This window comes from Diceros bicornis, chromosome 39 (assembly GCF_020826845.1).
Source record: "Diceros bicornis minor isolate mBicDic1 chromosome 39, mDicBic1.mat.cur, whole genome shotgun sequence".
NCBI lineage: Eukaryota > Metazoa > Chordata > Mammalia > Perissodactyla > Rhinocerotidae > Diceros > Diceros bicornis.
The window spans coordinates 1,569,265-1,712,518 of record NC_080778.1 but is presented as its reverse complement, the minus strand read 5'-3'; the positions used below and the strand labels follow the sequence as shown (position 1 = coordinate 1,712,518).

The following is a 143,254-nucleotide window of genomic DNA, read 5'->3' as shown; positions in this document are numbered from 1 at the left end:
AAAAATTTAAATTATAAAAAATGAACATCACAAAATACTCAAGCTTTACAGATATCATGAAAAATATTTTTACAAGTCCAAAAAATAACACACACTTTTTTTCCACCTAGAAAAAACACATTTTAGTATCAAAAAGGACGATAAAGGCAGTGTTTGTGATTCTAATTCAAGAAAAGACTGGCTCGTAAGAATCCAAAATATACACTTCAGGCAGTGCATGCTTCTTATGTAGAACTTAAGTCCATTCATTTAAATATATATTTTTTAAAGAGCAACTGTCCATAGTGCAATGGGAGCGTCGTAGGAGGCAGTGCAACAGGCATCCTCGAACACCCGCTGAGCCCGCAGCCTGCTCGTCGCGTCAATTGCTAACTTCAGGAAGAGAACCAGCTCAGTCTGAATTTAGTTTCTCAGCAGCAGTCCGTGAAGGGGTCTCCCTTTCCTCTTTCAGCAGCATTCGTTGGGGCATATATCCTTGGAATTTTATTTATTTTAAGAGAAACAGGAATTTTGCCATATCATTTCCATTTTACACCTAGAAGAGCCCGCCAGACAGAACAGGAAGTTAGTTCAGGATGGGGACTCACACAATCTGACTGCTCCACCTGCTCTGTCCCACGCAGACCCAGAGCCACGGACCCTCTGCGCACACTGACCTCAGTCGCTATGATGCACTCGTCCTTCTCCTCTGATATGACATACACCGACTGGTACTTCGTGTCTTTTGAAGTGGAATACACAGAGTCTGGCCTTTTTCTTTCAGATGCTTCTCCACTAAAAGGAAAATGAAAGGGAACACAATAAACTCATGAAAACATTTCTGAACAGGAAATGACCAGAGCTTGGAAGAAGACACACAGCTGGCCCCCAGCCCAGCCCACAGAACCCCCGGGTGTCAGGGTGCCCTGCCCAGCTGGCTCCCGCATGTCCCCTCTTGGCCCACAGCACGCACCCCCTGAGTGTCGGGGTGCCCTTCTCCTCCCCCGCAGAGCCCTGGGGCTGGCACTTGGTGTCACGCTTGCTGTGGGGGTCCCTGACGATGGTGTCATCACCCTTGAGGTCCTGCACCAGGTTGTAATCCACAGCCGGGTAGCGGGCCTTGAGGCCGTCCTTATCGGCGGCACTGTGGTCTCTGTGGAAGTCGGCCTTCTTGTTGGTGTTTTTGACCTGTGTGGCCCCAATAATGCTGACGGAGATGTCCTTCTCTCGCTGGCAGTTGGCCAGGTTGTTCATGGTCTCCGTCTCCCCCCGGAAGGGGTCAGCAGGGGGCCGGTGTTTCTGTAGCCTCAGCCGCATGCAGACCACCACAGCAGTGCAGCCCAGCAGCAGCATGAGGACAAGGACGACACCGGCACAGACAGCTGCCCAGGGGAACGGCCCAGGCTGGCCCTCCACGTACTTCTCGGTGAGGTCCACCACCACAGGGCCGGGAGGCGGCTCAGGGAGCAGGAACTGGCAGTTGGGACCCCCGTAGCCCTGGGCGCACTCGCACAGGTAGCGGCGGTCCCTCTCATGGCAGGTGGCCCCGTTGTGGCAGGGTGCGTGCTCGCACCTGCTGATGGGGGCGCTGCAGTTCCTGCCCGTGTAGCCGGGCGGACAGGTGCAAGAGTACTCGTTCACGCCGTCCCGGCACGTGCCCCCGTTGGCACACGGGGAGGAGGCACAGTCATCCACGTTGTCATCACAGTGCCTCCCAGAGAAGCCGGCCTGGCAGCGGCACAGGTAGGCGTCGCCAAGGTCCACACACTGAGCGCCTGGAACACAGGACATGAGCAGCCGCTCGTCACCCAGCAACATTCTGAAGTGTCTGCTGTGTGCGGCCACTGCCATGAGCACCCCCAGACATGCCAGAGACACAGGACAAGCACACAGCCATGGCCTAAACTAGGTCGCAGCTCAAGGCAACATATCCTGTTACCTCAAACGCGAGCCCATTGGGAGGAGTCTGACCTAGCTTGATAAATCATAAACAACACGGGCTGACATCTCCTGAGCAGTGATGTTTGACAGGCCCCGTGCAAAGGCTTTGCCCGCATGACAGTGTTCCTCTTCACAACACCCCAACAGAGGACCCAGTTCACAGATGAGGAGACTGAGGCTTGAGAAGGATGCCATGCTTGCCCTCAGTTACAGTCAGTGAGAAGAACGGGGACTGAGAACAGAGAGAGAGGAAGGAAGCAATGGGAGGGAGAGGGGTCCTTGTCCTTCCAGAGCCAAGTCTGCTGAACGGCCAGCGACTCTGCTCCCAAAAATAAAGAGCCGAGGCCTCTACTGGTCCAGTGGATGGACACAAGCAAAAGAACGAGCTTGACCCCCAGATGGCCACACCCTCTGTGTGCCACATGGAGAGCAGAGCTAAAATGATGCTTCTCCAGTGTAAGACTCCCTTGATTATCCTGTCTGGTGGTGAGGCTCCAGAAGCTTTCAGAGTGGTCAGGCCTATCTGGGGCCCAGCTCCCCTCCCTATGAGTTTGCTTGGGGAACCCCGCCATTTGTACAGGAGCAGGAGTCTCCGTCAACAGACCACACGTCCTCACGCACAGACACACCAGACGGCTATGTTTGGGTGACAGAACCGAGCTGGGCTTCCCTCCAAAAACAAAGTAGCTGGGTTGCCATTGGCGTGTGATCCGCTGAACGTGGCCCGTTCCAGGCACCCGAGGTGCAGTGTGACCTTGAGCAAGTCATCTCACTTTCACCTCAGGCTTTCCCTGTGGAACTTGAGAATAAACGCTCCTGCCTGCCTTTCTTGCCCTGGCCATTTCCAGACGCAAGGAGACACTTTCTGTGTAGTTTCTGACTGTTCAGGTAAGAGGGCTCCATAAACTCAAGGTAGCTTGCAAAGCAACGTACTTGGTTTGAAATTAAATTCACCTGCTTTCTAAGGCCTTCTTATCAGTGTTCACCACTCGACACAGTCTCAGAGCTACTGGGCTGCCCTCTCACCATTAGAACAGGGCGAAGAACTGCAGGCATCCATCTTCTTCTCGCAGTTAAAGCCAGAGAAGCCCGCGGGGCAGTGGCAGGTGTACCCTCCCTCAGGGTTGTCTGAGCACCGGCCCCCATTGAAGCAAGGGCCATCGGCACACGCCATGGCACTCAGCTCGCAGATCCTGCCGTAGAAACCGGGTGGGCAAGTGCAGGAGTAGCTATTCTCGAGATCCTATGCAGCAGAGAAGATGAAAGAAAGCTTTCTAAAGTTGCTCTAAGAAACCCACTGTCCGCACACAACCAGGGCTCCCGCTGGTTCAGCAGGAGAGCCCCGCCACTGGACTCACCCTGCAGCTCCCTCCATTCCTGCAGGGGCTGGTGCCGCACTCATCGATCTCCGTCTGGCAGTTGGCCCCCGTGTACCCTGGCCGACAGGAGCAGGTGTAACTTCCCTGGCCCGTGTTGGTGCAGGTGGCCCCATTCTTGCAGGGCTTGTGGTGTGTACAGTAGTTCAGGTCTGGAGGGGTGGGGACAGGAAGAGGAGGAGAAGGGATGCTCGGGCTCAGACTCACAACGATGAGACGGGGAAGCCCAGGGCTGCCCGGGAGGGGATAGGAGGCTTACCCTGGTTGCAGAACAGTCCCCCCCAGCCTTCCTGGCAGTTGCACTGCCAGGGCTGCTGGCAGGTGCCATGGAGACAGCCTGGGTACCGAATGCACTGGTCACAGTACCGGCCCTGCCAGCCCACTCTGCACCTTAGGAGAGAGCAGGACAGTCGGACGCACGCTGATGTCACTGGGTTCACGGCACACGTTTCCCATTCCCGAGAATTGTCTTTCAGTAGCTTTACTACTGCAGGTTCCCAACCAGGCCCAACTGTGGAATCTCCTTGGGAGCTTTAAACACACCAGTGCTGGGTCCCCCTCAGAAGGTCTGACTTTTGGGTGTGAGGGCAACCAGGGCAGCGTTTCTAGAGACCTCCTAGGTGACGCTAATACATGCACAGTCTGAGAACCACTGAACTAAACGCTCTCATTTTCTGTGCTAGCTCTTTTTAAACTGCTACCTGTAAGTTCCCATCACCACTGAGGGGCTTAGGTAAATGTCAACCCATGACCGTACATACTCCCATGTATTTACTACCAGAAGGCCACCTTCCTCCCCCACCCCCACTAATCTTACCTGAGTCTTTCAAATGATCACCTAGAGATGCTTTACAAACACACCAGGTGTAAAAAGGAAAACAAGAAAAAAAGCAACTTCCGCCAACTTACTTGCATTCCCCTGGCCTGTCACAGAACCCATGCTGCTCATCACATCCTGGCAAGCAGATTGCTGCAAGCAGAGAAGACACAGGGTCAAGCCCACCCCAAGAGCTGCCCACGGAACAGGCTGCTGCTGCAGGGTGGCCGGGACAAAGCTCGCCTAGCCCAACCCTCAAGCTCAGCTGAGTTAATCTCTGTCTGTGGAGTATCGACCGGTCCTGCCTAGTAACTGTGGACTCCACTCGGCTCCTAGGATGAGCATTCTTCTTAACACAGGGGCTGAAGGACAAAGGAGCACGGAAGCCCCCACCCCCAGCCCATCCCCTTTCTTCTAAGAGAGGGTCAGAAGTCCTTTCCCCTCCTCCTCCCCCACTTCCCAATTCTATGCACAAAGCTCCACCTCTTAATACCCAGAAAGTGTGTGTGTAGATAAGGGTGGACAGCTGGTATGCAGAGTACCAGGGCAAGACAGCTGCTCTATTGTCTGCTCTCTCCCAGCAGCTGCCCCAGTGCAACAATACCGGGCTCCCCTCGCCCCCAGTGCCCCCACCCTCACACACACCCCTAGCGTGTACACCACACACACACATACACACACACACGTGCGTGTGCCCTGTCCACCAATGGGAGTGAGCGTGCATCCCTGTGCCTATCCCGGAGAGATCTAATCGATGGCACGCGCGAGCTGGGGGCGGGGAGAGACTCCAGTGTTTGAATAAGAAGAAAAAAGTTTAAGTTTATGGCTACCCCACAGTGCAGAACAAGAGGGAGGAAAGCCAGGAGGGAGGAAAGCAGGCAGGCCAGAGGTCCTGGAGGGGGTGGGGAGACGAGGCTGAGGCTTCCAGCGGGCTTCCTCAGCCTGGTTATGAAACTCATTAACAAGCTGCTCCACAAGTTTTTCAGACAACAGAGCCGGCTCAGGCCAAAACAGAGCTCAAGGGAGCTCAAAGGAGTGCTCGAAGAGCTCATGGAAAGCTGAACGACAATGATGCTGGATGTGAAGACCTACCCTCACCTCTAGGCACACATCAAAACTGAGCAACTGAGAAAGTGCACCTCCTGGGCAAGAGGTTCTGGGCCCACAGGAGAAGGACTGGAGGTCTGCCTGCTCCGGGGCAGAAGGAAAGTCCGCTGGGGTTTCTGGGAGCTGCAGCACCCACCCAGCCCTTGACTAGAGGGAAATCTGACACATGGGTGTGCAGGGTGGCAGTGAAGCCTCAACAGGCTGGAAAGAGGCCGACCGGGGTCCAGCTGAGCCAGGCCCTGGAGCCAGTGGGTCCTCACAAGCCCCCTACTCCCCCTGCCCCAGCTTCCTGCATCCTGCACTGCAGCCCTGCCTGCCTGGAGACTCCCAAATAACATGGCAGCAGGGCCTATGTCACTTTTGTGGAGGTATTTCTTTGCCAGGCAAGGTGCTACGTGAGCATCCACACAGCAGACTGTGCCCAAGACGTGGCAGGTGGGCCCTCCCCATGCAGGCCTCAAAGACTCAGGCCTCAACCCACAACCTCCTCTGTCCATAGACCCCACGAGTGAAAACGTCACTAACAGTGTGTGTGCATCACGTGGAATATTTGCAAACACGCTTGCTCTGTGGAGAGACCAACCACAACAACTCCAGAGAGAAAATGACACCCTTTCCAATGAGATGCTGTCACAGCAAAGAGCACTTGGCTTAAAGCAGCCCCTATACACAAACTCTTCCCTCTGTTCCTCCCTTCCTTCCTCCCCTCTCTCTCCCTCAGGCTTACTTCCTGACCCCTGGCCCTGTCTCCAAAATCCTCCCTGCTTAAGAAGGGCAGCTTTCCATAGCAGAAGTTAAAACGTCTGAGTTGACCCCAACTCCGCTGGCTAACTGTGAGGTCTTGGCAAGTCTCTCTGGCTCCCTGACCTCAGTCTCCCCATCAGAACATCTTCCCAGTGCTAAAGTCCCAGGATCCCAGCAGCTCCTGGATTACCGCCCCCCCACACACTCCCTGGGAGCTCTAGCTGGGAAAGACACAAACTGAGGGAAGTGGCACCCGCCCACCGGGACTCACGTTCAGTGCAGTACTGGCCTTTCCAGCCTGGGTTGCAGACTTTTTCCCCTCTCTCCCCGCAGGTGAAGTGGCCAAAAGCGTCGTCCCGGGGACGACAGAAGACAGAGCAGCCCTCCCCGTAGTAGTGCTCATCACACACGAAGCGGTAAGAGTACTTGAGGTCCGTGCGGCCACTGCTGTGCAGGTCCTGGGACCACTCCTCACCCACCGTCAGGTGCCGCTGCGTGGCCAGACGGCTGATGAGTCTCTCCGGGTTTTCTATGGAAGAGGATGGAGAACCTACAGGCTTGGGACCGATGGGGAGGTGGTACAGATGCATTCTGCAAAGTTCAGAGGCCAAAGACCCTCCACCCCGAACCTCCTGGAGGATGTGCAGAATGAAAGACGGAGGAGTTTGTTTCTGGGGAGATATGAAGTCAGATTCATATTAACTGGGGGAGCAGTCGACACAGTTTTGGAGTTTTCTGGTTTGTTTTTACCTGTTGCAAGGTCGTCAGGAGAATCTGTGTGTAGAGCTTCAATGATCAGGGAGAAGGTGCCCTGGGAGAAAGGAGGAGACATAAGATGAACCAGACAGGTTTGCATTCGGCACAACCAAGTCAGTAAGGACTCCTGGGGGCAGATAAGAGCCCTGGGGAGAGGTCTCTGCACATCTCCGGCCTGTTTTCACTTTCCTTAAGGAAATGGAAGAACTTTTTAAAGACTGCTTTCTTGACGTGTTTTTTCAGCCTGTTAGTACAGGATATCACGTTAAAAAAAAAAAAGACTGCGCGAGAGCAGGCAGAGAGGAGGGGGTTGTCATCAGTCATCCGGGGATGGGACGACGCAGAGGGGCTGGCGGCTGCCTCGCTGCAAGGCTAACTGTACAACCAGCCCGTCCAGGGGCAGGGCAACTAGAACTTTCCCACGAGGGGGCTAGGTTCGGAGTCCGGATACGGAAATGTCCCGGGTCCTAGGCCTCTGCTTCATCCTACCCGGGCTGTCACCCCCCTGCAGCCCACCCGGTAGTCCAGGGCGTGGAGTCAGTGCCTCAGGCCTGGCCTTTCCGGCCGCCGCCCTGCTGACCGCGACGCCCACTTGCCCGGGCCACCCCCGGTGCGCTCGACCCCCACCGTGCGCCCCCCTCCCACTGTGCGTCCGGGAGCGCGGCACGGCCGCCTGGGCCTCTCCCTCCCACCTGACCAGCCCCCTCCCCCACCTCCCTGCCCGCTCCGCCCCGTGCGGCGCTCACCGGCCAGGTGAAGCCAAAGGGGAAGCGGATGGGGTTGCTGAAGGCGGGGTCTGTGCCCGCGCCGTCTGGCAGGCTGAAGGAGTCGACGCCTAGCACGGGCGTGACGGCGCTGCCGTAGGTACAGGGCGGCTCGGGGGACACGCTGGCCTGGTAGTGCTTGAGGCACACGCGGAAGAAGGTCTTGCAGGCGCACGGCGGCGGCCCCGTGCCCCCGCGACAGCAATTGCGGTTCCCCATCAGACCCTTCTTGTTGACGAACTCCTGTAGCTTGAGCTCGAACACCCCGGAGCTCCAGACCTGCGCAGGAGGGACAGGAGCGTGAGCGCGCGGGCCAGGCCGGGGCGCGGGCGTGGGGGCCGGGGGCGCGCGGAGCCCGCACGGCCGTGTTTACGGCGGTGCCCGCGCTCCGGTTCATCGCTCCCGGGACGCACAGAAGTGATCCGAAAGGACTGACGGTTTGCACCGCCAGTCCTGCTCTCCGCCCCCTCTGCCCTGCGTCTTGCCCCGAGCGGCTGGCACCCTGGGTCCCCTACCTGACACCACAGGGCTCCGGGGCACCCCGCTGACAACCTACCTGACAGCAGGGCTCCGGGGACCCCACCTGACAACCTACCTGACACAGCAGGGCCGAGACCACGGCGAGGGCCAGGGCGCACCGACGGCCCATGGTGACCGCTCGACGCGCTGTCTCTTCCCGTGTCTCCCCGGGATCCTCTTCTTCAAACAGCAGGGAATGCCAGGGGGGTGACTGTGCCCCCGGGGGCGTGGGCAGAGAAGCGCCGCCGCCTTGCCCCAGGCTGGGATAATCGGGACGTCGGTCTCCTCGAGCCGGCTCTGGCCCCGGCTCCTTCAGAGGCCGAGGTTCTCTAGATCCGCCCTTGGGGGCTGACGGCAGCTCTGGGGATGCACCAGGAAAAGGCTCTCGCGGAGACAGTGCTACCGCAGCGGCAACTTTCGGTTTTCCTCCTTCCTTGCAATCCACGGGTAGTTAAGGGTCGTCCGCTTCCTGGTTTTGTCTTAAGCTTCTCCGCAGGAAAGAAAAGGGAGAGAGGGGTGGGGGGGGGGGAGAAAGCGTCCAGATATTCAGCTTAATTCCCAAAGAGCTGCAGAGGCTCCCTCCGAGTCCGGTCAGAAAGCCGCGGTCTGGAAATCCTACCGGCGAGGCGATAATCCCGGCCCGGCGGGGCGCGTGGAGGGACGCTCCGGGTGCGCGGCGCGCCCTGCAGCCCGGCCGGGTCACTCAGCGGCGGCGGCCACGCCGGGAGCACTCCGGCCTCGCGTCTCCTGTGCCACCGCAGAGATACGCGTCTTCGGGAGAAACCCAGCCAACGCCATCCAAGTAAACACGCACGGGATCCGGGGGCCCGGGTCGTGGGCGGAGGCCTTGCGCCTCGGCGCCGGTGCTCGGCAGCGATGGGCCTGGCCGGCCGGGGCTCCGCGGGTGCGCGCCGAGGACCTGGCTCTGCCGGCGCCGTCGCCCTTATATTCCGCCGGCCGCCCGCATGGCTAATGAGATGCAAATACGCAGCCCCCCAATCTGGCTAGAGCTGTCACAAAGGAGCCACTTTTCCAAACCCTCCTCTCAATGGATCGCCAAATGGTCAGTGAGCTGTAAAATGTGCAACCCTCCTTCCCGCCCCCACCCCTCCGCTCCCCGGGCCCTCCCCCTGCCCCCGCCCCCCACTCCCCCACCCCCGCTTTCCTCCCCCAAGACACAAAACGCGCTCATTTACATTCCTGCAAAACGCTCACCGCGAGAATCCCCTCTACTCCCGGAGCTGGTGCCGCCGCTCCGGCTCCTCGGCGCTGCCTCCCGGCCGCAGGCTCGCGGAGGCCCCGAGGACACGCGGGGAGCCGCGCCTCCGCCGCCGAGAGCAGCCCGCCTGTTGCGGCAGGACGCGGCCTCGGAAATGCACGCCCGCCGCTGCGCCCCGGTCTCCTGGCGCGGCCGCGTCCCGGGCTCGGGGGCAGGGGCCCGGACCAAGTTAGAGGCCCGGTCCCCGCGGGCCGCCCCCTCTCCGGGGCAGCCTTTTGCTAGGCAGGAGTCTCCGGGGCGGGGGGCGGGGCACGGTGGGAAGGCTCGGGCCCCAGCAGCGGGCAGAGATTGCGACAGCGCAGCGGCAGTTTCGGGAAGTTTGGGAAGGTATACACCTCCTGGCCGAGGACGGCGACTGTGTGTCCGGGGACGCAGATCCTACACGCAGAGCAGGGTCGGGGGCGAGTGCAGCGCCCCCCGGAGACTTCGGTATCCCCGCACCGGTCCGCGGCTGCTGGGGGGACGGGGTCCGAGTAGTGCGTCCCCCCTGCCGAGAGATCCTGATTCCTTAAACTACCGCCGTCCCCGCACCCCCAATACACACACACACCCTTGCCGGCGCGACTCTCGGCCACCGCCACCTTTCCTGGGTCTCTGGCCCCTCTTTCTTGGGTATTACCCCCTCGGCCTCCCTCCGCTTGGTAAAAAGTGAGTTTGGTGTGTGTCGTTCGCGTGGCTGTCATTAAGGCAGTCTGTTATTGTGCGAGGCTGAATCAGTGGCTCTTTGTGCGCTCAGCTGTATGGTAATGCAGACCGCACCTGCTCCCCGCACAATGCGGAGAGAAAGAGCTCCCCTCCGCGCGCGCCACGGCCTCTGCAACAATGTCCGGCACATGTTCTAAAGATCCTCCACCCCGGCCCCCCCAACCCGCAACCTTTACACAACCATCACCTTATTAGGTTTTTACACGTCCATCAGATACTAGAACTTTTGTTTTCATTTTTTTAAAGGGAAATGAGTTTATTGGGAGGGCCGAGAACATACGTATCACACAATGAATTATCTAAATTGCTCTCATGCTTGCGGGTGCAATGCAGAAGTAAAGTGGGGCATAGACTCCCACTCTGGTATCCAGCTTTGTGCTAGGTGCACGTCGAGGTCTCTTTCCCATCTCGGTCTGCTCCTCCTTCAACCTCCCCCCCAACACCTATGGCAGCTTCACTGGGAAGAAAGGTGTGAGTGCTAGAGTAAATGTCACTCTGATTGTAGCACAGCCTGAGGGCGCCTGGCCGAAATGGCCTCCCTGCAGCTGTGCTTCAGCCACCTTATTGGTGGGAACATGCACTGTCCTGGCAGAACGTCACTTTCATTGCAGCAGATGTAGAGATCACAAAGTATCATATGCATGCGAAGAAGGAAAGTTCTCAAATACCAAGGAAAACCACTGTATACAGACAACTAAAAATCATGTAGTGAAGTCATCCATGGCTGTCCCTCGGGCTATTAGGCAACCAGAACCTTGATTCTATGGCTCCCAAATATCTGTAAAGTTTCATGATTGGCAAATATATACACTTTAGAGTTTCCTCTGTTGCCTCATAGAGAAGCAAAGAATTGATCGAAAGTAACCTGCATTTAATGTTAAAGGCTGAGGTGAGAAAGGCAGTCCTGGACCCCACCAGGGCCCCCTACTGTATGATTCAGAACAAATGGCAGCTTCAAAAGATGCTGCACCCCCATGACAGCGGCGGCCCCAGTGTGGCCGCCCTTTGTGGACTCTGTAAGCACTCTCGACATCACCAAGGGCTAGGCCAGCTCGAATCCTAATTTAATCTTGCCACCTAGTGTCAGCATCCTTTCCACTACATCTGTGTTTCCTCTGGAAGCTAATTTCTGAGAACTCTGCTCCCTACAACATGGAAGCTGGTGTGTGTGTGTGTGTGTGTGTGTGTGTGTGTGTGTGTGTGTGTTTCAGAGAGAGAGGTGGGGGGGGTGAGAGGGTTCCAGGAGCAGGGGAGATGCAGAAGAAGAAAGGAATGTGGGCTCTAAATCCTCTGTGCCTCTGACACTGAGAGTACATTTCAGTAAGAAATGAAATATCAGGAACCTTTTAATTAGAAAATGGAAGTAGGAAACAGGCTCATTTGAATGCCTGTTTAGAAAACTGGAAACAAAAAGTTCCATGCGTAAGGGCTTAAACCTTGGGGGAAAAAAGACTTGCCCCAAATCTTTAACAAACCCCCCTCAGTATCGAGTATTTGTTAAATTGACGTGGCACAGATTTCTCGATTACAGCAGCAAAGCAGAACTGAAAGGCATCGTAAAATCTATCAGAATCCTGCCCAAAGCGTTCATTCTTTTCCAACTTAATTTATGCCACGCGATTCTGTATTGAGGAAATCAAGCAGAAAGCCCTTTTCTTCTCCTTCCTCCTCCTCCTGTTCTTCTTCTTCTTTCTTCTTCCTCTTCTCCTTTCTTCCTCCTCCTCCCCCTCCTCCTCCTCCTTCCTCTTCTCTCTCTCTCTCTCTGCCCTCCACTCCACATTGGCTCCTCTCCCCTCTCCCTTTCAAAGCTGAACTAACGGGAGACTGTTTAACTTCAGTGTTTCTATAGGAGCCTGTTGTAGTTTAACTCCTGCACACCAGTAGCTGGGATGAACAAAGGAGAGACTCGAGGTCCAACTATTCATCCTTTCTTTGCACTTTAATTTTCATTGATTGGGAAGACAAGGGGAGCCCTTAGGGATTCAGGCTGAAGGGGGATGACACGCCTTTAGACGCCATCAGCCCCCTAGCCAGCCATCTGCTCCAAACCAAATGGCGTTTTTTCACTCCCTAACTGCATGTCTCTATACTCCTGCAACCAAGCGCTGTGAAGCCCTGAAATGCAGGAGGGAGCTTAAGCTAGAGTATGTTAAATAGACTTGCCTCCGTGTTGGCCTTAGCAGCCAAATTCCCTCCTCCCCACACACCATAAATCCTCAACTTACTCATTAGGAAAAAGGAGGAAACTTTCTTTTAAATACTTTTTGATGTCTCAGCAAGTGTACTGTACAAAGTGAGGCTCGTTAGGGCTTAGCAGGCACCCATACATCAGACAGGAGTGGAGAGAGGGATTGCCACCTGGAGGAGTGCTTTGTTTCTCTCGGGAAGGCATCGCTCACAGCCTGAATAACCCCAGTGGCCAGGGTGGGCTCAGGTTGTACAGTCAGAACCACGGCTGCACAACTACAGCTGAATTCTGTTTGCTGGAGACCCAGATTATTTCACCCACCATTTCATTGGGCCTCTTGGGAATAAAAGCTCACCGCCATCTTTTTATCAAATTAAAGATGCCCATCCTCAGCAGTAAGTGACCTAATATTGTGGTCACCAATCCTGTTTGAATTCCACTCCACCCAGAGAAAGGTTCTGTTTTCAAGGTATGTGTCTGGTGATGGTTGTTGGGGGAAGGGGCGTGGTCTGGGCAGATTGCAATAAACAATGCCCAGAATAGGCTTCAGAGACGAAGCCAGCCACAGGTTCAGTTTTCTGTGTAAACAAGTCTGGAGACTTGAGTGGGGTTTGTGTTTTCTTAGACCAACTGAATACTGTATACCCAACAGAGAGGTTCTCTTATTCCTAAGAAGAATTAGGGTCCTTGTTCAGAACAACAAATAAAAAACTTTCAGGCAGCAAATCTGGTGTTGATCAAACATGCCAGCTTACTTGAAAAAAAAAGAAAAAAAGAAGCAGAAGCAGAAGGGAACCTAAGCATGTTTATTAATTAGCATTAGTAGGCATCTCCCACCAACACACCCTCTGCCCATTCTCCATCAGTCACAAAGCAGTTAACACAGCAGAGGAATTGGCCTGCTTGCTGAGAATGTAGGCAGCTCTTACCCACGTCTCTGGGTGGAAAGCTCTCTCTCCAGCCCTATAGCTATTACAGCTATTTCCCTACTTCTTAAGGACTGAATCCCAGAGACACATGAACATTTACAAGGATGATAAGTTTACACCTGATTGAGTTACCTTTGGGTCTCTCTAGGTGAAGACACATTCTAACCTGAGCCATCCATTCACCCACAGCGGAGAAGGAAGGGGGTCAGACCTGGCTGGTGTTTAGACCCTGGGGGATAAACACACACTGCACACCCAGTGGGGCCCCACCGCTCCAGCCTCTTCTGTCCTCCTTGGCGGCAGTCCTCTGGTGGCCCCGCAGACACCCCGGACAGCGACGTCTGGCCTGGCAGGTTCCCGGGGTGGAGGGTGGAGGTGGCGGGAGGCTGGACGGAAGCCGAGGGGAAGAAGCGATCAGCCCTGACAGTTTCTTCTCAACCTTTCACTTCTAACCGCAGGCTGGGCGCTGGAGACCCCGCGAGTGGGACGGGGGCCCTGACCGCCCCGTGGGGCAGGGTCGGCTGGTCGCAACCTCTTCTGTTTCCATGGGCCGGGCTGCCGTGCCGCGGAGAGAAAGGAACGTCCAACCCCACGTGGTATGTGGGGGTGCGGGGCGTTGGGGACGCGGCACTCTCGCGGTGCCAGGGGCGGCGGGTGGCCTGGAGGACTCGCACGAGCAGGGGTCGCGAGGCTCAGCTGCGGCCCGCACGCCCGGCATTCCGCCCCACGTCCCGGGCTGGGCCGCTCCTCCCGGCCGCGCATCATCTGCTGGGGCCCCGCGCCTCATCTCCATGACAAAGCCGTGTTTACCTGGCCCGGCCCGGCGGGCGCGCCTTTGTCCCGGATCAAATGACCGCGCAGCTGCTCCCGCCGCGCCCCCAGCGGCCCTTCGGAGCTCTCCACCCAGGAACGTGCCGGGACCCGGCGGGGGTGCTCGGGGCATGCTGCGGCGGCGCGGGAGGGGCTGTGGCGCACGATGGCCCTCCAGAGGGCTTCCTGGAGATGGTGGCGGCGCCGCGCCGGGCGCGCGCTCGGAGGGGCGTCCGTGCGAGGTCGGGAGGCCTGGGGCAGCGGGAACGTGCGGCTGGGCGCCCTTCGTGCGCTCCCCGAGGGCTGTGGCGCCCGGGACCCCGATCCCGAGCCGGGAGGTCACCTGCGTTAACGCTCGGTCCAGTGGGTCGCGAGCCTGCGGCTTTGTAAGACGATGGGGGAGGGGAGAGAAGGCGCCGGGGGCGATGCTGAGCGCTTTTCCGAGGTCTCTCTTCCCTGGACGGCACCCACCCGGGAGGTCGCAGGCACCTGTCGCCTGGTCCCCGGGGCGGCTATTCAATCACACGGTCTGCGTGGGGGTGGGGGGCGAGGGGAGCGGTCCCCGGCTCAGAGCGGAATTGCCCCGGACTAACTGGGCCTCGGAGCGCCCTCCCCACAAGTGTACCCGCGGGACCCGAGGAGCCCGGCGAGGCGAAGCTTGCGACCACGCTGTCCTTGCCGGCCTCCCACCTCCCTTTCTGCGAGCATCTGCCCAGGGAGAACAGATGTGGGCACCTGCGGTGACAGGCTGCATATGTTCCATCCTATTCACAGGCATTCAGACGTGGCTACAATGAGCAGCCTTTGTGCGCACAGTCACTAAATATATTAATCTGCGCTCCCCAGAGCACCGGGCTGTTTAATTTTTCACTGGCAATAACATCTGATCTAATCCTTAAATCGGCCCCCAAAGCCTGCCCTCTCGCCCTCCTTTTTTCCTCTTTCTCCCCACCCCCTCTCCTGAAAAACGTGTGAAGCTATTCAACCTTCCACCTGTTGCCTGCTGAACTGGGCGTGGGTTCTTGCAACATCTGATGTGGGTTCCAGCAGGGGGTGGGCAGTGGGGGCCACTGTGTGGGGGATGCTGTTAGGCCACATGGGCGCAGCTAGGGCACGTTTATCAGAAGGAAAATCAACACAGTGCAGAGTGCAGCTCCCCAAATGTTGTGCAAACAAAGCACCATAATCATTAAACAGCTTCCACAGCAACCCAGTATACCCATCCTTTCTTGTGTGAGCGCCTTTAAAAATGTACATAAAGTTCCCATTTATCTTTTTGTTTATTAAACTCGAGTGGTTATTATAAACACCGGTCAATAGGCCACACAGCCAAAAGGTAACATAAATCTCGGATGTAAGACTTAGATTTTTTAAGCAATTTTGTTGCATGACTCTTTTATCTTAGCACCCCTTATTCTGTTTTGATTTGTTTTCGGCCACAATGAGTCCTTTAGTGCCATTGTGGGTGTCACAATGCAGACGGACATCAGGCTGTGAATGAAGACAGAGGCAGTTTAAACAAACCAGGCTCTTTCTTTCCTTTCCATCCATTGTAATATGAATGGGCCTCCTGCATTTGCTGCTAGGAGACCGGCTTTGCAAAGCCCTGCTCCAGTAAATGGGCTGCAGAGAAAGGGACCCCAATAAACAGCCCAAGTATTGGAGGAAAAAAGAGGGGACAAATTTAGGCAAATATTTTTTTACCATCAAATCCACACATTCCTTAATCTCAAGTGTAGGACATCCTTTCTGGTGTGGCATTCCTGGCTTTCCAGCAGGCTTTCTTGTCATTTAATTCTTACTCCCGCTCCTCCACCACCTCCCAGGAAACAGATGAGGACAACACTGGCTCACCATCAAGATCTGTTTCCAAAATCATATTTTCTTTCAGGAAAACGGGAACGGGGCGGAGGGCTGTTTATCAGTCACCATCAGCAATAACTAAGGATTGTAAAGTGCCTTCACAATGTAGGCATCCGGCTATTGCTGGGTAAGGGGCGCATGGTTGGTGAGTCTGGGTTTTTAGGAACAATCACAAACTATGATTTGTTTCAGTGGTAGTTGGAACTGTGCATATTAACGGTAGTAGGTTAATTCAGGCAAAAAAATGTAGCTGTTTTCAGGTTGTTGAGGGCCCTGAGTGTGTTAGGCACGACCCACCACCACCTACATTTCTCAGTGGCTAGAACTAAGTCATCACTGAACCAACCACAGTCAAGGCAAATGGGAAAACCACGACCGGCTTCTCACAATCACAGTGCATAGCTGAGGCTGGGCTCAGACCACCTGCTGAAGCACATGGCAGTCAGGGGGCCACCTCATTTACCCCCTGAGTCATCCATCCACTCGCCTGTCACAGGGGCTCCAGGTCCAAAGTGAAATTAGATCTGCTTTCTGCCACTATATAAATTGTAAATGAGTACAAAAGTCTTCCCTGCTCTTTTATTTTCAGAAGGAGTTTGTGTAGGATTGATATGTCTTCCTTAAATTTAAGCCTGATAGAATTCGCCAGTGAGGCCACTTGGGGCTGGACTTTTCTTTGTTGGAAGGTTTTAACTTACAAATTCAATTTAATAAATAAATATAGAGTTTAATAAATGTAGGGTTACTCAGATTTTCTATTTCTTCTTTGGTCAGGTTTGGTAATTTGTATGGTTTAAGAAATTTCTTCATCTCATCTAATGTCGTTCAAATAGTCTCTTTTTAACCCTTTAGTGTAAGTAAAACCTGTGATACCATCTTCTGTTGTTAGTATGGGTAATCTGTGTCTTCTCTCTTTTTATCATGATCAATATAGCTATAGGTTTATCAGTTTCATTGATCTTATCAAAGAATCAGTCTTTTGTTTCATTGATTTTCTCTACTGATCTACGCAGTAAATCAGAGCACTCATTGGGTGTACCTCATTGTTTTTCTTCTTTCAGGAATCTCTATCCTTCACTTCCTGTTGTCTACTGTCTGAAAATAGTAATTTTAGGTATTTAGTCTCGTTTTCTAGTTGTTTAGAATGGAAGGACGAGTTCTGTAGGAATTACTCCTTCATGGGTGGAAGCTGAAAGTTAGGACACTTTCGGCTGCAAATAACAGGAAACCCTATTCAATACTTTTAACTGTAAGGAAAAGACATCCTCTCATAGAATTAGGAGGTAGAGTGGTCTTCGTGTTAGTTAATTTTGGGCTCAACCACATCGTCAAGGCACAAGGTGTCCTCCATCTTTCTGCTCCACCATTCTTGGTTGTTGACCTTGAACGTTGGTCGGCTCCCTTTCGTGTATGCCTGATGCTGCAGAGGCCCAGAAGTCACAAACAGATGTAACGAGACCAGTAGAGGAAGAGGGACCTTTTCTTTCTCTTTTTATCAGCAAGAAAACACGTCTGTAGTATTTAATGTGGATCAACCATGGAGAAGTCAGTATGTTTTTATGGTTGTGGCTTTTTTTTTCTTTCTCAATTTTTGGATGGTGAACTGTACTCAAATAAAATCTAGGGCCCACGTGGTTGTTGCATTCAAAGAAATTCAGTTTAGCATACAAATAAAATTAAAACTAATTCCAGATAAACCGTGAAGGCTATCTATTTAAAGGATCAGTTTGTTACCAAGAGAAACCTGTCCTTTTCCAACTCATTTCCTTCTCCATGTTTCTTTTCTTCCTCACAGTTGACACGAAGTCTTTCTCTTCATCATGTCACTCTCCCTTAATTCCCAACTTCTCCCTACTCTCAACCTACAGTTTTCTTTTTTTTCCTTTCTTTCCTTCCTATTTTTCTCTTTTATGTAAATCTTTCATCCTGTTTTTAGCTTCTCCCTACACTGGTCAATGTGATGTGCACAATAAGGCACAGAAGAGTGTCTTCGTGTGGTGTGAAGCAGGAGGTGGGGAAAGGGTGTAAATGATCATAGGTAATTGTTTTTTGCTACTTTTGCACTGATTTCTATGAACAGCTTTTCTTTTCGTCTCCCAGGAAAGAGACCTGGAGTAATCTCTGGCTTTTCCTTCCCTTCACTGTAGTGTATTGTAGATGTAAAAAATGTTTTAAAGCCTTTAGAATTTAAACAGATTTGAGTCTGAGTAACAATTATGCCACTTACTACCACTTGTACTAGTTACTTAACCACTTTTTAAAACTTAAATTTAAAATTTTTCCTTTTATTAAAGTAATATACTTACAGATTTTAAAATTCAAATAGCATTTCTAGATTTATAACAAAAAATAGCAATTGCCCACACCATATATTCCCACTCCCAATTCCTTTCTTTACATTTAACTCTTAGCTACTTCTTTTGGAATTTACTTTCATATTTCTTTAAAAAAGAGTTTCTAATGCTATGTCTTTCTTTTTCAGTTGTGTATATTGTCTATGACTTCCTCACTCTAGAAGATGAAAATTTAACTCTTCCACTTGATTTCCTAGACACACACATTTATGAGCACATATAAAAGATCACCTCCCATTTTTCAAAAAGTTATAACATCCTTCGATTAAATTACCATTCCGTATTTACCTGGTTAAAATTATGTAATCCTCATTCACAGCTGAGGCATATGCTATGGTTACATTTTCTTTTTTGTACATTTCTGTCTTTATTGGATTCAACAATTGCCTAATTTATTTGCTTATTGACTTTTCTATGTACCTTTTACTTATTATCGTCGCCAAACTCTGAAGACCTCCTTTTAAAATATTCAAACAAGTATTCCATGGGTTTCACTTTTTCCTGGAAATATGTTTCCAGGAAGCCTCCTGCTCCAATCTAGATGGTTTCCAGCTTTTGTCCTGGGACTTCCCTCCTCTCCCTTCACTTAGATTCCCTGCTATCTACGTCCTAAATATTCCTCTTTCTTGATTTCTTAATTTTGGAGAAGAATTTCCTCCAGGAGATTTCTGAGATAAAGTATTTAGTAGATTATAGATATACATATATATATATATATATTTTTTTTTTTTTTCCTGAGGAAGATTTGCCCTGAGCTAACATCTGTGCCAATCTTCCTGTATTTTTTGTATACGGGTCACCACGACAGCATGGCCAGACTAGTAGTGTAGGTCGGCGCCCAGGAACTGAACGCAGGCCACCAAAGCAGAGCGTGCAAAAGGCCAGCCCCAGTAGATAATATTTTTGAGCTGCATATCTGAAAATATCATTATTCTACCTTCACATTTAAGTAACATTTTGATTGAGAGTAGAATTTCATGTTAGAATTATTTTCTTCGGAATTTTAAAGTTAATGCTCCATTGAATTTCAGCTTCAGGGATTCTATTGAGAATTCCCATGTCATTCTGATTTCCAATCCCTTAAATGTGACCTTTTTAATTTTTCCTCATGGAAACTTTTTAAGATCTTTTCTTTATCACTGGAATTTTGTGATGACGTGCCTTGCTGTGGATTTTTTTAGGTTTGTTGTGCTGGACATTTGGTGAGCCCTTTCAATATGACACCATGTCTTTTAGATCTGGGAAGTTTTCTTGAATTATTTCTTGAGTAATTTCCTCCTTTTTATTTTCTCTGTTCTCTTTCCTGTAATTCCTATTTTTCAGAGGTCAAACTTCTTAGATTGATCTTCTAATATTCTTATGTTTTCTCTTTCTCCATCTCTTTTCCTTTGTATTCTGTTATCTGAGTGATATCATCAAATTTATCTTCTTTTATCAATTTTTAAATTTAAGTTATTGCTTTTCTTAATTTTCAAGTGCTGTTTCTTATTTTCTGAATGTTCTTTTACATATCTTTCTCTTTTTCTTTCATGGATGTAATATTAACTTCAGAGACTGCAGATAATAAAGTTTTTTATTTTTTCTTCTTCCTGGTTTCTGTTTTTTCCTTTTTTTCCTGTCTGTCTCCCTCACATGTCTGCTGACCCTTGGTCATCTGTGTATATTTAGGGGTGAGGCAAAATGCTTATTGGAAGCTCTGTGGGATAGATGAGGACTGCCCAGTGGTACAACTCCTGTAAGGCAATCAGAGGGGCTTTGTTGCCTGCCTCCCTCCACCTCCGCAATCTGGCCCCACGTCTCCACTGTCTGTCAGTGGGAGCTCCTGCTCCTTAAGTCTGGTGTGCCTGGTTCCTCCCTCCACCACCTGAATTTCTACCTCTATCTGTTTCCCAGGCCTGCTCCTTATGTCTGGAAGTCCTTCCTCTTCTAATCCTGTCTCAGATCCTACCCTTCCTTCCAGGCTTGGTTCACACATTATCTTCTTGCCACAATGTGTGTTCTTTCAGACTTGAGACCATGTCACATACTTCTTGGTGTCACCCAAATAGTAATAGATGCTGAGCACTGCTTGTCGATTTTACTTAGAAACAAAATATCAACAGGCAATGAAAGCCTTTTATGCCAAATGGAGAGATTCCTTCCCAAATTGTTTAATACATAAAAATGGTGTCACTTCAATTTGGTAATGCTTTTTGAGTGCTTGATCTGTCTAATGCTTTGCAAGAGACTCTGAAGGAAGAATATTTGATCATTTTATGTCCCTGATTGAAGCCTCTAGCTCCCTGGGGCTTACAATAACCCTAATAAGATATGTCATGTGTAAAGATAGGTTTTGAGATGCATCTTACATAATTTATTATTAATAATTTGTCAATAATGTACTTAAAAAGTAAATTAGATTGGTTTCAAGGTTATTCTTCCGTCATCACACTTGGCTAACAAAAGGTTCTCTGGGTTGTAGAGAAAAGGGTGGCGTTGCAGCTAGAGGCATGGGAATTGTGTATAATCTGAAGCCTGCCTTATCTCCACGCCCAAGGGAGCATGAATGGGAACTTTACTGATCTTAAAGCTGCTTCAGAAATAAGGTCCAGACAGTGGCTTACAAAGAGTCCAAACTGCTTAACGTGAGACGGATACCCTGTGTGATCAAGGTCACTGGCCAGTTTTGTCTGCCTCTGCCCCTCGTGAAGACGTTGCATGCATTCAAACTCATCTAAAGCATCATGCATCCTCAGCCATCATTGCTCCTCCCTAGGCCTGAACTCTCACACTCCGTGCCAGACAGGCAAACCTGCCAGTTAAAAAGATGTGGGCTCAGGAAACCAGGATCAAAATGAAAAGACAACCTACCAGCTGGGAGAAAATATTTGCAAATCATACATCCCAAGAAGGGGTTAATCTCCATAATAGATAAAGAACTCACACAACTGAACAAAAAAACAACCTGATCAAAAAATGGGCAGAGGATATGAACAGACACTTTTCCAAAGAAGATATACAGATGGCCAATAACCACATGAAAAGATGTTCAACATCACTAATTATCAGGGAAATGCAAATCAAAACTACACTAAGATATCGCCTTATACCTGTTAGAATGGCTATAATGACCAAGACAAAAAATAAATGTTGGAGAGGTTGTGGAGAAAAGGAATCCTCATACACTGCTGGTGGGAATGCAAACTGGTACAGCCTCTATGGAAAAGTATGGAGATTCCTCAAAAAATTAAAAATATAGATACCATGTGACCCAGCTATCCCACTACTGGGTGTTTATCCAAAGAACTTGAAATCAACAATCCAAAGAGACTTATGCATCCCTGTGTTCATTGCAGCATTATTCACTGTAGCCAGGACGTGCAAGCAACCCAAGTGCCCATTGACTGATGATTGGATAAAGAAGATGTGGTATATATATACAATGGAATACTACTCAGCCATAAAAAAAGACAAAATCCTCCCATTCACAACAACATGGATGGACCTTGAGGGTATTATGTTAAGAGAAATAAGCCAGAAAGAGAAAGACAAACACTGTTATGATTTCACTCATATGTGGACGATACACTAATACACGGACAGAGAGAACAGTTTGGTGGTTACCAGGGGAAAGGTGGTTGCGGGTGGGCACAAGTGGTGAAGGGGTGCATTATATGGTGCCTGACAAATAATAATGTACAACTTAAATTTTACAATATTATAAACTATTATGACCTCAATAAAAAAAAAACAAAAAAGATGTGGGCTCAAGAGTAACCATGATCCTCCTTGTCATCACAGCAATTAGCCAACAAATGGCTTCTATTTACTTAGTGCTGACCACTGGCCAAGCTCCGTCCCGGAGGTACCATTATGATTCCAACTTTACAGATGAGGAAGCCAGGGGACAGAGGTCCAGTAACTTGCCCAAGGTCCCAGGGCTGTAAGCCCAACCTATTCCGCCACCTCCACCCCCCCATGCTCCAAAGGTAACGGATGTGTTCTGATGCTAGCTAGCAACAGCCTTTCGGTTAGCCGGGGCTAAACCAGCTGCGAGTCTCCTAAGCCAGCCCGCACTGGCCACTGCGAGTCCTTCCGCAGAACCCTGGCGTGGGGTACGGTGACCAGCGGCCCCACGCACCCGCAGAACAGTCCCTGAGCACGAACCAGGAAGCAATGCCGCAGCACCGACGCCCACGGGAAGCCCCACGCGGTTTCCGCAGCAACGGGCGCCGCGCCTGCGCATCTCGCGCCTCCGGCGCCTGCGCGGCCCGCCCCCCAACGCCTGCACACCTCTCTCCCCCGGCGTCTATGGGGCTTGGCCGCGCAGGCCCCGGCCCCGAGCGGGGCGGTCCCTCGAGCGGAAGTGGCCCAAGCGGAAGCAGAAGTGCTTAGAGCGGCTGTGCGTGGCCAGGGTGGGGCTGAGGGTGGCGCGGCGCGGCGCGTCTCCGGCGGTGCTGGCGCATCTCTAGGTAGGGCCCGGGCTAGGGGCCAGCGTGGCGGGCTGCGCTCGCAGTCCTGCGCCGTCGCGTGTCCCCACTGCGCCGCTCCCGTGCCGGCCTCGCCTCTGTACCCGCGCCTCTGCTGTCGCCTCACGCCCCTGACCCCCGACCCCGGCGCTGCGCCCTGGCCCTCTCCTGTCGCCTCACGCCCCTGACCCCCGACCCCGGCGCTGCGCCCTGGCCCTTTCGGGGAGTTGTGGGACCCGAACCTCCCTCAGGAGGTGTGTGCCCTGCCGATCAGCCCGTCATCCTTGGCTTGGGCACGGCTGTCTGGTCGCCCCCAAGGGTGTCCTCTGACCTTTGCACCACCTCCCCTATGCCCCTGGGCCCCTGAATCGGGCTCACGCTGCTAGTACCAGATCTCCGGGGGGGTGGGGCGGGGGAGACGGACGGACAGGGCTCGGCGCCGGCGGCTACCTAGACCCGCAGAGGACACTAGGGCGGCGGAGGGGAGGACTGTCTGAGTCTGCCAGGGAGGGCCCGGTTGGCAGGTGTCCGCACAAGAGGGCCATCTGAGCCGAGTTCTGAATGAGGGGGAGCGGGGAGGCGATGGGGCAAGAGGCCATTCATCCTGCGGAGGGAGCAGAAGGTTCGAGACCTGGGGTTCAGATAGTCCGACATATACGGGAGGTTAGAGGTGGGAAGTGGCGGGGGCTGAGGAGGATCTGGAACAGGGAAGCGTTGCGATGAGACCTCAGTGATAAAGGAGGCAGTCTGCGGGTGTGGGGACGATGGTGTGGGGTGACTGCTTCTTAGGAAGATGTGTGGTGGTTCTGGATAGAGACATTTGGACTTGAAGACCTGAACACAGTGGTGGAGAGGACGTGGGGCAAGTCTGATGGGAAAGGAGTGAGGTGGTGGTGTTTCTGACAACTTCCAGATTTCTGGCTTGAGTGTTTGAGTGGATGACTCAGAGATGGAGAAACACAGAATGGGGAGCAAGTCTGGAGCAGCAGGTTCCTCACCCACCAGATGTACAGTTGTCTGACTGCAGCTGTAGCCTGAATACTGGATATGGGAATACTGAGTTGTGTTTCACAGTTCCTCCAGGTCTAGTGTCATCTTTTTGTTTTGTCTTGTCTCTGTGTCCTTTCTGTATCATGGCCTCCCGTCTATGTGTGCTCTTTGACCTGCTGGTGTTTGCACCTTGCTGTTAGGAGCTACCCCCTCTGCAGCACCACAGCCTTCACACATTCTCTGTGTCTTGATTTCCCCATCACCTGCCAGCTCTAAGCTTTTCCATAGTGGCTTTTTCCTTGACCTCACCAATCCTTTTGTCTTTCCTGACTAGTTGTGTTCATGAAAAGCACCGACAATACCACAGCTGTGTCAGGTCCTTCACTGCTCATCTGTCCATACATACTATTTCTTGACCACTTAACCTCCCAGTTTCTCTGTGTAATTTCTAACCACCTAATCTTCCAGGCATATGGAAATCTCTAATCACTTCTGGCCCACTGTTTTCTCATCTGTGAACTGAGAAGACTGCAGTAGGTGATGTCTGAAGTCACTTGTAGTTTTCAGTATTCTGAGGTTCTACCCCATCCCTGAACCTGAATCAGGGTGTCATTTATGGAGCAGATTTACTGTGAAGCTAATGAAGTTCAGGTTTCAGGGTTCTTCACTTTCACGGGCCGCTTCCAAGGCACAGAAGGACCTCTGTGGTCTTGTGTCTATAATTTTCCGTTTTTTTTTTGGTGAGGAAGATTGGTCCTGAGCTAACATCTGTTGCCAGTCTTCCTCTTTTTTTTTTTTGCTTGAGGGAGACTGTCGCTGACCTAACATCTGTGCCAATCCTCCTCCATTTTGTAAGTGGGACACCACCACAGCATGGCTTGATGAGTGGTACGTAGGTCCACCACACCCAGGATCCGAATCCACAAACCCCAGGCCACCGAAGCAGAGCACACAAACTTAACCACTTTGCCACTGGGTCGGCCCCTTTTGTATTCTTTTTTAAAAAGAGAGACCCCAAATTGTATAAGTTTCAGGCCCAACACAACTTGAATCCCTGTGAAACTGACTGTTTGTCATATTCTGCTGTCTTGGTATTTTCGTCCTTGTCCTTCAGACTTGCTCCTCCCCACCTTCTACTCCTTCTCTTTCTTATGTGTGCTTGTTATTGAAGCTTGGAGGGAAAATACGAATGAATGGAGCTGATCGAATCGCTGCTGTAACCTGGCTTTAGTTTGCTCTCCTGTCAGGGAGGGAAATTCCAGAGATTGAGGACTCAGCACAGTGGGTAGAACCTTTGCAACAAGGCATGTGTTCGATTTATTTCACTGCTGGGTTGCCACCTCCTTGAAGAAAAGGTTAATGGTAGGAAAGAAAGTGCACTTAATTGAGATCATAAAAGCAACTCATCTCCATGGAAACTAGGGTTGTACTCTGGAAATTCATTCAGAGGAATTAATTGCATCCTTTTTTTTGTTAGTTTGAAAATGAGGCAACATTAATGCTATCAGTTATTTTTATAGAGCTTTAGAACAAATATAAATAACTTTTTATTTTAACTTGCTTTTAGACATCTGTTTCTTCGTAAGGTGTTCCGTTGGGAAAATTTTCAGAGTTTTAAAACATGTAATTTAAGGTTTAAATTATTTATCTAAATATAATAAGATATTTCTAAAGAATTTTTAGTAGTACAGATGGTCGCTGACTTACAGTGGTTTGACTTAAGATTTTTCAAATTTACGATGGTGCAAAAGTGATACGCGTTCAATAGAAACTGTACTTTGAATTTTGATCTTTTCCTAGTCTAGTGATATGTGGTGGGATACAACCATTCTGTACCCATACAACCACTGTTTCTCACTTTCAGTACAGCATTTAATAAATCACATGAGATATTCAGAAGTTTCTTATAAAATAGGCTTTGTGTTAGATGATTTTGCCCAATTGTAGGCTAATGTAAACACTCTTAGCACAGTAAGTGTAAGGTAGGCTAGGCTAAGCTATGATGTTTTTAGTAGGTTAGGTGTATTAAATGCATTTTTGACTTGATATTTTCAGCTTACCATGGGTTTATCGGGATGCAACCTCATCATAAGTCAAGAAAGATCTTTAGTTTAAAATCCACCAAATTGAGAGGTAAATCATTATCTTACTTTTACAAATAAGGAAATCAGTGATGTACAAAGAGATTAAATGATTTGTCTTCAGTCAGACAGTAAATCAGGGCCGTTGTTAGCCAAAAAAGCCAGCTCCTGAGCACTTTTTTCCGTATAAACAAATGTTACTCACGAGGGAGGAATGAGCTCTTACTGTAGAGCATCTACTGTAACATGGGCCCTTATATCTGTGTAGCTGCACACATGCACATGTAGATGCTAGGTTCTATAACAATGTGCAGTAGTAGTGCTGTTCCCATTGGTACTGTAGCCCAAAGAATTAACTCAGTATGGATTCATGCAAGTTATTTTAAAATCATTGACAATAAAACCATTGCCAGCCAGGAATGCCAAAGCATTGCCAAGAGGAAAGTAACTCTTTTTGAACAGCAGAGTTTTCTGGATAATTTGGTTTTGGGTTTTTGCCCATTAAGCACCCAAATCTCCCATTTAGGATGGAAATCTTCCTAAAATATGTTATTTCCTTGCTTTCGTAAGGGACTATGCTGAATGTGATATAATCTTTCCCTAATGATCCCAAGTAACTATTTAAAACATAATTTGTTATGTTGTGATGTAAACACACAACATTGGTGTTAGGGCTTGTTGAGCTGTTGCCCCTATTATTTGTTTGAAGTTTTTTTGTCTTTCAGCTTTTTTAGTTTTTCTGGCCTTTTGCTTTCGCTGCATTAGCTGTCCGCAGTTCTTACCACTGTCGTATGCCTGTCTCAAATGCCTTTCCATACCTGTGGGCTTAGGAGCTAATTGTCAGCACTGAGTAGAAAAATAGTCTGTAGATGATAAATCAGAGCCTAAGGAAGTATCATGAATAAATTGTTTTAGCTTTAACCCATGAATTTCTTTGTTTATATTGGATTCTTATCTTGAATTCTGGAAATGAGGCATACATTTTTACAGGTACATACTGTATTCTCCTCTTGCGTATTCAGTGACTGTGATTTTCACACTGTACTTTATGGGCCTCTAAGAGGTTCTGTAGAGCTGCAATGAGCCAAGGGCTCAGCATTCTGTTAGGGCCCCTGTGACTGGGAGAGCCTTCAGGAATGAGAGATCTCTGGGCTAAGGACACGCCCTACAGGGTAGTTCTGCAGTGAGTGATTTGATCACTCTAAAATGCAGCAGCGTTAGGTGGGGTGTGGCCTAGTGAAAGGAACACTGGCTTTGGAGGCAGATGGGTTCAGATCCCAGCTTTATTTTTACTGTCTGTGACCTCAGGCAGGTGACTTCATGAAGTGCACACTGCTGGCTGCCACCCAGCAACCAGCTCTTCCTTTGCTGGCAGAGCATGCCTTTTACAATAGAGTCTGAACACAACTGATAATGTGCCAGTGGGACCAGGGGGGTTGCCTGCTATGGGGCTTTTAGAATAAACTGCACATATTTAAAGTGTACAGTTTGATGTGTTTTGACGTATGTATGCATACCCCCAGGCTTTCTTTTCTGATGGACCCTGAGCCTTTGCTGCCCCCCCTCCCCCCAACGAACAATTGGTCTTGTTCGTTGCTGTGTCCACAGCTGCTGGCACAGGGCCTGGAATATAGTAAACACTAGATGAATATTTACTGAGCAAATGTGGGGATTTAGATCTCATGCCCTTGGTATATCTGCGAGGGGCCAGAAGAGAGTCTCTCTACCCTCTTTTGTCTTTTGCAGTAGGAAATAGGGCTCAGCATTCCTCCAGTCTTGGGGTTCTTCCAAAATAGGGAAGGTGTTCGTATATTGGGTAGCCAGAATGACCAGGGTCCATGATACCCCCTCATTTATCTCCAGTCTTGCCTCCATCCTTTCTCCACGACATAGGCAGGGCAGTGTTTCTAAAATGCACTTGCTCAAGAGCCTTGAACAACATTTGATTTCCCTTGGGATGAAGTATAAACGTTTATGTGTGGTTTGCAAGCCCCTTTGCTGTCTGACCCTGTCTACTGCAGCCTCATCTCTCCTCACTCTTCTCTTACAACAGAGGTTCTAGCTATACTGAGGGTTTTGGGTTTTTTCCATTTTCTGTGTTTGAGGAATACATTTATAATATAGAATAGTTGCAAGTTAAACTACTTAATAGAACAGATATTTTAACATCCATTTAACATGCATTTAACAATAAAAATGACACCTTATGGACTTTTCAAACGTTTTATCCCTTATTACCCTTGCTTCATGCCTCCCGGCTGCCTGCTCTCCCATCTCCATCTGGCTGTGCATGCCTTTCCGGCCTTTTGTCAAGTCTCACTCTGGATGCCTTTCCTCAGGACAGCCATCATGGGTGCCACCTCTGGTCTGGGTCTTCCTGGTCAGTATTCCTGTGCCCTCTACCCTGTCTCTGTCCTGCGGTTATGCCCAAGGGATTATTGCTGGTTGGGTGTTTTCCTGCTGGAGTGTAGGCTGCTGGAGTGCAGGGACCCTGGCTGCCTGTTTATAGCTTAGTGTCTGCTGTAGGGAGTGATGTAAAGGTACTTGCTGGATGAGTAAACCAGATTTATGCTCAGATAAAATTACCTGCCATTGTTGAGGAGAACTGTTTTGTTTTTTTTTTTGTGAGGAAGATCAGCCCTGAGCTAACATCCATACTAATCCTCCTCTTTTTGCTGAGGAAGACCGGCTCTGAGCTAACATCTATTGCCAATCCTCCTCCTTTTTGTTTCCCCCCCTTTTTCTCCCCAAAGCCCCAGTAGATAGTTGTATGTCATAGTTGCACATCCTTCTAGTTGCTGTATGTGGGACACGGCCTCAGCATGGTCGGAGAAGCAGTGCGTTGGTGCGCGCCCGGGATCCAAACCCGGGCCGCCAGTAGCGGAGCGCGCGCGCTTACCCGCTAAGCCAGGGAGCTGGCCCCGAGAACTGAGTATTGATGAGGTATAACTACAAGTGGACAACCTTGTTGGAGAAAAACTACCAATATGTGCTTTTACTTTGACTCAGCCATTTAACATCTAAGATTTATCCCAAAGAAACGAACAGAGATGTGCTCAAAGATTTATGTACATGGATTTGTGATTCACGTTCTGATTTATGGCATGCAATATTGGAAATAACCAAATGTTCAACAGTAGGGTGAAATAACTCGTGTTTTATCCACATTGTGCATCGATTAAAAATGACACGGTAGGAGAAGGTTGACAAAGATTTGGGAATATATTCATAATAAATTTTAAGACACAAAGTAGATTATGATCCCAATTTTTAAAGTGAATGAATAATAAGAGACTGGAAATAGGTACTTTGTTGTAGTCATTGTCTTTGGAAGGTGAGATGAGTGCAGTCACTCATTGCTTGATGATGTGGACACTGAGAAACGCCTTGTTAGGTGATCTCGTCCTTGTGCAGACATCGTAGAGTGTATTTGTACACACCTAGTTGGTATGGCCTACTATGCACTTAGGTTGTATGGTACTAATCTTATCGGACCACGGCTGTATATGTGGTCTGTCATTGACTGAAACGTCCTTAAGCAATGCATGACTACAGTTTTTTTTCTTTGTACTGTCTCTGAATTTTCTGCAAAGAACATGGCTACTATTTTAATCAAAAAAGTTTTTATAAATAAATACATTCCTGATATTAAAAGTAATCTAGCTTATAAAAATCATAAAGATAGTAAAACCTCACTAAAATTTATATGGCTTTGTTTTAAATTTTGAGATAATATTAGAGTTTTGACTGGTGCTGGGCTGATTTTACTAAACTTTAGGCAACCGATGAGAAATGTTTGATGAATAAATTTGTAATATAAAAGTGCATCAAGACAATTTATGAGGTGGGTTTTATAAATGTTATTTTGCAGGTCAAAAAATGAAGCTTATAGAGTGAAGTAACTTTCTTGAAGTTTCACTGCTATTAAGAGGAGGTTAGAATTTGAACCAGTTCAGTTTTGTTCTAGAGCCTTCCTTTTATCAACAATACTATACTGCCTAGCATTCTGTCGCTTCTCCCAAGGACACAGCTAAAAGGGGTTGACCTACCAACCACTGAGTGTCTACATCAGCCATGTACCAGTTTTCTGAATCTTGGCACCAGTGGTCATGGCCAGACTGTGTTCTGGAGGGTCCTGCAGGGCATCCTGAGTCTGAACATCTATACCTGGATGTATTAAAGTAATCATAATAACTACAGGCTTCCCATTTCTCATTTGAATAAGCTTCTTTGAGGTGGCAGCGTTTAAGAAAAAATTATTCTGACACTTATTAAAATGGTAAGGCAGACTTTATTCAAGACTATTGCAATAGGGATGTTGCAATGGGGAGAGAGATGGAGCTCAACTCCAAAGATAGCAAAGATATCTGGGTGTTTATAGCCAACCAGCAGAGTGAGGGGGTCAGTGAGAGAATCAAGGGTAGGGGATGAGGAATTTGATCAGATCTTGAGGTGATCATATATCGAGGGTAGGGGATTTTCTCTAAACTGACTCAGTAGGATTCTTGCTAAAACTGGACTTGGCAAGGATGAATGTGGAAGCCCAAGGTCGAGCCTTAGTCTAGAAGAGGGCCAAGGAGCATGACTAAAGTTTGGCCAAGGAGAGCGTCTTTGTCAGTAGTTTTATGAGTCCTGTGTGGAGGTCCTCTGAAGCATTGAGACTAACCTAAGTGGCAGCCACCTTCAGTTCACTTATTCACCTGGTTGTTTGTCTGTGCATTCATAAATACTCAGTAAACACTGGGCAAACACTGTTGCATGTGTGGGCGTGGGGTAAATATTAATCTCTTGGAATTTTCAGTCCCTGTTCTTACCCTACTGTGTTGAAGGGGTCCTTGTAAGTTTCTCTTTTTAGGTGGGGAGGAGAGGAGAGAAGAAAGAGAGCAGACTCCAGATACTGTACATCAAGCCATGAGAAGACCTCACCGAGAGGGCCTAGGCCCAGCCAGCTGTTATTGTCATTGAAAGAAAAATTATCTAAGACTTGGAAATGAAGCAAGGAAAAAACGGGACTGCATGTTTTGTCACTCATACTGGGCAGTTTCTTAACAGAGGCACCCAAGATAGTTTAATTTCCTAACAGAACGCACCTCGCTGACTCTGCTGTTTACTCTTGGTTAGAGCCCAAACACTGTGATGTTCATGTTAATTTGTAGATTTTTGTCTTGTAGAGATACAAATTATTTCTGTCTGATAAAGATAAGTTCAAAGGTTATAGTTTTATTGCTCTGTAGGACATTAACCAGATTTGTCTCCAACTTAAGCTTATTTTAGTCAACTCCAGCTCTTCAAATGCCCTCTGAACTAGCTTCCCATCTTACAGGCTCCCTCCTTAATTTATATTTGCATGGGGGATGTCTTTTGGCCTTTGAAAATTATGCTGTGACACCACTGGGATGCTGAGTGTGCCTTAAGGTGGTCACAACTGCTGGTACTGGTTGTCCTTCTGCAACACTGCTCTTCACATGGAAAGTGTCCCCGTGAGCTGTTGGTGAGTCCATTTGTCCTTGTGTCCCAGGTGACTCTGGACGTGTACTCTGACGCCTTCTATCAGTGGCGGGTAGAGTTGATGTGTTTTTGCTGAGACATGTCACTCTTCATTTCTCTAAGTGTTTGTCGGTTGAAAGATTGTGAATAAAGGAGCTTCTGGACTTCTCTTTCCTCTTCTCTCCACTTCCCCATTTACTAGTAACCCAGTACATTGGGATTGGTCCAGCTGTAAGGGAAGGAAGCCATTCCTAGGAGTGAGGCCACCTCCGGCATAACACACTCCCGCTGTACTTGTGTCCCTGCTGACTGCTCCTTCGTAAAAAGTCCTGCGTGATGCTCTTTCCCAAACCAGCTTGTCAGCCAGTTGAGGGTGGTGACTCCACTTTGTACTCTTTCTTTGCCCACAATTGGAGTCTATAAACTTGTCGATTCCTGATTTTTTATATGCCTGTGCTTTGATGCCTTATTTATTCATTCATTCACAAATACTTACTGGGCCTCTCGTGTGCCAGACACTGTGCTGGGTGTTGGAGATATGACAGCAAGTGATGTCATCTGCCCTGAGGAGGCCCACAGTAACGGAAGTGATTTCCAGACTGTATTTTGGGCAGTAAGACTCCTACCTAATGAGACATAACTTCTGTTTTTTTACTAAACAATTATCTAGATAATGGAAATTTCCTATATAATTTACAGGTTGAATAAATGAAATTATGTGTGTGTATATATATTTGCAATCATCCTAAAAACTACCTTTAGAGAAGGAAAAACCTCAGTATATGCTCTTAGCAATAAAAGGCTTAAAGAAACCAGTAAAAAGTTATTTAAAAAGGTAATATCCACAGATTTTGTCTTCCTAAGCATTTATTTCACGCTGAGCTAACAGCATCAATGGGTGGCTGGTGTGAGTGTTCAATGCTCTGAAGATGCTGAATACCAGAAGGCATCCTCTAATGTCACAGGTCCCAGATCTCTGCCTATCCAGATTTTTCTTTGTAAATGCCATAGAACAGCACACTGTAACTTAACACTCCTGAGGGAATTTGTGATTCAAAATGTGAGAAATTGGCAGTGTGAAAAACAGGAAAAGTCAGTGCATGTTTAGTTAAAATAGTTAGCTTTTCACCACTGGGCTGAGAAAGGAGGAAAAACATTTGAATAGAATCAGAGTAGAGGCTGAGCCCGACTTCTTGCAAAATAAAGAGAGAGTGTTTTGAGAAACTCAATGTTGTCACTTGCAGTTTGAGTAGAAAAATGCTTGAAACAAAAATCCCTTTTTATTGGTGAGGGAAAGCAGCCAACCCAGATGTGGCAGAGCTGCTACACAAATGGGGGCCCACGTCCGTGTAAGGAGCTGGGAGTGACGGCGGGTTCCATTTTGCTCGCTCTCCCAGGTTTATCTCCATGTGCGTATTGGCTTCATGTGTGTCTTGAGCAACCCCGTGACCGACTGGGAACTCCCGCTGGCTGCTGGTGAGCTTGGTGCGAGAGGATCCTCAGCACCCAGCGCGGAGCCTGGTGAAAGAGGGGAGTCTCCTCTCGTAATGTAGAAACTTGAGTCAGGCTCCACGTTTGTAAGATTTGCCTTTGGTCCGCTTGTCCTCAGCAAACCTTGCCAGCTTCCTGAACTCAAAGCTTGGCACAGAAGAGTGCCCTAGAGTCCATGACGTCTGAGCGTTGTCTTCTCTCCATTCCCACCACTCTTCTGTGTCTTACATCCCCTTCCCAAACCTGTGCCTACCTACTTTGTTGGAATGTCATAAGAAAAACCACCTGCTTCAGAAATATGATGTAACTTAGTAGGTGTAGGATCCATGCCTAGAGGTCCAGACTGTAGAACCACCTTAGAGTGGAGATGATCATAAAGTTCCCAAGATAAACTCTATACTTGTCATAGCTCTCCAGTGGTTTGGGGTATATGGATTTGTGTATTCCATTATATTTAATGAGCAAGACTTCTCTAAATTTCAACATAAATGTGTGCTATTTATATCCACTTGTTTTTTATATGTTTTCATAGTAATGGCTATTAAACAGATAACTCCAGATTCTCCTGTTAGGGGCCAGTATCCATTACCAGTCAGTAAATTCTCAAAAGATAAGCCTGTGAGAGTGCCTTTTCTCAGCTTAGTAATTTATTTACATTTTCTTTGTGAAACAGAACTTAGGATTTTACCTGTCAGGGTTGTTTTGTTTATTTATTTAATTTAATTAATTTATTTATTTATTTTTGTGAGGAAGATCAGCCTTGAGCTAGCATCCATGCCAATCCTCCTCTTTCTGCTGAGGAGGACTGGCCCTGCGCTAACATCTGTGCCCATCTTCCTCCACTTTATATGGGACGCCACCATAGCATGGCCTGACAAGCGGTGCGTTGGTGCACGCCTGGGATCCGAACCCCGGGCCGCCAGCAGCGGAGCGCACGCACCTAACCGCCACGCCACGGGGGTGGCCCCCAGCGTTGTTTTAAAGACTAGACTTTGTGTGTGGAGTGTTCAGTGCTGGCTGGTGGGAAGTGAGTACACTGTAACGCAGGAGCTGTTACTGATGCTTCGGCAGCTGACGGTCACTGCCCTCAGTCCAAGCCTGCGAGAAACATCATTTATTCTTGTGTTGCTTTTTGCATAATAAGGGTTTTTTTTGTTTTGTTTTATCAAAGAACATGAAGTCCTGGTGACTCTTAAAGAAAACCAAAGTGAAAAGAATAAGCCATTAAGATAAAAGATGTCATCGTGGAATTTTTTCTATTGATGGATGTTACCTATCTGAAGAATGTCTTATATTACATCTTTTATTATATGTAAGGACATCTTAATTATTACATAAAGTACTCTGCTTGGATTTTTTTTTTTCCAAATTTTTAATTCTAACTCTTTAACTACTTTGTATGTTTTTACATTTTGGCATAGGCAGTTTTCTATTCCAAGTCAGTCAGTCACCATCTCAAATGTTATAGACATTTGGCATAGTGAATATTTATGTTATTTTCTTTTTAACACCTTTATTGAGGTGTACTTGACATACAGTAAACTGCACATATTTACAGTGTACAGTTTCACAAGGTTTAGCACGTGTTCACCTGTCAAACCATCACCACAGTCAAGGTGGTGAACATATCCATCACCCCAAAAGTTTCACCTTTGTAAATCCCTCCCTCCCACCTGCCCCAACCCCAGACAACCACTGATCTGCTCCCTGTCACTACAGATAAGCTCAACTCTCAATGAACTAGAATTTTATATCAATAGAATCGTAGAGTATGTACTCTTTTTTGATCTGGCTTCTTTCACTATGCAAAATTATTTTGAGAAACATCCATGTTGCATGTATCAGTTTATGTTTTAGGTTTTCAAAATTCTATTTGAGTTCCTGGGTGGGAAATGTTACTCCTTTGAAAGCTTAATTTGTTTTTGAATTTGGTTGAGAAATCTCTTGTATAATAGTCTTAGTGAAAAATCTTAAAAGATTTGCTATCCTGTGTTGTTCTTGTGAAAGTCCAACTGAAGTAACTTATACTTAAGTAAAGTTCTTCGTGTGTTTTCATTGAAAACTCTTTAGGTTCCTAACCAGTATGTTATGTTACACATCATGTTGGTGACCAGAGTTTTTATGGAAATAGAGAGTGAATATTAAATATTGTCCTGTTTGCTTTGGAAGGTGCCATGTGTCTAGTGATGATGCCATAATTACTCGTTTATTTTCCTTTCCAGAACCTTTCCAGGAGTTCAGTTATGGGTGTGAGAGGTTTGCAGGGATTTGTGGGAAGTACCTGCCCACATATATGTACAGTAGTAAATTTCAAAGAACTGGCAGAGCACCACCGAAGCAAGTATCCTGGATGTACTCCTACCATTGTGGTTGATGCCATGTGTTGTCTCAGATACTGGTATACTCCCGAATCTTGGATCTGCGGTGGCCAATGGCGAGAATACTTTTCTGCTTTGAGAGATTTTGTTAAAACTTTTACAGCTGTTGGCATCAAGTTGATATTCTTCTTTGATGGCATGGTGGAGCAGGATAAGAGAGATGAATGGGTGAAACGAAGACTCAAGAACAATAGGGAGATATCCAGGATTTTCCATTACATCAAGTCACACAAGGAGCAGCCCGGCAGAAACATGTTCTTCATCCCCTCGGGGCTGGCCATTTTTACACGATTTGCTTTGAAGACCCTGGGTCAGGAAACTCTGTGTTCATTACAGGAGGCCGACTATGAGGTGGCTTCCTATGGTCTCCAGAATAACTGTCTTGGAATTCTTGGAGAAGATACTGACTACTTAATTTACGATACCTGTCCCTATTTTTCAATTAGTGAGCTCTGCCTGGAGAGTCTCGATACCATCATGCTCTGTAGAGAGAAGCTCTGCAAGAGTCTGAGTCTCAGCCTGGTGGACCTTCCTCTTCTGGCCTGCCTCCTTGGCAATGACATAATCCCGGAAGGCATGTTTGAAAGCTTTCGATACAAGTGCTTGTCTTCCTATACCTCTGTAAAAGAGAACTTTGACAAAAAAGGCAACATTATTTTAGCTGTAGCAGACCACATATCTAAAGTTCTTCACTTACATCAAGGTGAGAAAAAGCTAGAAGAGATATTACCTTTGGGACCAAACAAAGCTCTTTTTTATAAAGGAGTGGCATCATATCTTTTGCCAGGACAGAAATCGCCATGGTTTCTCCAAAAACCCAAAGGTGTAATAACTTTGGACAAGCAGGTGGTATCCATGTGTACAGACCCTGAATCCAAGCAAGAAATTTCCATGTGTACACACCCTGAGTGCAAGCAAGAAGTTCCTGTGTATATAGACCTTGAATCCAAGCAAGAAGTTCCCATGTGTACACACCCTGAATCCAAGCAAGAAGTTCCCACGTGTGCATACCCTGAATCCAAGCAAGAAGTTCCCACGTGTACACACCCTGAATCCAAGCAAGAAGTTCCCATGTGTACACACCCTGAATCCAAGCAAGAAGTTCCCACGTGTACACACCCTGAATCCAAGCAAGAAGTTCCCACGTGTACACACCCTAAATCCAAGCAAGAAGTTGCCACGTGTACACACCCTGAATCCAAGCAAGAAGTTCCCATGTGTACACACCCTCATTCCAAGCAAGGAGTTCCCATGCAAACACACTTTGAATCCAAGCAAGGAGTTCCCATGTGTACACACTTTGAATCCAAGCAAGGAGTTCCCATGCATATACATTTTGAATCCAAGCAAGGAGTTCCCATGTATACATATCCTGAATCCAAGCAAGGAGTTCCCATGTATACAGACCCTGAATCTAAGCAAGGAGTTCCCATGTGTACAGATGCTGAACTGAAGCAAGAAGCTCCCGTGTGTACAGATCCTGAATCCAAGCAAGGAGTTCCCATGTGTACACACTCTGAAATGAAGCAAAAATTGCCTATAGGTACATACCCTGAATTTAACCTAGAAGCACTCATGTGTACAAACCCTGGAATTAAACAAGAAGACCTGATGAATGTGGAGCCTGAAGTCAAGCAACAAGTAACCATGGTTTCAGACCCTGAAATCTTAAAGGTATCCATATCTAATATGTCATGATTGAAAATGTATCCACTGATGGACTTGTCAGTGAGTATTTATTGACCACCTGCAGTGGTTAAGGCACTATGAGGGAGACAGAACAGGACCCTAGGAGTTTAGTTAGGAAGTATGACATAATGCATGTGAAAACACACATGATCAACTACATTTGATATTGTTACATGACTATTACAGATGAGAGCTCTAGGAATTTGAAAGAGAGAGATCATTGTGCGTTAAGAGAGAGGTTCCCGGAAGAGGTAGAACTGGAGCCAGACCTTAATGGGGGCTGAAATTTGCTTTGACTAGGCAACAACTTGGAGGTTGTGGGAGCACTAAAGGTGTTGAGTTTGGATCTGTGTCACCTCGGGGCGCAGTGGTAGAACAGTAGGCTGGAGCATGGAGTTTGAGGGGAGAAGTAGAGAGAAAAAATTGGAAAAGGTAGACTGTAGCCAGATTGTGAACATTGTTAAATACCACACTGGGAATTAGGACTTAATTCTTAAAGCACTGTAGAGCCCTTGAGGGTTTGGATGGAGGGCCACTATTGATTAACTGCTTGTGATGTGTGGAGTTCTGTACTAGGCGTTACATATATTACCTCTTTTAATCCTCCCCATGGCCCTCTGAGACGGGCATTCCCCTGTGTGACAGATAATGCCACATGAATGTCCCAGAGGCATCTCACCGTGTTCAAAACCCACAAACCTTTTATTGTTCCTGGCGTTGTAAGTGTCACCATCTCGTCTAGTTACACAGGTTACAAATCTAGGAATTCTCTCTCCTTTTTTCATAACAAGTTTCTCCCAAGTCTTGTTTCTTTGAGCTGTCCAATGACGCTTACCACCCTAGTCCAAGCTGTCTGTGTCTGGATCCTGCAGTAATCTCTAAGAACTCCTCCTGAAAACACTTTTGCCCCTTCCAATCCATTGGTCATGCTGCATGCAGAAATAAAGCCCTGTGCTTTCATTTCATAACTCTTAGGATGGAAACAATAGCCTTAACAAGGCTGCGGCACGCTGTCACCTGGCAACTGCCTACGTCTCCAGCTTTGTCAGGCACTCGTCTCTGCACAGCCTTCATGTGTTCTTCTTCCTCCTGGAAAGCATCCTCCCCTTCTGCTCGTTAATGCCTACTAGTCATTTCTGTCACAACTAGGCAGTCACACACTCAGAGAAGCCCCTGACCGCCCAACCTGTGTTGTCCGCTGTGTGTGCCTGACATTCGTAGCACGTGCCCCACTGGAATTTCATGTTTGAGTCGTGTCTTCCCTGCTAGACTGTGGTAGGGCTGTGAGGGCAGGATCTTGTTTGTTTTTCTCTCTGCTGAACCCCGGTGCCTAGCATACTGTCTGTCTTGTAGCAGCTGCTCATTAAATCTTGAGTGAAGTATTCCTTTTGTCTTGTGTTTTTTTAGGTTCTCTCCTTTGTAACCTCTTCCCTCCCTTGGATTCTCCTATCTTGAAAAGTCACCACCTCTTTCTCTGTTACATACATTGTAGCTGACAAGCTAATTTATTAACATAGAAAATTAGAGTAAAACTTAGAGTGTGATACACACTTTAAGAGAGTTAGAGGTGAAAAAGTATTAAGGAGTTAAGAAAATTATTCTCCCTGGAAGCATTGTTAAGTGCTTCATCGAGGAAGAAGATTGTGGGTTGGGATGGAAACCTTCAAGTGGAAGATTGTGTGGGATGGAGCCTTAAGAAATGATGCACTGAGAGATCAGGAGTGAATGAGGACAGTGTAATCTCAACAAAAGCCTGAGGAGGCAAGTGTCAAGAATGAGAAAGAAATGGCCAGGGGTGTCCATGCTGCAGAGGTGGAGTGGGACTAGGACTCGGAGGCAGTTAGACTTGGCAATTAGGAGGTTCTGGTGGCCTTAGAGAGTTGTTGTTGCACAGGGTGGAGGTCAGGTGATGGGCGAAGAAGGCAGGCTGGGGCTGTAGTGCCTCTCTCAGGAATCCTGGCAGTGGAAGTGCTCTGGATGGAGAAGAGGGCCGGGAGAGGCCTGGGGGGCCTGCCTGCAGGCAGAAGGGAGGGCACCCTTGTAAAAGGGTGGATCGTGTGTTGTTCACACAGTGACCTTCCCATTTATTGAACTTAATTGTATCTTTGAAATCAACTAGAACTTTCTCAAGTTCCCCTTGCATTCTTCCTTTAAAAATTTTTGTAGTGGAGTCTTCCAGCCCTATCAAATAGATAACCCAGATTCAAACATGTATGATTTTAACCACACATAGTCACCTTAGAAATCCTTAGGTGAAGAAGGTGTACAGGGCACCCTGGGCACACGCCCACAACCAGATAGCTATGTTTTTTCCACAGTAGAACATTTTGGAAAATCAGTTAAATTTAAGAGTAAATTATATGGTTTACATAATGTTGGATAAACTGAATTATCTCTTTAGAATTTTTAGATTAGGTGAATGTATTAGGGTTTTTTCCAAGTGTGGAATGCTGTATATCTCCAATTAAGAGCAGAGATAAAAGACACTTAGATGATACTGATCTAATTAATGAACTAAAATGATAATTGTAGAGAACTTATCTGAAAACCCTGTGTACACCCAGAAAAGAATGTTACATCTCAAATTCTGTACAACTGCCAAAATTGAATATTTCTTGGTAGGCTGAGTATAATTTATTATAACTTTCTAGATAAATTTGTCAAAATACCAATTCTTTTGAAATAAAAAAGAATCAGAAATGGAAGAGGGAATAGGAAAAAGAATTAGAAGCACTTGTGCCTTAAAAGGATCATGAAATACATGACTAATGTTTCTGATAGATTCTGTTATCAAAAGGGGTACATAGAGAAAAAGGTCACTTCTGATAATCTTTGATTGGTTAGAATATCAAGTAATAACTCTTTAAAGTCTTTTTTTTTTTTTTAAATCTTACTGACCTTAAAGCTGCTAGCCTGTCTTGCCCTGTTGATTTAAAGAAATTTAATCAGTGAAATAGAAATTTTATAGTACATCTAGCCTTGTAATAATAGTTAACACTTACTGAGCATGCACTGTGTGCCTTGCCTGGTGTTAAGTGCTTTCCATATATTAACTCATTTAATCCTCACAATATTCTGTGAGGTTGGCACTTTTATTAAGCCTGTTTTATATATGAAGAAAGTGAGGAACAAAGAGATTGACTCAAGTCTACAATAATGATTCGACGTAACTAGAACTGCTTAAGTATATATAAATAATGAGACACTCTGATTTGCAGAGTTATAGATATTCCAAGTTATCCTAACACCACATTTTAAGTTTTAAACACCACAGTTTTTTTTAAATTTTTTTGGTGAGGAAGATCAGCCCTGAGCTAACATCTGATACCAATCCTCCTCTTTTTTCTGAGGAAGATTGGCCCTGAGCTAACATCCGTGCCCATCTTCCTCATGTTTATATGGGACACCACCACAGCATGGCTTGACAAGCAGTGCGTCAGTGCGTGCCCAGGATCCACACCAGCGAACTCTGGGCCGCCGCAGCGGAGCGCGCGCACTTCACCGCTTGTATCACCGGGGTGGCCCCATTAAACACCACATTTTAAATGCCTTAGTGGCAGACTGTTTGGATTTAAATTTTGAATAGTAAGCTAGATGAGTTTATTCCTGCAGTAATAAGAATGTTCTTCAGAGGAAAATAAGACCTGTATGTAGGTTATAGGCCTTCTGATCTTAAGTACTTATTTAATGAGAAAGTGGAATCAATTTAAATCATATATCTCATCACCGATCATGGGCCAACACTGTGCTGGCACTGCAGGGCAGAAACAAATGAATACTCAGCACATAGCTTTTGCTCAGTAAAAAATTATTGAACAAATGAATGAATGTGTTACAGCTTCTAATACCAAGCAGTTTATAGTTTAATAGGAGAGGTCAGACAACATAACTACCGTAGTTATGTTGTGAGTTGAGCCCCATAAGACAAGGGGGAGGTGAGTTCTGGATGGGAGAGGAGGGGAAAGGGTTTATAAAGAGGGTGACACTTTAGGTGAACCTTAAAGGGAAAGAGACTTGTGAAGTGAGAGGTTGGGAAAGACTAGAAGGGATGAATTTCATGGAGCACAAGTGGAGGTAGGAGAGGACTGAATATTCTTGAGGAACAGTGAAAGTGTCCCATGGTGAATGGACTGTAGCAGTTTCTGTGAGGGTGAAATGGTGTGTACAAGAAAAGGAGACTGAGGCCTTCTAGTGGGGCATTGAATGTTAGGGTGAAGAATTTGTGGTGGCCACTCAGATGCTTTGATAAGGGCAGTGACTGGACCTCTGAATCCAAGAAGGCGGGATGTCGGTGATGTGAAGGATGGGTTGGAGAGGGGAGAAACTGGGACTGGGATGTCAGTTAAAGCCGTTTATAGCAACACCCCCATCAGGTTCGTAAAGTGGTGAGATACTGCAGAAGTGAGTGTGCTAAGTCCAGTGGATGGCTGGAGATTGGAGGCGGAGGAGGAGAAAGTCTTCAGCCTAGAAGCCCAAAGGAAAGGAACACAAGTACCAGCTTAATGTCTTGAGTTTGAGTGACAATTATTCTACTTCTGAGTGCCTTTAAAACACCAGCATGTGATAATAAGGTGTTGATTTTTTCTATTTGAAGTTTACTGTTTTGTTTTCAAGGAGAATCAGCTGTATTGTATTTAAATTTTGAACAGGTTGCTCGAGCACGTCATGTCCAGGCAGAGAGCTACCTGGTGTACAATATCATGAGCACTGGAGAGATTGAGTGCAGCAACACTCTGGAGGACGCGCTAGACCAGGCTCTGCCGAGCCAGGCCTTCGTTTACCGCCCTGTACGGCAGCGCGTCTACGCTCTCTTGCTAGGGGATGGCAGAGGTGAGTTGGTTGGTCTCTCTTAGTAATGGTGCTGTTTGGAGTTGAATTCTGAGAAAATGCCCAGATGAAGTAGAATGCATTCTTGCAGGACATGGATACAATTAAATAGGGTTTTGTTTCTCTGTAAAATCTATAATTGAGAATACCACTCACATCTGTACAAAATTAAGAGTAAATGCTGTGGGACATCTGTATCTAATTAGTAAGCAGTTGATCAGTATTCATTAAGAGTGCATTGTTTCTATAAAATGTCATATTTTTATGTCTTAAAAGGATTTGTACATTTAAAAAAATGTGAAAACGCTTTCCTCTTGTAGGAGTGTAGGGTATGTTTATTATTAGAAGACAATGTCTACTTACTCTCCCTCAAAATGTGATTTTCATAAGATAATTTTATAAAATCTAGTACATCATATTTTAAAATATAAGCAAAATTTTCCTTTAGAGTTTTTGTAATTAAGTTTATGTTTTTCCCCATCTATATTTCCATTGCGCAAGAGCAACAATGGTATAGGGAGAGGACCGCCAATGGCCAGAGCAGCAAAATTGGGAGAACCTTTAATACTAAGTCTAAAATTAATCAGACCCTATAACCCTCTTTTAGGGATAGTTTGGGGGGAATTGGGAGTGTAAAAGAGCACTTCTTAGTAGAGACTAATGATGTTTAATGCGTTTAGGTACCTCTTATGTAAGGCTTTGCCCACCCTAAACGGGCCAACTGGAATGTCATGGTCTGATGTGAGAGTGCTGTGAGGAGAAACGGGGTCTAGCACAGTATTATCAGGACAAGAGATAGAAGCAGTAAGATCCTGGTGAAAGGATGTCTGTGGCCCATTTGCCTAAACTCCATTATTTCCAAACATATCAATATGTTATTAATATTATTCTATTATTCCAAAAAGTAAATTTGTATAATCTAAAGGTAGTGGTAGAATCTTCTGATTAAAATGTTGTAATTAGGCCATGCTGAGGCCGTGTCCCACATACAGCAACTAGAAGGACGTGCGACTATGACGTACAGCTATCTACTGGGGCTTTGGGGGGAGAAAAAGAAAAAGGAGGAGGATTGGCAATAGATGTTAGCTCAGAGCCGGTCTTCCTCAGCAAAAAGAGGAGGATTAGCGTGGATGTTAGCTCAGGGCTGATCTTCCTCACAAAAAAAAATAAATAAATAAAATAAAATGTTGTAATTATCTTTTTCTTTGGAGGGGAGGGAGTGGCAGGGTTCTTTGAATCCAGTTTTATTAAATTCCTTGCACCACCCAGCATGTACTGCTTTCTCCCATCTGTGCTGTGAGAGTTCAAGCACTTATGTGACCTGAGGAAGAGATGAGAAAGATGTTTAAGCTGTTTTAAAAACAGAAACAAAAGAACGTGTGTAATAAACTTTGGGACCAGATATTGTTTAAATAGTTTTTTTCTGTTTCTTTTTCTTATGTGGCTCTCTGCCCATATTCTTTCTTAACATGAATGATTGCATGTTGACTCTAATGATTAAAAAAAGATATCTTCATCATGAAAAAATTTTACATTATAGAATAATATTTGCCTGGAATTGTTTTTAGAATGTTTTCTTTCCTTTTTTTTTTTTTTATGAGGAAGATCAGCCCTGAGCTAACATCCGATGCCAATCCTCCTCTTTTTGCTGAGGAAGATTGGCCCTGGGCTAGCATCCGTGCCCCTCTTCCTCTACTTTATATGGGATGCTGCCACAGCATGGCTTGACAAGCGGTGTGTTGGTGCACAGCTGGGATCCAAACCTGCAAATCCTGGGCCGCCGAAGGGGAGCACACGCGCTTAACCGCTGCACCACTGGGCCGGCCCCTAGAATGTTTTCTTAGATGAAGTTAAAATATATGAACTTTACTAACTTAAATTTTGTACTTTGTTAATGCAATTTATTTGCAACCATATAGATAACTTTATTAGACAACCACAATAACAGGAAAAATTACTCAAATTGAACTTGTCTTCACAATTGATCTTCACTTTCCTATTTTCTTTCTCAGCTTTTTGGCTTTCTACATGAAGTTTACATTATTAGGATGTGCAAATAAAATGCTGCTATTGTTGGTTTATTTATGGTGATAATAATGAAGCTTATTCTGTGTTATTTGCTTGGCTTAGCTTATTAATCCACGTGTCCTTGAAAATGATTTATATTCTACGGTTGTTGCATGTAGTGTTCCATAAATACCAATAGTGTTAATAGGGCTGTTCAAGTCTTCCACTGATTTTCTGTCAACTTGTTCTCAGTTCTTAAGAAAAGAGTGTTGAAATCTCCAGATATTGTGGATGTTTTTATTTATTCCTTTAATTGTCTCAGTTTTTGCTTCTGATATTTTTGAAGTTCTGTTGTTAGGTTTGTATACATTGAGGAATGTTATGTTTCTTAATGAATTGACTCTTTTAGCATTGTGGGATTTATCTTTTTGAGAAAATCTGATAATACTTCTTGTCTTGAAGTTGGCTGTGTCTGATACTGATATATGTACTCCAGTTTTCTTACGATTAATGTTGCATGGTATATCTGTTTTCTATCCTTTTACTTTTAAACTATTTCTTTAAAGTACATCTCTTTTAAGCAGCAAATCCAGTATGACAATCTCTGTCTTTTAATTGGAGTATTTAGACCATTTACATTTCATGTGATTATTGATATGATTGGGTAAGTCTTCCATTTTGCTCTATGCTCTGTTCTTTTTTCCCTTATTTTCTCCTTTTCTGACTACTTTTGGATTGTTGGAATAATTTTTAGTATTTTGTTTTATATCCTCTTTTGGATTATTAGATATACCTTTTTTTTTTTGGTGAGGAAGACTGGCCCTGAGCTAACATCTGTGTGCATCTTCCTCCATTTTGTATGTGGGACGCCACCACAGCATGGCTTGATGAGCAGTGCATCGGTCCATGCCTGGGATTCGAACCTGTGAACCCTGGGCTGCCAAAGTGGAGAGTGCGAATTTAACCACGGTGGGCCAGCCTCTTACCTGTTTTTTTTTTAATGGATGCTCTAGGGTTTATAATATACATCTTTAACTTATCACAATTTGTTTTCAAATAATATTAGACCACTTTACGTGTAATGTAAGAACCCTTACAACAGTGTACTTTCATTCTCCCCATCATTTTTGCTATTATTGCTTTATGTCTTCTGTATATTTTTTAAACTTTTTACTTTGAAATAATTGTACATTCACAGGAGGTGCAAAAATAGTATATAGAGTTCTACATACCCTTCACCCAGCTTCCCCCAAAGATGACATTTTATGTAATAAAGTATAATATCAAAGCCAGGAAATAGACATTGGTATAATACTTTTAACTAGACTACAGACCTTATTCATTTTTTACATTCATTCACTTGTGTGTGTATATAGTTCTATGCAGTTTTATCCCATGTCATGATTTGGTCCATAGCCTCATGTCACGATACAGAACTGGTCCATCGCCACATGTCGTGATGTGGAACTGGTCTGTTGCCACATGTCGCGATACAGAATGGGTCAGTCACCACAAGAAACTCCCTCATGCTGCCCCTTTGTGCCCTGCCTCTGTCTCTGTCCCTTGGAGACCACTAGTCTGTCCTCTGTCTCTGCACTTTGGTCATTTCGAGAATGTTACGTAAATAGAAACATATAGTATGTAACCTTTTGAGATTATGCATATATTTTAAACCCTGTAATGCATGATTCTTATTTTTACTTTAAACCAGGGGGTGGCAAACTTTTTCTGTGAAGGGCCAGGTGATAATAAATATCTTAGGCTTTGAGGGCCCCAGCAGTCTCTGTCACAGATTCTCAGCTCTGCTGCTATAGTGCAAAATTGGCCATAGACAATGTCAGTGAAGGAGTGTGGCTGTGTGTCAATAAAGCTTTATCTAGTTTTCCCATGTCACAAAATCTGAATTTTATATAATCTTCTTGTGTCACAGAATATTATTCTTTAGATAATTTTCTAGTCATTTAAATAATGTGAAAAGCATTATTAGCTTTCGGACTGTATAAAAACAAGCCCAATTTGGCCCATGGGCTGTGATTTTCCAACCTTTACTTTAAACAGTCAATTGTCTTTTAAAAGAATTAATAAATGAGGAAAAGTGTTCATGTGCACCGTTTCTGGTACTCTTCATTCCTCTCTGTAGATCCAAGTTTCCTTTAGTATCATCTTTTTTCAACTCAAGAACTTTCTTTCACATTTCTTGTCATGCCCATTTTAATTTCCTGAGTTGTTTTTCCTGAAACTATCTTTATTTCAGAATATAATTTTGCTGGATGTAGAATTTTAGGTATTTTTGTTCAGCACTTTAAAGATGTTGTTAGGTTGTCTCTGGCCTTGTATTGTTTCTCATGAGGTGACAATGGTCTTTCTTATTGTTGTTCCTCATATGTAATGAGTGTTTTTCCCTTTGGCTTCTTTAAGATTTTTCTCTTGATCACTGGTTTTTAGCACTTTGTTTAAGCTGAGCTTTGGAGTGGTTTACTTTGCATTTATTCCACTTGAGATTCTTGAACTTCCTGTATCTGTGAGTTTGTTTCCTATCATACTTGAAAAAATTGAACATTATTTCATCAAGTGTTGTTTTCTGTCTTCATCACTTTCACCTCTCACTCCGGGCCTCCAGTTACGTATATGGTTTATACCCCCTGGTGTCCCTCAAGCACTGAGGCTTGTTTTGAAGTCTCTTGTCTCTCTGTGCTTCAAAATGAGTAGTTCCTCTTGCTCTGTTTTCCAGTTTTTTTCAGCTGTTTTTTTTAATCTTCCATTTCTTTCTGCCTTGTTTTCCTTTAAATCCTTGAAATTATTCACATTAGCTGTTTTCAAGTCTTTGTCTACTATTTCCATCATCCCTGTCATTTCTGGGACTGTGTCTGTTTATTGACTTTTCTCCTGATAATAGGTCCATATGTTTCTACTTATTCTCATGTCCAGTATTTTTTGATCGTATGCTAGAAGATTTTGGATCTGTGAAGGGTGTTGACTTCTGTTTCAGGTGAGTCTGTAGGAACTCTCCAGTGGCCCTGCTCCTGAGGCTTGGCTTTCCTGGGCTGTCGAGTGCCAGGTATTTAATGAGGTCTCTGCACCTTGGCTTTTGGGACTCGATGTATTGGAGCCCCATTCAGGCTCTGGTGGTTGGTCAGCAGGGAACCCAATAGCTGTCTTGTCTGGCCTCACTGAGTTTTGCCCTGGACATGCAGAGCTCAGTCCTCAACCAGGACCTCAAGGGCACTCCAGTGCAGATTTCTGGAGTGCCTTTCTGTACCTCACCGACTCTCAGGTGTGCTGCCCTGCAGTCCCGGCTGTCGTGACAGCCTTGATCTGCAGACTCTGTCTCTTCATCACAGAGACTTTCTCACTTAGCTAGGGCCCTCCCTCATTAGGCTGTGGTCTGCACAGTGCCTCTAGGTAGAATATTGTGGTGATGACTGTCCAACACGAGAATGCAGTGCCTTCAAAAGTTTGTCCAGATCTGCAGTTTTTGGTGAGAATACTGGTCAGCAGCACTGCTGCATCTTGGTCATTGCCCCGCTATCCTCTGGTCATCAGCTCTGTGCCATCTGGGCCATCGCCCTGTGATCCTCTGGTCATCAGCTGTGCCCCATCTCGGCCGTACCCCCCGTCCTCTAGTCTTGAGCTCTGCCCCATCTCAGCCATCCCCTCATGTCCTGGTCATCAGCTCTCCCAACTCACCCATTCCCTCGTGTCCTCTGGTCATCAGCTCTGCCCCATCTCAGCCTTTCCCCACGGTTCTCTGGTCATCAGCTCTACCCCATCTTGGCCATCCCCTTGTGTCCTAGTCATCAACTCTGCCCCGTCTCAGCCATCCCCCATGATCCTCCAGTCCTCAGCTCTGCCCTATCTTGGCCATCCCCTACGATCCTCTGGTCATCAGCTCTATTTCATCTCAGCCATCCTTTCATGTCCTCTGGTCATCAGCTCTGCCTCATCTTGGCCATCCCCTCTTGTTCTCTGGTCATCAGCTCTGCCCCGTCTCAGCCATCCCGTCGTGTCCCCTGGTCATCAGCTCTGCCCCATCTCAGCCATCCCCTCGTGTCCCCTGGTCATCAGCTCTGCCCCATCTTAGTCATCCTCTCGTGTCCTGGTTATCAGCTCTGCCCCATCTCGGCCACCCTCTCGTGTCCTCTATTCATCAGCTCTGCCCCATCTGGGCCATTCCCTCGTGTCCTCTGGTCATCAGCTCTGCCCCATCTTGGCCATCTCTCTGCCCTTGTCTATTATTGTAGGTGCTGATGAAGTCAAGTGCTAATGTGATTCTTGTTCCTCTTATCATGACCTTTTTTCCTCTGGGAAAGTTTTTTTATATTCTCTTATCTTTTATGTTTACAAATTTGTCTCCCCTCTGTTATCTCTGTTTTCTGTTATTGGAACTGCTAAGAGATGGATGTTCTACTTTCTGGGTTGATCAGTGTTTCTTCATCTTTTAATTCCTGGTTTGTTTTCCCGACATTGTGGGAAGATCTCACCACCTCGTTCTCAACTCTTATGGGAGATTTTCCCTCTTTCCTTCCTCTTTCCATCGAGACTTCTGTCCCGGGGCCCTGGATAAGTCCACTACCTCTCCCTTCTCTCTACTGAAGTTCTGCCTGTCCAGCTCCTCCTTGAACCCCTGGCATTGGTGACACACTTTCCTCCCTTCCCTCCCTGCCCTCTGCTGACCTTCATGTGTTGGAGGCCCTTTTATAACCAAGCTGTCTCATTCACTTTTTTGCTTTAAAAACAATATCTATGTTGACAAAATACAAAATGTATTTTTCTAGTTCAGGTCATTCTTCTGATTAACTCTGTTCTTCCATCAAGCCCTTAAAAACTAACTCCCCCAAATTCTTCCCGTATTTCCTCATCAAAAGTGAGCTCCTCTCTGAAAGCACCCTGTGCTTTTCATTCTTCAGCTTATCACAATTTGTACCTGCATGTTTGTTTAAGTGGTTATTTGTCTGATGTCCCTCCTCCCCACTGGGCTGTAAGCTGAGCTGGCAGGGACTGACTGTTCAGGGGGCATTTTGCCACCCCTAGGGATTTCTTGGTGTGAATTAGGTGATCCATATATGTTTATTGAGTCTGTTTGTAAAATATGACCTCTTCAGGAGTATTTGCATTTAGCAAGGCCTTCCGTAGAAAGGGGTAACTCTAATGGTTGAATTTCAGACACGGGAGGGAGGGTGAGGTCTTGCAAATCCCACTAGGTGAGCAGCTGTCTCCAAGCCAGTCTGACTGGCAGGTGGGAGCCACTCATTTAAAGTGAGATTTAGAATCAAAAGTGCTTTTAACTCCGCGGCTGTGGACTCTAAGCATGGGAGCGCTCTTAAACTTGCACAGCTGTAGACACTAGATGTCTGAGCCAGAAGGCAAGGCACTAAATTGCTATGTTGATACTTCAAAGTCCCTAATTATGGGTACAGTTTGGATACTGATCTATTGAATGCTACAGTTCATCTGATTATGTTGGAAGGTGCCTCTTTAGGGAGTCCTTAGTTGTGTTTTATATAGTTGAATGTATGGTATTTAGATGCCTCGATGGCCTTGTGGCCCAAAGGGGGAGAAACCTGAAATCACTCAGTCTTCAGCCCGTCCCTGGCTTCATACCTATTCTTACCTCTGATTCCAACTCTGTCTCTGTTTTTCAGTCTCCCTAATGATAGTCTTAGCTTAAATCACTATGAAACCTTATAATTTTAGGAAATAGAAGAGACTCAGAAAGATGCAAAGTGCAGAATCTATTCTGTCTCCTCTTGACACCTCCCTGGTTAACAGTGTTGGAGAAAAGCCTGTGCATATGGGTAGCAGCCTTCAGTACTTAAGGTCAGTTGTCCTTTTTCCTGGTTGGTCTCTCTGCATTTTCAGCCAGCAAATACTCTGGAAGTCCCCATGGGAGCTGGAGAAGGCTGGCAGTCTTGTGATGGGGCGGTCAGCCCTACGTGTACTCACTGTCCATGTGGTGTGGTACCTTCGCAAAGTGCCTACAGGCCATCAACTCATTCAAGTCCTAGATAGTGACCTAAAAGGTGATTTTTTTTTTCAAAAATGTACACAAAAAAGAATGTTTGGGGAAGTTTTTCTATTTTTTTAAGAACCCAGTCCACATGAAATTATAGATTAAACTAGCAGTATAAAAATATTACAGAACCCTAAGGACAAATATATTTTTTAAAAACCCTGGAGAATTGTTACCAAACTTGAAAATCCCAGTAATTGAGAGATTAAAACTGACATCGCTTCTCCTCATTCTCTTTCCCTTGCCAGTGCCACCCCTGCACATGCCCACAGACCCTCCAAATTATGTGAGAGGAGGTAGCACTTTTGAGAGTTTGTGTGTTCACATAATCTCATCAGAGTTTTTAGGGAGAGAGGTTGAAAGTGTAGACAGGTTCACAATTTTGTTCCCAGGGGAAAATGTCTTGGTTATATATGGAAGATTTTACAAAGTGGAATAATGTGTCTGTCCTTTGGGAATAGAAAAAGAACAAGTTTGGTTATGTTATTTTTCCATTTTCCAGATAAAATGTTACAGCGTGAAGTAGAGAGTAAAAGTGGCAAAGAACTTTACTCGAGTTTTTACTCCACTCTTTTGAACTCAGAGCGCGGCAAATTTAAAGTTTGAATGAGAAATCAGCCTTTTCTTTTAGAATTGCCAAACTCAATTTCCTCTTCTCTTTTCTTGATATATAGGCATTTAAGAAGATTATTTCGTTTTAATTGAGACAAACCAAATTATTGCAGACATTTCTTCTATAGTTTCAAAGTGCTTGCCAGATTAAAACCTCTGAAATTATGTGGTACCCCAGAGAATAGGCTAAACTCTAGGATTTTCCAACAAAATATGTTTATTTTTATTTTAAGAAGATTCCAGGTAACGCTTTGCATCTGGCTCTGGGTTTGGAAGGAATGGGAGTTTCTTTCTGAGTGTCTGTAGGAGGGATAATCTGGATTGAAAGTGAAGAGGCTGCCATCTGAATATTTAGGCTTGTCTAATAAAGACGCTATCCAGACTACCACATTTACTCTGTGAAGATGTTGGCAGCATTTTCTAGCTGCTGCTCTTTTACCCTCTTGTGATAGAAGGAGGAAGCAAAGGCAGTTGAGAGTCTGTTAAATTCCCCATCCCTGCTGTCCAGCGACTCACAGGTGAGGGCCGACACTGGGGACCCTGCAGACACACGCTGGCGCTACCACCTCTGACTTAATACTCCTTTACCTGCACTCCACCTCAAAGAAGATGCTCATTTATAATCTCTCTTCGACTTCCTATATCCTTCCCCACAATTTCAGATAAAATTTCATTTAGAGAGTGAAAATTTAAATCAGCAGGTCTGATTTAACTTTCATCCTCTGGCTAGTTGATTTTATATGTGAAAATTAAGTTTTCGTATTCGAGGTTCTGGATAATGAGTAGCTGTAAGTACTGCATTTTAAGCAGCATAGTTCACTCTTGTTCTGTGACCCTCTTGTGTGGTCAGTGAAACTCATCAGATGCAAGTCAATCACTTTACAAGCAAAAGCTGTTGTTCTTTCATTAATTAATAAATACTTTGTAATTACTATGGACTTAACCCTCACTAGTCTAAAATATGGAGAAAAGAGGGAATTTGGTATCTGCTGATATGAATTATGGAGAGGAGAGAAGTTGTTGCCTGTGCTGGTCGTGGGCCCATTTTCCTTGCTGAGCTTCTATAGACGCAGAGTCTGTAGATCCTATTTAACTGGTCTCAATGGGTAGCTCTTTCCTTTTGGTGTAGCTGAATAGCTGACTACTGTGTGCATTTCTCTTGGAATATTTGTCCCAAAACTGTCTTCCCTAGGTCTTAACAAGAAAGGAAATAATAGAAAATCTACTTGGTGTTTTTTAATAAAGGATACCAGTGCCCATCATGAAACTATCTTTACTTTCTTTGTATGTTATTTAGAATTAGAACTCTTTGAGAAGTCAACTCTAACCTTCTGTGTTGTGAACAGTTTTAGATGAAAGATAATCATTTCTGCACTGATGGTATAAAATACAGTGTTGTAAATGTGTTAGTAATTTCCCAAGGAGGCAGTTGGCAGGCTAGGTGGTGACAATGGTTAAGTTTTCTTATCCAGCGAGTTAGTAAAACCTGGTAAGGTTGGTCTTTTGGGGCCGGCCCCGTGGCTTAGTGGTTGGGTGCGTGCACTCCGCTACTGGTGGCCTGGGTTCGGATCCCAGGCGCGCACCGACGCACCACCTCTCTGGCCATGCTGAGGCGGCGTCCCACATACAGCAACTAGAAGGATGTGCAACTGTGACGTACAACTATCTACTGGGGCTTTGGGGAGAAAAAGGAGGAGGATTGGCAATAGATGTTAGCTCAGAGCCGGTCGTCCTCAGCAAAAAGAGGAGGATTAGCATGGATGTTAGCTCAGGGCTGATCTTCTTCACAAAAAAAAAAAAAAGATTGGTCTTTTGGTGTGAGAGAATGCACTTCTTTCTGAAATAGCAGTTTAGGACGCCATTCACTCCGTTGACTATATTTTAATGTAATGAAAAACTAAGCCAAAAGGATTACATAGAAAATAGGTTGTTTTTTCTGTTTTTTTTTTTTTTTGTGAGAAAAATCAGCCCTCAGCTAACATCTGATGCCAATCCTCCTCGTTTTGCCAAGGAAGATTGGCCCTGGGCTAATATCCGTGCCCATCTTCCTCTACTTTATATGGGACGCCACCACAGCACGGCTTGACAAGCAGTGCGTGGCTGTGCGACCAGGATCCAAACCTGCGAACCCTCGGGCCGCCGAAGCAGAGCACGTGCACTTAACCCTATGCCACCAGGCCAGCCCCCATGTTTTTTTGTTTTGTTTTTCTCACAACTGTAAGAATACTTCTCAGATTTTTTTTTCTTTTTCTTGGTATGTGTGAAATTTAGGCCAAGCTGAATTTGTTCATTAAACTTATAGTTAATGAACATCTGCTATAGGCCTTGTGCTACAAACTGAGGACTTGATATGAAGAAGACACAGTTCTTACTATTAGGAGCCCACAGTCGGGGTGGGTAACTAGGGGAAAGAAGTAGCGCCTGGGAGAGGCGTCTGACTCCCTAGTGTAAAGGTAAAGTAGGAGTTAACCAAGTGTGCATCGAGAGAGGCGGCTTCAGAGAGGAAGCTGGGGTTGGCGAGAGGAGAGTCCAGACCAAAGAACACCATATCCAAATGTGGCGATGAGAAGAGGTGTGGGGAATGTGAGGACCCTGAGGTACTCCAGCAGGGTGGGGCATGATGTGGGAGGGAGAGCCAGGGGCTCCTCGGTCCCCAGACCAGGAGCATCTGGTTAGAAATGGTCATCTGCACTTTTATTCTGGTGCCTTGGGCAGCTATTGGGGGATCTTAATGAGGGACAGCAACCTAGTAAAACTTTCACTTAAAAAAAAGCAAAAACCAGAAAGCCTCCATTTACATGAAGAATGGCGAGGATGGTGATGAGACTGAAGAGAAGTGGTCAGGAGCCTGATTTAACTGGCCAGCCAGTGTGGAGAAGGCAGATGGGCGTGTTGCAGAGAGAGTTTTGTTTACTGGGAGGGTAGGAGGGCCCTGAGAGAGGACAGGCCCTGCGGCAGGCAGCTAGAGGCAGGTGGGCTGGAGGGAGGTGGGCATGGGAAGCAAGGGTTTCCGATTCTGGGGAAAAAAGACAAGCTAAGTGACAATGTTGATTGAGTAGGAATGTCTTCCTTCCATGTGGCTTTGCTGAGTAAGGTAGAAGAATGGAAGTCAAACTGAATTCTTGATAGCAATTAATAGTCCAACCACATGCAGAAATGCCTTTGTTCTAGGTTATTTCTACCAGCTTTTGAATTGTCTGACATAATAATAGTTTTGATAGTTGCATAAAATACTGAATTTAAGACCAGAAAGGACTGTCATATTCCCACAATTTTCCTACATTTTTTCTGGAACAGTGTAAGGGGGGAGCAGAGGGAGAAGGACTTTGTAGGCACCATCCAGGTGGTAAACTCTCTGCCCCGGTTATTGTTTACTGAGCCAGGCCATCCTGCTGTTCTTCACACCTCAGAGGCTGTTCTTGTTGCAAGAACCCTCAGATGGGAGGGTAGGGAGCCCACTATTGGACGCCTGAGGCTCCTCTCAGTGACCCTGGACATGAGCACGCACTGTGCTCCCCACTGGGATTGGCCAGGCAGAGGCGATCTGTTACTCTGTGAGCCTGGTACTCACATGCATCGCCTCACCCAGTTGTCTTTTCTCAGGTGATGCCAGCTCCTGCCCCACCGTCAAGGAGTGGTTTGTGTACTCTGGGAACCCGTTGAGGCACCCGGACCTCGTGAGGCCTCTGCCGATGAACATTCCAGGTACCGACAGCTTTGGTGTAAATAAATCACTCACTTGTTCACCAAATGATTTGTGTCCAATAATGGATTTACTGTGGAAACATTTTTCCAGAACTGCACATATACTAATTTTCATTTCAACCCTGGGCCCAAGAGGAATGTATCTACTAGTAAAGTTCTAAAACAGCAGAGGAAAGGGCGTTACACAGATTTGCCCTGGGCCGGCTGCTGTGTTGCTGTGCCTCACTCCCCCATCCTCCAGCTCATGGTCCACGCCAGGGGGAAAGAGAGAAACACGCAGAGGAGTGTGGTTGTAGGTCCAGGCCCATTGCTGCCGATCCCTAGGGCCTGCTGCCTCGTTGTTGGTCAGTAAACATCCGCTGAAGTAACAGGATTGGGTTCTCTGTACTGTGCTTAAATCAGCTCTTCTGCTCACCACTGAAAGCGTATTTTGATGAACTGGAAAGGGGAGAGAAAGGAAAGTTATTTTAACTGGAAAAGTCAGTTTTCTTTTCACGTCAGGTGTCTTGGAACATATAATGGGAGAGAAGGAAAAACAGTTCACCTAGAATCAGCTGAAGAAAATCGTTTCTTCCTGTGAGTTCTTAGTATCTGGAAAGGTCCGGAATTCATGACTATAGGGGACAGTATCTACCTACAATTAGGAAGAGGAGGGTGGGTTTAGTGTTTATTCTTAGTGGCCCCTGTCATTGTTTCAGAGAACAAATATTTTTCTAAAATTTTGATATTCCATTTTTGTATCTGTTAAATTCTCTCATGTCACTATTATTTTCTATCACACAAGCCTGTAATTTACCAAATAAGGATTTGAGCACTGCAAAGTGTTTTTCTTGTAACTGGAATTGTATTGGGAGAGAAGTTGAGGAAAGCTATTACAGAGAATATTTCTTTATTTTCTCAGTCATTGATATAGTCAAACCTAAAAAGGTACTTATCGTAAACACAAATTAAGATGAATTGACATTTGTTTTTAGAGCAAGAAGTATTTTTAAAAGATAGCCAAAATAATTTTCCAGAGATGTTTTGTTGTTTATGTAATTTTCATCTTATAGTATCTTTCCAAAAATAATACGAAAATGGATTATTATAGTTCTCTTCATGGTTTGATTTAAAGAGAATATTTGGCTATTCATCATTATATTATGAGTTAATTTTAAAGGCCCTTCATATAATGTTTTAATAAACTCTAGAAGTCATGCAATTATCAGAGAGACTACTTCTGAAGCTTATGAAACTGTTCTCCCCAGCACTACTGAAATTGCAAAGCTTGTGCATGTGGCCTGCAGAGACTGCATGTCAGGATTCTGCTTCTAGAGGGAACTTGGGAAGCCTGTTCCCTCCATGGAGGGCCCTGTCTAAAGGGCATGTTCACAGCATCACCAGTGACCTGGAAACGTGACTTAAACTGTTGTTGCAAGTGGTTTAGACGAATGACTCTGTTTGTTTATGCTTATGTTCATGATGATACAAAAATGACAAGACTTTAATATTTAATGCTTTTCTGTGTCCATGAGGAAAAATGCCCAGTGTTTTTAGACTAAAACGGAAGATGAACCATCCACATTTCTGTCACTGCATTTTCCATTGCTCAAACACTGTATAATTCAAGACAGTGGAATCCTGCTGATTGATCCTCTCCTTCCACTGTGTCAGGAAAGTTACCTTACACATAGGTGCCAAGTGCTCTTGTTGGTGACTAGAGTGGTTGCTCCCAAGTCAGACCAGCAGCAGGATTGTCATAGAGTTGAGAATTACCTTAGGACGCTGTATCTGATGTTCCTTGTCCTCCTGAGATAGATTTAATTAGATTGATCTCATAAATGCTGCATTTTCAGTGAGTCTCTCAATATAGTGGCCAGTGTTCCTTTTTTAAAAAAGACTTTTTCCTCTAATAGCACATATGATTTGATGCTCACTTTCTTAAATGGTAGAAATAAAAAAGAAATCACAAGTATTTTTCAACAAAGTGGAAAGGAGACAGAAGGAGAGCAGAAAAATTATAGAAATTACCTAAAAATTAGGAAGGGGAAAGAATTAAAATGACCTGCCAGGGAACAGAAAAAAAAATTTTATTACTGGTATATTTTATTCAGAGAACTCATTTAAATGCATATATTCCCATCTGTGTTCCCATCTTTTGTGTGTAGGCTATATACACACATTCAGGTATATACATACACATATAAGATATATTCCTGTATATATGCACACATTCATATATATTATCTATATTATGTGTCATTTATCTTAAAATATATCATGAAAGATGATCTTTCTGATAGCACAAGAAGGGTGTACCTTGAAATTTAGCTTTCTTTCCCCAGACACAACTCGTAAATGACCCTCGAGTTGTCTGTGTGTGTATTCATTTTTAGCACACAACTTCACTCTCATTCTTCCTCACATATGGACCTTCTGCATTTTGTGGAGTGAGTCTTCAACCAACAGCAGGCAAGCATTTGAAATTGCTTTTTTTATCTCCAGAACTGGAGATTCTTCTTTAGACAAAGTATAGGTGATGTTTTTCTCTTTTCAGTGTCATTTTTTCATCATTATAAGCATATCCTTATTTTAGAAACCTCGAAAAGCTAATTGCACACATCTAATTGGAAATTTGTCTATCTGGAATGATTTTTTTTAAGTGTTGTTCAAGAATCAGTAAGTGAACTTAGTATTTCTTGGCTATATAAGAACGTTTGACTCTCCAGAATCTTGCAGATCATCTTAGAAGACTCTTTTACAAAATGAAATGAGGTAAAGTGATACATTTCATGAAAAGAATGTGCTATATTTGACTCACTCCATCATTTGTTAAACAATTGTAGTGAAGCTGTCTTGTTTCAGCTCCTCTTATATACACTTTTGAAGGTTTTCATCTTGACACTTGATGTGTACAGATCAAGAAGGTCTTATCAAATCTTAGAGCTTTCTGTGGGTGGTACATGGAGTCACCAACTGCTGTACAAGTGCGTAAACGTGCACTTGGTGAGGAGACACTGATGTGGCCACCAGTCTCTGGACCAACCTGTCTGACGTCAGGGATCAAGACAAATGGATTTAAAACCTCAGTAGTGGCGTTTCCTCCATTTGTAAAGATAATTTGAAGCTTTGCCAAATAAATGTGTGACAAATACACATGAGTCACAAGCTAATGGTTGAATTTTGTACTGACTCCTTTTTATAGCCACATTCACTGTATTTTGAATGCATTAGATAGAAGCAATATAACTGCCATTTTGCATGAAATTAGATGACTCATCCATGTAAGTGTAGACTTTAATATTTTGAGATGGCAATGCATTCTACTCTGTTTATATCTGAAAGAATTTTTTTTGCTTATCATAAATAGGCTGTTGAAGTTCATCCAGCCAGAGTAAAGATTCAATTTGCATGTGAGTAGTCCAGGTTTTAAATTTTGTTTTCTCTCAGCCGGGAATTCTCTATCAAAAAGAGAATGCTAAATAAATATTCATTTAAATTAAACTTATGGATTAAAACCTTCACAAGTAAATTTAAGACATAAGATGCAAGTTAATTTCCAGAAGTTTCACCTCTCATATCCTGAGAGAAGACACAAGCCAGACAGTTTTATGGTTTTTCTTACCCTAGAAATATGCAAGGAAAATAATCATAGGATAACTCTAAAACCTAGCTATTAAAATACTTATTTCCATATAAAAAGCACAGAAAAAATGCCATAGCTTAAGGTCTAGTAGTGTCTTTATTCATTCACTCGTGTTTATAGCTGTAAAAACACAAATGGGCCCATTGCTCTGTTACTAATGAGGCATGTCCAGCAACCTTCCACCCAGGGGTTGGGTCCTTCCAGGCATCTCTCAAGACAGTATTCAGAGTTGTCATTCATAGAAATGACCTTCTTCCCCACTCATATGCTCTGCCCTCTGGGGCTCAGTCCCTCCTGAAAAGCTCCTAGGCTTTTCTGTCCATCTGTTTACACAAAGACTTTTACCAAGTTATGTAATTAGGTTTTTGAAGCTGATGTGTTTTAGATGCAATGCTAGTTGGTGACCTAGAGACCAGATCGCTAGTTTAGGTCTCTGGATTGTTCTTTGAAACATCTCAGCTTCCTGTGGAGCTGTGGGTGAAATGTAAGGGCCACTCTTGATCTTTTCTGGCAGAGTCTGTGTATGCCCATGACCTAGATGAGTGTGTGTGTGTTTGTGTGTGACAGGGAGAGAAGAGCTCTCTTCCACAGCAGATAGTTTTAGCTGCTCTCCTCTGAGGTGATCTGCCTTCTAATTCTGATCAAAATATGTTTCTTCTAAACTGAAATTACTAACAGTTTCCTTCGTGTTTGGTAGGCTCAACTCTCAGGTTGTCACACCTGAGTTAAAAACCACTTTGCTTAGAGAGAGTTTACCAGTAGAAGAGAACTAATCTAAATGGTCCTTCAGAGAACTTCACACCCTCCCTGGTTACCTATCAACTGAGAAATAAATTTCTGGGTGGATGGGAGGAACCGACATTTTACTGCACTTAGGAAAAAAACAAGCTTCCAGTTAAGGCCTTTGTGTAGAATCTTCAGAGGCTCTCCATGTGTTGTAGGGATGTATTACTTGTGGCATAAAAAGATGATAACCTCAGAATATGTTATCTTCTATTAAAGACAAAGATCCTCACGTTCTGGAGGAAGCTGTTGAGATGTCTTATCTCATGCATTAATGTACATATAGACATTTAATACTTATTGCTTAACTAAATAAGTTATTGATTGAAGTTAGGATTAAAATTCTCTGATATTAAAGAGATTTATGAGGGCATGGTTTTTCAAACTCGTGGTTTTCTATAATCTGTTATATATCATTAGACCATCTCAAGAACCAATTTCTTTATTATGGTAAGTTATTCTTTTTTTGTCTGTAAGTGATTGCTTAGCTTTTTGTTGAGGAATGTTGTGTGGTATTTAGTCTTTGCCTGCGTCAGAATCACCTGGAGGGCGTGTTACAACAGATACTACCCCTACCCCTGGAATTTCTGAGATGGGACCCAAGAATTTGCATTTCTAACAAGTTCCCAGGTGATGCTAAGGCTGTTGATCTGATAAAAGATAGAGGGGAAATAAAATAAAACCCATCAATCCACAAGTTGCTTACCAGCTTTTTTCTTCACTTACATGTCGCAACCTCTGGATGCCGAGACCTGAATAAATCATTCCCTCTGTCCACATGCGTTCACTGGTACCTGCAATTCTGGGTGAACTGTGAGTTCCTGTATGGCCCCGCTGCAGAAGCCACGCTCTGAGATCCTATCCTTTTCTATTGCAGTGAAGAAGGCATCAATCTGGAGTCTTCCTCTGCCCCAGCCTGCTATGTCCCCTAACACCTCTTAGTCCATGACTTCTTCCATCCCCACTGCAGCCTGAGTCATCTCAGAGCACAGACCTCATCACAGGATTCTTGGAGGCTAACCCTTCTGTTTCTTCCCATTGCTCTCAGGATAGAGACCTTGGCCACCATGTCTCCTGGAACTTGCCCTTTCCTTCCTCATTATAATTAATTCCCACTAGCTCTTCACATCTCTCTTCCTTCCATGGTGCTCCCTCTCTTCACAGTTCAAGTCCTCCATTGCATGATCTCAGAGTCTCACACTTATGGTGGGTGCCTGTGTGCTCCAATGGATTGTGCACTCCCCATGGGCAAACACTGAGTCTTTCTCATTCCCCCTGATGTCTCCAGCACCTGCTGTGATGGCCAGCATGTGGTTGTTCCTCAAAAGTAGATGTCCAGAGCGTGGTTGGTGGGACATTTGGATTGATGGATAGGAGGGAGGAAAACAGGGAGGGTTCTGTCAGATACCCATTGCTGCCTCCTTTCAGTCCCAGAAGTCATCTCCTTCATGGAGCAAAGCCCAGCCCAAAGGTTCCTGGTCATCTCTTCCATGGACACTCTTCCCGTGCCCCTGCCCCGATTTGCTTATTACTCTTTGACCTTCAGTATTCCTCTGGGAAGACCTTCATGGTCTTTTATCACAGTGTGTTCGTATAGCTTTGCCTGCAAGCTCTTCCAAAAGAGTGACTGTCCATCTTTCATATGGGGTTTCTCAGGACCTAGCAGCGCACCTGGAATTGCAGGCATCAGTATGTGCAAACTCTCGGCCTTCATAGAAACTTTTGTGACAATATATGTGAGGAAAAGAATGGTACACAGTTGTCTGGTTTTATTTTTCTTACCCTCCTATCTTTTATTAAACATACTTGTAAGTATCTTAGCTGGTGGTATCTCACCTGGGTATCTAAGCCCATTCTATCCAGTTTTGTCCCTACTGGGAGTGAATAACAGGCCACAAGCACTGTCATCATTATATGTTTGCTCAGGAAGTCTCGCATTTATCACTGCCACCATACTTGATTCTAACTAGATCTCATGAATGTTATTTTTTTGTATTAAAGTCTTATGTGTAAGCAAATGAAACACGAGGTAGAATCTTTCCACTGTCCATCTCAGTGCACTCTGATGGGGACTTGGCTTCTCAGCTGTGTTCATAAATGTTTTATATGCATTGAAAAAAGGACTAGAGGCTATATTCTAAAATATGGTTATGTCTGGAAGGTAGGATTGTAGATTCTTTTTATTTTCTCTTTATGCTTTTCTGTTTTTCTAAATTTGTTATAATGCATGACTTTTATAGTCACAAAAAATGTTTTTCAGTTACCTTAGTATTTTTGAAATAACTATGATAATGGAATATTCATCATTTACCTTAGATCAGGGGTTGGCAAACTTTTTCTGTGAAGATAGTAAATATTTCAAGTTCTTTCAGAAAGTTTTCAGATAGTACAGATAGTAAATATTTTGGGTTTTTTGGGTCATGTGGTCTCTGTTGCAACTACTCAACTCTGCATTTAAAGTACACAAGGAGCCGTAGACAATATGTAAATGAAGGAGCACAGTGGTCTTCCAATACAACTTTATTTAGGGACATTGAAATTGGAAATCATATAATTTTCTTATATTGTGACATATTTTTCTTTTGATTTTTTTCAACCATTTAAAAATGTGAAAACCATTCTTAGTTTATAGTCTGTACAAAAACAGGCAGTCTGTAAGGTGTATTTGGTCCATGAACTGCAGTGTGCTGACCTTGGTCTAGATGATTATTATAAACACCTGAAAAGTGTGTTTCTAAGACGTAATTGCTGACCCTGGTGATTATCTTGGAATAGTATCTCTATCTTAATAACTAGTGCCATGGATTTTTTCTTTTTGACAATTGTCGTCAGTATTTTCTTTCTTTCAAGAGAAAAATGATTTTTTTCTCCAAGATAAAGAATGAAAGTTTTTTTTTTTTGTTGGAGGGAACACTTCAGCCATTTCAGAAATGCAAGTAAGTTTTGCTGGGTTGTTTCACTTCTGATGGTGGGAAGTACACGACTGAAATACTAAATAATGTGAAAAATGTAAGAAAAAACAAAGAGCTTCCCTTTTTGAGACATTTAATTCTGATGCCATTCGATTTTGTTTTTTTTTCCTTAGTAAACATTTAGATCCAAGCCATCTTTGCACTTCATGCACATGTTAGAGCCCAGCAACCCTGTGGAAAATTACGCTGCTGCTCTACGGGACCCACTTGGCCCAGAATGGCCCCCTGTCAGCAGCAGCAGAGGGCTGTGTGTCTTCCTCCAGACTACGTTTTGACAAAAATAAATGACGAAGCGTTTTTTCTTTTCTTTTCTTTTAATAATTTAAACGTATATATAAAATATAGAAATGAAATACTAAAAATTGTGTTTTAGGGCTTTTTGTTTGTTTAATAGTTTTAGTGACATGCTTTCCAAAACATGGGCCCGCAGAAGCCTGCATCCAAGTCCCCAGGTTGTTCATTGCAGACTCCCAGGTACCACACCTATCAGAGCAGAATTTCTGCATGCGGAACCCAGGAAAATGCACGTATAATCTCTGCAGCTGATTCTTTCGCAGACTGAGGGTGAAAACCGCTGATCTAGGGGAATAGAGGGCAAGCCAACGGGTGAATTGGAGGTGCGTCACCCAAGCGCTGCATCGCGCCTGTGTCTCTCTCACACCCTGATATCTCAGGGTGCTCCAAAAGGCGTTCTGAACAATCCAGGGTGCAACACAGGTAGGAAAAAAGCCCTAGTTTCCCTCAAAACATGGGCCATTAAAACAGAAAAATGTTTTCAATGAAATACGTATGTGCCAGCCTTTTAGGATTTTTGCTGGTTTAAACCAGGAAGCTCTGTTCATGTTTACTTTCTAGTTCCTTTGAGCTTTAAAGCCCAAGGATGTCAGGAAGGGAAGAGGTTAGTGTCCTTTATTCTTTTATTGTAGTTCTACAAGAAGCATGTTATAATTTACTAGTGCAAAGAATAATGGTAAATGGACTTTTTTTTAACTAGGGGGAACGCCTAGTTTGAAACTATTGTGGCTGAACCAAGAGCCAGGAATACAAGCCCGGCGCTTGGACACACTCCTGGCCTGTTTCGACCTTTCCTCCTCAAGAGAAGAGCTGCAGGCGGTAGAGAGCCCTTTTAAAGCGTTGTGCTGCCTCTTGATCTACCTCTTTGTGCAGGTAACCTTGGCTCCGTGTTCTGATCGCTGCAGTCGCTCCTCACTCCTGGCCCTCCTCTCTCGTGAGATGCAATGCTCTGAGATATAGCCATGGGTCAGTCCTCCACATTATCTCTGTCCAATGTCTGTTCCATGAACGCTAGTCCTATGAAATGCTCTAAAACCAAAACAAGGGTTCTGTGTTGGCATATGTTCAAGAAGCCCTGTCTGCTCTCAGCCTTAGAGGTTTGTAATGCACATGAGTGTGATACAGGCTTGGGAAATCTCGCAGATGAAGGAACCTGCTTTCGCTTTGTCTATGCTTTCTAAGCTTTTTGGACTGTGGAGTACCTCCCCTGTGCTCTTGTCACTGCTTGGGTGCTTGTTATGAACGCGGTAGTATCTACTTCCTGGAATTATGGGCAGTCATATTATAGAAAACATGAGAAGTGTTTGAGAGGTGCCCAGCGAAAGGTCCACGAGGATCATCCTCAGATCCTCAGCATTAGTCTTCTCTTCACCTACTAACTTCGGGGTCATGTGCTGCATGTCAGGAATGCAGCACTAGGTCCTAATAGATATCCCTCAACAAGTTGGACAATTTCTTTTTCATTAGTTTTACACTTAGTTTATATGTGAAAATTATAAAGGCCAGTGAAAAGATTTGCCTTTAAATAGTGTCCCATGTCCACGATAATGTTTGGACACCTCAGTAGAAGAAGGGCCTTACTCCCTCCACCTCCCAGCCCCTTCTTCTCCCCACTGCCCTTCCCCAGCTGTATTTATTTTAAAATGACTTTTGGGCCAGCCCCATGGCTTGGCGGTTGAGTGCGAGCGCTCTGCTACTGGCGACCCGGGTTCGGATCCTGGGTGCGCACCAACGCACCACTTCTCCGGCCATGCTGAGGCCACATCCCACATACAGCAACTAGAAGGATGTGCAACTGTGACATACAACTATCTGCTGGGGCTTTGGGGAAAAAAAAAGGAGGAGGATTGGCAGTAGATGTTAGCTCAGAGCCGGTCTTCCTCAGCAAAAAGAGGAGGATTAGCATGGATGTTAGCTCCGGGCTGATCTTCCTCACAAAAAAATAAAAATAAATAAATAAATAAAACGACTTTTGTCTCACTGTTGTCATAACAAGTCCTCTATAATCAAGTGTCTATTTCTTTAACCTATTTAGACTTTCTCAAAACTCTTGGCCCTGTCAAGCTCTCTTGTCTTCTCCTCTGATCTCCAACTGTGACGTCTCTTGGGTATGCTTTGGCATAACCATCAAATTTTCATTTGTCTGGAATAGAAAGTTATGTGATTTTGTTTTTCAAACCTAAATTTACTTTAAGAATTATTGTCTTTAAGGAACTTACTGTTATTATAGAATTATATTTCAAGGGAACCTTATACTGACTTTTCCTTTCTAAATGTCCTATTGGCTCTGCCATTCTATAGCTAGATCTACATTTTGCATTTTGTAAAAGTGTGGTGTGGGTAAATAGCTCTTAGAGATGTTATTGCATCGATATTGGTTTCACATACATCAATGTAAACTTCAGTTTTTGCGTTACTGTTTTGAATAGAACATTTCTTTATTTGCACCAGACTTAGCAAGTATAAATTAATAGAGGACAGCAGGATTATTTAATATCTAAGTGTAAAAATATATTTCTTTTGATATTATTTATTATATATACATGCATATATTACCAGTTAATATTTTCTGTCCATTGTTTATTAAGCCACAGGTGGCTATGGCTGAAGTTGAGCCATAGTGGGAATTGGGAAGTGGAGGATAACCAAGAGCTGAGTTTTCTCATCCATAAAAATAAGTGTGTTTTCTTTTTAATACTGTTTGTGTCTATATGGATAGTAATGCCATGTGTTAGCACTGCTAGGACATACATTTTGAGTTATTCTTTCCAGCAGGAGAGATGGGTTGTTGACCCCTTCGCGGTCACTCAACAGCTCTACTTGGTTATGAAAAACCGCTTCCAGCAGAAAGAAACCCAAATCGCAGAACAGTAGCTTTACATCTCATATGTTTGTATAAACCTGAAGCAAGACAAGCATCAGGGGGAAAATTTCCACTTTTACCTTCTTTCTATTAACAATTGCCTTTTAAATAGAAATCTGTTGAGTTTAAGTTAGTATGAGATAGGCTCGATGTTGGTTTGACTTAAAGGACACATTTAAATTGGAACTTTTTAAAACTGGAAAACAACAAATCCACACATCAGTGGTATCCCATAAATTAAGATTATTATTCATGGGGATAATTATTCTCTCAGGATTAATAAGGCTAAAAAGATAAATTTATGAAAACGTTATACCTTTTTATATAGTTAAGCCTAAATTAGGTGTTTTGATGTGCAATATGGCATACAATTACATACTGTTCAGTGTACAAAACCTATAGAGAAACTAAATGCTCTCATTTAGTCCAACCTCCAAGTTAACAACAAAATTTTTATTAAAGGCTTATCTGAGAAAATTCTCTGGAATGGTAAGTTTACATCGTAGAAAGTGTACATATTTTTTATAATGTATAGTAGAGCAAATACTTTATAATAATAATATCCATTATGTGTAATTCTAAAAGATTGCTATCACTAAGAATCAGGCACCCTCTGATATGTTTTAGGTTGTTAATTACAAAGATGGTGGCAGAGTATGAAATTGGTTAACTGTGAAAAAATATGACATGTGAAATAGTTATTCTTTTCTCATGGGTTGGTATTTTAAAATCAGCCTTCTTTAAAAGTTGCTAATGGCAAGAAGCAGAATTACATGCCAACAAATCTCAGTCTAGATGGAGAGAGATAGGGGGTTATGGATTTTAAAAAAATATATTCTCTGCTTGGTCTTACTTCTGTAGATTGGGATCATTTTTCTTGGTCATGAGTACTACATGTTTGTAGATTTTTTATTTTTCCCTGAAATAATTATAGCTGTCATTTATACAAAGTCAACAACTGCTTTGGAGTAAAAATGGAGTAGGATAGTGATGGGGTCAGTGAGAATGTCCCTAGGTCTTAGCAGCACTCAGTGTCTTCTGCCGGGTGGAGGTGACGGTGCAGAAGTACGTGCCAGCTGAGAGCCGAGATGCCACCTTCTTCCAAGAGAGATTGGGCAGATCATGGTTAGGGGAAGCAGGAGTCCCCCATGAATAGTCTTTCTGATTTATGGTGGGATTGTTTTTGCTGGGAGTAACCGTATTAGCCATTTTTATCACCCAGGAGGAATCAAAATTGTTCTCCATGGGTTTGTTCTTTTCTTATTTTTTTCCCTCAAGCCTTTACTTGCCACGCATGTGTTCTCCTACAAAAAGAAGTTCTTGTATTCTTAGGATGATAGTGGAACTATTTTTCAAGTGGGTACTATAGTGCTTTTATCTGGCTGGTAGAATTTGGTGGCTAAACTAGAAAAGTCGCTGCCTCATCATCCTCTGCGGAGGTGGCGCAGTAGAGCAGTCTGCTGTCAATAGTGTCAGCCTGGCTCTGTCTTCTTTGGTCTTAGGTCCTCTCCTCATTTCCACAGTTTACTTGAGACCCAGCTGTTAATACCCCGTTTGTCGCTTTCTCCATGTCACTGTCTCTCCTTGTTTCTCTCTCACACTTTGGTTAGACATTTTGATTCCACAGAGGATAGGATGGGACTCATTTTTTGAGGATCCTGGTTTCCTTTAAACTGGATCCAAGGACACAAGTTTCATCTGGGCTGGTGAGGATAGATGTTTTTCCCAGCCCTGACCACTCCAGCTCAGGTCAGCTGTGGGTGCTTTCTGTCTGGAAACCCTTGAATTGCCACCTCTGGACATTTGTGCCAAAAAATGATCACTATATCTCCCTATGCCTCAGACTTGGTGATAGCTCATGATTCCTCCCAGGCGTTCTGGAGCTTTCTACTTTGTTAGCAAGTAACCAGGCTCCTTATGCAGCTTCTGTGGGCATCGTGGAGAGTTTTACACCAGGACTGTGGACGGAGGTGGCGGAGGATGCTCACCTCCACCTGCGTTTCCTCTGCTGCTCGTCTGCTGCCCGAAGTCTAGACACACCAGGTGTGGGCGCCTGTGCTAGTGTTGAGGTTCATTTGCCCAGATTTTTCCCAGTACTAATGCTGGGCTCTCTCTCTCCCTTTCAGGTGGACACTCTGTGCCTCGAGGATCTGCATGCTTTTATTGCTCAGGCCTTGTGTCTCCAAGGAAAATCAACTGTGCAGCTTGTAGACTTACAGGTACTGGCATGACTGATTGATTGTCACAATTCTGAAGACACCCTGCCCTGACCAAAGGGTCAGCGCTCTTACCAGCCCTTTTTGTTTTTCTAATTTTGGTGGATATTTCACAGAAAAGATCAAGAAGGCATGTTTAGTCAATTTGTTTTCATGATACAGTGGTGTGGCTTCCTCTCTCAAATAGCTGAGCCCAGAGTCCTGCCAGGTTCGCAAAAGTTGTGAAGCTGTGTACAGGTAGTGTCCCACACTCCAGAGCTCTTTGTGAGCAGCTGGATCAAATGCTAACAAGTGCAGTTTTGAGGGACTTGTCTCATTCTTAATACTGTCTCAATATTCTAGTAATTTGAAGAGAATAGTTTGATGCTTTATAAACCTTACTAACTTTGGGAAAATACAATGCCTTTTTCTGGTGTTAGTAATTTTGGCTTGTACACATCCTGTCCTGCCTGTTTTGTCTATGGGCCTTGTCTCCCACACCACAGTGCCTGCTCTTGGAAGGTGGGTCGCATCACACCTCCCAGGTGTCCGCTCCCAGCGTCTTGCTTATTGGGTGTTCAGTAAAGATGTTTGATAGTGGAGATAATGCACTTTGTTGAGGAGGTCCATGTTCTGTACTGTTATATTCAGTGAAAAAAACTAATAAATTTTATTTATAAGCAATATCTTAATCTAATCTCAGAACTCTTACATACATTCATAAACTAATTCCTGTAGCAGTCCAATTAAACAAACAGTGCCAGATTTTTTTCTTTTGTATTAGCAGTTTTATTACATCATTTTCAAAGAAGTTGTTTTTAAAAGTGAATATTTTTCAGGGCCGGCTCGATAGCGTGGTAGTTAAGTTCACTCACTCCACTCTGGCAGCCCGGGGTTCGCAGGTTTGAATCCTGGGCACAGACCTACGCATGGCTCATCAAGCCATGTGTGGCAGCGTCCCACATACGAAATAGAGGAAGATGGGCGTGGATGTTAGCTCAGGGCTAATCTTCCTCAGCAAAAAGAGGAGGATTGGCAACAGATATTAGTTCAGAGCCAATCTTCCTCACCAAAAAAAGAAAAAAAAGTGGATTTTTTTCCTCCCTTTGGCAAAACACAATTTTAAAAAGTGAGTTTGAGTTATTAGTAGGTTAATACTAATTCTTTTTTTTTTTGATTGAGGTATAATTGACATACAATGTTATATTAGTTTCAGAAGTACCACGTGGTGATTGGATACAGTCATGCATCACTTAATGATGGGGATACATTTTGAGACATGCTTCATTAGGCGATGTCATCATTATGTGAACATCATAGAATGTACTTAACACAGACATAGACGTACAGCCTACTACACACGTAGGCTATATGGTACTAATCTTATGGGACCACCATCATATATGCAGTCTGTTGTTGACCAAAATGTCATTATGCGGTGTATGACTTTATTTGTATATATTAAAAAATGATCACCACAATAAGTCTGGTTAACATCCATCACGCACATAGTTACAGAATTTTTTTTTCTTACAATGAGAACTTTTAAGATTTAGTGTCTTAGTAACTTTCAAATGTGCTATACAGTATTATTTAACTATAGTCCCCCTGCTGTACATTACATTCCCATGACTTATTTATTTTATAACTGGAAGTTCGTACCTTTTGACCTCCTTGACCCATTTGGCCCACCCCCATCCCCTGTCACTGGCAACCACCAATGTGTTCTCTGTATCTATGAGCTCAGTTTTTTGAGTTTTTTTTTAGATTCCATATGTAAGTGAGATCATATGGTATTTGTCTTTCTCTGTCTGACTTATTTCATTTAGCATAATGCCCTCAGTGTCCATATATGTTGTCTCAAATAGCAAGATTTCATTTTTTTTATGGCTAAATAATATTTTGTTGTATATATATACCACATTTTCTTTATCTGTTCCTCCATCAGCGAACACTTATGTTGTTTCCATGTCTTGGTTATTGTTAATAATGGTGCACTGTTCATGGGGGTGCAGATATCTCTTTGAGATAGTGATGTCATTTTCTTCAGATACATACGCCAAAGTGGGATAGCTGAATCATATAGTATTTCTATTTTTAATTTTTTGAGGCACCTCCATATTGTTTTACATTGTGGCTGCATCAATTTACATTCCCACCAACAGTGCACAAGGGTTCTCTTTTCTCCACATCTTCGCCAACACTTGTTATTTCTTGTCTTTTTGACAATAGCCATTCTGACAGGTGGGAGGTGATATCTCAGTGTGGTTTTGATTTGCATTTCCCTGATGATTAGTGATGTTGAACACCTTTTCATGTATCTGTTGGCCATTTGTATGTCTTCTTTGGAAAAATGTCTATTCAGATCTTCTGCCCATTTTCAAATTAGAATGTTTGATTTTTTGCTGTTGAGTTGTATGAGTTCTTTATATATTTTGGATATTAATCCTTTATCAAATATATGGTTTGTAAATATTTTCTCCTATTTGGTAGGTTGCCTTTTCATTTTATTGATGGTTTTGTTTGCTATACCGAAGCTTTTTAATCTGATGTTCTCCTACTTGTTTATTTTTGCTTTTGTTGTTTATTTTGCTTTTGTTGTTTATTTTGCTTTTGTTGTTTAATTTGCTTTTGTTGTCAGATCCAAAAAAGTCATTCCCAAGACTGATGTGCAGGAGCTTACCGCCTGTGTTTTCTTCCAGGAGTTTTGTGGTTTCAGGTCTTACATTCAAGTCTTTAATCCATTTTGAGTTTATTTTTGTTTATGTGGAGTAAGATAGTGGTCCAGTTTTATTCTTTTGCTTGTGGCTGTCCAGTTTCCCCAACACCATTTATTGAAGAGACTGTCCTTTCCCCATTGCATATTCTTGGCTCTTTTGTCATAAGTTAATTGACCATATATGCATGGGTTTATTTCTGGGCACTCTGTTCTGTTCCATTGATCTAAATGTCTATGTTTATGCCAGTACCATACTGTTTTGATCACTATAGCTTTCTAATATAGTTTGAAATCAGAGAGCACGATGCCTCCAGCTTTGTTCTTTCTCAGGATTGCTTTGGCTATTTGGGGTCCTTTGTGGTTTCATACAAATTTTAGGATTGTTTGTTCTATTTCTGTGAAAAATGCCATTGGAATTTTGATAGGGATTGCATTGAATCTGTAAATGGCTTTGGGTAGTATAGACATTTTAACAATATTAATTCTTCCAGTCCATGAACACAGAGTATCTTTCCAGTTATTTGTGTCTTCTTCAGTTCCTTTCATCACTGTCTTATAGTTTCAAGTGTACAGGTCTTTTACCTCCTTGGTTAAATTTATTCCTAAGTATTTTATTCTTTTTGATGCAATTGTAAATGGGATTGTTTTCTTAATTTCTCTTTCTGATAGTTTGTTATTAGTGCAGGGAAATTCAAGAGATTTTTATATATTGGTTTTGTATCCTGCAACTTGACTGAATTCGTTTATTGATTCTAACAGTTTTTTGCTGGCGTCTTTAGGGTTTTCTATGTATAATATCATGTCATCCATAAATAGTGACAATTTTACTTCTTCCTTTCCAATTTGGATGCCTTTAATTTCTTTTTCTTGCCTAATTGCTCTGGCTAGGACTTCCAGTACTATGTTGAATAAAGTGGTGAGAGTGGGCATCCTAGTCTTGTTCCTGATCGTAGAGGAAAAGCTTTCAGCTTTTCGCCATTGGGTATGATGTTAGCTGTTCACTGTCGAGTATGAACAGCTGTTAGCTCTTCCTCCCTTTGGCAAAACACAATTTAAAAAGTGAATTTTGGGTTATTAGTATGTTAATACTATTTCTTAATACTAGGCTGTAGCCCTAGCTGCATCGCCTTCCTTCCAGGCCCGTGTCCTGCTACTCTGCCTGTCTGTCCCTTAGCAGCTGCTAAGCTGCTTTCATTATATAGCCCAGGACCCTCATCTCTTCTGCTCTTCCCTCCCAATAAAATGAAACAGCCATGCAGAAGGAGAAAGGAACTTGGAGGTCATGCTGTCTCCTGCTTTGTTGTACATATGGGGAAACTGAGGCAGTGTAGGCAGCACCAGCTGGAGTCCAGGGTCATGCACTGGGCTGTCACTTGCTAGCTGCATGACCTTGAACAGTTCTTAGAAATGTGCAGTGGAACATAACTTCTCCCTCTTGTAAAGTAAGGGGATGCCGTATGTGCTTGTGCCAGGATGCTCTGTCCTTGTCAACACTGAGTGCGCCATGTCACCCACACCTTGTTATTGGCAGAGCCCGAGTGAAGTGAGGGCTCTTGATGCCTGACCAGTATTCTCGCTTCTACCCTTTTCCTTGAGAAAGATCCTGTTACTCGGAGTGAAGAGGCCTCAGGGAAGGCACACTTTAAAAGCAGACTTGAACAGGAGCACACACCCTCCTGCCAGCTCTCTTGGGCCTTCCTCTTGCCAGCTGTGGCATCTCCAGGCAGACCAGGCACCTTCCCATTGTTCTGGCTCTTTCCAGCAAAAACAGGACCCATGCCAGCTGTTACTCATCACTGCCCCTTTTGAGTGCTGCAACTGGGCGCTCAGGTGAAGCACAGGTGAAGAGTACTCCAGTGACCGCCACAGCCACTATGGAAAGTGTCCCAGGAGGAGGGAGGTGCTTTTCCCCCACCTGCTGTGGCACTGAAAACAGAACTCGATTTCAGTTGCCTACTCGTCAGCCCAGGGCTACTATCCCTTCTGGCTTCCCAGGTTGATTGTGGAGATGCCGTGAGAGAGCAGGGCAGGCTCTCCCAGGATGAGACCCTTCTGACTGCTGAGGGGCACCTTGTCTGAGAGTTGGCTGTGGCTTTGGTTCCAGACCCCTTGTCTTCACCACCAGCTCTAGAGCCACATGGCTTCTGGGCCTGGTGTCCCTGCTCACTATGCTCATGGGGAATTTTTAAAATGCTCCATTAGTTTTTTACCCAGAATTATTTTTCTTGTCCCAACAGCTCAAATATAGCTTTAAAACAATACACGTATTTACATATTTGTTAAAAAATCCAGGTGATTGGATTGTATATGTAAAGATTATATCACATATTTATTTATACACACATTCATTTACAGACATAGAAGTCTGCTATGTATGAAATCAAGGAATACAAGAACCCTTAATCTGCAGTAATTATAAAAAAAAAGAAAAAAGAAGGAAAGCAGCATTAATTTTAATTTTAAAAAAACAAAAGTCTAGCTTTCTTTTATAATGCACACAGATAGCAAGAGACACCAGTCTCACCGATACTGAGAATGCGCTAGGAGCTGAGCTGTCAGTGTCAAACATCCCAGTCCTTTCTTCCCAGTTGTAGCCTTGTCTGCCCTGAACGCTGGTTCCGTCTCTGAATGTCTGTAACTGTGTGTGTGTGTGCAGCTTACAGAGGACAGTTCCAGAGGACGTGGTCTGTTGATTGTACTTTAAATAGCTCACACTTAGTTTGTACAGCCCATGTGAAAACACACACATATATCGATAGAGATACAGATAATTTAAGTTAGAATCTCTGCATTGTTAGGAGGGAAAGACAGTTAAGCAATAGACTGAATTGTAGACAAATAAGTAGCCTGTGAAGTCTCCCTCTTTAAGCAGCTTTGAGGGGTAGAGTGACTCTTGGATTCTTCTGTCTTATCATTGAAGACGGGTTACCTAGGGTAGAGGAGTGATCACATGTCCTGTGTCACACATCATGACATATGCATTCCTGTGAACATTCACTGATCCGTCCCCAGTTCCTGTCCATCGTGTTGTGATGGCATCAGCCCTGGACCTCCAGGAATCCCGGCTCACAACTCAGTTCTGTGCACAGTGTCTTTTAACTTGGGCATACTGTGCACTTGTCTAGGATATAAAAGGGGTAGAAATAGCTACCGTGTTCACTCCACAGTATTTTGTCAGATTTGGGTGCCTGCCCAGAGTATTTGGTAAAGTTTTCTATAAAACATACGATATTAGGACTGTCATCATGCTGAGCCAGATAGAGCACCTCCCAGACCTGGTATCTGCACTCAGACAGCATGTGCAGAAGCTGTCCTGTCCCTTCTCAGAGTCGGTTGGGGACTCCCCTCCCAGAGTCAGGAGGAGACTTTATGTTTTCACTTGCTCTCTTTATTGGGGGAAGAGCCAAAGCCAACTGCCATAGGCTTCTTTGTCTGTCAGCATATCTCTGCTGTGACGATGGGTCCTTGAAACCAAGAACCCTACCCCGACCTCTGCCCCTGCCGGCTTTGACCCCAGCCTCCTTCCAGATGGAAGGCTGGCTGTGAGAACATTCCATTCACCTCTCCTTCCTGCACCGAGGGCTCAGGGAGCACTGTCTGAGCCACCCCAGAGGCTTGAGCTTTTAGGAGGTGGCAGCGTCTTTTCTGGTGCTCATCCCTGCTCATTGGAAAGCACTTGGTCATTTTTGGTTGGGGAATTAAAAGGTAAAGGAATAGAAGTTAATGGAAGGGAAAATTCTATTATAAAATTCAAGCCATACCACGTTAGAAAGTGATGTATGGTAGGCATTATATTTCATTGCCACTGTGAGGACTTTTCGAGATTTACTGGACACGGAACTATTGGGGCCCATGCTGTTATTGTGGGTGTGCAGAGTGAATTACGCCAGCACCAGCATGTTCTCCGTGTGCAAAAGGAGCACTGGCCGGTCGATAGGTGGAGTAGGAGTGCTCAGACCCGTGAGCTGGGTGTGTGCTATTTAAAGTCAGAGCGTGAAGGTTAATCATTGTCCGTGCTAGCAGCAGCTCTTGGTTAAAACATTCTGTAGAGGCCTCAGGCAAGGCCTGAAGCCCACTTTTTACTTTATTACAATCCTGTGTCTTCTGGGCACTCAGTTACCTAAGAAGCAACTTCACTGGGATAGCTGATCACACCAGCTGATCGTGGCATTCTCACAGTGAGATAGCATCACATTTATTAAACATGAACCTCCTTTCTTTGAAAAGATAAAAAAAATTGACAAACCTTTAGCTAGATTCACCAAGAAAAAAGGAGAAAAGGCTCAAATAAGTAAAATCAGAAATGACAGAGGAGAAATTACAATGGACACCTCAGAAATACAAAAGATTATAAGAGAATACTATGAAAAGCTATATGCCAACAAATTGGACAATCTGGAAGAAATGGATAAATTCCTAGAATCATACAACCTTCCAAAACTGGATCAAGAAGAAATAGAGAATTTGAATAGACCAATCACCAGTAAGGAGATCGAAACAGTAATCAAAAACCGCCCCCAAAATAAAAGTTCGGGACCAGACAGCTTTCCTGGTGAATTCTGCCAAACATTCAAAGAAGACTTAATACCTATCCTTCTCAAACTCTTCCAAAAAATTGAGGAGGGGGGGAAGCTCCCTAACTCATTCTATGAAGCCGACATTACCCTGATACCAAAACCAGACAAGGACAACACAAAAAAAGAAAATTACAGGCCAATATCACTGATGAAGATCGATGCAAAAATCCTCAACAAAATACTAGCAAATCGCATACAACAATACATTAAAAAGATTATACACCATGATCAGGTGGGATTTATTCCAGGGATGCAGGGATGGTTCAACATTCACAAATCAATCAACATGATACACCACATTAATAAAATGAAGAATAAAAATCACATGATAATCTCAATAGATGCAGAGAAAGCTTTTGAGAAGATACAACATCCATTTCTGATAAAAACTCTGAATAAAATGGGTATAGAAGGAAAGTACCTCAACATAATAAAGGACATATATGAGAAACCCCATAGCTAATATCATCCTCAATGGTGAAAAACTGAAAGCTATCCCTCTAAGAACAGGAACCAGACAAGGATGCCCACTCTCACCACTCCTATTTAACATAGTATTGGAAGTCCTAGCCAGAGCAATCAGGCAAGAAAAAGAAATAAAAGGGATCCAAATTGGAAAGGAAGAAGTGAAACTCTCACTATTTGCAGATGACATGATTTTATATATAGAAAACCCTAAAGAATCCACCAAAAAACTTTTAGAAGTAATAAACAAATACGGTAAAGTTGCAGAATACAAAATCAACATACAAAAAATCAGTTGCATTTCTATGCACTAACAACAAAGTAGCAGAAAGAGAAATTAAGAATACAGTCCCATTTATAATTGCAACAAAAAGAATAAAATACCTAGGAATAACCTTAACCAAAGAGGTGAAAGATCTGTATACTGAAAACTATAGAACATTGCTGAAAGAAATGGAAGAAGACACAAAGAAATGGAAAGATACTCCACGCTCTTGGATTGGAAGAATTAACATAATTAAGATGTCCATACTTCGGAAAGCAATCTATAGATTCAATGCCATCCCTATCAAAGTTCCAACGACATTTTTCACAGAAATAGAACAAAGAATCCTAAAATTTGTGTGGAACAACAAAAGACCCTGAATAGCTAAAGGAATCCTGAGAAAAAAGAACAAAGCTGGAGGAATCACACTCCCTGATTTCAAAATATACTACAAAGCTATAGTAACCAAAACAGCATGGTATTGGGACAAAAACAGACACACAGATCAATGGAATAGAATAGAAAGCCCAGAAATAAACCCACAGATCTATGGACAGCTAATCTTTGTCAAAGGAGCCAAGAACATACAATGGAGAAAGTCTCTTCAACAAATAGTCTTGGGAAAACTGGAGAGCCACATGCAAAAAAATGAAAATAGACCATTACCTTACACCATACACAAAATTAACTCAAAATGGATTAAAGACTTGAATGTAAGACCTGAAACCATGAAACTTCTAGAAGAAAACGTAGGCAGTACACTCTTCGACATCGGTCTTAGCAACATATTTTCAAGCACCATGTCTGACTGGGCAAGAGAAACAATAGAAAAAATAAACAAATGGGACTACATCAAACTAAAAAGCTTCTGCACAGCAAAGGAAACCATAAACAATTTGAAAAGACAACCTAACAGCTGGGAGAAGATATTTGCAAACCATACATCTGATAAGGGGTTAATCTCCAAAATGTATAAAGAACTAATGCATCTCAACAATAAAAAAAACTAACAACCCAATTAAAAAATGGGCAAAAGACCTGAACAGATATTTCTCCAAAGAAGACACACAGATGGCCAACAGGCACATGAAAAGATGTTCAGCATCATTAATTATCAGGGAAATGCAAATCAAAACTACAATGTGATATCACCTCACGCCCTTCAGAATGGCTGTTAATTAACAAGACAGGAAACAAGTGTTGGAGAGGATGTGGAGAGAAGGGAACTCTCATACACTGCTGGTTGGAGTGCAAACTGGTGCAGCCACTATGGAAAACAGTATGGAGATTCCTCAAAAAATTAAGGATAGAACTACCATACGATCCAGCTATTCCACTGCTGGGTATTTATCGAAAGAACATGAAAACACCAATGCGTAAAGATACATGCACCCCTCTGTTCACTGCAGCATTATTCACAATAGCCAAGACATGGAAGCAACCTAAGTGCCTATCAAGGGAAGAATGGATAAAGAAGATGTGGTATTTATACACAATGGAATACTACTCAGCCATAAGAAACAATGAAATCCAGCCATTTGTGACAACATGGATGGACATTGAGGGTATTATGCAAAGTGAAATAAGTCAGAGGGAGAAGGTCAGATACCATATGATCTCACTCATTGAGTAGTAGATAATAACAACAAACACATAGAGACAGAGATTGGATTGGTGGTTACCAGGGGGAAGGGGGCAGGGAGGAGGGTGAAAGGGATAATTAGGCACACGTATGTGGTGATGGATTGTAATCAGTATTTGGGTGGTGAACATGGGAACATGATATAATCCATGCAGAAATAGAAGTATAATGATGTACACCTGAAATTTATACAATGTTATAAACAGATGTTACCACAATGAACAAAAAAAAAAAGAAAAAAAACAAAACATGAACCTCTTTATTATTTTCTTGCTGAGTCTCTATTATGTGAGTTAAAAGAGCCATCTTTAACTTTAAGATTCTAATCGTCTGTGTCTTCATTAACTCCTTGTGCTGTGTGTGAATTTTAAACTTTCATAGTTTAATAATTTAAGTTGTAAAAATTGCAGAAATAGTTTGGAAGGTCACTTAAATGAGTCAACTTTACTATACACTACAAATGTGGGTGCTGCTGTGAGCCCTCCGGCCTCAGGGGAAGGCCTGTCTCCACCTTGGCCTGGAGCCCATCCCCCCATCCCTCCTTGGGGGTTTGCTGTGTGAGTTAGCCCCTGTCTCTCTCTCTTTTGTCTTCATCTTCATCCTCTGTCTTTAACTTCATCTCTTCTACTAGCTCTGTTCCCTGGTTGATAAATTCAACTGTTGGTCACTGAAAAACACCAAAAACTTCTCCTGCAACAAAGATTTCCGCTGAATCTGTTGCCCTTCTCTGTTCTTCAGAGGAACCCGCAGGAGACATCCTGTGCATATACTCTCTCTGCTTCATTTCCTCTCATTCGGCCCCTTCCACTGAGAGCTCTGTCCCACTGTTACCTGAGATGCTGAAGCAAAGGTTAAGAAATGCCCAGTTGCCAACTCCAGTGGGCATCCAGGCTTCTGCCCTGACCTTGCCTCCTTCAAGCCTGCACCGCATCTTTTATTCATCTCTGTTAAGTAACACCTTTCACATTCTAGACTTTTTTATAGATGTGCTTGCTGAGACCTCACCTTAGACCACCTGTGTTGGTAGGTCTGGAGTGGAGCTCAGGGCACGTTGTTATGGTGGGGACCTGTGGTTTGAAGCCTGAGTGTCCCATTTACGGATTTTCATGATCTCCTTCCTCTTTGAAAGGAGGGACAGTGTTTTCGCTCCCCTTTGTTTTCCAGGGCCTGGCACCCTGCTGACATGTGTGGGTTAAATTGATACCTGCAGCTTAAGTGTACCTGCACATCTGCTGACATGCGTAGAGTCCGTTTGATTCAGCAGAGTGGTTCTGTCAATCCAGGCCCCATCTGAGGAAGCCCCACCTTTGCAAAGTTCCCTCTGTCTCTGGCGCTTCTACATAGAGTTCCCAGCAGAGTTGGAGTCAACTGGATTGGGATGCCCTGGGGCTAGGGATGCCAGTGGACCCTCCAGGGGCTGGCACTGCAGAAAGGGAGATGCATGAGGCCCCTCCCTCCCTCACTGGCCGTCCTCTTCAGGTAACTGGCGACTTGTAACCTAACTGCTGGATTGCCTGGAAATGCTACTTGCTTGTAGTCTCTGGTGGGCAAACTAGAATTATGGAAGCCGAAGCCCCTCTGCACATGGGGGCGTGGATGGCTGTGGAATAGATTCACTTGATTGGCTCCTGGGTTGAAAAGCAAAGTTTACAGCATCAAAGTGAGGGAAGGAGTGGACAGAGCAGAAGGGGCAGAGGAGGGCCTAGAACAGAGAGTTCTGTGTTATCCCATTATGGCAAACCCACACTGTTTCCTGTCTCCTGCGGCTCCCGCCTGGTGCCTTGCTCATGTTGATTGAATATATGTATTTGTTTTTGTGAAGCTATTCACGCTTTGCGGCCATTTGGATTTTCTGAGACCAAAATATTATAAGCCAGAGCTAATGGGAGACTTATATCTCCATGGTTCCACCTGAATGTAGAGGATGGAGATTCGAGTTGAACTTGGGAATTTCTGAAGGACAGTGGCAGAAGAAATACCAGTGTCTATTTTCTCGTTGGTCTTCTAGATTGTGTTCTTGCCTTACCAGGGACAGCGTTTATCATCTACAGCATGTGTTCTTGGCTTTTTAAAACTATGTAATACTTTGCTTTATACTATTTTATAATTATTTTGTATCTGAGAGATTTGTTTCCACAACTAAGTTGTGTGCTTCTGAGGGCTGGGACGATATCTTATTCTTTTTGTAATCCCCAAGCACCTAGCATAAATAGTGCCCAGTCATGCTTGGTAAAGCGCCTTGTAGCAGTAACTAAAGATCTCTAAGGAGCAGATCTGCAGCATGCAGTTTTACCTATGTGTTGTCTGTTGTTAACACGGGGCCGTCATCCTGCTGGAGCCCTGTGCTGATGTTTAACAGGAGAATAGGAATAAAGAAATATGGCATTTTAATATTTCAGGAGGTGATTTTCTGATTCTGAATTGTGTCTTGGACTTCATCCTTTGATTTTGTTCCTTGTTCTCACATAATGTGCATCTGAAAAAAGAAGTTGCAAGCGAGGTTTTAAATGATAACCGGTGTCAGACCATGAACCCATGGAGGAAAGAATTGCCCAAAAAAAAGGGCCCTGATATTTTCCATTCATGAGATATATTCCTCCTCCGGAGGGAGTTCACATCAAAGAGTTGTTGGCCAGAGCAGAGTGGTGTGAGAGAACGTGCCTGCAATGCTTAAGGGGCAGCTGGGTGCAGGGGCTGTTTCTCCAGGCAGATTGTGGAACGGAAACATGCATGCTCTGCTGAGCGCATCAGAACTGCAGAAGTGTCTTACTGTTGAGTTCTTTCAAGTGTTTTCCTGTCCTCACTGTTTGATGGAGTGATTTGTGACAGACTCTTAGCAGTTTTGGTAAAATAAGTGCGTGCTTAGAAATAAAAGGGTGACTGATGAATCAAAGGATCTGTTTCCAGCAAAGGAACAGTAAGTTCTTTTGTATGATAATGGCAATGGTCCATCTCTTGGTCTCTGGGGTACCCTAAATCAATTAAGGAAAAATAAATGAATAAGCAAAATGTAGATTCAGTCAAGTGCTGGCATCGGTGATATGTGGAGAGTCTGGGTTTGTAGGATAAAATAAAGCCTCTGCAGCTGTTAGGAAGGGGCAACTAAATTACTTCTACTAGGAATTAGATTCTTACTGGCTGAAGGCAGAGTAAACTTAGGAGATGAGACCTTGAGTAGGGAGGGATCAGGTATGGGGGCTGAGAGGTGCAATGTGGATGGTGGAAGCTGGTTACATTCTGACAGGGAAGGGCTGAGATTTCTCCAATGGGTTGATTAGCCACCCAGCAGTTTCCTTACCAGAGTTTCCACTTGCTCATAAAAATAGAGGTTTTTTTTACGTGGACTTGAAAGAGGTGATTGCGAAAGGGGCAAGTTAGGAAGTGGCGTCAGCCGGTGGTGACCTGTGCTCTGAGTGGTGGGTGTTGGGGGACAGAGGCACGCACACCTGCCTTCGTGCACTCCTGGCTGCCTGCACCTGTCAGGAAGCCCATTGTTCCTCTGACAGGAGGCTGAACTTCACAAATGAGGCAGGTGATGGGGTAGGGGCTCAGAGAGCCAGCCTGTTCGGGTCTTCTGCACAGAGCAGCCTCGGCGTGAGACCTAAGCTCTAGTGGGATGGACGGGGGGTTGTGATGGTCCTGCCAAGGCATAGAACTTCTGAAAAATAAACAACCATGGTAAGGAGTGCTCTCTAATTGCAGGCTTTTGAAAAAGCATTTTGCACACACAAGTAACTTGTTAGAATAAGTCTGTAAAATAAGCACTGTCACTGAGCCTTTATTCGTCTTGTAGTCTGGTTGATATGGACATGTGTCAGAGCACAGAGTTCACGCAGGTCGTTCCACTCCCACGGGTGAGCTTGCAAACTGTAATGAGAGAAGAACGAGCTCAGCCCACACTGTGTCGTCCTTTCTTCTCATTTATATCAGAAGAGTGTCCAAAAACAGTTCTGTAAACCTGGAAGAAGTCACTTTTAAGTGTGTTATGAATTTTGACAATTCTGACTTCAAACAGAAATTTTTCTTTTTAGGTTATAGAGAAGCTATAAAGCTCACCAATAGAAATTTAAAATAAAATAATTCTATGCCACTGAATCTCCAAATCATGTCTTTATCTTGCTACAAATTAAAGTTAATGCAACTTTCAATGATGCTCTCACTCTGTCAAAAGCTTAAACCAGGGGTTGGCAAACGCTTATGCCAAATCCATCCTGTCATCTACTTTTGCAGGGCCTGTGAGCTCAGAATGGTTTTTACATTTTTAAAGGGTTAGGGAAAAATCAAAGAAGATTAATGCTTCATGATGTGAAGATGAGTGTCTTGGCAGAGGTTCCTTGAAGGAGCTGAAGTGAGGATGCACATTCTCTGACTCTTGAGTCCAGCTCTACCTAATTCTCTAACACGCCCCACCCCGTGGTGAAGCCTGGGTTTGGGGGTCTCTAGGGGTCAGGGACAGTGGCTTATTCATTGTTGGATGCTCTGTATCGTCTGTTGGGTGCTGTACAAATATCAAGTGCTTAGTAAGTTTTGATACTGAAGATAATGTTGTCCATGGAGCTGGAATACAGTGGGACCGTAGAGACAGTGAAGTCAAGCTCCTGTGCCTTTGGCTCAGGTGGGAGAGTGATATGTTGAGGTCAAGGCACCCATGTGTGTCGGAGCCACATTAAGAAGCCAGGGCCCTGAGTTCCACCTACTGTTCTCATTGTTCCGCATCGTCTCCCCAAACATCCAAGTACCTCCAGAGTGATCAGCGAGTGCATCACATGTAAAAAGCAAATGTAGAAATCTTCCGTTAAAAGATCTTTACTTAATATTGTCCTTGCTGGTGAATCCTCACCTTCTGAATCAAACACTAAATCCTGTAGATAAAATCAAAATGCTCTGAGGAATATTGAGATCACATTTTTATAGCACATCAAAATAAAGCCCTTTGCTGGTTAAATCACTGAAATAGCCACAGAAATACAAGATTGTGTAAATAGATATTCAGAGATATTTAGAAATATGCTTTCGTTATTAGGCACTCAAAAAGTTGATGAACGAATGAATAGTAGAAATAGACTCTATTGAACATTTTGCTAGACTTTTTAAGTTGAATAAACACAGAAGATGAGTTCCCCGGACAGATCCAATGAGATAAACACAAGGGCCAAGAAAACCATTGCAAGAAACTGGTTTCCATGTTTTCCTCACTGTTATTCTCCCGTGTATTCCTCACTTTTCCAAAGCTTCCACAGGCAGAACATCCTTGAGTGACTTTGGGAAGGAAGAGAGGTTTGTGAACCTGGAATCAAGTGTACAGTAAGCCCATCCCCAGGTTTGACAGCGTGCTCCTAGTTTCACTTATTTTCCCACTGTCCCCACAATTATAGTTACATACATCGACTACACGTTCTGATGCTTGGGTCAGAAACTATGAGCTCTGTGGGTCAGCAAGAATGTTTGTGGAGGAACCTCATAAAAGGTGGCAAATGGAGAACCTAGTTGGGGAGCGTGAGGAGGGGACTGGAAACGGCTCTCGTGAGGAGAGTAAGCCTCGAGCTGTGGGACCAGTGATGCCACCCTGCTGGCCCTTAGCCCTATACCACTTGCTGCTTCCATCTTTAGTGCTTAGATGAGCAGCTTCTTCTGGCCCAGAGAATCCTAAGGAAAATAGCTGTTCTCAGTAGGCGAGGAGATGGCCAGACGCCAGCAGCCATCCTCAGAAGCTTTGGCATACCACCTGGGAGAGGGCTGGTGGCTGCTTGTTGTTAAGTAAGCACGTGTTGGTCTCAGGGCAGTGATTGAGCAGGTGGGACGCCTCACTGCAAGTTCTCAGGAGAGTTCTCTGGCTCCCGACCTACCCAGCCCTCCCCAGTCCAAAATAGTAGGTCTCTCCCCAACCACACGCCCGACAACTGACTTGCCTGTGGCAGGCAGGGGTGTGCGTTTGAGGAAGGGACAAGTGTAAATCACCCACAGAGTGGAACCCAAGCTTCCAGGCCCTCTGAGGTCTGATTCTCTCCCCCTTCCCTGTCCCGCAGGCCCTCCAAGACTCAGCCCTTACCACCTCCTCTTTAAGCCTTCCCAAAAGTGATCTCTTTCCTTTCTATAAATACCTGGTTTGGCAAGTAAGCAGATGTGCCGTGTGGTGCCTTTTTGGTGTGACCAGACACAGATTAGAGCCCTATTCCCCTCCTTGTTCCTCGAGTGTCTCCTACTTGTTGCTCCTGGACACTGTTGCCTCCTCTTGTCGTTTCTGCTATCCTTCATCTCCTTGGCTTCATTCCTCTTTGTGTAATTCCTATAATACCTACAGTTTCTGGCAACTTAGCAGGTACTCAACTAGTATTTATTTGAATGAATTAAATATATCCTCAGTTACTTGGGGGTGGAAATTGAGTCTTTTATAACTTCCATGGAAGCTTTGCATGTTGTAGGTACTCAAATAATTGTCAATTTGCTGAAAACTTATATAAATCACTCTACTTATTTTATGCTATAGTCCTGGTAGATATGTTTTGTCTTCATGAATAAGAATCTTTCAAATAAAATTTAGGTTTCTATAGTAGCAACAAATCTCAGGATATAGTTTCAATTTTACCTTTCTTTTTGATAGCAGTGTAATTTTTCAAACTCCATTCCACAGGTTGGCAGAACTGTACCCTGGGTTGTGTGGGGGTGGGCACCCGAGACATCCTTGTTCTGCTCTCTGTGCCCCCTCTCTATCAGTGGGGAACCTGGCTCTCCCAGCCCCTCCTGTCCCCATTGGGGGCCCACTGTTCCCTGCTGCTCCCACACTAGCCAGGCCAGTGAAACTTAGACACCCCTGAAACTGTCTTCTCTGGGCTCCAGCTGGCCAGGGGCAGAGCTCACTCACTGCCTGAGGATTCTGTGCCCTTCTACAGGGCTCAGAATTCCTCTCACTCCTGGGTCCCCTCTTCCTCCTTCCTCGAGGCCCCCGGGGTCCGGTCTCCTTGCTTTTGCTCCAACTCTTCACACCTGTGGCAGGTCTGAGGTCTTTGACGTTCAGGGGTGGGGGTTGGGTAGGCTTTTGAAAGTCAGAACATGACAGTTCTGCCCTCTCTTGTCCCTGAGTGTTGATTGTGGAATGTCTTATGAGACTAAAGGTCAGGACAAGGAGGGAGGAACGGGGTTATGGGCAGTAGTGCAAGCAAGATCTTCCTACACTCCTTGTAAAGATTAGCCGTTACTGTTCTTTTAAACCAGGCTTCTTTCTGTGGTTTCACACTTACAGACATAACTGTACAGTCTCACGGTGGCTTTGGGTCCCTGAAGTAGCCCTTCCTTCAGGCCAGGGTTGCTATGAGGATGGTGGTACTGCCATTATATGTGATGAGGTAGGAGGATGGCAGTGCTGCCATGATATCAATGAGGTAGGAGGATGGCAGTGCTGCCATGATATGCGATGAGTTAGGAGGATGGCAGTGCTGCCATTATATGTGATGAGGTAGGAGGATGGCAGTGCTGCCATGATGTTGATGAGGTAGGAGGATGGCAGTGCTGCCATGATATGCAATGAGTTAGGAGGATGGCAGTGCTGCTGTGATATGTGATGAGATAGGAGGAGACACGGGTGGACGTTTTCATGAGTCTGTTTTTGAAGCCGTAGGACATATGTGGGCTATCCAGGGGGAAACGTTCGTCCTCGGCTGGCTCTGAGTCTGGAGGAAGGTCTGCAGCAAAGACCTGGGTCTGCAGTGGTGAGCGATGGTGGCAACACCGTGGGGGGCGGAGGAGGCTCCACCTCGCAAGACGTACATGTCTATGCCGCTCCTCTTTTACATAAAGCTTTTCCACATCTACATGCCTTTATACCAAGCTGCCCTTTCTCTTTTCTCTGTTCTTGGGTCCTTTTTATAAGCCATGAGAAAGAAATATAGGAGAACTAGTTTTTCCTGTTGTCTGTGGTCATCAGTTCTGAACCTTAGCTGTATGTCAGGATCAGATTGGAAATTACAAATGTGTTCAAAGGCTGCCTCCTCACCATTGGGCTGCAAGTAAGAACATTGCAGTTGTTGGGCATGCCAGCTAGAGCTGAAGAGGCACACCTGCACACCTGAGACAATACACTGTCTTTGGCCAGGTGGAGATTTTATTTCTCTGCAAGGCAAGTTCAGAAAACTTGCTTTTGTTTCCACTGAGTATTATGGATATCTTAGGGATGTTATGTGGTGCTGCAGCCGGCCTAGATCCTGCATACAAGGGCTCCTGGTGCCTCAGTCCAGATCCTGTGTACAACGGCTCCTGTCTTGCTCCAAGCAGCTCTTGCCAGTTTCTCACTTATTTCATTTTACCCTCTTCCCCTTTTGTTCTTTGCATGTGTACATTTAAATTCTAGGAATGCATCTCAACACAATTTACTTTTGCCTGGATTAAAGATGTAGAATAAAAATGGCATTGGATAAGAACGTGCACAGGAGAAATGGAATTTTTGTTTTTCTTGCTGAAGACAAGAGCCGTGTAATGGCTAACCATTGCCCTGATGCAGACCTTGATGTTTTTATTGGTGCCTTTCACTGGTCCCAGTGTCCACCATAATCCCACCCCTGCCGCCTTGCATTATGAGAAGAAAAAGATTCCAGAATGCAGTATTGCTGGATTCCTTGTTAAATATTTGTTAGTGCTGTCGAATGGATCCCGAGTCCTTGCGCCCCTGTGTATAGCAGAGTGAACCCCTGCTCGGTCTTTTTGCACCATCCTCTCACCTTCCAGTGCTGTATCAGACAATGCTCTGCTGCTATTCGTAGGATTTTCATGGCCAGTTTTTTTGGAAGTGGGGTCCTTCTTCCCAGTCTGTCTTAGTCTGGAAGCTCTACTGAAACCTGTCCACCATGAGTGACCCTGCTGGTATTTGAAATACCAGTGGCATAGCTTTCAGCATCACAGCAACATGCAGCCACCACAGTATGACCATCGACAGATGGGTGGTGTGGTTCCCTGACCAGGAAATGAACCTGGGCCATGGCAGTGAGAGCTCCGGATCTTAACCGGTAAACCACCAGCTGTTAAGTATATCCTGCATTTAATTTCTTTCTGCCTCTTAGATAGGACCAGAAAATGGTAGGTTTCTCCACACGCAGCTTTAACATGCTGTCATTTATTTACATATAAATTCAACAACTATTTTTAAAGTACCACTGTGGCAAGGTGAGGGAGCACTGGTGACAGGACAAGGCCTCGCACAGTGACTCGCCTGACACATTTCACCCGCACCCTGTTCCCAGAGGCTTAAATGTTGTCAGACAAGTCTGGTCATATTATTCCTCCACTTAACGTAAATGGCTCTCCAGGGCCCCCCAGACAATGTCAAGTCCCTGATATGTGAGCAAAGCTCTACCCTAGGGCTCCCTGTCTTCCTTCCCGACATCTCACCGTCTCCCTCCACACGCTCTTGTCATGAGTCACGCAGATGACCTCAGCACAACCTGTACTTCACGTGCGGCCTGTTGACGGCTTCTCCCCTTCCCCGAGGATTTGAGCAACTCTGGTAGCCTGTCAGTGGTGGCACAGTTGATGTTTAGACACTTGCTGCGCCCCGCCCAGGCTGACCCTTCCCCCGTGGATGCTCCTTCATCAAAAGCAGAGTTCTGCCTGGTAACCACTATCACATACCTCATTTCACCACAGGATGCAACACTGGATAGAGATGGGAGGTTTGGAAGTTAAAGTCGGTGAAGCTGCTAGAAGAATATTAGTATTTGATTCAAGCCAGAAGTATTTTCTAGACTTTTTGCATACCCCTGTTGAAGACAGGGAGAGTCTGGGGATCAGAGTATGCCTCAAGCAGGTGGTTGTGTGCTAGCCAGCGTTCTTCAGCAATAAAAGTTTTCCTTTCAGAATGAAGAGTATTAAGAGAAGGGACAAGTAATATAGCCAGTACAACATGAGACGTCTCCGAGGGGTACAGTGTTAAGCTCAGTGCAGCCAAGCCAACGGTCAGCCCCATTTTAAAGGGGCTCTACCCTCATGAACAGTTTTAACAAACTTTCATGGAAGACCTTGGACTCCTCTGCCCTGACTCAGGGAGGCTGAGTAGCAGCTGGACGTGAGTAAAGCTGGACCAGTGCCCCCTGTTCATTGTGCACCACCTGCCCATCACGGCTCAGAACAGTCTCCTTGAGGGCGATTTTGTACAGTGGTGCCTAACTACAACCAGGAGACCCCTAACCGAGGGAGAACTTCATGTAGAAGCTATGAAATCTAACCAGGCCTTTTGGACCAAAGAAACTCATGTTTGTTTTGGTTGATTTGTTTACTAGTGAACAGTGATGCACGTAACAGTGTTTTCTCTGCCTGCTTGGATTTCCACCTGCTTACAGAACAGTTGCCCTGGTGAGGCAGTATCTGAGACTTAGGTCAGGTGGACTAGGGGTTTTGGCTTGCCAAGAATAGTAGTTTTGTTCCATATAAATATCACTTTACATAACTGCCAATAAACCCCAGTAAATGAAGCTTCCTTAGCATATAAACACCACACAGCTGAGCTGTTTACTGTTAAATATTTACTGTGAGGCTTTGGGACATTAGAACTGGTTTTTCTAGTTTCTGTGTCCCCATCAGATACTCTATTACCTCAGCAGGAAGCACTCAGCTTTTCCTTGTCTTTATTCCAAAGCACCTTAAATCCTATTTCTAAAATATGGCTGCTTTTATTTATTAATTTTATTTGTAAGGCCATACCTTATAGCCACATGGAATTGGTGAGTGTTCACTGGTGATTCAGAGCCCAGATCTGGGGCCAGCCTTCTGCCTCTCTGACATGGGCTCCCAGGACGTTCCCTAAATGCCAGTTGTCGGGATTCCAGAACTTGTGACTTTCTCTGTTGCTGGAAAGATAACCGCAGAGCCTCAGAATTTAATCCTACAGCCTATGAAAATGTTCTGCTTTGCCATATAACCCCAATTAGCTTAAATTAGTAGTTTTCTCTGTTCGATAAGTAATTTGGAAATTGGTCTTGGTCATCAAACATTTCACAGGTTTTCTCTACTCTATTTTCAACACATCTTCAGCCAATTTGGTATAATCCTCTTCCTTAACAGACTTGTTGAGCAAGAAAGGCATAGTTTATTTTCTAAAACTTTACATTATAATTAGAAAAATAAAACACAAGGCAAACATGGCTGAGAAATACTTTTAAACATATTCTGGGAAATAAAAATTTTGTAACCACAGTCCTTTTAAATATTATCTTCTGTCTCCTAGACATCAAGAAGCACAGGAAAACACTATGATAAGAAATTAAAATTCTGGGCCATTTTGTTTCATGAAAATAAGTTCAAAACTTCCAGACAAAATATTAGCAAATTGAATCCAGCAGTATATAAAAACTGGTAATACATGATGACCAAGGGTTTATTTTTGGAATACAAAGTTGACTTAACATTTGAAAATAAGTGTGATTTATTAACACAATAAGGGAGAAGTATATGATTTTGTTAATGGATGCAGAAGAAGTATTTGGTTAAATTCAGTACCTGTTCATAGTAAAAACTGTCAGAAAACTAGGACTAGAAGGGAACTTCTTTAATCTAATAAAAAATATCTACAAAAATCTACAGCAGAAATCCCACTTAGTGGTGAAATATTAAAAGTTCTTCCTCTATAGTGGGAGTGAATCTGGGTGTCTTGGTTCATGATTGTTAAACTGCAGTCCTGGCCAGAAGTCAGAAGAAAGAAATACAAGGTGTAAGACTTGAAAGAAAGAAGTAGAACCATCATTATTGACAGAGGACATGATTGTATATGTGGAAAATCCAAATCTGAGAGCAACTATTAGAATTAATAAGCAGATTTAACAGGGGTTAGATACAAAGTCAACATATACAACCCAAATGTATTCTAAACAAGTAAAAATAACCCCCCAGTTTTTTAAGTTTACACTAGCATCAAAGGAAAAACATGAAATACTTAGGAAAAAACAAAGTTGTATACAATCCCTACGTTGACAACCACAAAACATTACTGAGAGAACCAGACTGGAGAGATGTGCTGCATCATGGGCTGGGAGAAGACTCACTGTTTAAAGATGCCAGCTATCCCCTAACTAGTTTATAGACCCAGTGCATCGAGTCAGAACCCTGGCATACAGTGGCATCTAGCGGAGCAGAGAGAGTGAAAGAACTTGCTCTCACAATATGGGAAACCTCACAGACAGTGTTGACCAAAAGAAGTGTATAGCCTGATTCGTTTTTATAGACTCAAAAGCAAACAAAACCAGTTACGGTTTGAGAAGTTGGTTAGTGCTTTCGTTTTGAGGGCAGGGAGTATAAGAGAGAGGGACACGGGGCTTCTGTGATGCTGGTGACATTGGCTTTGTTTTTCACAAACGATTTCTTTGTGAAAATTCAAGTGGTACACATAGCATCTGTGCTTTGAAGGATGGTATACTTCATTTAAAATTTACCTTAAAACAGACAGGTATAGAAGGGATGAACACGAGAAATGAACAGACATTGATTCCATTACTGAAAAACCTACCAGATTAGGGAATTGCCCCCAACACTCAGAGAAAATAGGCAACATCTGTTTTGGTATAGATTGCCCACTGGTCCATCTGATAGGAGCATTGCTGTGGGGCGCGCTGGGCTGGGCGTGGTGCCGTCATCTCACCTTCACAAAGCCTGCATGGCGGGCTGTGAACACATCTGTGCAGGATGAGACCTCGGGCGGGGCTAGGGTGAGGAAGGCGAGTCCCGTTGCAGTTTACAGAGAGGAGAATCCTGAGGTAGAGAAAAGAGGGCGTTCTAAACTAAAGCTGTCCAACGGAGCACTCCGTCATGATGGGAGGGTTCATGTCTGTGCTGACCAATATGCTGGCCACTTAGCCACGTGTGGCCCCTGAGCACTGAAATGTGGCTGGTGCATCTGAGAAACTAAGTATGTAATTTTACTTAACTTAAATTCAGATATCATACATGGCTGCTGGCTGCTGGCTTAGACAGTGCAGTTCTAGCCAATGTGCATAGTTGCACAAGTGCAAGGCTTGATGCAGTTAAAGAACAGTAAGATGACAGGAACGACCGTAAGGAGCAAATAATGTGGTGAGGAGCAGCCACCAGCAGAGGCCTCACCGGAGGTTCCTGTAGAGGAACGGGAGTGAGGAAAGGGATTCCTAACCAAGCAGGTAACCTCACCCCATGCACCTGTCCCATGGTCGCTCTTCCTAAATAAGGAGTGTTTTCAGGACAATTTAAAAAGCTGTACAACAAACACGCTTTCATTAACACTTAGATGAACTCTGGGGTAATCACAGTTCATCATAAATTTCTTGAGATGATCAAGTTTCTTTTATTTTAATCAGTGAAGTGAAACCTTATTTATAAAGGGGATAAAACATCCATCACTTTTTTCCTGATTTATTCCAGTTCTGTGAACTATTTTAGATATATAGTAACATTTAAAATAGCTGCTGTTTAATTTGAGCAACATATATAAACCAGATGAGGATAGAATCAGCTGAGCTTGCCTTGCTGACACAATTGTGTGGACACTGTTAGGTGTCAGGTCACCTTGTGCGTGGTCAACAAGGCCATGAGTTCCAGAAACATGACTTACTCTGCAAAGTAAGGGTTCTCACCAAATGCAGGAATTCCCTCTGCAGCATGTTAGGGCGAGTCTCCATCCAAGAACAATAGGAATGTTTGACATCGAAGTAGATTTGACAACAAAAAGACATGTTTTATATTGGTATGACCCTCTTAATTTGTAAAAATTATCAGCCCATCAACCCTATGAGATAGTAAGCCATTTTATTCTTAAATAAGTATTCATTTAAAATGATATTTTTAATAATTAATACTTATAATTAGAACTGAGTGTAATTTTTAAAAATACGGTAAACTCATCAGTATCTAAAATGATACTCTCTTGGCTTCTCTTCCTTTGCCTTTGCTTTTTATTAAAGAAAGTTTTTCAGAGGAGAGTACGCCTGAAGCGAATAATCTCACAGCATTTTCTGGTGGGTGACAGCTTTGACGTGAGGAAGGGACCCTTCTGTTCTGTAGCTCAAAGGTTGTCTATACACAGAGCAGGCCTGGGTGAATGTCTGGTGTTTGAGCAGTGGGTGAGTGAATGAAGATGCAGGCTTACTGACGAGGCTGTCCCTCTCTTTCCCTCTCGTATTCAGCGGAGCTCAGGAAGTTGGGCTAGTCAGTGCCGCCGTGGTTGTGTTGGCAGCATCTGTTGTGACTAGAGTTACCGTGCAGAGCCGAGACCACTGTGTCTGTTTCCCACAGGTGCGCAGCTCCTTTTTTACATTCTCTGTGTGTCTGGTTTCCGCAGCTTGATTACGTCGACCCCAGAGCCGTGCAGCTTGGCTCGCTCCTGGTCCGCGGCCTCACCACTCTAGTGTTGGTCAACAGCGCGTGCGGCTTCCCCTGGAGGATGAGTGATTTCATGCCCTGGAATGTATTTGATGGGAAGCTTTTTCATCAGAAGTACCTGCAATCTGAAAAAGGATATACTGTGGAGGATCTTGTAGAACAAAATGTGAGTTCATGTTTTTTTTCACGTTCAGAAATGATTAAAAGGTTTGAAATCAGTGGATCAGATGCATGGTGAAAACTCAGAGTCCTTGGTTGAGCGTCAGAAAGGTCAGCAGTGCTGTCTGGCCTAGCTGTCACTTTACTTTGGAAAACAAACATGCTCACCAGGAACATCCCATCTGAGGCGCGTGTTCCCAGGCTTTGAAAATTTACACAGAAAACATTACAACTGCTGGTTACATTGTTCCAATTACTGCTTTCCTGATAAAGGATTGTGTTATTCCAGAAAGCCAGAAACACATGATTGGAGGCGTAAGGCTTCAGAGTCAAAGTATCCAATAGCTTCTGCCATAATATTTCTGTGGGGTTCTAGACCCCAAAATGTCTGCTGAGCGTCCCACCTAGTGGAACACGTTTTAATTTTCAAGTGCTCTTGCTCCTTTTCCCCTTTTTGAATTAAGAATGAATCTTTCCTGCAGAGGTGCCTCTGCAGACATTAGACTAATCTGATAGGAATAGTGAGGATTTATTACTTGAAAGTATCCTCTGAAGGTTGACGGTTCAGTTGGGGACGTTGGCTGCTGTTCTGGCTTTATAAGTACAATTGCTACATGATTCCTGGAAGATTTCCAAGTCAGGCCTCAGCCAAGCTCATTTGGAATGGGTTTTAATACCCACAGGCGTGCGTAAGACCAAGGGCTTATTGTCTGTTATGATCAAGTGCTCTAAGCTTTCACATCAGATCGAAAACATTTGGTCTTGTGTTGCTGTTGATATTTCTCATGCACACACACAAAACCCAGGGTGTCATAGGAATTTAAGTGTTCAGAATTTAGAAGTAGTCAAAGTTATGTACAGACAGTAGAAGCAGAGTAACAAGGAAGATATTCCTCAGATGTGGCCTGTTTCTGTAGACTTGAGGAAAGGTGAACATGGAGCCAACGTATGGCACAGCCTGTGAATCCCCAGGCATGGGTCTGTCTTTCTGTAGCTAATGTTGTGACGAAGTACAGAGTGGTTGTCGGTTCACACCTCTGCTTTAAAACAAGGCAGAGAGAGGGGCCGGGCCGGCGGTGTAGCGGTTAAGTGCGTGCGCTCCGCTGCGGCAGCCCGAGGTCGGATCCTGGGCGCACACCGACGCACCACTTGTCAAGCCATTCTGTGGTGGCGTCCCATATAAAGTGGAGGAAGATGGGCACGGATGTTAGCCCAGGGCCTGTCTTCCTCAGCAAAAAGAGGAGGATTGGCGACGGATGTCAGCTCAGGGCTAATCTTTCTCACAAAAAATAAATATATAAATAAATAAAACAAGGCAGAGAGGATAGAATAGTCAGTGTTCCATTCCTCAATCTGCTGCTGTTTTATGTGACATTGCTAGTTCCGGTTAATGTCTTACAACTGGGAAGAGTTGAAATAATAACATTAATTACAGGCATAGATTTTTTGCAGTGAGGTTGTGTGGTAGTGACCTAGATGTCATAACAGAACTGGAAGACTGTTTTTTAGAAATGACTGTCTAACCTACAGAAGACAAGAGAAGATGCAGATGCTAATGTTACCTTTCCCAGGGATTCAGGAGAATATCAGTTTTCTCAGAGCCTCCTGTTAGGTTACAGTGTTGAAGGGAAGCTGTGCTCCATATCCTTGGAGACTGTTTTCACTGTGCAGTTGTGTCTCCTGAGTTCCTGCCTGTGTCTGACACTGCTCCACCCAATCTGGTCTGTTTGCAGAAGTCTCGGCTCACCAAATTCCACAACCTGAAGTCCATCGTGTGCAAGGCCTGCATGAAGGAGAACAGACGCATCATCAGCAGGCGGCACTGGCATTCACACCACTCAGGTGAGCATCAGTTACTCAGTTTCCACCAGGCTAGACCCTAACTGCCTTGTGTGGCTTATCAGTAAAGAATGCCAAGAAGAGACTGTTGAAATTGGAAAAGAAAACAAAGTTAAAATGATAGGGTGCTATCCAGTGGTTTAAATTCTGGTCCCATTAGGAAAAAAAATTTTCAGAGGGTTCATTTGTTAAGTGCATAGTTAAGAACTCTTCTCTGGGTGCATAACCTCCTTTCCAGGATTCCCTGAAGTACAGACGCTGCTTGGGTAATGTCTGTTTATTTGATAAAAGTTTGGGTTTATTTTTTTTCTCATAATAAAAGTATATTAGAAAAATTTAGAATATAAAGGAAATAATTAAAAAGGAAATATAAGTAACTTTTAATTCTGTCACCTAAAGGTAACACATGCTGATGGATAAGGTATCTTTGCAGTGTTTTTCTGTGGTTTTATCTGACTGTGATTGTACTCTGCAATTCTGTGTCCTGCTTTTCCACTTAACACTTAACTTACAGCATAGTCAGGATGATAAGGCTCCTCCTCGAGATTGACTACAGACCCCCATGACATGTGCCTTGTTTGCTTCACGGTCCCTTGGAGCTCTGAGGGTGCTTCCATTTTTCCTCATTATACATAATGCTTCTGTATGCCGTAGTTTACAGAATTATAGATCAAAATGTAATTGAGTCTTAGATAAATGCTACCAACTTGTTTCCTGAAAACGTTTTATCACTTCATCCCTTCACCAGCCATGACTAAGAGTTTCTGTTTCGTGGCACCCTTGACAGCATTGAAAAGTTTGTTTTCTTCACTGATTTGATAGATGAAAAAGTGTATCTTGGGGCCGGCCCAGTGGCATAGTGGTTAAGTGTGCGTGCTCTGCCGCAGCGGCCCAGGGTTCGGATCCCAGGTGTGGACCGTCGCATCGCTTGTCAAGCCATGCTGTGGCGGAGTCCCATATAAGGTACAGGAAGATGGGCACAGATGTTAGCCCAGGGCCAATCTTCCTCAGCAAAAAAAAAAAAAAAAAAAAGAGGAAGATTGGCATCAGGTGTTAGCTCAGGGCTAATCTTCCTCACAAAAAAAAAAGTGTATCTCGCTGATTGGATGTTTCCTTGTTTATCAGTGAAGTTGGACATCTTATTTATTAGCTTATTTTTTTACTGAGCTTATTTTAACTATTATATCATGTCCTCATCGGGTTAGGATCTCTACCTGTTAACAGTAGCAACCCCATTTTTTTCTCGATGGAATAAGAGAACCCACCCCAGATTCCTACTCACCAGACTATCTTCAGGAGGTCTGCTTGGCGTCAGCCTTGCAGATTTCGTTCTGAGAGGCTTTATGTCTCAAGGTCAGTAGATCACGTTGGGACATGTCCAGCTCCTACCAGGAGCCATGTGTGGGTCGACTGAAGGAGCTCATCTGGGGCAAGTAAAGGGACTTCCAGGCATGAGAACGGCTCTTTCTTCCATTTCCCAGGAGGAACAGAATCCCTCCTGCCCTATCCTTGTCTCCATCGTTTAACTTTCTCCGACCAGATGTAGACAGGCAGAACTGGAGACCCCAAAGCAAAAGTTTATTCCTTGCAAAATAAATGTGCAACATTCTCTCAACTTTGCCTGTTCCCTGAACTGGTTGGCAGCAGCCTGCCCTGCAGCACAGTGCTGCAGGATTCCCATCGCCAGTGGGATTGGGGGAGAGCAGTGACGGGGTGGCAGGAATGTGCAGATGGCAGAAAGCGGGCTCTTTTAAGCTAGCGGTAGTGCCGGGATCTGAATGCCTAAACCTCTCTCTGCATTTCAGAGGGCAGGTGCTCAGGCTTAAGAGGACTGTGTATGTGACCAGTTCATCCGGAGCCCTGAAGGTGGCCTGTGGTTTCACGCATGCCATGCATTTTGGTTTAATGCTGCGATGCAGATACTTCTCATCCTTTCAGGAAACTGTATTTGACTGCTTTCTAATGAAGGTGCATACAGATGAGCAAAATTTGGTGACCCTGTCATATTATTCTAAGTTAACGAGGAAAACTATTTCAAGAGCTATGATCATGAGTCAATTTACGTGATTTAGAAGTGGTTCCTTTCTTTGTCCTCGCAGTCGTTTTCTTAACAAATACAACTTGTGGTTCTATGGTTCACCCCCCTCGGTTTGCAGGAGGAAAACCAAGGCCCATGTGACTTGCCCGACATTGAGCAGGTTCTTGATGGCAGAAGTTGGACTGGAGTCCCCGAGCCTCTTGACCCCCAGCCCAGAGTTCTGTAGTCTCTGTGCCCACGTCTCCGTGCTCGGAAGGGCTGTGAAGACACGGCAGGTCTCCAGAACTCGACCTCTCCTGGCCACGCAGGCTGTACAGTGAGGCTGTGGGCAGCCACCCACTCCCCTTGTGTTTACACCTGGCCCCCAGCTGACTGCTGTGAACCACACCTGCTTAGAACGAGTGATCTGAACTGCTCAGGGTGCCGGGCACAGGTGCTATGGCCCCGAGAGATTGCTTCTTTACCTCTATCCCTGAGCTCCAAGTTCCCCTACTTGGGCTCTCAGTGCTGGGGATGAACCAGGTAGCATCATGCATCTTGGTTCTGGTCCAGCAGCAAAGCTGAAAGATGAGTGCAGATGTGTTTACTGTCCCAGTACAATAGGAGCTTGGCCTGCACCCCACACAGGACCCACAGAGGAAAGGGCCGCTGTCATCTGGCTGGGTCACGGAAATGGTAATGCAGGAAGTGGCACCCAAGCAAGGGCTTGAGGGCCTCATGAAATTTGGGGTTGTAGTGGATAAAGGGATATTGCAGAAGAAAGGTGCTGAGGCGACAGCAGAAAAGTCTGGTTTCTGAAAGATTGTCGGTAGTGAGATTGGGTAAATCAAACAGGAACAGGAGAAAGGCTGGGAAGGTGAGTAGGGACTAGACCACGGGAGGGAGGCTGATGAGTCGTGGCTGTGGTGTCCACAGCAAAGTGGGGAGCTTTTGATGGATTTTGAAGTGACGTGATCAGAAGGATGCTTTTAGAAAAGCATCTCTGCCACCAGTGTAGGAAAGTGAAGATAAGGAAGTGGAGGCCTTGCCTAGGCACCCAAGGAAGATGGCTGCCAAGCAGTGGTCAGTCCTGGGGACGGTGTCGGAGTAGCCGGGGCAGTCACATGCCTGCACACGTCAGTCAGGTGGCGCTGCAGCTTGCACACAGCGGGCTTTGCTGTCTCCTCCTCCCTGGAATACTTAGCCCCTTTGCACTGCAGACAGCCTCCCTGTCCACAGCCGGGCAAGAGTATGCACGTCCAGAGCAGGGGTCACACGGGCGGACCAGCTAGTGGAAATTTTCCTGTGTCTTTAGAGTGCTGGCTCGAGCCTGTGGCATAGCATGGGGCAGCCTTGGCTTTCTTTCTTTGTGGAGCACCATGAAATAGCAAGATATCAAAAAAAATCACATTTACATATGTGCTTAGATCTTCTAGTGTTAAATTCCAGTAGAGATAAATGGTAGAAGGTGTCAGAGTTTAGGAATTTAGGAGAGGAAATTTTAAAGTAAGAAATTTTGTGAATTAGGTTTGTGGAGAAGTGGGAGGAGAGAACACCTTGGTCTGGCTCATGAAGTCCCAGGAGCGTTGCTCGCCCAGAGCCCTGAATGCTGGTGGTGGCGGCTTTGGTGAGGAAGCACTGCTGGTGGCCAGTGGGATGGGGCCTGGGCCTCTGGCTGTCAGGCAGAGCTGCGTCTGGCCCCACTGCCCCAGGGAGGCAGAATCCATCAGAGTCCCTACTGAGGGCCCTGCTTTGAAGGGAATCTAGCAGAAAGCCCTTGCTCTGGACCAGTGTCTTTGAGTCCACTCCTCTCATCACCAACACAGGTTGTCCTGGGGAAATGCCTAAATGCAGAGCTCCAGCTCCCACCACCCAGCCACCTCTGGCACTGCGGCCCCTAAATCTGCATTTTTCTTGGGCTTTCCCTGCAATTTAAGGACGTCAGAAGTTTGAAAACTGCCAAGCTGGTGCCACCTTGCTTAAACATAACATGTCATTTGGGGTTAGGCTTCTGGTAGCTTGCTAATGTGCTGATTACGTGTCCCCACAGGGAGGTGGGGAAGAGAGGGATCGGGCTCCCACAGGACGAGTTCTGGGCGCAGCCGGTCTGGCCAAGGACAGCACTGCAGAGACCAGGGACCAGGTAAGACGCCGGCAGCCGCGGGCCGGGGCACCTGCAGCAGAGCTGCTTATGTGGTGTTCTTATAGCACTGCACTGTGCTGAAGATGCCTTCTATCTGTTTTGGAAATAGGTTGTATATTTACAAGTAAATAAACGGATAAACGTACTCATATATCTAATTCCATTCTTAGTGAACTAGAGGCAAATAATTTCCATGCTCAATGCCAGGCTGTCTCTGCTCGTTGCCACTTTATTTTCTATCAATTCATTCATCTGTTCAAGACTCAGTTTTTATAATTTACTCAAAGGAAGTCACTTGTAAATGTTACATGCACATACATCCTTCCAATAAAAACATAACACGAAAAGCATTCTACCAAGAGTAGCATTTTGATATTTCCCGTGACTTGGCTTATATATGTAAGAGCCTTACAGTGTGATCTAAGAAATAAAACCAACCTTTTACTTCTTATGTATGTAATACAGATATCTGGTTTTAATGCACAGAGCAGAATTTAGTGTAGCTTTAGATACATAGAAAACTTCATATCAGTATTTAAACTCAAATTCCTTACAGTTTTGAGAGCCAAAACTGTGTAAAGTTTTAAATTACGTAAGATTTATAATTTTATCCTTTCAAATGCAAACACACCTTTAACTTTATTTTTTTTAACTTTTGCAACCTATAAAATGTATGGAGATTTCACACATTGCTCAAATTATTGCCTAAAGCACAGCAAGTCTTGGTCATTAACCGAATCAGTGTTTCTGGGTTTGCCTCTCTGCGAGCAGCCATTGTCTGCCGTCACTGGTGACGTTGCTGGGTGGGCATCTGAGTTGAGGCTGTGTGTGCTCCAGCTCAGCCTGGTGCGTCGCCTGGTGGAGGACCGCATTCTTTCCTTCCTTTCTCGGTAGAATCTGCACATTCAGCAAATGTTCGGAGTCCACTGTGTGGTTCAGTTGTAGACCAAAGTTTATGATGAATATTTTTGAAATGCCCATCCCTGGGGGAGAGAGAAAAGCTCCATAAATTTGGATTTACAATCGCTTTAGATGTTCCTTTGAGCCAGCTTAACCTGCAGTCTTTGCCAAATCCTGCCACCCGCTGTCATCTGAAGCCAGCAGGTGGTCTGTTGAACACATTTAGTAACATTCCACCCTCTTGGGATCTCTAGTCCAGTATAAGCTTAAGGATTACTTCCACTTCATTGCCGACTAAACCATCTGAATATTTATGCTAGTGCTGTGTGACTGAGATGAGGGCAAATATCTTCTTTCCATTATTTCAAGTATATTTGAGATTGCTTTTAATTTAGAAGGTACTGCTGTCTATTGGACTAAGCTGCAAACAGGGAGCCCAGAAAATGATAGGAGGGCTAGAGCTGGATGATGACACCCAGTGCTGTAGAATCGCTACCACTGCGGTGAGTGAGTGTTCAAAAGTGTGACATTCGACAGACTTTGTTCTCCCCTTCTTTTCAAGTGCTACATTGACTGCGGGCCCAACAGTCACTATGTGGCCCTAAGGATCCTGTATGTAGCAAACGCCATGCCTGCCCTGGGGGCTCAGTGGTGTGCTGGGGTCCCACAGCCGTGGACACAAGTGCCTGCTCGGCTCTCGTCCGTCAGACCTGTCCATCTGTATTGGGGCAGTGAGGTTGCTTGGGGCTGCTTGGGAAGAGGGCAGAATTTCTAACTCTTTAAGAATAACAGGCCTTCCTCAAGTGAACCAGGGTGAAGGTATTTCTGAGAGAAGGAAGAATCTACACAAACGCACATAGTCCTGAGAAGGGGGAGCCTACACTTTCTCTCCCACACACTCTCTCCCTCCCTCTCTGCATTTTTTTTTTTTTTTTTGAGGAGCTTTAAATTTTTATTTTTATGGTCTGGAACAGTTCATATGGTATAGTATCATTTTTTTAAATTTTTTATTTTATTGAGGTCATATTGGCTTGTAACTGTGTAAATTTCAGTTGTAAATTATTATAGTTCAGTTCCTATATAGACTGCATCGTGTTCACCACCAATAGTCTAGTTTCCATCCATCACCATACATATGTGCCCCTTTACCTCTTTCAACCTCCCCCCACCCGCTTCCCCTCTGGTAACCATGAATCTGTTATCCATATCTATGTGTTTGTTTATCTTCCACATATGAGTGAAATGATACCATATTTGTCTTTTATTGTCTGGCTTATTTTGCTCATTTATAATACCCTCAGGGTCTATCCATGTTGTGGCAAATGGCACAATTTTGTCTTTTTTATGGCTGAGTAGTATTCCATTGCATGTATATACCACATCTTCTTTATCCATTCATCCATTAATGGGCACTTGGGTTGCTTCCATCTTGGCTGTTGTGAATAATGCTGCGATGAACATAGGGATGCATAAATCTCTTTAAATTGTTGATTTCATGTTCTTTAGATAAATACCCAGTAGTGGGATAGCTGGATCATTTGGTATTTCTTTATTTTTTTTGAAGCTGTAGGTTGTGTTTTCTTTCTTCCTTTTTTTTTTTTTTTTTTTTTGCTGGAGAAAATTCACCCTAACATCTGTTGCCAACCTTCCTCTCTCTTTTTTTTCCCCCTCCCCAAAGCCCCAGTACATAGTTGTATATTCTAGTTGTAAGTCCTTCTAGTTCTATGTGAGCTACCACTACAGCATGGCTACTAACAGATGAGTGGTATGGTTCCACGCCTGAGAAACAAACCTGGGCTGCCAAAGTGGAGCGTGCTGAACTTTAACCGCTAGGCCCTTAGGGCTGGCTTGAGTATTTCTATTTTTAATTTTTTGAGAAATCTCCATACTGTTTTCCATAGTGGCTGCACCAGGTTGCATTCCCACCCGCAGTGTAGGAGGGTTCCCTTTTCTCCATATCCTCTCCAACACTTGTTATTTCTTGTCTTGTTAATTATAGCCATTCTGATGGGCCTGAGGTGATATCTCATTGTAGTTTTGATTTACATTTCTCTAATAATTAGTGGAATTGAACATCTTTTCATGTGCCTGTTGGCTATGTGTTTATCTTCTTTGGAAAAATGTTCATATCCTCTGCCCATTTTTTGATCAGGTTATACATTTTTTTGTGTTTGAGTTGTATGAGTTCTTTATGTATTTTAGAAATTAACCCCTTGTGGGGTATATGATTTGCAAATATTTTCTCCTAGTTGGTGGGTTGCCTTTTCGTTTGTTGATGATTTCCTTTGCCATGCAGAAGCTTTTTAATCTGATATAGTCCCCCATTTATTTTTCCTTTTGTTTTCCTTGCCTGAGTAGACATGTATTCAAAATGCCCTGTCCTGGAGCCGCTTCCTCCCTCTCTCTTGCTCTTTCTCTGCTGTTTTAAATGAGGGTCTGAGAAGATCCCTCTGACAAGGGGCTCTTTAAGCAAAGGCCTGATGAGAGGAGGGAGCAGCCATCCAGCACCTGGGGGAACGTCCTGCTGAAGGAATGACACTAATGCAGGGGCAGCCTGAGACCTGTGTGGCTGGAAGCAGCCTGTGAGGGAAGGCAGTAGGAAGTGAGGTCACACAGGCAGCAGGAGGAGCAGACCTCCTAGGGCCTCAGGGCTCTGTAACAATTCTGGAATGTGCTCCAAAGGAGACACTGCGTGGTGGCTTGACCAGGGTGGTATCAGGAGAGGGGATGAGAAGTCACATTCTGGATAGATGTTCCCTTAGTCACAGACTGTCACCGAAAGTGCTCAAAGCCTACAGACATTGAATGTAAAGCTATGATGAAACATATTTTGTAATACTAACACAGTTTGAATTTAGGTGCCAATACCATGCTTGAAGTACAAATGTGTGATAGGCTTGGAGTGAAGCGAGGGTCCCAGCCCCATCCTTCCAGATATCTCATCCTAGGTATGTTTCAGCAGCAGGACCCTGGATACCTGGCCACCATTAAAATTTAGGTGTCAGGCACTCAAGGCCCTGGCCCCTCCAGGTAAGGATCAACATGCACCCACCCAACCCAGGAAAGCAAGGTGAGGATGAGGGAAGATCTGGTGGTGTGTTTCAGGCAGCCTGACACAGTGGGCCGTGCATTAGTCCTTCCCTTCCAGGATCCTCTCTGTGCTTCCCCCAAGCAGATGAGAAAGGCTGCCCCTAGCAAGCACCTCTCTCAGCCAGTTTCCTGCCGACAGTGTCCTGCACATGGCCTGGTGTGGTAGGAAACGGGGACCTCTGTTCACCCTCTTTGGTTCGGGCTTGTCCCCTTTCCTGCCCACTGTGTCTTGGGAAGTTGGGAAAGACAAGATAAAACAAAGTCAGAGAGGGCCGGCTCCGTGGCTTGGCGGTTAAGTGCGCGCGCTCTGATGCCGGCGGCCCGGGTTCGGATCCCGGGCATGCCCCAAGGCACCACTTCTCCGTCCAACACGAGGCCGAGTCCCACGTACAGCAACTAGAAGGATGTGAACCTATGACATACAACTATCTACTGGGGCTTTGGGGGGAAGAAAATGAATAAATAAAATCTTAAAAAAAAAAAAAACAACAAAGTCAGAGAGGTGAGGGCTCCAGGTTAAGCCTGGGCGGAGGGGTGGGAGAGAGGCCACGAGTTCCACTGGTAGACTGTGGCATGTGGTTCTCACACGTGCCTGTAGTGGAGCAAATGGCCCACACGCATGCATTTGTGCTTCCAGGCCATCCACCGATGGGCTGTGTCCCCTGAACTCCCTTATATTTGCTGCTCAGCCTCGTCATCAGGCGTCTGGTCTGGGGAGCCCTCGGTGTCCTGGCTCTGAGTCTGTGGTTCTTGGATTCTTTTTCATGGTGGAAGAGTAACTACTCTTCTACTCCCTCAAGAGTAGAAGAGGGAGATTGTCATTTATGGACATACTGTCAAGAACATGCCTAATCTTGCCCCAAGCCAGGTGGAGCTGGACCTGTTTGGTCCTTGAATTTGAAGCCTCTTAGAATAGTAAGCATTCTGGTCTTTCTTTACTTATTTCATTTTTTTCCAGAGGTAGTCTGCTACAGTGGGTTCTGACAGGCAGACGCTGTCTCAAATCCTGGATCCACCACTTACCAAGGACCTTAGCAAATGGCGGAGTCTCCAGACCTGTCCACCGATTTCCGACATGGGTGCCCGGCTGTGCCGCGGGGCCATTGTGAGGATGGGAGAGGAAGTATTCATGTCCTTAGTGTTGAGTGGAGCTTCTCATTGTCTTTTCCTAAATCTTGTTCCAGAGCATTTTCAGTGTTACTTTCCTGGCATTAATTCTCGTGTTTCTCCTAACATTTAAAAGTTAGCTGTTTTCTTAGAGTTTTTCCTATTAAAAAGCAAACAATGTCAGTTACCCCTTGGTAAGGCTGTTTTTTAAAAATAAAATTAAAAAAGCAAGCAAACAGACTACAGCCTGGTATGTAGGTTGGCCTGAGTAATTTCGGCCCTCATTTACCTACCCCACGAGGAGCCGTCCACTTCAACACCAGTTCCTCCCCAGTGCGTCGCCGTCAACCTGGTGAAAGTTTTCTCTACGTGCAGGCCAGTGCCAAGGAAGAAATGTCATGAAAGCTTATTCTTTACTTTCATGTGATGGCAAAGATTATAGGAACACCTTTAAATTGGAGAAGGAGAACCTATTTTCCTTGGCTCTATAGTGAACAGAGTTAAGTTTCTTCATATTCTGTTGGCAGAGAATATTTATGTCTGGAAATTTCTCCTCATGCAAATTTAAAAAATAGAGTTACTTTTCTTAGGGCAGAAGAGTAAATATTCATCCTCAGCCCTAGTTGCCTGGCCAGGGAGGAGAAGTCTTACTCTCGAGATCCTGTGTGACACTACAACAGATCCCTTGGGTCACAAACATGGTCCTGTCGGAGTCGAGTCACTGCTGGCCTTGCAGAAGCGTAGGCCGCCTGTTTTCACCTGTCCTGCGTGTGTGTGAGTCGTCCTTGTAGCAGGTTGAAGTCAGGCTGAGAGATCTTCAGGTCGTATGCTCTTGATAATTGGGGTAGGTGAAAAGAAAGCAGTGGGATGGATACAAGTTTGAGGGTGAGCAAGTCAGATGCAGCAGGATGAGGAGAACTGGACATTGAGCCTAGTGAGAGTCTGGTGGCAGTGGTGTCCCACTGGGTCTGGACCGAGGGTAGGTAAGCAGCTGGTGACTCTGGTGTGCAAGAGGCTCTGAGGACAGGGCTGGCCAAGACGGGGAGGGGGCTGGAGGAGCTGGGGCTCCTTGTTTGGTCTGGCAGGGTGTCAAGTGCCCAGAAGGAGTGGTTCTACAAAGTGACTGGATCTGAGGCAGAGGGGGAGGGATGGGGGTGTCACCGCAGGAGCCCAAGGCTAGGCTTTGCCAACAACTTGGGCTGATGAGATGGGTCTGAGCTGCTGTGGGAACAAGAAACACTTTTTAGCTGGCCCACATATTTTCTGACTGCTTTGTGCTTGTAACAATATTGTACATGCTAGTTGTGGAAAAAATCCGAACTCTGTAGTGAAGACTCAACAACAGCTGTAGTGCCAGCAAGCTCACTGCGTGTTTGGTGAACCTCCTTCTGATTTCCTGAGTCCTTCCATCCAGCTCAGTCTCAAGCATAGCAGTGAGCAGAGTAGAGGCCCCCTGAGCATGCTCATCTTCCTACCTGGGTGCTCTCTCCTCCCTGCACTACTGGGTGACCCCCTCACCTCCCTGTGCCGTGGGGTGAGCCCCTCTCCTCCCTGCGCTGTGGGGTGACCCCCTCTCCTCCCTGCGCTGTGGGGTGACCCCCTCTTCTCCCTGTGCTGTGGGGTGACCCCCTCTCCTCCCTGCGCTGTGGGGTGACCCCCTCTTCTCCCTGTGCTGTGGGGTGACCCCCTTTCCTCCCTGTGCTATGGGGTGACCCCCTCTTCTCCCTGCGCTACGGGTGACCCCCACTCCTCCCTGCGCTGTGGGGTGACCCCCTCTCCTCCCTGCACTACGGGTGACCCCCACTCCTCCCTGCGCTCTGGGGTGACCTCCTCTCCTCCCTGCGCTGTGGGGTGACCCCCTCTCCTCCCTGCACTGTGGGGTGACCCCCTCTCCTCCCTGTGCTCTGGAGTGATCCCCTCTCCTCCCTGTGCTGTGGGGTGACCCCTTCTCCTCCCTACAGTACAGGTGACCTCTCTTTCTCTAGGACTTGGTTCTTGAGTTCTGGGCCTGCCTGTCCCTGTCATACACCCCCACTTTTCTATTCCCTGTTTATGCTCAGTCTAGATCCCGCTGCCAAACATCAAGTGCATATTGTAGGAACCAGGTAAATACTCGTGGACTCACCAAATCAGTGACTCAGTGAATGAAGGATGGATGAACACAGACTGCCTACATGTCTGTTAGATGTTGAGTGATCTGAGCTGGTCCACGGGGCCATGGTGGACTTGATGGAGGCCTGGCTCACCACAGGCAGGACATTATGGCAAGCTTTCGGTAATGTCCCCAGCATTTTTCTTTTAAATTCAGTGCGTACATCTGTAACTATGTTAGTACACATCTCATTTCTGGCATACGTAGTTTTAGAACTCCATTCACAGATCTAGATAAAATGCCAAACAACCAAAATTAATTTGTAGTTCATGTGACCCAGACAGAGGCAGTGACAACTGGCTGTTGCAGAAACACCTGTGGACAGCCAGTGCCACAGAAGGGCAGGCACTCGGGGCTTGTGGTGTCCCTTGTCAGCAGCACTAACAGTATAGGTCCAGGATAGCTGATCCTGTCCATTAAGTGAATGTGCAGCAAAGAGAGCAGTGAGACGTCTGTTTTTCTTGCATCCTTATCAAATAACTTGTGGGAAACGGGTCTCTCCCGTGACTCCGGGATGCACACAGTCTGAGAACGACTCTCAGGTCTGCCTGTTGTGAACTCCACACAGAAACGCTCTCTCCCTCCAGGTACAGGGCCTCCCCTTCTCATTACCCACACGACCCCCTTGAATTTCAGGAAATATTTGGAACCCTTAGGAATGTTTGTCAGACTGGGTGCCAGGCCTAGAAAAGCATGTTTTACCTCTTAGGTTCTGGTCACTTAGAAGCAAAAAAACCATAATAGCCTCAACAGCTAGATCATGAAAACTGCTTAAAAGCTCTACCCTCATTTGGTAAGTAGATCTTTCAAGGAAATCCCTTCTCTACTGGAGTAGGACCATAATAGTGATGCAAAGGTCAAAGGAATTTTGGGGCTGAAACCTTACCTCTAGGAGACCTCAGGTTAAGGCAAAATTGAGGTGTCTATGCTGAGTTGTATCAGATTTCAGAATTTAGGAATGGGGGTGGAGGAAATTAGAGGGCTCCTGCAAGACAGTATATAAGCAAGGACAGTATGTTTCATTGCATTTTTCCTTACATGGAGATGTATTCACAAAGATAGTCTTGGCAGTGCAAATATGTTTTCTAATTTCACCTGTTTCTATATAAAATATATGTTGTGTACACACACACACACACACACACACACACACACACACACACATAAAATCTTTTATTAGGACTGAAACATTTTTTCAGGTCAGGTATCCACTTTTTCCATCCACCTTCATGACTGAATTGTGTCATTTTTCCTTGGCCAGCACGTTTTTTGCTGGGTTGTGTCTACCTTCAAGCTCCTATGTTAGTATGTTTTAGAGATATTAAAGTAGTCTAAGTAGAAAGTTAACAGGCAAAATTCTTTGTGTTAGTGAAAAACTAAAAATGCCTCAGAATGAGAGGATTCGGTTACTGCCAAAGAGTTGGGAAGTTTCCCAGGGGCAACCCTGGCCTGAGAAGTGAGCCCCTCTTTTTGGGCCAGGCAGGGAGACGTTGGTGTCAGAATTGTAGAGCTGCTGGGCCTCTCTCCCTGGGTTGTGTGAACCAGGGACCCTGGACCAGCAGAGATGTGAACCTCGCCTCAGGAGGTGGTGAGCATCAAAGCTTTTGGAACTTTTAAAATGCTGGATGGCAGCTGAGGTGAGAACATTTTAACCTCTTCCTTGCTATGAGAGATGATGTGTTAAATTCCACGGTCAGCAGCTACAAATTTGCCTGTGATTTCTTCACATTTTCACTTCTCTGTGGTGATTCTGCAGGAGGCCCATGCTGTTGTAAAACTGCCTCTGGTCATCTGTGATAACAAGGTTGGGGCTTGGAAACCTCATTCTGGCTGTTGCTGTGACCCCCAGCCTCTGCCAGAGCCCCTGAGCCTCACACTTCTGGGAGAGGTGTGAGCGACAGACTGCCTACAGCATCATCAGTCAAGCAGAAGCATGGAAAATTTTGACGGAAAAGTGTTATTTTTTTAAATGTGATAGGTGACCTTTTTCACTTGTAGGATTGCTCTGTTCTCTTCCCAACATTCCCTGTCTAGCGGACAGCAGAAAGTGCCAGCTGTACCGTGGGCTGGGAAAGGAAAGCTCTGGGCTCAGCTGTAGAAAGAGCCACACGTTACTTTTTTCCCTACTTGGCAAAATGTCCCCCGTGTGCCATCTGCATATGAAGTCGCATTTCCAAACATTGTTGGCAACAGTAACCGTCTAGATATAATGCAGATGGTTGGAACTGGAGTTAAGTGGAGCAGTGTTGACACTGCTTCCTTCTACTAACAGTCCTACCTCTTAATTAATTGCTTCCTACTTTAATGGAATAATTATGGAACAAAATTTTAATGACAGGTGGCCACAATAGAAAAGAAAATAAAGCTCTGTCCTCCAAATACAACTCAGCACACTGTTCTATACATACTTAGACGTGTGTGTTTTTTCTGTTTGAATTTTAGAGAAATTTAATTCTCAGTTTTGGTTTTCATATCTATTTGGTGCAGGAAGTAGACAACATGAGCCTGACCAGTGGAGAAGACATTCGTCATCTTCAGGGTAAGTTTATCACTTCCATCTCAGAATAACTCAGTTTTATCAAAGATGGAAGTAAAACATCTGTCTTTATAACACAAATCTTTCATATCAAGTGCCAAACTTGAAAAGAATTCAGATATTAAATCCTACTGGCATGGAGCTAAGTTAACTTGGTTTCAAGATTAGTTTGCTTCCTACAGAAAAAGTGGGGAGAAATAAAGATGTGAAGTCTGGACTAAAAACCCTTGGTAGCACCCTCCTTCGGAGTAAAATAATCAGAACATCACTGCCCAGTCCTGTCTGTAAAGAGATGGCCTGTGGGCTCTAGACCTGACCTTACATAAAAAGGAAAAATTGTTTATAGTGACTTCTCCCTCGTGTCATATAAGAACGCTTTTGTTGGCCTATTTTCAGAGGTTGTGCCTGATTCCATCGCCCCCAACAATCATTGTTAACATCTTTCCAGTCTCGTCTTCTCTGTATATGAAGTGGGGTTGATTTTTTCTTATGAGTCAGAATCTTACTAAATCCTGCTTTTTTTAAACTTAGCCCTAGATTGTGAGGAGTTTCAGAGGTTTTTACAGCAGTGCATATGAAGACAGGCCTGGGTTCTTGGCAGACGACACCAGCCATCAGACAGGAGGATGTATGGGGAGGAGGCAATAGTTGAGTGTCAGGAAGCCTAATTTATGATGTTGCTAACAAGTGATACCTTTATTGCTCTTCATCTGTGAGCACTAAAGGGCTCTTGTTTTTCAAAAACATTTTAAATTAATTCATGTTCAGAGTAATCCTTTTCATGTAAGAATTTTTAGATAATCCAAGAATTGAAACTTTAAGCCCAAAATTGTACTGAGCTCAACCTCTGGGGCTCTTGATAGGGAAAGAAATCTAGGTGAGGGGATAGAAGATAGGCCCTTCATCAGCAGCCATCTCCCCTGAGCCTGGAGAGCTGGTGTGAGTACCAGTTTCCCTTCCAGCCACACTCCGTGACTCTCGAGATTCTGGCACTCCCAGAAATGCTCACTCGTGTTTGCCACAAGATATGTTCTTCCAGTTGTGGCTGTCTTTAAAAATAAAATATGCCCTAAACGTGTCCACTGTGCAGTTTGTATATTTGCACTTGATGAATGACCCTGACTAACAGCTCAAGTATGCATAGCTCCAGGCTTTGTCTTGCCTTAAAATCCCATCTAGTATTTACCAGAAAAAGAATACAGTCTCCAGATATTTTAATACGTCTGTATTTCTTACGTTTGAAATGTCCTCACCACTTCCTGCAGTTCCTTCTTAAGGACATTTGCATATCTAATCACTTTTCATGCAAATCTTGTAGGGCCAACAACCTTATGTCCCAGCTTTGGAAACAGATTTTTTTTCATTTCACTTATGAGTGTTTCCTCTCTAAATATTAACATTCTGTTCCTTTCATTTCTGCTAATTTGAGACCATTGCTACTTCTAGAAGTTTTATTTCTTTGCTGCTTATTTGTGTAACTTTGAAATAAATTTCTTATCCCTTAGACTAAAAGAGTAGACCTCCATGAAAATTGTTTTCCCCCTTCATAATATCTAATTTATAACTTGTCAATAAAATATTTGTTTTCAGTTGGCAAGCTTAAGTAAACCATTGAGTTGGTATAATCTTTATTATGTTTGAAAAACCAATATAGTGAATTTTTTTGTAGTCTTGATGTTGTTATATAAATTATCTCTGGTCAAGTCTTCTGATGAAATTTTCATGTATCAATTTAAAAATGAAAATAAAACAATATATTTAGTACTCAAATAAAATTATAAATTATAATTTTATAATCTTTGATTATCTGGAAGACATTTCACCATCTAATATATTGGGATCTTTGTGAAGAAAATGGATGTTGAATTTTGTCAGGTGCTTTCTCTGCATCTATTGAGATGATCCTATAATTTTTATCCTTCATTCTGTTAATGTGGTGTGTCATGTTGCTTGATCTGCATATGTTGAACCATCCTTGCATCCAAGGGATAGATACTGCTGATTGTGGTGTATGATCCTTTTAATGCACTGTTGAATTCGGTTTGCTAGTATTTTGTTGAGGATTTTTGTACCCATGTTCATCAGGGATATTGGCCTGTAATTTTCTTTTCTTTTAGCGTCCTTGTCTGGTTTTGGTATCAAGGTGATGCTGGCCTCGTAGGATGGGTTTAGAAGTCTTCCTTCCCCTTCAGTTTTTTGGAAGAGTTTGAGAGTTTTTTGGAAGGTTTGGAGAGAGTTAATTCTTCTTTAAATGTTTGGTAGAATTCACCAGTGAAACTGTCTGGTCCTGGACTTTTGTTTGTTGGGAGATTTTTGATTACCAATTCCATCTCCTTTCTCATTGATTGGTCTGTTCAGATTTTCTGTGTCTTCATAATGCAGTCTTCGTAAGTTGTATGTTTCTAGGAATATATCCACTTTTAGGTTACCTAGTTGTTGGCATATATATAGTTGTTCACAGTAGTCTCTTAAGATCCTTTGTATTTCTTTCTGTGGTATCATTTGTAATGTCTCCTCTTTTGTTGCTAATTTTATTTATTTGAGTCATTTCTCTTTTTCTCTTGGTTAGTCTAGCTAAAGGTTTGTCAATTTTGTTTATCTTTTCAAAAAACCAACTTAATTTCATTGATCTTTTTTATTGTTTTTTCTTATCTCTATTTCATTTATTTCTGCTCTAATCTTTATTATTTTCTTCCTCTGCTATCTTTGGCCTTCGTGTGTTTTTTTTCTAGTTCCTTGAGGTGTAAAATTAGGTTGTTTATTTGAGCTCTTTCTTTTTTTTATATAGGCATTTATTGCTATAAACTTCCCTCTTGGCGCACTGCTTTTGCTGCATCCCATAGGTTTTGTATGTTGTACTTCCATTTTTATTTGTCTCAAGATACTTTTTGATTTCCTTTTTGATTTCTTCCTTGACCCATTGGTTGTTCACGAGTTTGTTGTTTAATTTTGGCAGATTTGTGAATTTCCCAATTTTTCTCCTCTTATTGACTTCTAGTTTCATACCATTGTGATCAGAAAATATACTTGATATAATTTCAGTCTTATTAAATTTTTAAGACTTGTTTTGTGGCCTAACATATGATCTATCCTGGAGAAGATTCTGTGTACGCTTGAGAAGAATGTGTGTTCTGCTGCTGTTGGATGGAATGTTCTGCATATGTCTGTTAGGTCCATCAGATCTAAAGTATAGTTCAATTCAATGTTTCTTTATTGATTTTCTGTCTGGGTGATCTACCCATTGTTGTCAGTGGGATATTGAAGTCCCCTACTATTATTGTATTGCTATCTATTTCTCCCTTCAGTTATGTTAATTTTTTTTGTATATTTACAAATTTGACATCCTTTCATGATAAAAACTCGCAACAAAGTGGGTATAGAAGGAATGTACCTCCACATAACAAAGACCACATGTGACAAGTCCACAGCAAGCATCATACTCAACGGTGCCTGGCCAGCCCACACCCGTGGCCTGCCCATCTCCAGTGCGCTGTCTGCCTAGTGACGTGACACAGAGCTGATTCATATCTTTCAGATATGGAAAACTTTCAAATCGTTTCTTTGGTGATTTCTTCCTTGCATTTTCTGCTCTCTGTATTTATCTCAGAGGTTAGACACCATGTTCTTGTCCTGTCATTGTCTTGTATTTTCTCTCCTAATGTCTTGATGTCTTTTTGCTCTACTTTGTGGGAAATTTCCTCAACTTTATCTTTCATCCTTTCTGTTAATTTTTTAATTTTGCTGTTTTTAAATTCTGATAGCTCAGAATGTTTCTTTTTTATAGCATACTCTTCATTTCATGATTGCAGCATGTTCTCTTGCAATGAGAAAATTAATTACACCAGTAGTTTTGTTTTATTTTTATTTTTCTTCTTTCCTAGACTATTCTTCCAAGTTTCTTTTTCTGTGTATTTGTTTGTTTGGGTCTTTGTTTTTATTTTAGATTTTTTTCTAAAATGGCTGATAATTCTTCAATGCCTGCTCGTGTTGAAGAGTCAGGCACTAAAAGGTGATTGGAAGCCTGTGCTTCCAGGCCAGGCCAGGCATCTCAGCTGTGGTCCTGGGGGAAGTCCTGACACTGGAATCCTTCACTCTCTTACCTCAGGTTGGTCAGTCTCCTTAGAGCAGAGTCCTCTGCTCTCTTCCTGGAGACACAAAGGGGATGATATTTAAGAAAATCTGAAGAAGCCCCAAGTGGCCATCTAGTACTGGGGGTGAGGGGAGGCAGCAGAGAAGTGCCTTGGAATGGACCTTGGTTTTTGATGTGAACGTGGGTGGGAAATATAAGGGAGAATAGAAAAGCAGGAACTGGGTATACTGTGATGAGGTGCCATATGGCAGTGGTTGACTTTGGAGCCGGAAGGAAAACCATGGTTCAGTTTCTGCTCAGCCGCATGCCACACATGCGGCCTGGGGCAGCGCACTTGACTCTCCACTCGTCGCTTTCTCAGTGAGGATGAGACTGAATGAGAGAGTGTACATATACACATGCAGCATTTTGCACCATGCAAACACACACACAGTGAGCCCGTGCTCTGTTGCATCCACAGCAGTGGGAGTTTCTGTTGTCAGAGGAGTCAGGAACATACACTAGAGGGGCAGGGACTAGTGTCACTCAGCAAATCTGTGGGGTGCCAGCACCTGCAGACCCATGGGAAAGGGAGAGTCTAAGCAGAGCCCTCGAGGGTCAGGAGAAGGCGGGTAATTCCATGTCCTAGTCATGGGGGGCACATTTCAGAAGGAGAGAGATCAGGAACGTCCAGTGTCATTGAGTTAGGAATGATCCACAAAATATAGATGATGCCAAGCACTGAGGGCCACCGTGTGTCAGCACATAACAAGCACTTGGTAGGTGACATCAGGTCTGGTAACCATGGCTGAAAATGTGACCTTTGGTTTTAGCAATTAGGAGATCAGTAGTGATGGCCACAATGCCCCATTTGATAAGCGAGCACCCTGAAGGGCAGGGGAGATCCCTCAACTCATTCTAGAATTGGGCAGTATATATTAAGTAAAACTTGCGCCTGACAGATCTTATAGTCTTCTCTTCCAGATCCAGAGTCGGCTGCTGCACACACACAAACACACACACACCCCTCGAGTTTGCCTGCTTCCCTCAGAAAAGGAGCTGCTGCAACAGATCCCCCCTCATTTTGGCAATCCATTCCCAACACCCTAGTCCCTCCTGCTAAGGAACTTCTCAGCAGGAGGAGCAGGAGGCACTGGTTCTCTCCTCTCATGGGCTGGCTCAGAGGAGGTGGTTGGCAGGGAGACTCATGATCACTTGTGTTCTAGGTGGTCCAACTGATGCCTGCTGCTGCAGTGCTGGAATGGGACAGAACCCTTCACAGCTGGAGAAAGAATTGTCTTAAATAAACCTTGGACATTGAACATAAATTCAGTATATCTTGCTTGTCTGCAATCAAGACGTATGGTAAAACACACTGTATTTCCACATTACAGCCCTCGGTACAGATGTGTTGGATGATGTCAGCTGGATGTGGTGGGTGTGTTAAACTCCGTTCCACCGTGTACATGCAGCAGTTAGAGAAATGACAACACTACCAGAAACCAAGGAAATGAGGCAGAACTGAAGATGCTCGTGAAAAAGCAGCCTGCTGTCGTCCAGAAGCATCGCATGGCTTCAGGCTAAATACAAGGATCATTTTTAATTTGAATGTTTGTAAATGTATGGATATTCATGGGGAATGTATTACGAAAAGAATAAAGAAACAGCTCAGTAACTTGTACAGAAGTCCTCCTGTGTTAGGCAGGGGCTTCTCTGTCACCTGCTCTGTGAAGTAGCCGCACGGCAGAGCCTTGAACATCTCTCTCCAGAGAGAGGTGAAGAGGTGGGTGCATTGTTACAGCTCCTCCTGCTTTGTTTAACGAACTTGGAGAGAAACCTGCATGCCTGCGTAGCCTGACTGACACCAAGTGTCTTCTAACCACTATCTTTGAATTCATCAAACTTGAGTTAGAAATACGATTTCACAGCAAGTTATTTTCTCAGTGGTTGGCCCAGGCCTCTGACGTCAAGGATCCTTGTAAGAGTTTACTGATCGTGCACATCATTAGGGTTTCTCATGTTATAGCTCTTAAGTTTTGATTCCTTTTTTAAATTTGTTAAAAATGCCACTTTATCAGGACTTCAGGGGTTTTCCATTGGTGAGTGAAAATCACTTGTTTGTGGTTACCATTTTGCTCCTAGGAAGTAAGCCAGACCATCCTTATTTAAAGGAAACACGTGCAAGAACCAAGAAGTAGTGCCGGAGCGCGGCCTGGTGGCTCCTCCAGGAGAGGCCGTGAGGCCCTCCCCACACTTGCTGTGGGGGGCCATCACACCAAGACAGCACCGCAGCTGTCAGAGGGTCTGAGTAGGTTTGTCAGCTTTCCTTTTGTGTTGTGACGATGATCTGTAATACACGTTTGTGGCTTATTACTAAATATAAATGATTAGTCTGCTATTACTAATGAGAACACGTGACTGACCTACTTGCTTCTGTTTTTCTTCTGAACCTATCATTAAAGTTCTGGAGCTGAAAAGACCTTGGGGATCTGACCCAGGCCTCTTAGGTGACAGATGAAGTCTGTGAGCTTACCTGTGGGCTCCAGCGACACAGGTCCCGACGGTCCTGGCCCGACTCTGCCTGGCCACCTTCTACTTTGTGGCCCTGGTGTCATCATCTTCAAGTCAGTGGGTTTCTTCAGTAAGGATTTCTCAGATGTAAGTCATATGTGACACCCTTGAAAGGAAAAAAAGTGGTGATTCCTGTGTTGATTTGTTATTATTATTCTAGTGTTAATTAAGTATGTGCAAACATGCATTAGATTGCTTATGCTTAGAACTTTCTGAATACAACTTTCAATCCAAGACATCATACAAATGCAATGAAAACAAAATTATAAAACAAATAGCGTATTACCACAATCCCCAGCAACTCCCCGGGGGGCTGGCCAGTGGCCTGAGAGGCCGGCTGCCGTGGGCTGTGCTCAGGATGAAGGCTTTGTACGAGACAATGGCCAGTTGGAACCCTCTTCTAGGGAGCTGCAGTGCCAGCGCCCACAGAAGGGACAGAGGCCGTGGCCACGGCGCCACAGGCAGAGAGCAGAGGCCTTGAGGGCAGCCAGGCGTGAGGGTGGTGCCAGGACAAGGAGGCTGGGGAGGACCCTGCCCGGGTGCTGGCCCTGGGCCCGTCTCTAGGAGGCAGTGGTGCAATTGGATCTGTCCTGTCCCTCTTGCCCCTCAGTACCGTGATGGGCGTCCCAGGCTGTCCACCCCTGCATTGAGCTAACAGAACGTCTAGTGTGGCCAGAGCCAGTGGTGGTGCCCAGCACTCCCCCACTTTGATGCTGACCCATGCGTCCAGCATCTTCTGAGGAGACTAGATGCCAAGAGGGGCCTCTGCCTTATCTGTGCTGTCTGAATTATTGCAACAAGAGTGACTTCATGTGTTGTTTTTTTTTTTTTCTTTGTAAATTGAAGATAGAGAAAAGAAAGCAAGGTACCCAGTGACAGTTTTTATATCTCGGATAAAGTACAAATTTTTAAAGTACCGATTACTTGGATTTAATAAATCAGGTTTTTTCCTTCAGGTGTCAGCACCCAAGGGATTGGATATGTTCATTTTTTTTCCATCTTTTGAACTTTTTGTTTAGAATTTCAAACTTTTTCAGGCTCCTGCCACAACTTAGGAAGAAAAATAAGTAAGTGGGCGCTAGCAGTTCCTGACTGTCACAAAAAAGAAAAAGAATTACACGAAAGGAGAAAAGAGCGTATGCTTGTGTGTGGTGGGTCCATCTTTCATCATGTAGTGTGGAGATGTCAGCTGACGACACGCAGTGTGTGGTTTATGCTCATTTATTTCCATGTCACAGAAAGAGCTGGGTCTTCAGTGTTGTCCTCGCTCTTTGCCTGAGCCAGGATTCCTCACCAGCGTGAACTGTCCACTTCGGGAAGAGGCTCGTGGCCGTGCTGAGCGTGATGTTGTCAGACCACTGAACTACCATTCCTCAGCGGAAAGAGGGACCTTCAACACTGCCCTTGGGAAGCGTGCCCCTGGGTAGAGGGGCACCCTGGCCTGTGCACCAGGTGCTGCGTTCACCCTCTTGGATGTCGGGCACCCCTTGGGGCCCTGGTGTTTATAATCTCCTCTTGTTTGATGCTAAGTTGAACACCATGGGGCATGACCCATCCCTGTCACTTTAGCAAGAGCTAATACCTGCCTTTTCTTTCCTAGCTACATCTCCCACATGTTCTCGGGGCTCTTTGTAAAGCATTAAGAAGAGCCCAAGGATGGAGACTTGCTTTACAAAATTGACCATGAAATTTAGTCCAACGGTGATGAGAGCAGCCGACAACTGGCAGACATTTCAATTCCTTTTCTCTCCTCATGTTGAGCCAAGTGCACATGAAGGTCCTAAGTTATTAGAGAAGGTGTTCATCCAGCTCCTTTTCACAGTCTCAGCTGACATCTGAGGGCTGTAGCTGGACCCTCACTGCTCCCGTGGTTGATTCCATTCACCTGCTGCTGCAGGTGGCCCAGGCTGCATCATGGCCAGGCACATGTCTCAGTATAAAGCCGAGCATTACAGCCCTCACCTCCTGCAGAAACAGCCTTTGGTTTGCAAGCTGTTTATGGTTCTGAAGGAGAAAAGTGGTGAAAGCCAACCACTCTAGGAATCTGACTTCTCTCATTATTGTCAGCTTTACTAGATGTTAGATAAACAACAAAAAGTTAACTTTAACCTTCTCTACTTGGCAAGCCGTCTGAACTAAAAAGAGGAGAAGCGGCAGCCTTGCAAACACAGGTTGGTCTTCACTTCTCTGTGGTTTCCCCAGAAAGCCTCTTCTGCCTGGAGAAGCTGAATCAGAGGAACCCACAGGACACATGAAGAGAGACATGTGTGATCCCTCACGGGGTGCTGATGGCCAAACTCGGGTGATGCTCACGTTTTACCAGCCGTCCTTTGGGCACCTAGCTCCGGGTCTTACTTTGCCAGGGCATCAGACTAGGGGGCGAGGATGATCTGGCCCACGGTGGCCCGCATGAGAGAGCTAACTGCCCTTCCGTCAGAGCTCTACCTTCGGGCACAAACATCCTTAATCTTCAGATGGTGTGTCCTAATTAGGGACCACTGAATTTTAATAAAGTTTTCTGTAAGACTGAATAGAGGAATCCAGGAAAGGAATCTCTTCCAGGAAGGTTGGATGACTATAGGTTTTCTTGCTGGCTGTTGCTACAGTTTCATTGTCTTCTAATGCCATTTTGTATGAGACAAGTTTAGTACCAAGAGTAAAACACTGTCCGAGGTCTGTTTCCTGGTGTTCGTTCAGCAGTTTCAGCCTGTCAATCCTTTGTGTTCACATCTGATTTATAAGTTTGTGTAAAATGGTGTGAGACGTACTCTCCTTTTTGTTGATCCCTGTAGTTGTTAAAATACAAGAAAAGCAGATAATTCTGTTAAATTAAGCCACCAATCTGTCTATCGACTCAAATGCTTCAAGCCACAGCCCTTAACTTACCATCCAAATCAAGAGAAAAACCAGTCGAGTGTGAAGAGATATTAAAATGGTCTGAGCCACTGAAATAAGGCTGTTCTGTCCTCGTGTCCCAGATGGCTGTGTGGTGACAGGCCATGTGTGCTTGGGTGAAGGGGAAATTCTCTAATAACGTTGGAGCTGGCCTCCAAAGAAGCCAGTCCTAAGGAGACAGTATTCAGTAGCTGAAGGAATAATTACTCAGCAATACTCAATATGTCCTACAGAATTCATTTCATTCTGAGAAGGTTTTACCAGAGTCGTACTCTTTTTGTTTTCCTCAGAAATCTTCCTCTTCCTTTGCTCTTTTCTGATATTCTGGTTTTTAGGATATTTCCTTCTAACAATTTGACCTTTCGAAGTCTGGAAGCTGGGGTATAGTGAGGTCCAGCCATTGGCGCCTCATAAAAATGCTCACAGTGCATTATAATGTGCTGGTTGTTGAACCAAATATCTGAGCTTGTGTGCATAAATGGTATAAAAACCAGTTTCTTGTCATGTTGGATACTGAGAGATTTTTCCTTCACAAAGAAGCAGCGGATCATTATACAAGAAATCTCCCAGGTTGTGGACTATACCAAGTGTATGAAGATGGAAATTAGACCATCGTAGAAAGTGCGGCTTTTATCCAATCCAGATGATCGTTTTGGGAGCAGTTCTCATTCTTTCTGGTCTTAGACCCTATTATACTTAAAATTTGTTGAGAACTCCAGGTTACTGTATTGAAAATTAGAAAGAAAAATTTTAAATATGTATTTATTTAAAAATAACAACACGTTAACATTTTTTATGCAGAAAGCCCCTATATTAAAAAAAAAAAAAAACAGTGAGAAGAGCAGCATTGTTCTACACTTTTGCAAATCTATTTAATGTCTGGTTTTATAAAGACAACTGGATCCTCACGCGTGCTTCTGCATTCATCTGTGGCCATGTGTTGTTTGGTTGAAGTGAAAAGGAAAACCCAGCCCTGCAGACCTGCGCCTGAGAGAGGAGAGGCCTTTGTGGCCTTTGGATTTGTGGACGTTCTTCCAGGAAACCACCTCAACACTCACCAAGTGTGAGTTCTCTGCAGGATGATTGCAGTGTGGAATCTGAAGCCCCATCCATGAACTTTCTGCCCGCTGTTACATTACAATCCATTGGTCTGGCTTGCATTTTAAATGAATTTATTTCCTGTGTATAATTTTGCAACATGCTTTAGTCATTTGGAAAATATTGGTTCACGGAGTTATGCAGATCTTCTTAGTGTTGACGTGTTTCCTTAGACAACATCAGAAAGTCTCGTTTGTTCATATCTCCCCAGTCTCATCAGGATCTTCAGTGTCAAGAAGCCCTCAAGCTGCTGTGACTCATACACGTGTTCCAGACTCTACTTTTTGCTTGAAATCTTGGGTTTCATCACTGGCAACAAAACCGTCAGTTGTTTTCCTTGAAGTGACAACATCAGAACTTCTGGAAAGGGAAGGAGGGGCGCAAGATATGGGTAGGGTTTTCACTGTGTAATTAATGCTTTAAAAAAGGCATCTGAAAAAATATGGCAAAAGCTACTGTCTGTTGAATCCAGGTAGCCAGTACAGGATAATCCAGGCACTTTCTGTGTGTTTAAAATATTTCATAATAAAAATTAAAGTAACTTTGAGGATAGTGAACAGATCTGGGAAACCCAGCAGTCCTAAAATGTGGCCTATAAACATGGGAAGGAGAAACCCATATCCCTCACCCTCCAAGTTTGTAGTGGAGGCAGAATGTCTGATCACAGGGAGATCCTGGGGAATGAGAAGGAAAGAGGGAGTGGACCGGGGAGCCCAGGTGCTGAGGGGGGCGGGGGGCCCATGTGATGTGGGCCATGTTTACTGACCTGACGTTGTTAAGGCCTGTGTTTGCTGGAGTCTGAAGTGAATTCACCATGGTCCTGCCCAGCCTAAGCTCGCTCTGGAAGACGCAGATGAGAGGAAAAGGCATGCCCACCTTAATGGGGTGACAGGATGAGTTTAGACCTAACTGTCCAACAAAGAAAACAGCACGTGTGGTGACTTGGGGGATGAGCAGGATTGCGTATGCAGCAACCGCAGGAGTGGAAGCAGGGGGCCGTCCAGAAAGGAGCCTGAGGTCTGATCCTGGAGCCCTTGATGCCCCAGAGGGATCTGGGCTCCATTACGCACTTGGAGAGGCTTTTATGAGAGTTGAGTTTTAGAAAAGACTTCTGGCAATGTGAAAAGGATGGAATGGAAAGAGCCAAGTTGGAGGTGAAGAAGCAAGTTAGAGGCACAGATTTTGTCATACGTCGGTTCACTCGCTCATTCAAAAAACCAGGCTGTGTCAGATGCTATGTCCAGATGCTGGAAAGATGAGATATTCTGAGGGCACTTGCCCTTGAAAACCTACAGTGTGGTGGAGTGGGGGTGGGAGATGAAGGAGAGTACCTGCTTTGAGGGGGGCCAGCAAGACTTCCTCTTACTATCCAGAATAACCTTATCCCCACGAGTGTTCTGCCGCCATGCGTGTACATCTGTGAATCTATTCTCTGATTTAGCAGGGCTTATGAAAAATTATTATAAATCATACTTATTTTAAGTAAAATTGTGTTTACTTAGAACAGGTTTTTTAGAGTTGTGAGATTGACTAGCAATTTGGATTTGAGTCTGCAAGGTGTTCAGGACTCTCTTGGTTCTTTCTGGATGTTTCCCTTCAGTTCAGACACACCTCTGCCACGTGAACGGTCAGAGCAGCTGGACATTCCACAGTTAGGTGTGAACAGAAAGCACCAGGAAAGGAGCGGAGAGAGCAGGTGAGCTGCAGGTAACTTGTAGAGAAAGACAAAGATGCCAAAGAAGTAACAGTGGGAAGAAATCTCAATTGTAAAAGTCTTAGAAATAAAGAATAAAATGAATTTTAATTTTTTCTCAAAAGGTGACCATCGTCTCCTGTGGTGTTTCCTTTTCTTTTCTCTTTGCCTTCAGGCTTATGTTGGACTGGAACTTGCCACAGGTCAAACTCATAGACCTTTAAAAGACTTTAAAAAGGGTCGATTACGGCCGGCCCCGTGGCTTAGCAGTTAAGTGCACGCACTCCGCTACTGGCGGCCCGGGTTCGGATCCTGGGCGCGCACTGACACACCGCTTCTCCGGCCATGCTGAGGCCGTGTCCCACATACAGCAACTAGAAGGATGTGCAGCTGTGACATAACAGCTATCTACTGGGGCTTTGGGGGAAAAATAAATAAATAAAATTATAAAAAATAAATAAATAAAAAGTGTCGATTAAATGCCTAAAATGCGAGGGATTTGTGGGCAATTGATTCCAGACTGCAGCCAGCCTCACACATTTATGCAGATAAATTCATTGTTAAAAGCAGATCAACTCTGAGCCAGCCCTGATGGCCTAGCGGTTAAAGTTTGGCATGCTCTGCTTCACAGAACCACACCACTCATCTGTCAGTAGCCATGCTGTGGCAGGGGCTCCCACAGAAGGACTCACAACTAAAATATACAACTATGTACTGGGGCTTTGGGGGGAAAAAAAGAGAGAAAGAGGAAGATTGGCAGCAGATGTCAGCTCAGAATGAATCTTTCCCAGGAAAAAAAGATCAACTCTGACAACCTGACCCTTAAATCCAGTTGTTCCTGCTCGTGGCGTGTTCTAGCACAGCTGTTCCGTCCCTCTTTGGAGAACTCACTGTCAGGCCGAGTTTTTCGGGCAGCTGAACAGTTAAAAGGTGATTAGAGAGAAACAGGAATTCCCAAGAGCCTGGAGAGCACCCCTCCCCGCCCCCACTGGTGGTGGAGAGTGGGCGCTGCGTCCTGGTTGTTGAGGTGCAGTGTGCACAGGAAGCCGGCCACCACAGGCCAGCCCCATGACCTGCCGTCTTGGAAAGAGGAAACCTGCTCGTGGCCCTGGCCTTGAGATTAGCCTCAGAGTGTGGGGTCGCATGTGTACCGTGTCACAGCTGTGGAGGAATCACCAGGCGGACAGGGATTTCGGCTTTCAGATCTGCCTTCAGAATGTTGGAAAACAGTCCACCACCCAGTAGAGCGAGCGGGGCACTCTTGTCTTCAGAGACTTCTTCCCTCCCTACCTACCACTGAGTTTAAGCATTTTATTTAAATCATTTTTATTAGCAATTAATATTGGTAAATGGTTCCTTTTTTATGAAATCTAATGACCATTTAAAACAAATCAATAAGAGCAAGAATATGCTTTTAAAATCAATTTACTAAGTGTAATGTAGTTTAATGAAACATTGACACTTTGAGGCATTTTACAAATGTGGTGATGGGGGCTTTCAGAGACATGGAAAGGCGGCTCCAGTGGCCTCTCATTTCCTAATTGTCTTTTCAGCTCACTCGCCCCCTCCCTCTCTGTCTCTCTCTGTCTCTATCTCTCTCTGTCTCTGTCTCTTTCAATCTCTCTGTCTATCCCCCGGGAGCACAGAGACAACTTGTCTTTACCTAAAATCTTTCTGTTTCCTTTTCTAGCCAGTTGCTTTCAGGACCTCTTGACAGCTGCTCTCTCTTCCTCTTGCCTCTGGTCTGTGCAGGGATTTGTACCTGGGTGGGTGCGCAGAGGTGGCCAGGAGGAGCCGGGATGCAGAGCTGACCCCAGCGTGGTGCGGGGAGCCGGTGCTCTCAGGTGTCCACTCCGTCCACTTGTGGGGCCTGGTGCCCCAACCCCCCAGGCTCCCAGTGTGAGTGGGCCACCTGACCCATGGGTCTGTGCAGACCCTCTCCTTGGGCGCAGGCCCTGGGCCCACCAAAAACAGTTCAGGGTTGTTGGAGCAGTGGTGGGTCTGCCTCATGCCATTCTGCCAGGGAGGAGCAGCCAGCATGAGAGAGCTGGACCTCAGGGGCCATCCCCAGCCAGAGCAGCCCCTTGTGTGGTGGCACAGCTCATAGCCATGATACTCTTGGGGCCCCAGAGATACATCCAGGAATCCATCCAGGGGTTTTGAGGTGTTCACAGGTCCTGATTCTCACCCTTCTCTGCAGCCACTGTGCCACTTGGGACCAGTTCTGGCCAAGGCCATGGCGCTCTCCGTGTCCCCAGGGTCGCTCCCCATCAGCCTGTGTGGAGGATGCTGCTGCACAGCTGTCTCCCTGCCTGGCACAGCTCCTGCCACATCCATGGTGATTTGAAAAGAGCGTTGAATGAACGAGTCCATGACACCTGTAGTTTGACTTTGGAAGGACACCACTAAGGCCTTTCCAGAATGGCCATCACCAGGAGCTCGAACAGCTGTCAGTGACCATGCCCCCGGCCCCAGCCACTGGCCCAGGTCTCCCACTCTGAGACACCTGTTCTCAGCTGCACTGTGCTTCTGCCAGGACAACAGGGGCCCTGAGAACGTGATGAGGGTGAGGACCGGGACAGGGGGTCTGTGAGGGATGCATCTGAGTTCTGCAGGGAGAGGTGGCCTGTCTCTTCACGTAACCTCATCATGGAAAATATGTGCATGAGAACTATCAGCAGAAAACAAAAAGTAAGAAGTCGTACAGGAAAGAAGATAAATACACCAACTCATCTTCCTTCATCTCAGGCACGACCTCATCAAATGGAAGCATCAAAGTGAACCCCACCTGGAAATTACATCCACTTGCCATAAACTTCTACTAAAGTCTCAAGACATCTTTCTTGGTGACAGCCGTTTTCATTTCAGTGTCATTATTCGTCATTAATTTGTCTAAACAAATTTTATCCCAGTCTTTTAACTCAGCCTGAAGCTTAGGTTTTAAACAAAGCCATTCTCAGCAGTTACAAGGTCATGTCTTCTCCAGGATTGCTGGGGACCCATCAGTCGTGTGTTCATTCATTCACATTTATTGAGCAACTACTGTGTGCTCAGTGCCAGGGCTACAGGAAATGAGACAGTTCCACCCTCAAGGAGCTCCCGGCCTGACTAGGGAGATGCGGGGACAGACCAGAACCCGCCGACTGCTGCTCAGTGCTCCCAGAACACACTGAGGCCAAGTCGGGGGAGCATCGTCAAGGCTGAGTCTTGTGGGACAACTGGAACGAAGCTCATTGGGGTACCGCGGTGTGGAAACAAGTCAGTAGCGCGCAGTCATCCGCCAGTAGAGGGCTGTGGCATTCGTTATGAAACACAAGGAGAAGAACACGCTGACGCTTTGGAGGAGAGTCAAGGTTCCCTGCTTTATATTCAGGTCCTGATACGTGAGTTGTGTCCAAGGATGTTTGTTCAGTCAGTATTTACCGAGCACATGATGTTCGCCTGCACCTCTCCCTCTATGTGAGTGTTTGGTTTTATTGTTACTGAAAATACCAAGTCCAAAAGAGAAGATCTTCAGACAAAGTTCTGAGTTCTGAGCAGCAAGAAGACTATTAAATAATCAATGTTCAGAACATTGAGGGAAAGGATAGGATGTTTCCCACCTTCTCTAGGCTATTCCATAACAAGCCATGATAATCCTCAGAACTTTCCTCCCCACCCACCATGGAGGAGAGGCCGACACTTGACTCCGGCAGCCCCCCTGGAGGCTCTGGCTCCCAGGTCCCCACAGCCCACTGCCTTCCACATCATTGTCCAGATGACCTGGAAGAAGTCAGGCGGATGAGGGGGCACCCCAGGCCAGGTAGGGTCGGGTAGAGGGCGTTCTCGGTTGCCCAGTCCCCAGGTAGCCTCTGGGATGACTGAGTCCTGTGTCTCATCAATGTGTCCTGCTTCCCCAGAGGGATCCCAGGTGGTGGTGCCGCAGCTTGGAGGATAGAGGGTGCTTGGCATTCGGGATGCTTAGCTGTTAAATACTGCAGCGCTTTCCAAAGGCCCCACAGCAAAGGATGGAAGATGAGGAACCAGAAGGCCACCTCCGCGTCCCTCAGTTGGCAGGCCCACCCTGCCCGGCCAGGAAGACGGAGACTGATAGAGAAAAATGAGAGAATAAATACCGCCCGCACAAACCATGACATCATTAGCTCTTCCTGTAAAATCTTAGAAAACCAATCAGCCCTGAGCATAGTTGCTCCAAATTAAACTGATTGTGACAGTCCAGTCCTGTGGGTTTGGTTCTGAGTGCATGTGGAGAAAAGCTGCATTCTGTGCCCCGTGTCCCCAGAGTGAGTCCAGGCTAACACCCTGCAGTGCCAAGCTAATTCATAAAGTGATCGTTGGTGCCCAAGGGGATGGGCAGGGTAGAAACTGTCTCCGAGGTGCAGGTGGGAGGAAGCGTGCTTCCTGGGCTGCTCTCCTCCCCTCGACAGTGCGCCTTCCAGGGCCACTGCAGACTGCGGAGCACCAGCCCTTCCAGGCCCAATTGAGAGAGAATGTCTCTAACTGCTGCCTCCAGAGAGGGCAGCAGAGCCCCCCAGAGAGCCCCTCCTCGCGTCTCTCGCCCACTGGTGGCTGGCTGGGTCCTGCGTCTTTGCTGGCTGCCACTCTGCTTGCCGTCAGCAGCACTGGAATGCACCTCCCTGACAGTTTTCATCTGTAAGATTTGCTCAGGTTCACATGTTTCCTTAACGATCCTTGCAGATTGACGGGAGACGGGGCTTTGTCCCTTTGAATGTTCCCCTGTGGTTCTGGGGAGCTGGGACCCAGGTTCCGGGTTCTGGCTTACCCGGGGAGTGATGAGGAGATGGACGTTTTAACACAAGCAACCTCAGAGAAAATGCACAGAGACCATCCACGGACCCCTCCTCTCAGCAGCTCCGTGTTGGTAAACCGAGAGGAGCAGAGAGCAAGGAAGTCACATCGGCTTTCCCGTGCACTTTGCCTCACCAGTGCTTGCTCCGGATGGAGACATGCTCCCAGGGGCTGCAGACCCCGCAGAAACGGGCTAGGCCTGCATATTAATTTACGAGACCATCCACAGGGGAAAGTGTGCCAGCTTCTCCCTGGCCATAGCATGGCCCCAGGGCAGGGCTCTCCCAGCCAGTGACTGCCCTGCCCTTTACCCAGTGACCACGAGGCTCGGGCCTTCCCGGAGCCCTGCCGAGCCTGGACCCAGAGGCGCTGGCTCGGTGCAGCTGAGGTGGCTCTCCCGTCCACCCCAGCTTGAGGACGCCTGCTCTGCCTGGCGGTTGGTGAGAACACCTGCCTTGGAACCCAAGGTGCCTGCAGGGTCTGGGGCACAGCAGATGCTCGTCGAGGTGGGTGTTGTGATACTTACTGCTGGTGATCATGCCTGTCCTCCCAAGACCCACCCTCCTCCTGTTAGACAAGGTGGAGGCGGACATTTAAACCTCACTTCAAGGGGTCAAACAAAATCCAAAGATTATTTGCAAATGAGGAGCCTGTGGCAGAGAGGCGGAATCACTGGGTCACTCACTGGCCAGTGACCAGCCACAGTGAACGTGTGCTTGCTGCTCTCGAGTCTCAAATGTCCCATTTCACTCTCCCCAATGAGGCCTGTCTCTGCCCCACCCCCACCCCGAAAACGTCTTAGGAGACATTCTCCTTCATCCCATCAGGGGAAATTTATTTGTCCTGCAAGAGCTGCAGATACTCAGGAGGCACAGGGCTGTTAATTAGGGCCTTCGGGGAACCGTCCTAAAGCCCTGAGCTTTGTGCTCCTGAATGTCGCCCAGTGTTGCGTTCTGGTTAAGTAAAGCCCTACAGGACACTGGAGTGTCGGTAATGGGGGCTCAGCAGCCGGCTAATCTTGTGGGCCCAACAAGCAGCGCAACGAGAGGGCAGGGAGGGACATGTCAGGTTACCCGAGGGTCCTGCCCACCCTCCATCTGCGCCCACGTCAGGGCTGACAGGAGCATATGCTGCCTGCTGCTCACTGACCATCTGCTCCGAGCTGATGAAGTGTCCCCGTTTCTGTGGCGACACAGCCCTTGATTGGCGGTGGCACCACAAACATTCCCTACTCAGGTTTCACATTTATCTGTGCTCTGGAATGGGGCTGGGGGAGGGGCAGGTTTGGGGTTTGAGGGACGGGCAGGTTTGGGGTCTGTGGGAGGGGACAGTTTGGGGTTTGGGGGAAGAGGAGGTTTGGGGTCTGGGGGAGGGGGAGGTTTGGGGTTTGAGGGGAGGAGGAGGTTTGGGGTCTGGGGAAGGGAGAGGTTTGGGGCTTGGGGGGTGGTGGGACAGGTTGGGGTTTGGGGATGGGCAGGTTTGGGGTCTGTGGGAGGGGGAAGGTTTGGAGTCTGGAGCGAAGGCAGGTTGGGGGACAGGTTCCCTCTCATCTCCCTTTCTCCCTGCTCTCCTGCCTCCTCCCTCAGTGCTCCCCCCAACTCTGGCCTGCCCCTCTCCCCCCAGTTCGGAGCAGGTACACTTGGGAATTCAGTTGACAAATCTGGAGAGCCCAGTGGGGCTTGTTTCTGTCTGCCTGGTGCCCAGCGCATGACTCCGGAATGGAACTTTTCCAGGATTTCAGGCTGGTGTGTGAGGGCTGAGTCTGCCCCCAGGAGAGTTCCAACTGGCCAGGACGCCGCCCCGCGACCATGGAACGTCTGTCCACCCCCATGCAGTTTGGGAGAGCTGGTCTGATGGGAACAAATGGGCTCCCATTAACCATTAGCAGGGGCCTTGCGAGAGCCCTGATCCTGGAACCACGTTCCTCCTAGCGGCACCGGGAGGTCCCTGGGGTGTGAGCTGTGGGGCCTCGAGAGTCCTGTGTTTTCATCTTGGATTGGAAAAGCTGCTGAAGGGAGTTGGGGCAGTCCCCAGTAGTCCCCAAAGGAGGCAAAGCGCCCCTTCTCTGCTGAAATAGCAGACACAAGCTGCCAAAGCTGGAGCCCGCGGCCCATCCCCACCACAAGATCTAGGACAAAGCCAAACCTTTTTTTTTTTTTTTTTTTTTTTTTTTTTTTTTTTTATTTTGTGAGGAGATCAGCCCTGAGCTAACATCCGCCAATCCTCCTCTTTTTTTGCTGAGGAAGACGGCCCTGGGCTAACATCGGTGCCTATCTTCCTCCACTTTATATGGGACGCCGCCACAGCATGGCTTACCAAGCAGTGCGTCGGTGCGCGCCCGGGATCCGAACCAGCGAACCCCGGGCCGCCACAGCGGAGCGCGCGCACTTAACCGCTTGCGCCACCGGGCCGGCCCCCCCTTTTTTTTTTTTTGAGCCCTGGGAATTGAGTGACTCAAAGTCTGGATTCTGTTTCCCCCGCTAATTCCCAGTCTGGTAACCAGTGTCAGTGGAGGAGAACTGTCTCACAGGTCTGGGCTGTGTGCAGCTCTGGGACTGCTTCTGTTTGGGTCAGGACAGCGTGCATATCGAGGGTGCTGCCTGCCGGGCACTAAAGAGACTTATTGCCTGGGTGAACGTTTGCAGCATCTGGAAGCCATGCCAGACCCTGGAGTCCTTGCAGGCAAGTAAGCTGTGTCCACAGGGACCACCCACCCCCATGGTTGATCAGGAGATGGCAAAGTATGTCAGTTCCCCTCCCAAAAGGCGAGGCACCAGACGGTCCTGCACACTCTCTGAGATGGTAGAACCATCCAGGCGTCCTGCAGGTCTGGGACCAGGCAGGAGGGCTAAGCACAGGGTCAGCTCTGGGATTTTCTGAGGCCTCCTCGGCACTTCATGAGGCCAGACCCTGGGTTGGACAGAAGTGGAGTAACACAGAATACTGGGGGCATCTAATGCATTTCCACACACTGACCAGGCAGGGTCCCTGAAGGATTCTTTGTGGGACAAGGTGAAGCCGCCTCTTGGAATGTAGTCAGCCCGTCATGGCCCACACTCGTCATGCCCACCTGAAGCCTTTCCCAAAATGCCCTGCCCAGAATAAAGCAAGCCCCAGGCTGCCGTAGCTGTCTCTGCTAGTGGGTGGCAGTGGCCCCCAGAATTTCACTAAGTCTGCTTTAAAGGTTCATTCGTGACATTAGAAAGTGACCTCCTCTCAGTCACAGGGGGTGGGGTATCACGGCTGTGGTCTCCTCGGTCCCCCAGCATGGTTATCTATCAGCGTGGCCTTTCCCTCGCTCAGCAGTGGCCCTCACCTCTCCCCAGCCACACTGGTAGCCCCCTCCCCACAGCCACACAGCCCCTCTGGGGTTAACTGTCCTTGACCCTAACTGGATCCTCTGGCTGCCGCCTCCTGACCTCCCTTCAAAACTCCAATCACACCAGCTTCTCCATGACTCGTCCTGCTGTGCATGTCCATGCTGCCCAGCGCTTGTCCAGCTAGCAAGTCCTCCTTTGTAAAATGCTGAGCTCCATAAAGCAGGCATTTTGTCACTTATTAAATTGCATTTTCCTGTGCTGTTCATTATTGTAGCTTATGAGCATAAAATGGTGTTATCTAAATAAAATTAAAATCTGGCCTTCAAACAACTTCCAAATTATCCGGCAAACGTGCTGGGCACCAAATGGATTTAAGAGGGAGTCAGACTTGGCATTTTACCAAAAGCAAAACTCCTACTCTTAGACTTTACTGTCTCGACTGAGATTAAAATAGGAATTTCTTCATAATATGTCATTTATGTTCTTATTTCCAGCAGGTGCACATGGAAGAACCATTTCCAGGTCCTTACCTGGGTAAAGACTGGAAAATGTGGCTTCCCGCTGGGACATTTCCCCTGTCTGTTCTAAACATAGAAATAGAAAGAAAGCTTCCAGTTTTTATGGAGCAAGCATAGCATTGACACCAAAGAGATCCGTGGAAAGAAAGCTATCAACTCATGTAATGTATAAAGAGCAATATGAAAATCCTAAATAGATTATTAGCAAATAGAATCCAGCAGTGTATTAAAGAGTTCTATCCCGTGACTAAATGTTTTTTTCCAGTGAAGTAGGAATGGCTCCATATTAGGTCTATTGATATAAATCACCATTTAATAGAGCAAAAGAGAAAAATAACATGACCATCTCCACAGATGCTGACAAACATTGGATGAAATTCAACATCCATTCTCTGATTTTAAAATGCTCCTAATAAAATAGAAATTGATGAATGCCTCTTTAAGATTATAAATGATCTCTGTCTCAGCCTGAAAGCCAGCATCACTGGAAACACTGGAAACATTCCCACTGAAATCATGAAGACGCCAGACGTTCCTAAACCCATGTCGGCCCTTACATTTGTGGGAGGCACTGGCCCATGCTTTTAGTCAAGAGATTTAAGAAACGAAGTACAAAAATGGGAAAGGGTGAGATAAAGTGATAATTACTTATAGATATTTTGTTCCATATCTGGAAAAATCTAGAGAAGCAACTGAAAAAAATGAACAAAAATGTAAGAGAATTTGGCAAGGTATAAAATTAGAATATGGAAATTAGCAGCCTTCCTATCTAGAAATGAGAACCACTAGGAAATATCAAAGAAAAGATAGTATCAAAAAAAGGTAAAACACATCTAAGAATGTGGTTAGGAACTGTGGAAGCTCTACAGCAGGAAGATGTCACAGCCTCTGGGGCCACACAGGCCGGGACGAGGCGACCAACGTGATGTGCTCAGAAGACTCTGTCATCAAGATGCTGGTTTTCCCAGAGTTCATCTGTACAACAGTGCAATCACCATTAAATGTTAACTCTTTTTTTAGCCACACTAAATCTAAATTTGTATGAAAAATTAACAAGAGTAAGTGGAACAAACCTAAAAGGAAAACCAAATAATGGAGAAATTAGTCCTATCAGATAGTAAAACATATTATGAAATTACATTTTAAACTGTACATTTGCCACTGGCAAATTAATAAGTAGGAAGTCCAGAAATAGACCCAAAATACATGCAAATTATATGATGAAGGCATTTAAATCATTGGGAAAGCACAATTTTCTTACAATGATAAGTGGGTAGACATCTAGGAAAACCATAAAGCTGGTTCTGTACTTCACCAAAATCAGTTCTAGACTGATCGAAGAGTCTCATGCAAAAGGAAAGAAAAGCAGTAGAAGTGTATAAAAGAAACCACGGGGAATTTTTATATATTGAACTTTGGAAAGAAGGCCTAAATATGACACAAAACCCAGAAGCCATAATAATATTAATAAATATGATTACATAAGAATAAAACAATTCTGCATGGACCACGAACACCACCCTAAGCCAGTCAAAAGATAATGAGATGCTGGAAAACGTGTCTGTACCTTATATCAGAAACAAAGAGTAGTTTCCCAATATTTAAATCAATTAGAAAGAGACTAAGAAGTCAGTAAGAAAGAGGGACAGAGGGTATGAGGGGAGCTCCATGAGGAGGAAAGAGCTGCTCTTCAGCAGGTGAGGGCTGCCCAACCTCACCCTAAACTCCCTGGGCTGTGTCCCCTTGGGGGATGGAGTGGGCGGAGGGAAGCGAGTTCTCTCTTGTGCTTTGGAGGCAATATAAAATCCATCTCTTCTAGGGGAAGAAAAGTTGGCCATGTCCATCAAAATTACAAATGCGCGTAACATGTGGCCTAGCGATTCTATTTCTATACATTGTGCTACAGTCACACAGATGTGAGTGACACATGTAGCTATTCATGGGGGCGTTGCCGTCAACGTTGGCGGTGTACATGCCCATCAGCAGTGGACGAGTTCTAGAACTTTGGTATGACTGCACAGCAGACATATGCTGCTGTGCACACAGTCGTCAGCCAGGATCTGCCCCCCACCCCCACTCCGGTTCATCCTTCATCCTTCATTACTCATCTGCTTATACTATTGCTCACTGAGTGCCAGGCGTGTGCCAGCCCTGCTGAGCAGAGCACACACCACACGCTCCCTCACAGAGCTCAGAGCTCAGCGCAATGGCCATCAACCCCTTCACCCTAAGATTCTGCCCCTGTGGACACACTGTTCTTTCCCGTTAGGACCCAGGTGTGAAGAGCTGGGCTGGGCTGGCCAGGGGAAATTGAAGGATTGAGCTTGGGGCAGGTATGACTCCCAGAATCCTTGGTGGCTTTGCAACCCTGAGTCATGGGGACCACATCCCTGCTGGTCACAGAACATCCTGGAGTGACACTTGTTCCTTGGCTATAAGGCCCCTGCCCCCCTCAATGGTACATCCCCCCACTGCGGGCTTTGAGACATCGCCAGGGCTCAGAGCAGACCTGCAGGGCCAGGAGGCCCAGATTACTGGGTGGAAACCACCAGTGAGATAGCACAATGTCCTGGAAGTAGCTGTGACCAGGTTCTATGTCAGCCTTGGTGCAGCTGTGGGAGGAGGAGGGCCCCTCAGGCCTCTCCTGGGCCTCTGAGCCTGGGGTGAGTGGCTCAGTGAGGGAATGGGCCTGGCCTGTTGTCAGAAGTGGTGTGGAGCCCAAGCAGCTACTCTGTCCGCAGGGCCGAGAAGCCCTACGGTGCCCACCAGCTGGGTGCTCCTTGAAAATAACCACAAGCTATGGGAGCTTCTGAACGCACGGCCTGTCCTGAGTGGTTCCTCCAGAACCTTCTCCGCTTCCACATCAGAAAATGAGTTACTCTTCCAAACCATGAAAATGCCATTAGCACCCAGATCGTGCCTTTGCTTATTTGTGCCTTGGATTTGAGAGACTGGAGAGATGTTTCCCAACGAGATGTGGGTTGATGCAGACAACAGGGCCAAGTCTGCTGGACTGAGCGTCCACCTCCACTTCTTTCTTTCTCTTCGTGGGCTTCCCTTCCAGAGCCCGACAGAAGCCTCTGTGGCGGAATGAGAAATAGGAGGAAGGAGCGTTGGACAAGCGAGTCTGTCTTGGCCATGCTGGGGCCTCAGGGGGCCGGGAGGGCGCTGACCAGACACCACAGCGTGTTCAGCCCATGGCAGCGACAGCCCATCTTCCAGTCCGTCAACATGTGTCCCTTCCAAGAAACGCATCCCGGGGCCCAGGGTGGAGGAGAGAAGATGAAGAATGGCACTGCCTGCTTCTCAAGCATTCTGGGGGGGGCTGCAGAACCACCGTTCCAGTTATGTCTCTTCGAACAAGGCTCTTCTCCCTGGTTTTCTCCTTCATCTGAGCCCTGAGCCTTGAGACGCCAGCATGTGGTGGTTGTCTTGTCTCACACTTTGTTCTTGACTTTCTCCATCCCCATGCTGCCAAGTCGTCTCTGCTTAGTGGTACCCAGAGGCCTCACACCCTCCTTCACACTGAGATCCCAAACCCACGTGGGCTGTCCTGTCATGAAGCCCCTGGGGTGGCCCAGACCTGTGGGTCATCACCGTAGTGGGCCATCATTTGGGCTTGCTGAGCACATAGCACCTATTCACTAAGGCTCTGAGCCCATCAGGTGCTCTCACTGAGATGCCATACAGGGACACTGCTGGACGGGGAGCAGGGCCACCAGCCCCAAGTGTCCTGCTGGGACATCAGCTGCGAAGGAAGACGTGGGCAGAGTTTAAACCCCAGGCCCTGCCCACCCGCTGTGAGCCCCAGGGCACTCCTGGACACGAGGTGGACTTTGTGGGGTGAAGGGGAAGCCCCCGTTGGGCCCAGGAGGCCCCTGTCTGCCTCCTCCATAATCAAGGAGAGCACCACTGATGTGGTGTTATAATAAAGTATGACGGGAAGGTGAAGCCCACCACTCAGACACAAAAGAAGCAGGCCAGGGTGGCACTTCTGTGTCCAGGCGGGATCTGGGTTTGTTTTTAATCAAAGTCAGAGTCTAGGCTAAGACCCCGCCTCGGACCCACCATGTGGCCTCACTGCAAAGGGAAAGCAGAACTGTGTTCCCCTCAGTCAGACTCACTCTGGACACATGTCCTCCTCTTCCCTGTTGTCACTTCTCTAACCACAGTCCTGAATGAAGGCGAGAGTCCACAGGCCAGGTCGTGCTGGTTGAATTCACAATCACACTTATAAGTTGGACTCCACTGTAATTAGCTTTTTCTATTTGGTTTCATGCAAAGAGTTTCAGCCAGACCGCTGACAGGCTACCCCTGGAGCGATGAATATGGAATTGGTGGGAATCGTGGTGCTGATGGGTGGACCCGGGGCCGTAGGGAGCTGCTGCATTTTCAAGTCTCTGAAACAGGACATGAGCATCACTTCCATATTTACATCTCAGCATACATCCAGGGGAGAGACGTTTCTCCCTGTGGATTAATTCCCAGAGAAAACACTGCAATTCAGAGACACAGGCTAACGTCACTTTTTCATAATTACAAATTAAAAAGGCACAGGGACACCCTAACTGCATTTCCTGATAACTTATTCAGAGACATTACGACTGTCTCCACACACTGCCATGGATCCAGACACGGCACTGAGGGCACTGACCAGGACAGCCTCTCTGGTCATTGGTGGGGGTCTCCTCTTGGCACATCTGATTCTTCCAGATCCCCTGAGACTCAGGAATGGTGGCCATCTCCCTAATCATGGTGAGAATGTGTAATTAGTAAACTGAGTGGATGCAGCACTATTTTGGGAAAGTGTTAACACCACGGTTGCAATGTTAACCATGTCTGGGTCTTGTAGCCTGTGTGTGTGTGTGCTTGTGTGTGTGCGCGTGTGTGTGTGTGTATTAATTACATCTATCAACAGCTGCTGCCGATGCAAGACCAGCCAGTTTTTCTTTTCTTCTCTCTCCCCAGGTGACGTGGCCTTGCCCAACTCAGCAGAAGTTTATCCAGTGTCCATTTGGGGTTTTCCCATCTGGGCGTTGGTTCCTGCTCTGCCAGCCACTGCCTTGCCCACCTCCCCTCAGCTCAGGCAGAGCCGAAGCTCTTGGGGCCACCATGACCTCCTGCTGAGGGAGTCCCTATGACTTTAGGAAAGCCAATGTCCCTGCCCTATTCTGAGAGGGAGAGAGATGACCATGGGTCTGGGGAGGAGGCAGAGAGGGGCGTGGGACTCCAGGTGCAGCTGGTGTCCCTAGTGCAGGGCCCTCACTGCCCAGCTGTGCTTGTCCTGAGCAGAAAACAGAGGAGGGCCAAGGCCAGGCGCCCCCTCCTACCTCTGGCCAGGGGTGCCACCCAACAGCTCTGATGTCCCTCCTGGGGCAATGGCGTCACTGCCCATCTATGGGTCTTGTAGCAGCTTCTCCACCTTTTTTATAAATGAGGAGCCAGACAAGGTTTTGGAAGGCAGAGATTTGCCTAAACCTCCAGGGAAGAGTGGGGGCTCAGCTCTGATCGAGGCGCTTGTCCACCCCCACCCGGCCTGAGGCAGAGACCTACCCCCCCATCACACTTCCTGGAGCACTTTTAGTGGGATTGAACCAAAACGCTCAGGACTATGTCAATGAATCTCAGACTCTGCCCAGAACCACCGGTGGGCCTCAGACTGTGCCCAGAACCACCGGTGGGCCTCAGACTCTGCACAGAACCACAGGTGGGCCTCAGACTCTGCACAGAACCACAGGTGGGCCTCAGACTGTGCCCAGAACCACAGGCACTGGGCCCCACCCAGATTTCAGGGCCAGGTGGGGCCTGAGAACCGGCATTTCTGACTAGTTCTTCAAAGCTGCTTGTGTTGCTGGTCCGGGGACCATGCTTCCACAGAAGCCTAGACTACGTTGCTGATGACATTTGACTTCACTGCAAGAGCTCGTTGGAGGTGCCTGGCACCCCTCCACCCAGTGGAACCCTAGAGGACAGGAAGGCGCTAGTTCCTGGGTGGACCAGAGCTGTTCAAACCTGCATTTGTGTGTGAATTACTGGGGACCCTGGTTCAGGAGGTCTGGTTCCTGCCGATGCTGGGCCCCCTTCCTTCCCGGTGTCGGGGACCCAGCCCCCAAATTGACAGCTGCTCTGTAATCCCTGTTCCCCCTCATACTCTGAGGCCTTTGCCCCTCCCTCAGGAGGCTGTTCCAGACAATGCAGGCGATGGACACGCCAGGCCCCTGTTCTCCAACAGATCCTGCATAGCGGCTCTAATTCTGATTCTGGGAGCCCCTGACCAGCAGCACATCAGTGTCACAAATCATAAAGTTTCCAAGCTGAAGAGATTCTAGGACCAGCTGGCCAACCACACCCACCCCGCCCGCAGCCTGGTGGGTCAGAGCCCACAGCTTCGGCCGGATGGCCAGTGCCCTGCTCTCACTGTCCATGGGAGCAGGGAGAGAACTGCCTGGACCTCTTAGTCTGAATAAGGCAGTTGAAAGTCGGAGGCTGCACGCTGCGAACACCCTGCGCCCACAGGAGACGTGTGCCATTTTTTCGTAGCTTCAGTTGGTCTCATGGGTTTAGACAGAGGAATGTGCAGCTGTGAATTGCTTCACACTTGGCCTTCCCACCTTCGAGAGCACCAGGACGGTGCACAGATGTGGAGGAGGTGTCAGAGGATGCTGCTCCAGGCTCCAGGTCTCCTACTGGGCTTTGAAGTGGCCTTGCTTGCACCTCCATTGTCCACAGGACGTCAGTCAAAGTGATGGGCGCTGGGTGGGAATCACACCTTTCCATGATTGTTCCAGGTTTGTGTGGGGCCTCCTCAAAGGGAAAGAGGCATTTGTGGTTTCAGGAATCACAGATCTGCATGAACTCACAGGACGGGGGAGGGTTTGCTCTCCAGGGCAACTGGTGTTCTGCAGCCAGCCTTGGACGGCTGAGAAAGGCCAGCTGCGGCCACGAGGCCCGCAGACCTAAACTCAGGAGTGGGGGGCCTCAGCGTCCCCTCCCGTGCTCAGGGCCTGGTTTGTGTGTTCAACAGACAGCAACGGCTGGGGCTTCCAGGCACCATTTGGGTCCAATTTGGGCTGTTTCTTACAGAAATCTCTGCAAAGCCTCTTCCACTCACTGGGTAGTTGGTGGGGAGCAAGTTCTGGGGTCTCCAACCCCAACAGCAGGGTCTGAATCCCAATTCACACCCCCGCCCCGGCAGAGCCGTCCACTCATAACGAGTTTCAGCACACATTGCTGAGCACAGCTGTGTGGCACCAAACGAGCCCATTAAAGCGACCGAGCCACGTTGCACCCTCGAGACCCGATGGGTTAAGGGTTAAGGCTGGGGGTGCAGCCTGAACCTGCCGGGAAGGAGAAGCTGGACATCCCCCCACAGCCCGTCCAGCTCTCCTGTCACATGGACGCTCCTCCCTCGACCTGGAGCCGGGCTCCCAGCAGTCCCCATGGATGGGGCTGTGGTCCTAGCTGTATGATGAGGCTTGGAGGTGTAGAATAACAATCACATCGGGAAGCTTTCCACGCAGGCCCGCCTTGCCCCAAGGGGTGGTCAGAACATCGACTTTTAGGGGCCGGCCTGGTGGCATAGCAGTTAAGCTCACACGTTCCACTTTGGCGGCCTGGGGTTTGCAGGTTCGGATCCTGGGCACAGACCTACTCACCGTTCATCAAGCCATGCTGAGGTGGCATCCCATATAGAAGAGCTACAACTCTACAACTATGATGCACAACTATGTACTGGGGCTTTAGGGAGAAAAAAGAAAAAATAGGAAGATTGGCAACAGCTGTTCTCTCAGGGCCAATCTTCCTAAAAAAAAGAAAAAAAAGAAGGACGGCAGTCAGAAAGGGGAGAGGAGCAGACTGGAGACTTCATCAACCTTCCCATTAAAAAACAAAAATAAAAGAACATCACCTTTAGAAGATTTGGGGGCGTGTGCCTCCAAACGCACACAACCCATACAGTGAGGGCCGGGCCCTGGAGCACAGCCTGGAGGCCTGAGTGCAGCGCCCTCTGCTCTCACCAGCATCCCAAGGCACACAGCCCTGGGGTGAGGCCAGTGTGCCCCGACCTGGCTGGGAATCCAGCGTGCCTTTACCTCACTTTGCAGATCAGAAAATTGAGACTTTGGGAGGCAAGCCCTTGGCCCAGGGTCACAACAACCCAGTTCTGGCGGGTTTCGAGCGAGGTCCCAGCACTTTCCTCCTGTCGCAGGGTAGCACCTGTAAGAGGTGACTGAGGCCACGTCCCCAGAAAGAGCTCAGCATACCTATAAAGTGCGTGATTCCAGAACACCCTCCAGCAGGCCCAGTCCAGCACCTAGCCACAGGCCCCGGGGGTCGGACTTCTGTGAAAACAGGAGAATCACAGCCCCTGGGCCATCTGTCCACCCCTAACACATTGAGAACAGTAGACCTGGGCATCAAAGAAGCGACAATGATGATGCTCCAGGGGTCCCCCTGGGCCAAGAGCAGCCAGCACCACAGAGTGGTGGGATTCAGCGCTTCAGGCTCAGGCGAGGATGCAGTCAGACTTCTGGGAAGGCTGTTCTCTCGAACAAGGTCTATCAAGTTGAGATGGCAGTGCCGTGCACAGGGTCACCGTGAGGGTCAGGATAGCCATGGAGGTGGTGCAGGGCAGATAAATGGACCCGACTGTTACCTTCCCCAGGGAAGCAGCAGGGGCGTTGGTGAGAGGGAGGGAGGTGACCGTCATCAGGGCCGGCATCTGTGCCTCCACCCTGTCTGGGGAATGAGTCATACATATGAAATTCCTGCCCTGGGTAACAGACACAGTGTGACCCCACCTCCTGGCTTCCTTTGGGCTTGAGGATTACAGACTTACATTTGAGCAGTTTTCCTGCCCCATGGGGAAGCCTACCCCACACCCGTGTGCCCTGGTGTGGGCCCACCTGGGGCTGTGCAGGGTCAGACCAACAGTCCCAGTGGGGGCTTCCTGAGTCCTCTTGGGGGGGTTAGCTGCAGACCCCAGCAGGGACTCGGGTTTATCTGAGGCAGGCAGCGCAGCTCCAGCAATGGCTGCTCAGGGCTCAGGACAGCGCTGCATCCACACCCTCCCCAGGGAACAGGTCAGAGCCCAGAGCCATGGGAAGAAACAGGGCCTGGGAGAGTGGGTCCGAGATGGATGAGTGGTCTCCAAAGTTTGTGGGAAGATGAGCCCTGGGGAGGGGGCATTGGGGGCAGGCCTGGGCCAGACACCGCTGGAGCCTCAGGGCCATGCCATCCGAAAGGCAGAGTGGAGATGCCCAGGGCTGACCCATCTCAGGACACACTGTGGCCCCTCTGACCTGTGCTCCAGTCCGCCAAGGCCTGGCCATGCTTACTCCAAGCTCCAGGGCTCTGGCCTCACGTCCACATCGGCTGACCTGCAGGCTCTCCCATTTGCACCAGCAGTGCCAACTCTGCCCCTCGGCAACTCTGGGACTGCCCAGGGCTGGCTGAGTGTGCTCTGGAAAGAGCCAGCCCTCCAGGTCATCAGGAGCAAGCTGGCAACTGGCCATCCCCGAATGTGTGCCACGTGGAAGCAGCAATTCTCATCCAGCTCTGACAGCATTGTCACCAAGGTTGTTCAAGGACATTGGGGGGATGGGAGTGTGTGTGTGAGAGCATGTGAGTGTGCATGCGTGTACGAATGTGTGAGCGTGGATGTGAGTGACAAGTGTGCATGGGTGTGAGTGTGTGCTGCTGGGTGTGTGAGCACATGTGTGCGCACAAGTGTGAGAGTGTGATGAACAGGTGAGCTTTGCTGCCATAGCCTCCCACCTCAAAGTCTCTGGGAGAACAGGCTCCCACTCTGCAACCCACTCAGCCCCGGTGGAGGGAGCATCCTTTCTCAGCTCCAGAGACTTTCAGGAGAAAGCTGGGGACACCTCCCAACACTAGCAGCCTCAGAAGGAGAAGGGAAGGTGTCCCCAGTGTGAGGTCAGAGGCATTCCTCCTGTCCTCCCCAGACCCGTCTGTGAGCATAGAGCGTCCTGGGGCCACAAAGGAGCGGCTCCTCAGGGCTCCCAAACCCAGCTGCTGTTGCTCTACTGCAGCTCAAGCATTCTTATGGGGGCTCCCTTGAAAGTAACACCTTTTTGCCCCAAAAAGTATCTCAGCTTTATGAAAATGGCACCAAAATATTTGATCCAGTTCCAGGCCACAGAAAGGTCCAGCGCAGGAGCTGGGGAGCTGGGAGCTGTTCCTGGAGATGCAACAATAGGCCTCTCAATGGGAAGGACTTCAATGGCACCCACTACCACGTCCCCTCTCTGTAAGGTGCAGGCGGCCGTCCCTCTACTAAGCTGCCGAGGGACAGGAAGTGCCCCCAGCCTGCCGGCCCGTGGAGCACACGTCTGTCCCATGCCCCTTACTTGCCACCCAAGATGGGACCCACCCTTTTATCCCACAGCAAACCAAGTACACGAAACAATCTGGGCTGCCGCCTCCCTGGTACCCCAGCTCTGCTCCGTGACCAGGGTGAGCGGAGGCCTCTGCCTCTGTGTTCTTGGTGCCCTGTTCCTGGGGGAAAATCAGCTAAACACTTGAAGTATCTGGAGGGCCTGGTACACAGTAGGCGAGCGGCATCTGCCCTGCATTCCCGTTGGCTTCGTCCATTCTGCAGACACAGAGGGCAGGTCCTAGGTCCATCTGCGCTTGTTCTGAGATCCCAGCATAGCCACACTTTGAGCAAACGGCCAGTGCAGCGCGGTAGACAGCTGTCTATCCGGATTGACCTCTCGCTGGGAGTGAGGATGTCGCTGACGGCCAGACTCCAGCAGGTCTCGCCCTTAGTTCTGGTCTGTGACAGTGGTAAGGGGGCTGAGGTCACCTCCCAGCCCTAAAGCTCTTCCTGCAAGTGCAGGCCTACTCCCCCGAGCACTCGCCCTGGACACCTGGACGAGATCTTCCTCTCAAGAGGGAGTGGGGGAGCAACGCCCAGTGGGGGGATTCTAAGGAGTGGGAAATGGGTGAGATGGGGCAGACCCCTGGGCCACCAGAGCTGAGCACCAGGAGTCTGCATCACACGTCGGCAGCCTGCCCAGGAGTGGACGGAGTGGATGGCATGGACAGAGAGGTTGGCGTGGATGGAGCAGATGGAGTGGAGGGAGTGGACGGAGCAGGTGGTGTGGATGGAGTGGAGGGCATGGACAGAGAGGATGGCGTGGATGGAGCAGATGGAGTGGAGGGAGTGGACGGAGCAGATGGTGTGGATGGAGCGGATGGTGTGGACAGAGTGGATGGTGTTTACCGAGAGGATGGTGTTTACCAAGAGGATGGTGGGGATGGAGAGGATGGAGTGGAGGGAGTGGACAGAGCGGATGGTGTGGATGGAGCAGATGGCGTGAATGGTGGGCGTGGATATGAACCGCTGAGAGGGGGTGGGTGGGCAGAGAGGCTGCCCTGAGGTGAAGCCCCTCCCCCTTAGCCATGGCGTCAGTCTGGAGGCAGTGCAGGGCCCACTCTCCCCTCTGCCCTGCTGCGCACAGGTGGGCCCCAGGAAGATGTGTGGCCATCTGTGCACTCTGGTCACTGCATTTGGTTTTATTTTGGGTACAGTTTCCTCATCTCTCTTTTCTTCAGTTGCCTATGAAACAGGAGGGATGGAATGAGATCTCCTTCCAGAATGGCTCCTGACCTTGTGGCTGAGGGAGCAGGCGGGAGAGAACACTATCCAGGCCCCATGCCCTTGAAGCCACTCTCATCTGACAAAGGCCCCAGGCAGAGGCTGGAGGCCCCTCATCCTCTCCCTTCCGTCTCACCCTCCAGAATGTCCAGAAGCAGAGAAATTAGTCATAGCAGGGGCTGGCTTGGCTCTGCCCAGGGCCCACTTCTGCGGCCACAGCTGTTGCATTTCCACTAGCCCCCTCTTGCGCCCTGGGCCTCAAGGAGGGAGCTGTGAAGACAGGCAGCTGAGAGGGCAGATGAGGACAGGGACCCTGCCAGTGCCCACGAGAGGATCTCTGGACCCCTCAGCCCCAGCAACAGCTGTGTGGCCCAGAGGGGGGAACATCTGACCCGTCCAGAAGGCCGCTATGTGGGGTGGCAGAGATGTACAAGCAAACAAAGAAACTAACAACAGCAATGGAAAGACTGAACAGGATGCCAGTAGTTAAAATTTTAACATCAAATAAACAAAGAATAAATGCTCAGTGTAATTGTCCCATGCAGTATTTGGGGGCATACTTACCCTGAAAAACATTTGCTGTTTATCTGAAATTCAAGTGTAACTGGACACCTTGCATTTCACCTAGCTGCCTGGCCCTCCCTGGATCCCCATCTGTGAACACTGAGAACAAGGCAGGAAACGTGACTGAGGCGGAACTCCTAGCTCCCCATCTGAGCAGGCCACCTGCGGACCGCCATAGGTCAACCAAGGGCACTCCTCCAGGCCCTTCGCCCATCTCCCACCTCTTTTGTCTTATTCTATTAAAATTCTCATTTTCCCCAATAATCCGTTTATTCCTCATGCTCCCCCCTCTGCTAGCTGTGGGAAGTAATTCAATTTTACCCCACACTTGAGTGGCTTCGTGGCTGGTAATTTAACAAGGACGTGAAGTTTCCGAAGGGCTTTCCAGAAAACAGAGAAGGGGAGGCTGAGAGGGAGAGGAGAAAGGTGATGACAGCAGACTGACGGAGGCCACAGGGTGGTAGGAGGGGCAGCCCCAGACCCCTGTTGCTCAGGAGGCAGAGCCAAGGCTGCGTTGGAAACCTGGTGATCATTTGACTGAGAGAAGAGATAGGACAATTGACAAGCATGCCTTAGACAGATCCTAAACGTGTGGCTTTGAACCGGACAACGCAGCACTGGACCCACAAGCCTTCCCAGGTAAGCCAGGCCACAGGAGATGTGTGCCCCCCGGTGTACTCCCCATGAAGGTGCCAGGGTTAAACGGAGACCCTCCTCCTCCTGACAGCTCATCTTGGGCCTCTCTGAGTCAAGAAGTCACCGTGGTGACTCAGGCCTGTTATCTCATTTGCCGACTTGTCTTGCCTCGGAGGCTGTTGCAGCATCCTGGTTTCTTTTGTTGATGCAAGGAGGTGGTCTTAGATCTGAGCAAAAAAAAACGAAAATGGGAAAGTCATTCAAGAAGTGGACTTCCAGCTGCATTACTGCTGATTGATGCTCCAAGGCTTCTGCTCAGAGGCATCTGTGGGGTCTCAGGCTTGCCTTCAGGGCAGAGCAGCAGCCGTAGGCCTGGGATGGAGATGCTGGCAGTGCCCGAGGGGGAGCAAGAAATGTCCTGTCCTGCCGATGGCAGGTGCCCATCAGAGGGAGCCAAGGTGGACTTGAAGGGAGAGCAAGTGGTTAAGCTCAGACTAGCTGTGCTGGGGGCTGGTGGGCAGGAGCTGGGCTGGACATTGGCTCCACTCCTCCTCCTGCATGCTTGCCCGATGGCCTCATGGGCGCAAGGTGCCAGATGATGCATTTTTACCCCCATTTATGTAATTCTCAGCAGTCCAGAGGCAGGGACATTATAGAAGGGGCATTTGGGACTCACAGAAGAGAAGCACAGTTCCCAATGTCGAGCAAGCTTGTGGATGGAAGAAAGGTCTCTCTGACCCCAGCCCACATCCCGCGGCCACGTCCCACATCCACACCAGATCAACTTTGTAGGGCCTGATGTGAGGCCCAAAGTGGAGTCTGCTGGTGAAACGGCACAATGATAATATGAGAGCTGTTGGCCGCAAAGCAGGTACCATGTATGCAACGTGGACCTTCACCATATTGTTTAGTTGGCTCGGAGGAAGCAGGGGTGTCACAGTGTCTACTATGGCCTCTGCAGATGAAATGGTGTGGCTCAGAGAGTCCCAATAGATCCAAGGGGTCTTTCTGAGGCAGCTTTGCTCGGCCTCGGAGGCCAGTCTGGACTCGTCTGCGTGATGGCTAACTGGTCCCCCGAGTCCAGCCGAGTCGCAGTGCCCTGCCCTTCCTCTCCTCACCAAGTCTGTTCTCTTTCCAGACCCCGTCCACTCCCAGTGTGACTCCGGGTCAGAGCAACACCTGCGGCTGCTCAGGGGAGCCTCACCCCTCCAGCTCCCTGTGAGGGTGTGGGGAGGGGGCACTTCCTGCAGAGTCCCCTGAGTCATGGTCTCCTCCATGGCCTGGCCCTCAGTCCTCCACACACTCTGTCAGGGGCCAGCCCACCCATGAGCTCACCACAGACATGTCCAGATGGGCGTTTAAGGCTCTGTTTTGTCCATCTCCCAGATGACCTTTCGCAGGTGGGCAGTGGCTGCTCCTGCTGGACAGCATGCTGTCTTGGCTCCCCCAGGGTCCACACAAACCCTCTGCTCGCTCATCCTACCTGCCGGGCCTGGGTCTCTGACCTGTGCTGCTGGACCTTCTTACGTGTCACCGTGAGCTGGCCTGGGTCTTACGACACCATCGATCTCCAGGTGCTCTGTGGCAGCCTGCATCCCTTTCCAGAGCTAAGGTTCCTGGCTCAGCTGCAGGTGGCCCTGCCCAGCTCAGGGAGATGCCTCCCACATTTTAAAAGCCTCAGGGCAACGTGACAAGAAGTTCAAAATGGAACCAACTTCACTGACCTTGGTCCCAGCTTGAGTAAATGTCTTCCAGCCCCTCTCTGCACCCGTGTTTCAGTGCAAGTGACTGAGCCTGCTTATTCTGCCATCCCCCAGGCCCTTGAATGCCTAAATCCCGTAGGCCTCTTGGGAAGGGACCTGCCTATAGCAGAGCTGTGACCCTCTGCCTGGCATCCTGGACCTGCTGGGCTGGATCTCCAACGCCCCAACTCCCGAACAGCCAGGTAAGGCCTCCACCAAACCCAGGGGCAGGCACAGTAGCAATGAGGTGGGAAGGGTTTGCCAGAGGTGACCTCTATGGGGGCTGCAGAACTATTTGAGTGTGGGGTGAGTTCTATGGGTAAAGAGTTCTAAGCATGAAGAGTTCTATGTGGTAGCAGTATCAACTTGGGTGCTGGGGGACGGGGTCACCACCTCAGGAACAGAGGACCTATAGGAGCTGCTGTTGGGGCCATTGGGTGGGTGCGTATTTTGTGAGTGTGATTCAGGAGCTGGGGGACTATCACAAGACAGCGGTAATGCACACCTAGAGCTCTGGGAAGGCCTGAGCTGCAGGAGAAGATTCAGAACACAGTGACACCTATCTTTGAATAAAACAGGCATTGGATACTGACTCTCTGCCAGACACTGGAAAAAGAAAGTAACTAAGAGGAGAGCTGCCCCTGCAGGAGCTGGGTGTGTGGTGAGGAAGTGAACAAGTTGACAGATTCCTATAAACCTGAAAAACAGGGTAGAAAGGGCTAGAACCCAAGAAGTATGGCAGGAACTCAGAGAGACTGCAGGATCTATCATATACATCCTGGAACAGGGGGAAAACCACAGACGTGCCTGGAACATTGGAACACCACAGACATACTTGGAATAGTCAGGAAATCACAGACACGCCTGGAACAGTGGGAAATCACAGACACACTTGGAATAGTCAGGAGATCACAGACACGCCTGGAACAGTGGGAAATCACAGACGCTGGCACGGTGGGAAATCACAGGCACACTTGGAATAGTCAGGAAATCACAGACACGCCTGGAACAGTGGGAAATCACAGACACGCTCGAACGGTGGGAAATCACAGACACTCCTGGAACAGTGGGAAATCACAGACATGCCTGGAACAGTCAGAAATCACAGACATGCTACAACAGTGGGGAAATCACAGACACGCCTGGAACAGTCAGAAATCACAGATGTGCTACAGCAGTGGGAAAATCACAG

The 143,254-nt window shown here is 46.2% G+C and overlaps 2 protein-coding genes across 9 annotated transcripts in view; one reads left to right on the top strand and one right to left on the bottom strand.

Moving 5' to 3' along the window:
- The window catches only part of DLL1 (delta like canonical Notch ligand 1), a 9,661-nt gene extending 550 nt beyond the window's left edge, over window positions 1-9,111 (bottom strand). The window contains exons 1-11 of one of the 3 annotated variants that reach the window (XM_058533956.1): window positions 8,080-9,111; window positions 7,467-7,763; window positions 6,715-6,775; window positions 6,236-6,493; window positions 4,206-4,266; window positions 3,556-3,686; window positions 3,279-3,448; window positions 2,947-3,163; window positions 953-1,754; window positions 657-774; window positions 1-535 (exon numbers count right to left, since the gene is read on the bottom strand). The exon at window positions 1-535 is cut by the window's left edge and continues 550 nt beyond it. In XM_058533956.1, the coding sequence (XP_058389939.1) occupies window positions 530-535; window positions 657-774; window positions 953-1,754; window positions 2,947-3,163; window positions 3,279-3,448; window positions 3,556-3,686; window positions 4,206-4,266; window positions 6,236-6,493; window positions 6,715-6,775; window positions 7,467-7,763; window positions 8,080-8,133 (2,175 nt within the window). In that variant the 5' untranslated portion in view covers window positions 8,134-9,111 and the 3' untranslated portion in view covers window positions 1-529. The remainder of the gene's footprint in view (window positions 536-656; window positions 775-952; window positions 1,755-2,946; window positions 3,164-3,278; window positions 3,449-3,555; window positions 3,687-4,205; window positions 4,267-6,235; window positions 6,494-6,714; window positions 6,776-7,466; window positions 7,764-8,079) is intronic. The other 2 variants (XM_058533957.1, XM_058533958.1) reach the window with 2 other exon arrangements.
- A 13,401-nt stretch (window positions 9,112-22,512) lies between these two features.
- FAM120B (family with sequence similarity 120 member B) lies at window positions 22,513-114,043 on the top strand. Of its 6 annotated transcripts, none has more exons than XM_058533951.1 (12): window positions 22,516-22,582; window positions 33,800-33,940; window positions 34,851-36,680; window positions 41,345-41,525; window positions 53,755-53,856; window positions 62,231-62,403; window positions 66,520-66,612; window positions 90,544-90,750; window positions 92,477-92,585; window positions 96,650-96,742; window positions 106,479-106,530; window positions 111,991-114,043. In XM_058533951.1, the coding sequence occupies exons 3-12, from the start codon at window positions 34,872-34,874 to the stop codon at window positions 112,013-112,015; spliced, it is 2,844 nt and encodes a 947-aa protein (XP_058389934.1). In that variant the 5' UTR covers window positions 22,516-22,582; window positions 33,800-33,940; window positions 34,851-34,871; the 3' UTR covers window positions 112,016-114,043. The 6 variants fall into 6 exon arrangements, with proteins under 6 accessions (XP_058389935.1, XP_058389934.1, XP_058389937.1 ...); XM_058533950.1 differs by lacking the exon at window positions 22,516-22,582 and adding an exon at window positions 29,399-31,141; XM_058533953.1 differs by lacking the exon at window positions 22,516-22,582 and adding an exon at window positions 30,116-31,141 and having other exon boundaries at window positions 111,823-114,043.
- Window positions 114,044-143,254: the final 29,211 nt, after the last annotated feature.

Coding starts and splice junctions, on each gene's coding strand:
- FAM120B (XM_058533952.1), top strand. CDS start 34,872: ATGGGTGTGAGAGGTTTGCAGGGATTTGTGGGAAGTACCTGCCCACAT. Junction 41,526..53,754: donor CTTGCTAGGGGATGGCAGAG/GTGAGTTGGTTG, acceptor GTCTTTTCTCAG/GTGATGCCAGCTCCTGCCCC. Junction 62,404..66,519: donor TGATCTACCTCTTTGTGCAG/GTAACCTTGGCT, acceptor TCTCCCTTTCAG/GTGGACACTCTGTGCCTCGA.